This window comes from Talpa europaea (assembly GCF_964194135.1).
Source record: "Talpa europaea genome assembly, chromosome: 6".
Lineage (NCBI taxonomy): Eukaryota > Metazoa > Chordata > Mammalia > Eulipotyphla > Talpidae > Talpa > Talpa europaea.
Window position 1 is genome coordinate 91,260,844 of NC_140072.1, and position 144,179 is coordinate 91,405,022.

At 38.3% G+C, this 144,179-nt stretch overlaps 1 protein-coding gene and 2 pseudogenes across 3 annotated transcripts; 2 read left to right on the plus strand and 1 right to left on the minus strand.

The window, feature by feature from the left end:
- Positions 1-24,592: 24,592 nt before the first annotated feature.
- On the plus strand, positions 24,593-88,688 carry UBL3 (ubiquitin like 3; the record flags this gene model as incomplete). Its single annotated transcript, XM_084234884.1, has 6 exons — positions 24,593-24,728; positions 25,644-25,762; positions 76,764-76,872; positions 80,785-80,871; positions 88,243-88,320; positions 88,636-88,688. 6 exons carry the CDS (start codon positions 24,593-24,595, stop codon positions 88,686-88,688), a joined length of 582 nt encoding a protein of 193 aa, XP_084091010.1.
- Positions 36,382-37,176, plus strand: LOC311172503 (ATP synthase F(0) complex subunit B1, mitochondrial-like; annotated as a pseudogene). The gene has a single exon. The product of its transcript is annotated as an ATP synthase F(0) complex subunit B1, mitochondrial-like (transcript).
- Positions 88,689-103,661: 14,973 nt separating the features above from the next.
- Positions 103,662-104,669, minus strand: LOC311171843 (eukaryotic translation initiation factor 4E-like; annotated as a pseudogene). The gene has a single exon. The product of its transcript is annotated as a eukaryotic translation initiation factor 4E-like (transcript).
- Positions 104,670-144,179: the final 39,510 nt, after the last annotated feature.

The window sequence follows — 144,179 nt, forward strand, 5'->3', positions numbered from 1 at the left end:
CTAATGCTAATCTTTTTGTAAAATAAGCAATAATTTAGATGCTCTAAATTCAACATTTAATTACCCATGAGTTCAACATAATTTGTCCCTTTGAAAATGTGAAATTCTTGCCATTAGGAAGAAAAATCCAGTCTAAAATGACTAAAATTTTGCTTCTCATTCTTTATTTAAATAAAGGTTGCTTTAAACATGGATTAAATTGTTGGGTTCATCAGTGTATGACTTTGTGTCAAATGATCTGGGGAAAAAATGCCTACCACACTGACTGGCCATGGTGTGTGGTGCTCAATAAATGTTAATTTAGTATTTTAATAAAATTGTACAATTAAGCTATAATCTGCAGTAACAGATTTATTGAGCGTTCCAAAATTTTCATTAACTCACCTCATGTTTTTCCATGTAGATGAGTTTAAAATGCACAATGGGAACTATTTGAAAAATGTTCACAGCTTTAAATTTTTACTGGACTCCCTAAAACTCATATCCCAAGGTTCTGTATTAGAACACATTCTTCTTTGCGTACTTTAATAACCATATTATCTCAGCCAAGATCTTAGATTTGCAATTTATAATGATCTCACCATCTCAAACATCGCTCTGTTTCTCCAAAGTGGTGATATTTTAGTGCATATGTAGTTGTTGTCTATGAATCGTTTATTCTTAAAGAAACTGCTGCCACCCAGTAGATCACTGTAGTGATTTTCACAGCTGTTATCGCTCAGATTTTCCTTAGTGAGTGGTTAGCATCTTTGAACATTTGTAGGACATCACTGGCTTTATTCAGTAAAAGAGCTCTTGGTGGAAATTAATGTAGGTAAACCAAATTATTTTATATGCAACAGAGCTTTCAAACAAATCCTCCAGTTGCTCCTTTGCAATGTGAAGGATTCTTTTACAAAGCCAATAATCACTTCCTAATGCATGGGTTTTACAAATCTGAAATTTAATCCACCAGATTTGATTAAAGCTGGTAGACCCTTCTTTACTTGCTACTCTGAGGGTTGGTCTTTGGCTTAATTTTATTTTAAAGAACAAAAGAGTCAAGACCTGACTGCTCCATTCAAGCTGTGGTTTGGAAAGAGTTGATGACTAATATAAAGAGTAATTTGGGGTGATGGGAAGGGAATGGAAGGCATGGAGGTGGGCTGGAGGAGACTGTGCCATAGAACAATATGATCGAGTTCCTAGTTCAGCCCAAGTCTGAACACTTGACTTTCTTTATAAATTTCCCAGGTTGTATGAGAGGCAACATTCTACAAAAACAAAAGAATGAACAAAAACCTGATATTCCACATAGCTGAGAAAGTAGAAATAAATCAACAGCTGATTCTGTTGATGGAGTGGTAGCAACAGGAGTGGAAGAATCCAACACAGAGATCTGTAGGCAAGGCAAAGAAATATCTAAGTTGATGTTGTAAAACAAAATCACGGATGTGGAAAAAGATGAAATTAGTTGAACATGTTTTTCTAAACTGGAGAAATGGAAAACTGAAAATAAGACCTCCTTCCTATGAGGGAGGACTGGGCCGTGCCCTTTACATTTATCCTTTGTGCCCCTCACTCACATGCTTCTGTCTTGTATTGCTGCCATGCAATCCTCCAGGGAGAAAAAGAATCTTACTTTGTCCCGGCTAGAACTTCAAGCAAATGTAGCCCTTTGTTTCAGAGCTCTTTCACCTTCACAAAATGCTGATAAGGTTTCTACAAATCAGAGGAAATCTGATGGTGGGAGTGCGGCAGATTTTGCAGAAAAGGAATTTTCCTTCCTGCAGTCAAGACAGGACACATTTAAAGTCATCTGTCCTGAGCTAAAGATTGCTGTGTTGGTTGCCTGTATAGGCTTTAAGGGATCCTGTTGGGGACGCCATGCCAAGCAATGCAGCAATTGGGAAAAAATACAATCTTTCCTATCTAAACGGTCTGCCTCTCTAGCCATCTAAATTTTTCTCGAGGTTTTTAGATGAATATTCTTCAAGATGAAGCATTTTCAAAAGGAAACCTCTGATTCTGACTGCTCAGCTCAATCAACTTCTTTGAACTTCCCATTTGGGTTCTCGAAATCCTTAGTGTGCTTTACTGCTTGAAATTGAGCAAGAGGGCATTTCAGGGATCAGTCAAAGATAATAGGAGGGTTCTGAGCTTTTATAGTTTAAAAGAATGCTGTTTTCAGAAATTGTGAACAAGAGCACTATTATGAGCATTCAATTATTTCTATGAATTACATTGCAAACTCCCCCATCACTAGAATGTAATAAGTAAAAACTGCCTTATAATGAAATTTAAATGAATTTCATTCCATGGAAATGAGACTTAAAAAAATCAGCCAGGCAAACAATGTCATTTTTTTTTCCCTGTTGCCTCCTCAAAACCATTGCTCCATCGAAACACAAGAGGAATGTTGTTTCTGTCATATAAGATGTGACATTATCATAACTTTCCTTGTAGTTCCAAGACCTTAGTTATCTAATATTCCAGGACAACTCCAACTACTTCAAAGATATTGTGAAATCCCTAAAAAAAAAAGAAAGAAACCCAAATAAAGTTTAATACATGTTATTTAAAAAGATAGGTAGCATGAAGAGTATTTGGGAGTGGAAACATCTATCACCAGTTATATAAATACATTTGTTCTACACTGTACATGGCCAATTACCAAGATCCTAAAGGCCTGGGATACTAAGTGTGCTAGATTTAGCTTTAAATATCAAAAAGTAGTAAAGGAGATGAACATATAAAATACATTCAACCTTGACTATGTAAGAACTAATTATGCAAGTTAAAGACCTTTTATCTTCCTGATTTTACCTGGACCTGGGGCAACTGTTCCTTCAGATCTTTCCAGGATGCTGGGCGTGGCAAGAAAGAGGATATGAAAGTCACATTCAGGTACTTGTTACAGCTCAAGTTAAAAACGTTAAATGGAACTATATATATAATTATTATTATTATTATCTCATGTGACACATACATGTCTTTGTGACACCACTTTATGATGAAAGAACATGGAGTCATTTACTATGATATTTACAAAGAAGTTGTGATACTGATAAAAAAAAAAAAATGGGCAAGTGGGGCCTCCCCGGTGGAGCAAGGGCTTAAGACAAAACCTATGAAGCTGTCCACAGCCTCTGCAGCTCGAGTTCGCTCCCCGGCCGGCTAGGGAGCAATCCACATGGCGCAGCAGACCTCTCCTACCTCACCCACTGCTCCCCTCAGCAGTGTATTTCAGTCAGTCTGCCTGTTCTGTTCCCCCCTCTGTCTCTGGTGAATCTTCTCACCCCCCACAGCTCTGGCCTATACCCCAGCTCTTGTATGCATAAATAAATAAATCTTTAAAAAATGAGCAAGTGGGGCCTCCCTGGTGGCGCAGTGGTTGAGCGCTGAGTTGCGAAGCTGCCCGCAGCCTCTGCAGTGCCGGTTTGATGCCCGGCTGCTCCCCGGCCACCAGAGGAGGGTCCCACATGGTGCGCCGATCTCTCCTGCCGCCCGCTGCTCCCCTCAGCAGTGTACTTTGGTCCCTCTGCCTGCTCTGCAACCTGCTCTGGCTCTGGTGAATTCTCTCACCCTCCCGCGCTTCTGACTGTACCCAGTGCTTGTATGTATCAATCAATCAATCAATCTTTAAAAAAAAATAAGCAAGATTCTAAATTTCATATATACTATGAATTCAAATATTTAAACAAAATATAATAAACAAGATTAAATGTGGAGGGGGTAGAGGTTAGGGTTAGAGATATTTGTTTTTCTGACTATGTCTTTTCACACGTTCTAGTGAGGATATACTAATTTTCATTCATGACTTTTACAAAGTTTTATTTATTTATTTATTTATTTATTTTTTAAAGAGGCGCGTATTTTATTTATTTATTTATTTGTTTGTTGGTTTGTTTTTTTTGTTTATACATGCACTGGGTACAGTCAGAAGCGCAGGAGGGTGAGAGAATTCACCAGAGCCAGAGCGGGGAGCAGAGCAGGCAGAAGGACCGAAGTACACTGCTGAGGGGAGCAGCGGGCGGCAGGAGAGGTCTGTGCGCCATGCGGGACCCTCCTCCGGTGGCCGGGGAGCAGCTGGGGATCGAACCGGCGCCGCAGAGGCCACGGGCAGCTTCGCAACCCAGCGCTCAACCGCTGTGCCACCGGGGAGGCCCTTACAAAGTTTTAAAAGACAAGTTCATTTCTATGTCTTTTTTGGACTCAGTCATACTTAATTAATCCTTTTGTTATTTCTGCAAGAGTTAGAGTTAAAGAAGCCCTTTAGGTATTGGCATAAATAAAGATTCCAAAGGACCATTGTAGTCTTGACCCAGTTTCACAGAGTGTGGATTAGAAGGCTAACATAGGCAGGTCTGCTCGAGGAGTACATGGTACAGTGTCTATATCTATTAAATGGCTGTTGTGATTATCAAGGGTTGCCTGTTAATGGGTAAACAAAAGATTCTGCTTTAATACCTCCAGGAAAAACCAGAAGGTTTAGAGTCCAGTGAAAAACAGCTTTAAATGGGAATAGAGGCAGAAAACGTAGGACAATTTCAAAAGAGAGACTTGGTGTTTATTTCAATAGAAGCTGAGCATCAGAAGAGACCTCTTTTTTGGGTCAGAGAAGTTTAACTGGGAACTCTGCCAAAACAGGGACTAGAATTGAGGGCCCAGCAGAAACACTACTCTGGTGTTCAGGAAGAATAGCCTGGCAGAGTGCAGGAGGGGACAAGGGAGGGTGGGACTTTGCAGGAGTTGGGCAGAAATCAAGATGACATCAGATAAAACAGACCTGACTTCTGGGCCTGGACAGAGTTACCCATGCAAGGGATCAGAGTCACCTGAACTAAATGAGGCTCTGCTTTATTACCTATAACCACCGACCCGTGAACAGATTGCACCCTTGTCCATTATCGCCTGGAGGAAAGTTGTTTTCATCGCCACAGTTACAAAGACCCGCTGGTGTGTGTGTTGCTAGCATGGTGATGGCCTCATGAGGAGAAAAGTACAGAGAGGACAATAGATTTTTGGGAAAGGGCAGGAAGAAGTTCAAGCTCTTCAGGAGATAATAGCAAGGGCACAGAGGTCTGTGCTACTGTAGTCTGCTCCTGCGTATCCTTGCCACCAGCAGCAATGCTAATTAAGTTGGCATTTATTATTTCCACTGCAGTAGTTCCTAGGGAATATCCATATTTTGACATATAAGTTCATCCCTGTAATAATATCCCTATCTATTTGCTAATCCTTTCCCTTATACGACCATCTGCTATGGTTGCTGAAGAGGGACATTTGTTTGCCTGGTCATGTCGACTCTACCTTAAAACATATCCAGGGGCCTCCCCCAGAGGCACAGGAGGTTGAGCTCTGCGCTGTGAAGCTGTCCGCAACCTCTGCAGCGCGGGTTCAATCTTGGCCAGTGGTAGAGATACCTACATGGTGTGGCAGACCTCTCCTGTCTTGCCCGCTGTTCCCCTCAGCAGTGTGTTTCATTAGTCTGCCTGTTCTGTTCCCTACTCTGTCTCTGGTGAATTCTTTCACCCTCCTGCACATCTGGCTTGTACCCTGGTTCTTGTATAAATAAATAAATAAATAAATAAATCTTTAAAAAAAAAATCCAGAATGCAGGTACATGTCCTCCTCTGCCCCCTCCCACCCACATAATCCAAGGCATCATCTTTTCTTAACTAGATTATAGTATAAATCTCTAGATGGATCACTCTGCTTCTGCTTATGCCCCTCTAGAATCTATTATCCACATAGTGCCAAAGCCATTTATATAAAACCTCAGTCAAATGTTGACACTGTCCAGTTTAAATCCTCTATGATTTCTCTATATGTTAATACCAAGCCATGCTCTTCACTGGGCTCTGCAAACCCTGCAGGAACTACTTCTAGCTGACCCCTCTGATTTCATCCCAGGCCACCTCTCCCACAAGTGTCAAGCTTAAGTTCCACCAAACCTTTCCCTGTTCCTTGAACTCATCACTCCTGTCCCTTTAGTGTCCTGGCACTTACTGGTTAACATTCACCCTACTCTTTTTTATTTCATTTTGTTTTGCTTGATTTTATCCCAGACATTTTTAAAAAAACTTCAACTTTTCAAATACAATTATCATATATAAGGACTGGATAATATAACTTTTTTTGCTAAACAAAGTGACTTGAATGTTTTGCAATCTTGTCGAAGTCTGAAAGAGTGTACAACAGATAGAGAGGTCTGGAATCTCACCTGGGAAGAAGAAACTGACCAACTCCCCCACCTCCAAAGGCCTCTATGTTGACTTTTCCTTGGTAAATGTATGAAAATTCAGGTTATGGACTACAGTTTTCTCTCTACTCTGTATGTGCCTTCTCTTCTTGCCACCAGCACTCAGCAGAGAGATTTCTCAATCACCTAAGCTAAGTTAAACCCCCTTCCCATCACTTTGCTCTGTCTTTCTGTGTCATTTTATTCATGGCACTCACCACAATCTGAGGCAAACCACTTATTTTAGCTATTGTATTAGATTTCAAGGGTTGCTATAACAAAGTACCACAGACTGTTGGCTTAAATAATACAATATTCCTCAAAATATTCTCCATACTTCAGATGACACTTATATATAGTACTATATAGGTTTAAGGTGTACAGCATAATGGTTTGACTTACATATATCATCAACAAATTTATTTTCTCACAGTTCTGGAGGCTGGAGGAAGTCAAGATTAAGGTGTGGGCAGCTCTGGTCTCTTCTCAGGTCTCTCTCCTTGGCTTGAAGACAGCTGCCATCTAAGCAGGGTCTTGTGGTCATCTCACGACACATGCACTTTTCCTGTGTCTTGGTGTGTCCAAATTTCCTCTCCCTATAAAATCACTAGCCAGACTGCAATAAGAGCCCATTCTTTCAGCTTCATTTTAAACTTAATTACCTCTGTAAAGGCTCTATCTCCAAATAATCACATTCTTTCAAACTGGAACTTCAACATACAAGTTTTGAGAGGGGCATAATTTAGCCCATAACAAGTATTTACTTGCTTTTTTGGTTTACTTGTTTGTATTTTGTCTGCGCAGATTAAAGTTTCAGAATTACAAGCATAAGAATCTGTTGTTTGTTCATAGTTCTAGCCCTGATGTTTACCACCCTGTCATTTCATAGGCGGTACCAAGGGCTTTTACAAAAGTGATAAAGAGTCAGTGGTTTTGCATAATTTTTTATTACTCTTCCCCATTGTACTCCATTTGTCTGAAAGATTTCTATCTTCTAAACTGCATTTAAGTTTGTATTAACAGGTTTTTCCATGAGATCATCAGTGTCAACACATTCTAGCCAAAATCCAAGAAATCTGACCATTGAGTCCCCGAAACAGCCTTTCCAGTCATAAATTAAAAATTTATTTTAGGGCCTCCCCAGTGGCGCAGCGGTTGAGTGCTGGGTTGCGAAGCTGCCCGCGGCCTCTGCGGCGCCAGTTCGATCCCTGGACCTCTCCTGCCGCCCGCTGCTCCCCTCAGCAGTGTACTTCGGTCCTTCTGCCTGCTCTGCTCCCCGCTCTGGCTCTGGTGAATTCTCTCACCCTCCCGTGCTTCTCACTGTACCCAGTGCATGTATAAACAAACAAAACAAACAAACAAACAAATAAATAAATAAACATGCCTCTATAAAAAAAAATTAAAAAAAAATTTATTTTAAAGTATTGAAATTATCTCAATGATTCCTCCTACCTCTTCTCCTCCCCATTATCATCTTTTCAGGTTCGTGACATAAAGAACATTAAGTTGGAAACCTAGTGGCTTAATCTTTATGGGTTTTGTACTCTAAGTTTTTTCTAATTCTATAGGGCACTGGAATATGCTAGGTGATAGAAACCTAAAATTTCACCCTTCACCCAGGACCTTTGTCTATGCAGGTAAAATGAATTCAAGACCCACAGTCTGTCATATTAGTGTGCTAAAAACAAAAACTAAAAGATCATCTGCTTTAGCTAAAGAGTCTGTAGTGAATTGTCCCATAAAAAATGATCCATTCCAAAAATGGTAAGTTGCTATACTTGATATGAAAGCTTTATTTTATCTTGCAGTCAGCAGAAAGTTTTTACAAGAAAGAAAATAAACACACCCATGGTACTATAAATAAAAGTTGACTAGAGAGCCAGCTCAAAGGCACTAAAGCACCGGGGATCACCAGACAGCTGTTCTGAGAATCACAGCACACCCCTGACAATGGGGGGCATGATGGTTTATAATTAAGAATTTTAATTTCACCCATAGCCTCATAAGAATCATTGCTAATATTATTTGTTTGTAAACTTGAGCCATCACACATTTTATGTACCACAGGAACTAGTACAAAATAGCACATGCCCATGGAAAGAACACATACATACTCTAATATAATTGGAGTTAGAATATTTTATAAATAATAATTTATTCTTTTAATTGTGATAATATTAGGATTCTCTCCATCAGGTATCATCACTACAGGGCACCCACCACCAAATCACCCAGAACCCACCACCTTAGTCCATCATGCTTCCTCCCCTGTTTGTTTCTACCATTCCACTTCCCCCACCCAGCTTTAGATGCTTCAGTTCTATAGTCAGTTTTCAAGGGTTAGCTTTAAAGTTTTTCTTTCTCTGATTCTTAGTTTGGTTTCTCTATATTGTCCTTATTAGTGACACCATCTGTATTTATGGAGCTAGAATTCTTGAAAAGAAAATAAAACCCCTCCAACAATGACAAAACTCTCAAAATATTTTTAAAACTGTTATTTGGCTTATTCCAAAGGACTAGCCTGATGCAGGGTAAACCGATCTGTTAATTGAATGACCAAGGAACTACCAGGTGGAGGATAAAACACACTCAGGTTTTCATTTTGTCCAATGTGCAGCCTGCAGGAAAATTTGAATTTAACATTTAATGACCACTTCTTTAGAACACTAAATAGTGAACTTTGAGCCACTTGCTTATGTCTTAATGGGACTGAGGTTACAAGAAAAGGAAGGTTGAAAAGTCACAAGATCTGTTTAGACCTTCCCAAGCATTTTATGTGTCAAGAGACATGTTTAAGCTTGCCATTATTTTATACAAATAAATGATAGTAATTTATATTTAAAGAAGTGGTAAATTTTGATTTTTATTTCCATCACCATTTTACAATGCAGAGCTACCTATAATTATATTTTGAAGAAATTAGGAACACCCTCCCAGGAATAAGACATACCCAAGTGTGGATCTGATGGATATATTATATCCTTAAATGAAAATAAATTCAAAGCTAGCGTTTTATTAAGCCAATAACTTATTCCTGGGTCCCTAAAGCTATTTCTTGGTTTTTGCTATTTATGGGCAAAAGTGTACATGCATGAGCTAAGGAGAATGGAGCTTATAATTCTAAGGTTTTAACTCAGCTCTGCATTAGTGAGCTAGTACCACGTGGTATCTTTTTTAATTGTTCCCTGTGCGTCTCCCTAATCCTTCTCAGAATTAAACAGGCTTGAGTATAAACCCCAGTGAACTTAATAAAGTAATCTAATTTCTGAGTTTCATTTTTCTTCTGTAAAAATGGACACAATGATAGGCCTTCATGAAGTTATTGCAAGACAACATGAAATAACATGTGTCAGGTACCAAGTGATACCTGACATTTGGCGGTCACATGGAGAGAGCTAGTGCCCTTCTGCCATGTCATCCTTTTCTTTCTATTCTCTTCCTGTCTTTTCCTTCTGTAGACATTGCTTTCTTTATATTCAAAACAGGAAGATGTGTAATAGAGTCCAGGAAGTTTTTTGAGAGGGATATTTCATGTCTTTTGCCCCTTCTGCTATCCAAGCCAAGCCACATGCAGTATGAAAAATTGCAAGTAAAAGAGCTTCACAAATTCATTCATGTCCATGACTTTGTAATTGGTGTAATTCCCCTTGGGCAAGTTAACTAAGCAGCCCAGGCATAATTTACAAATGCAATATTTGAGAGCTAGAAGGAGATGAAGAGGTCAATGTCACTTGCCTTGGGCTCCACAGAAGAGAGGCAGAGCCCCACAGGGATCGCTGCCATCCTCTTTCTTTGCCCAGGGCTTGGCATCTGTGTGTTGCTCCTGTTTTTCTATTGACTTACACTCTTGCAAACATTACTTCTGGGTTTATTGCTTCTCTCGCTTCCATTTCTTTTCTGTTTATGTTGAACTTGCGTTCTGTGTAGCACTCAGAAATATTGGGGGTGAAGTATGCTCTGAGCTCCCTAGGATTTAGGAAAAAGCTCTCTTGCTAAAAAATAAAGAATAACAGAAATTCTCAATGGTAAATGAAAATTGCTGGAGTTCACTATCGAAATCTTCAGACTGCCATTATGTATACTGTGAACATCACCAAGTATATTTTTATTCAGATTACTGCAGTGTTTTGGAATTTTTACAAAATAAAATATTTTAGGGAATCCCTCATGCTAGATTTTTCTATGAGTAGGAAATAATCTTTTTCTTGCATTTTGAAGTTGATTTAGAATCCATGTGTGTTTTGACTTTCAAGCGAAATCTCAGTGTTGGTAATTTCAGTTCTGTTTAAAAATGGCAAGACACAAATTCCACTAAGTAGACTTGTGGAATGTGCTTCTGGGGTTTTAATAAATTAGCAAAATACTATGTTACTCTCTCTTCCGTGAGATCCATCTCACTGTGGTACTTATATTACTATTTTAATGTCACTTGGGCATAATATCAAGCATGGAAAAGTGACAGAGAAAAAAATAATAGTAGGAAAGGTCCAGAGGAACATTTCATGAAAAACAAAATAGACAAAAGACAAAATAGAAAACTCCTCTGCAAATCCACATAGAACCTTGAAACTGTCAGAACTGTCTGTACCCAGGAGCTACAGGTAGCTTTGTTTACGAGTCAGAAATATAGTAATTCCCCACTGTCTCCATTTTCCTTGTTACCCAAGATAATCTTACAAATCTCCTAAAGCATTATTTTCCCACCAGGGTGATCCAAAGAGGTACAGAATCCAGCTATTAAGCCTTTCTAGTTTCTTCGATTTAATAATCCAACTAAGAGCATTTATTGAGCAACTATTAATGCCAGGACTCTGATGGCATGCCAGGTAAGGTTGAGATTTTAGATGTTTATGCATGATATATCCTTTATGGGAGGAATCCCTGGAAGCATCTGCTCCCAAATCTTCAATTGGTTGACTCCTTTTCATTCAGGTCTCAAATCAAATGTCATGTTTTACAAGATCCTTGCCGACAATCCACCCTAGAGTTTCTCCTACCCCTTGCACCCACACATTTCATTACCCCATTTTATTTTTATTTTCTTTAGGATTTCTGTCTACCCAAAATTATCTTGTATATATAATTTTTTGCTTTCTAGTTGGGTTTATTAACTGCGTTCCCCCAAAAATGCAAGCTACATGAGAGCTGGGCCTTGCCTGTCTTGCCTGGGTGCTCACTAGGCACTTAAGACACAGCAGACAAATGGAGGCAAAAACAGAATAAGCACCTGCCCAGACAGTATTTGTCAAAGGATACCATGAGATCACAGCTGTCCCCTAAGTCTTTCTTTTCTGACGCTGAAATAATGATGGAGCTTTGGGGAGGGTCACAGACTATTTCAGGAAATATTAAGGAGGTAGAATTAGTAAGACTTGGTAGACAGGCCCAGCCACTATGGAAAACAGTATGGAGGTTTCTCAAAATAGTAAAACTAAATCTTATCATGTGATCCAGCAATTTCACTACTAAGTATCTACCTGGAGAACATTCTTATGTTCATTATAACACTATTTACAATAGCCACGTTATGGAAACAACCTAAGTGCCCAACAACAGATGAGTGGATTAAGAAGATATATTTATACACTGTGGAATATTACTTAGCTATTAAAAAAGGAGAATGAAATCTTGCCATTTAAGCAACATGGATAGGATTGGAGGGGATTATGCTAAGTGACATAAGTCAGAAGGAAAAAGACAAAACCAGACCTCACTCATATGTGGAATATAGAGAAATAAAACAAAGGAACAGACAAAACTAAACCAAACAAACCCTAGAAATCTGACTGGAGAATTAAGGCTACCAGAGAGGAAGGGGAGGGGGCAAGAACAAAGTGGGGAGGGAGCTTAACTGACTATGGTGGAGGAGAATGGGTGCTTTGGTGGTGGGTGTGGTGTGAAAAGGTATGAACCTATACCCCTAAATCATATACAGTGCTGTACACCAGTGTTACTTCAACGAAAAATAATACAATAAAATTTTAAAAAGAAATACATGCCTTCACCATTATGGGTAAGTGAATTAGATTTGTGTAGATGGACATTTCCACTGCAAAGCAAAAAAAAAAAAAAAAAAATTAAAATGTTGGAAAATGTTTTTAAAAATGAAAACCTTTTTGAAGACATCAGAGAGATATTAAACCAGAAAGCACTTAGCCCATAGTCTGTACAGGTCAAGATTTACCTCAATGGATTTTCAGTTTCTCAAGAACACTGAGAGACTGGCAAGTAGAGGAGAGTGTCCAGCCTCATCTCCACATGGGCTCTAAGAGGAGGATCCTGGGACACATCTCAAATTGAAACACAGTTATCCAGTTGCATTTCCAAATGGCTATGCTTAAGACAAGGGACCAGACTTCATAAATACTGACTCCCAAGCTCCAAGACTAGAGACATGATAAGTAAATGTAATGTAATATTGGGATATTGGGACAGAAAAGATACTAGGATCTCCCTGATGGCACAGGAGTGCAAGTCTCAGCACTATCAAGCTATTGACAGCCACTGTGGCATGAGTTCGATCCCCGGCCAGGGAGGTAACCCACATGGTGCAGCAGACCTCTGCTGTCTCACCCACTGCTCCCCTCAGCAGCATATTTCAGTAGATTTGCCTGTTCTGCTCCCCACTCTGTCTCTGGTGAATCCTCTTACCTCTCCCCACCTCTGGCCTAGACCCCAGTTCTTGTATGCATAAATAAACAAAAATAAATCTTTTAAAAAGGATATTATATAAAAACTGAAAAAATATGAATAAAATATGAATTTTAATTTATAATGTGTCAATATTGGTTAATTAACTGTAATACATTACCATACTGATTTAAAATGTTTTTAAGAGGAGAAACTCTTAAAAGTTTTTAAGAGTTTTCATGGAAACTCTGTATTATTCTCTCTTTTTTTTTTCTGTTATTCTAGCATTGTTTTTAAAATATCAATAAGAAAGACATCATGGTGTTAGGGGGAAAAGGATGTCCCAAAGCTAATTCCATGTAGGCTTTGTGGACTCCACCCCCACCCCAGGCCAAAGCCAAAGACACTGGGAACTCCAAATCCCATCACTGCCAAAGGGAAGGTGGCTGGGACCTGAGGGTGGGGTTAAGCAGCCAGGTGGATACAAAAGGCAGACACGTGGGCTTTGGGGCTCTCTCCATTTTTTGGGCTCTCAGCCAGCTCGCAGCGTCTGGTCAGCTCTGAGAGTGACTTTGGGTTTCCAGGTCGTCGGATCGGGTAGGACGCATTAAAGACTTTATTTCCCTGTTTTCTCCCTGAGTTGTACATTTTCCTTATTTCTTTTTCTCTTGTAAATAAAACCTTTTATTAACCCTTTTGCGTGTGTCTGTAGTAGAGTATTCATAAGTCCCTTTAAAGCGCGCGGGTGAGGACCCACAGCCAGGAACCCGTTTAATATCGGGGTTGCTCTATAACAATGGGACTCCTGTGGTGGCGCAGGCAGTTGAACGCAGCAGTGCTGTGAAGCTGTCCGCAGCCTCTGCAGCGCGGGTTCCATTCCGGCTGGCCAGTGAGGGTCCAACATGGTGAGGCAGACCTCTCCCGTCTCTCCTGCTGCTCCCCTCAGCAGTGTATTTCCTCAGTCTGCCTGTTCTGTTCCCCGCTCTGTCTCTGGTGAATCCTTTCACCCTTCCACACATCTGGCCTGTACACCGGTTCTTGTGTAAATAAATAAATAAATCTTTTTTAAAAAAAAAAGATCATATCATTTAATTTTTTTTTAATTAGTAGGAACTGGATGTTGGGGATGAATGACAGGGAAAAAATCAAGGATGGGCCACTGGCTGAAGGAGATACAACACAGAGGAAGAGGAGGTTTGGTGGAGAAGCATGTTATGCTTTGGTTTGTCATGTGGGGGTACATGGGGCATCCCAGTAAAGAAAGAAGCCTAATGAGTAGTTGGGATATATGGATCTGGGGTCAAGAGAACAGTCTATATTTGAGATACTATATTGGACATCACGCACCCCAATGAGGTATTTGAAACCGCAGAGTAGATAGAGCTTGTGCAGGCAAGGGAGCAGAGGAAAGGAAGACCCTTTGGCATTTTTTTTAGTACTCCCCAAAATTTTTAATAACAGCCAGACAGGGCTGAGAAGCACTATAGAAGGGAGCAGATGAGATATTAAATTCTGATAGGAGAACCACATATTTGTAGAGAGATTTTGAGTTTATAAAGTACTTTTGCATATATCACCTTATTGAATTTTTGCAGTCATCCTCTGAGATAAGAAGTAAACCAGGTAAGGAGAAAAGGGCAAAATCAACATTTAAGGATCAGATATAGTATAGCAATGAGTGAAGAAGATGGAGAAGGAGCAAAGAAGTTATTGGAACACCTGGAAAGCATGGTATTGTAGAAAACATGTTATTTTATAAAAGATAATGATAGTGAGCATTTATCCCTATCAAACACTGTATTAAGTTCTTTAGAAATCTATTTCATTTGTCCTTAGGACAACCTTATGAAGAAGATACTATTATTAACCATATTTTACAGTTGAGGTACTCACATTTCACACAGATTAAACAAACCTGCCCATGTGCTCTGAGTGATAGAGTTGGAATCCAGTCCCATGAGAGCTGACTCTGTAACCATCCAGTAGCAAAGGAGTGGCCTGTTGCATCAAAGACTCAGAATTGGTTAAGGATGACCAAGCCTGAAATGTGTCCATGGTGTTTGGCTGTTCAAAATCTTGGCTTGAGAGTTGGGGTGTAGGGTGAAGAAAATCATGCAGGATGAATGTTAGACTACAGTGGAGACCTGTGCACCCACAACTCCAAGAGGCTCCACACACAGGAGTTGCCTCTGGAGCTATGAGGCATACAACCCACACAACCTCTTACAGCAATTTTGAGCAAGCATTAAATGAAGTAAGAGGGACATACATGATTCCATCAACTTTCAAGAAGCTGGTGTTAAGGGGAAAACATGATAGGGTAAGAGAGAGGAATACTGAGAAGTAAGAAAGGCTGCTTAATGTTTTTATTTTTTAAGATGGAGAGATTTGAACAAATTTCTGTGGCAAGAAGTTTGCCTGGGCTAGTCCTGCATAGCTCCCATTAGGACTCCCTTTCCTGTAACTTCCTCTAAAAAAACTAGTAGCAGAAACGTGAGAAAGGGAAAGGCAGAGCTGTAAAAGAAAGAAAAGTGATTGTTGGAATAAGTTTTCTGTGGACAAGAAGAAGTGGTTGAGGGCTGAATCTTGGGAGAAAGGCGTGACTTCCCCTCAGATGGAGGATAATGAAGGAAGAGTAAATACAGTTTTTAACAGGTTAGGGGTGGAAAGCAGATTTGTGCGATTTCTTATCTAGCTCCTTTTGTCTGTGAAGTAAAGGCCATGAGGTTACCGATTGGGGTTCAAAGTCCTTGTTCCATTTGCTTTACTCTGTTAGCCATGAGGCAAACAACCATTTCATAAGTTCAACCCTCTTTTCATAAATGTGGTTCTATGATTGTCTATAATAAAAGACAGAGAGTGTGGATAGATTTGAACTGAGCACGAACAAATAGCTGAAAAAATATGCCCTTAGAGTAGTTGATTTTAGTCTTGTTGCTATCACCTATGAAAATGCTAACTTAGCATTTAGAGTGAGGCAAATCTGCACCACTAGCACAGGAAGTGCCTTCACTGTATCCCATTTCATTATAACAATTATAGTAACTTCTTTTTGAGAGTTGGCAGAATGAGCCTATTCTAAGTTTACATACTATTAAATACACTATTCCAAATGCATGCACTTTTCTATTTTATGAGGCCTTTTTTAATAGATGAGAAAATTGAGTAACTCACCCGAGTTTACACATCCTTTAAACGGCAGAGCCAGGGTTTAAATCCAGGATACACACTCACTGCTAATATATTAGTTTTCCCCCTCTCTTTCTTGATATAATCTGTTGATTTAAGTTCACTTAATGTCTTCCATTTTATCTGTGGCATGAAGCCAAAGGTTGTCATTGTGATAATTTAATCACTTCTGAATGCCCCTGAAAAGATGACATGGTAATCTGATATGAAGATTCCTGGCATGCTGTACTAGATGGCCAGTTAAACCGGGCAATCGGTTCTTCTATTGCTGCTCCCCCTGTGAGACAGTTAGGCCCTGATTCTTCTATGAAATCTCTTGTTGGAATGCGGGAGTAGGTGTGTGTTAGCTGGATTATTCAGTTTGGGAAACATGGTCATGAAATCCTGCTATATGGGTGGTTGCCTAACAAGGATTGACTCAAGGGCAGAATTAGCGATGACAAAGGCCACTCTCTGGCTCTTGTCATTCTCCAACACCGGCCACCTCCCTTTCAGTGTGGTACATTGAAGACTTCAAGGGCAAGCACAAGACTTAGGGAAATTGTTTCTTGATTCTCCATTCTGTTCTTTTTGATATTAATATAACATGCAAGTATTTATTGATTGACAGTGCCACTATCTCCCTTGGGTGAAAGAAAACTACAAATTGAACAATGTGGAGTAATTATAGCTTAATCAATCAATCAAAAAACCAGTGTCAAAAAATTGACTAAGGTAGAGCTTAGTGAGGTTCAAAAGAAATAGAACTTGCAGTTCATTCCACAAGATTAATGTTAAGGAAGGAGTGTTTTCCTGCCTACACTAATGGAGATAAAATGCTCCATTAGGATTTTTTTAATTGCATAAGATTTTATTACTTTTGGCATGAAATTTTTTTTCACTGAATAACTCTGTGATGGTGGACTAAATCTATTATAATAAAAACCCAGAATTTTATTGCACATTATGATACCAATTTGATAATAAATTTTACACATATTGGTTTATTTATCATGACTAACAGAAAATTATGTAATAATTCAACAATTACATAATGTCACTAGAAACCATTCTTTTTTTTCTTGGAACATCTAGAGGAAATTCATTCTCGCGTACATTTGAAAATTACAGAGAAAATGTGGCTGCTTCTCAAGAAGTTTCTATTTCCTCATTTGTTAAAAAAGAAGGAGATGATATCATCGCAAAGTTTCTTTCCAGCTTTCGCATTGGATGATTCAACAGTGTGGGCAAAGAGGGGTCAACTCAGGAAAAAAGGCAACTCAGCAAAAAACAGACACAAGTCTACTTTTCTGGCAGTCTGTGAATTCTTAGACTGACCACATTACATACAGTAAGTTTGCAAAAAAAAAAAAAGTTAAAATCATGTTACTATTAAAAAATATAACTAATTTTTTTTTTAAATTTAACTCCAGTCGTCACATAAAAATTGTCTTTCCGTTGGCATATTCTCTTAGTCATAGGAAAGCTATTGAGCTAAAACTTAAATATAACTTCGTGTTAATAAGACACACCTCTAGATCTGAAGATAACATAAAAATATAATCCCTGACTTCGCAGAATCCCTGAACTTGGAAGGGGATTTGTAAGATTCATCTCTGGGGATACAAAGATGAATAAAACCCAGGTCCCACCCTTAAGCAGTTTACAGGTAATTGGAGACAGAGTACAAACAGATGGAAAGCTGGATGCAGCCTGAGAGATAAACAGCAAATAAGAAAATAATTTCTAGGGCCTCCCTGGTGGCGCAGGCAGTTGAGCGCTGAGCTGTGAAGCTGTCCACGGCCTCTGCAGCGCGGTTCCATCCTGGCCGGCCAGAGAGAATCCCACGTGGCCTGGCTGATCTCTTCTGTCTCACCCACTGCTCCCCTCAGTAGTGTGTTTCATCAGTCTGCCTGTTCCCTGTTCTGTCTCTGGTGAATCCTCTCACCCTCCTGCGCATCTAGCCTGTACCCTGGTTCTTGTATAAAAATAAATAAATCTTTAAAATAAAAAAGAAAATAATTTCTAAATTTTATTAGACCAAATTGTACTAAAGTGATCCTTCAAACTCCAGGATCAAGGAGAAAATCTAGCATCCACAAGGATGCTCCCAAAGGCATGACAGTTCCTGGGAATAAGTAGGAGGTATAAAGGGATACTTTGTGTTCACATCTATAGCTGCCCATGCCCTGTTGGGGTGGGGGAGGTTAGATGCACCCAAGCCATGTGGTGGGGAGTGGGGTCTGGTCTCCCGGGATCCAAGTCTTAGTCCTACACTGGTCCCCAGACCTTAGTGCTTGTTGTCTTACTGTTTCAGTTTGCTTAGGGTTTCTCCAAAATGTTTATTTCTACGCACAGGAAAAAAGCTCAGTCTGATGAAAATGCAAAATGATCAACTTAAAGTACAGGTTTTTTTTTTTTAACTTGATAAGTTAGCATAAGGAGGGAGAGCTTCAAAAATTTTAAATACAAGAGGTTTTCTCTCTGGTTGGAGTGTGTGGGTGTGTGTGCGTATGTACACATATACACACATATATAGGGAAGTGGTTTTAAGTGTGTTGCTGATACTGTACTTGCTTAGCAAAGTACAGTATTATTATTGAAAGAGAGAAGAGCTGATGATATTATTCTAGAGAAGTTCCAAACTGTCCCAGCCACCACTGTGCACAGCTTCTGTATTATCAAGGATATGTGCCCATGTTATAAACTGTAGATTGCTATAAGGATGGGAGGTGGTGGTGGTAAAGCTGGCATTCTCATTTATAGGTAGCATCCTAAGTAGTTAAACCTCTTTGGAAAATAAGTTTTTGCTGAAGGAACGCTCACAGACTGGCTCAGTGATAAATTTCTGGATGTTCACTTAAACAAGTAATTCAAAATTCAGAAAGATTGGTAGGCATAAAAGTGAACAATTGCAAGTAATCTTCATGTTCTCCAAATAGAAAGTGATTGTGTAAGTTGTAAGAGCCTGCAACCTTTAAAAATGAGGAGTAGGAAAAGAGTGTGTTGTCATTACTGTGAGCCTGCACATTTTAATATTTAAAAGAAAAATTTATGTGTACTATAAATTTGTGATATCATTTACACACACACACACACACACACACACAAAACCTGGAAGGAATTACAAAAAAAGTGAAAATAGTCTTTCTAATTTCCAAAAATATCTGCGATAGTTTTATTATTCATTAAAAATTAAAAAAAAACATAGTGGTTAAATATACATTATGTGGCAGAATGATAAAGTCCTCCTTATTTTTGTAGAACTTCATTGGCAGGAGAGGGAGTAATGGAACCACCTATGAGGAGGAAGCCCTGATCTCCTATTACCCTGGTGTTTCCTGATCTGTAAATGAAGAGTTGGGGGCTGCTCATCTCCAAGACCCTTTAAGAGTTTTTAAATTATGTGAGTCCAAGAGATCCCACATGACAGCTAACCCGAAACATACAGACAAAAGATACTACTGGAGCTCAGAGGCTTTATCCATCTCATAAAAATAAATCTTATCATGACACTCCCCAGTTTAGAAGCTTTCAATGACTCCCACTTGCTATTAAATTCAGACTGCTTAGCCTAAATTCAAAGTCCTTGGTGATTGGCCTCTAGTTTGTCTCTCCTGCCCTTTTCTACCCCACCCCTACCCCAATGCCAAGCAGCCATTTGAACAGCAACCTCCTCTCCCAGCCCTTCTCACCCTTGAACACCTTGAACACCTTGCCTATTCAGGGGGGGAAATTTGCTTTTTTTCTTATGTGCTTTCAAAGAGCCTAGCGCTTATTCCCAAGGTGACATTTGTCAGCTTATCATCTGGTGCTTTAATTTTTGCCTTAGTTGCCTCTATCTTTTACTAGACTCTGGGCAACAGGGAGATGCCTTGAGATAAAGAGAGACGTGGCGCAGTCAAGGTCTTGGTTACAAGGTGATACAACAGGTGAGGGGATTATTCCTTAAAACCAAGACTGTAGTCATAGTCACCTTTACAATTAACAGCACATTCAGGTTATCAATTTTATCATAAAGAAAACTTGCCTGGGAAAAAGGAGGGAGGCAGAACTTGATGGAATTTGGCTTACATAGTGTTTTTCAACTTTGGCTGCACATGAGAGTTACTTGTGGGTGTTTCGAAAAACACCAGTGCCAGATCCAGCCCTGGAGAGTCTGATTTATTTTTTCTGGGGTAGGGCCCAGGTATCTTGTTTTTAAATGGCTCCTAGTAGCTCTTGTGGGAATCAAGTTGAGAATGTCTTGTTAGGCAAGTATAGGGTTAAAGAGAAAGGACATATTTGCAGTGCATGGGTGCAAGTCTCCTCAGAAGTAAAAATAGATCATCGCCCTTTGTGTTCTATCTGTTCCTTTGCCTTACCCAATTCAGTTTTATTCTTTGGGTCCCAAACTTCTTCAGAGCACAATTCTCAAAGCTACAAATACACATACATTCATTCTGCTCTGGCACAAGTAAAGACTAAAGGAGTAAAGTCTTTACTAAGCCAGTAAACTGATTGTGGTAGAGAATTAACACTTCTTGAAACCCCTTCCATGTTAGGGGTCTTCACATAGATATTAGGAGGCTGGTAAAGATTTTCTCATGAGAATGACAGAGTAAAACTTTTATGGAAATATAGTACAAAGTAAGCCTTTGAAGTGATTCTAACACTGGAACCAAAGAAGGACTTTAGGCATGACTAGACTTGATCATCCTCACCACTGGATCAGGACCATGCAGAGAGGTCCCAGACACTCTTTAATGGGCAAATCTAGGTCTCTGGCTGCAGACCAGGTCAGCCTTGGAAAAACCAGGTGGAGGTGGAGGTGCCAAAGATCATCTTCGATGCTTTGTTTTCACTTTCCCACCAGTGTAGGGGTGCACATGCCCTCTTCCCACCACCCCAGCTTCCCTCCCTCATGGCCATTTTGCAGATTTTTCGGTGCCTCCTGTGGCCTTTCCCTACTCCAAAATTTTTAATAAATGACAATGGACCGTATAATGAGAAAATCAACTAAAGTAATATCTGATTAAATGTTATTGTCTCATAGAAAGTAATACTTCTGTCTAGTTTAAATTCATGTTTTCTTGACAAGGCCCTTAAGGAATGATCCTGAGATGGGAATTGTTTCAGAATCTTTAAATAGATGGGGAGATGTATTTATTTATTTATTTATAAGATGTACTTATTTATACAAGCACTGGGTACAGTCAGAAGCGTGGGAGGGTGAGAGAATTCACCAGAGCCAGAGCGGGGAACAGAACAAGCAGACCCACGAAATAGACTGCTGAGGGGAGCAGTAGGAGCGGCAGGAAAGGTCTGCTCACCATGTGGGACCCTTGCTGGAGGCCGGGAATCGAACCAGCGCTGCATAGGCTGCGGGCAGCTTTGCAGCCCAGCACTCAACTGCTGCGCCACCAGGGGAGACCCAGGGAAGATTTATTTTTTAACAGCTTCATTGAGATATAATTTGTGCATCATGAAATGTACCACCCATTTTGTGATAACCAAAAGGTGGAAGCTACCCAAGTGTCCATCAATGACTGAATGGATAAACAAAATGTAATACACATATGCAATGAAATATTATTCTGTTGTGAAAAGGAAGAAAATTTTGACACATGTTACAACATGGATGAACCTTGAAGATATTATGTTAAGTGAAATAAATCAGTCACAAAAGGACAAATACTGTATAATCCAGATATATAAGAAACCTGGACTAGTCATTAATCAAGATGGAAAGTAGAATGGAGATCATTAGGAGCTGGAGGGAGGGAGAAATGAAGAACTGTTTGTTCAATGGGTATGGGGTTTCAGTTTGGCAAAAAGAAAGATTTCTGTGAGTGAATAATGTTGATGGCAGTACAACAAAATGAATGTATTTAATGCCACTAAGTTGTACACTTAAAAAAAGGTTAAGATGGTAAATAATTTATATTATGTGTATTTAAAAATCAAAAGCAAATCTCGTATTTAAAGTGTACAATTCAGTGGTTTTTAGCATGTTTAAAGAGTTGTACAAGCATCACCATAATTTAATTGTAGATCATTTTCATCACTTCCTAAATAAAAGACCCTCATACCCATGAACAGTCACTCAAGGAGACATTAAGAGGCCATGGGTGTCATGGTCTGGAACTTGACATTTATAGACTCTTTAGAAGGGACCTTAGTGATTTAGTTCAATCTAAAGAAATTGAGGTTCAGCGAGTTAAAGTGTCTTGGCAAAAATCACCAGCTAATTAGTGACAAAGCCAGGTGTTTGGATTTCCATGAAGTTAATGCTCTTAGTTCAAAAATGCTGTGTCAGTTACTTCCTTCACCTTAATTTTGACAATAGGTTAATGATTTCAAGAGGAAATTATTGCCCTTACCCTTTGTGCACAGGTGGCTCTTTCTGCGGCCTCCCATCTCACCTGCCTGAGTTGGGAAACAGTGAAGAGTGGAGGGTAGAAAAATCAACAACTGCACTTTATCATGCTCCCTCACTCCTTATCCTTATTAGAGAAGAGTTACTGAAGAGTTTCATTGAGAATCAACAAGGAGGTACAGTGATTCCTTTGGGAAAGATGTAGCCTCTTAAAGGGTAACTGGCAACAAACAGCAACATCTGCAGTCAGCAATGTCAGGGCAGGCAGTGGTGGTGGTTACATCCCCTGTCCTATGGCTGTTGGCAATGGGCAGAGGAAGTATGAGTTGATGCTTATAAGTCTTCCATCTTATTCTTCTAGCCTTTCTACTGGTAGTAGCCTTTCTACTGGTAGTAGCCTAGCAGATCCTTGGCCAGGGCAGTCAGTGGATAAAATTTGGAGCCAGGGATGAGGTGGAGGACTAACTGTGTGTCTCCAAAATGTGTTCCAATATTCCTTCTATACTCATCAATCGAAGCACTTCAACATATTTCTGGAGGGCTGGTGGGAAGAGCTCTGTGGTTGCTAATCATGAAGAATGAGCAACCAACTGCCTGGCACCAAGGAAATCCAAGTAGCTACAGACTCAGAAATTATCTAGGCAAAGTCCTGACCCTGATTGTAGTGAGATTTGGACCTTTTTTCTTCTCTATCCTTCTGTTTGCCTGGGAATTTGATCTATCTTCCTCTTCCCTGGTTACCACCCTAAGTCACCACAGGCTGATGTGGTCCGCTGGAAGTGCTTAGAATTTCTCCAGTGAGGCTAATCAAGAGGCAGGTGCTCAAAACATCCTATGAGTTTCCACCCTGGTGTGACAAACCTGACTGAAGAGATTGCTGTGGGGAATGACATAAGCTTCCAGACAATGTGTTTCCTGAGGACAGTGCTTAGATTATTCATTTTTAAATTCCTGGCATCTAACAGACTATCTGCCACATTTGTTTGCTGGTGAATCAGTAGTAACACTTCGCAGCAAATGATGCATTATTATTTACAAAGCGATTTATTTCCCATGTATGAATTCATCCTCAAAAGTTCCCTTACTTTATCCTGGAAGGTAGGCAAGACTGTTTTACAGATGAGGTCACACAGCTGTAGGCTGCAGAGGTGGTTTTCAGACTGTGAATCTATTGGTATTTTTGTACAGGTGTCCTATTGAGACTGCTCTACCTCAAATATTCTACCAAAACACTAAGAGAGAACAAATAGAAAATTTAGATGGCACTTTGTGGTTATTGCACTTTGTTCCTAAATCTGGAGCAGATATATTCTTCATTTAAGTACCTTAGTAGAGATGGTTGTGGACTTATCAAGGTCTGACTTACAATTTTTCCATTTTATGATGGTTTTAGAGTGATATGCACCCAATAGAAAGAGGGGTAGGATATTTTCATGTGATGCTGAATATTGGGAGTGAATGACAGATCACTGTCAACATTTTCAATTTGCAATGTTTTCAATTTTTTATGGGTAGCGAGGTGCATAAACACACCACAAGGAAGATCTGTTTTGCTAATCACTACAGGTATATATGTTTTTTAATTACATTTTGAGAATATGTAGAATTTGGGGGCCAGTCTGATAAAGTGGTGAATTCCTATATAGCTTGTAATAGCTATTTCCTAATAAGGGTTTGACATGACAGACACACCATTGTATCTAATACAGTTTTTGGTAATTTCAATTAACTAGATTATAGCTTTATGGCCCTGGGTCTTTAAGAACCATGTTCAAACATTTCCCCTGCTTAATGAGATCCTTGTTCCTGTTGAACTTCTCTGACCTTATTGGAAATCAATGATTGCTTCTGATCTTCCAAATGTAATGTTGAGGAGATCTAGATGAAATCACTCTACAAAATGCTTTGAGATTGCAGGATGTGGAGAGCGTGCTGTCATTAAAAAGAATGACTCTGTTTTCAGCTAAACCATATTTCAACTCGGTATACTGTGCAAGAGGGAATTTCTCTGTGCAGAATTATTTCCCCCAATCAAGTCGCAGGATCACAGCACTCCTGCTAGGTATCACCTAACTCCTGGGAGGCAGCTTGGCTCAAGTGCGCTTTCTTTTCCTAGCAACTGTTGCCATGAGAGGGCGTGGCTTCGGAGCGGGGAGAGGCTGTTCGGTGGCTTGCTTCCCTGCCCCCCCACCGCGTAAACTACATTTCCCGTGATGCTCGAGGGTGGTCTCCGTAGTGACGCACTCGGTGTCCGCGGAGGGGGCGGACGGGGGCGGTGGCTGCGCAGGGGGGCCGTGCTCTCCCTCCGTCCCCGACTAGCGCTCGAGCAGCTGCCGCCGCCGCCGCCATGTTGGCTTGAGAGGCGATGACAGGAGGCGGCTGCGGCGTTGGGTACTGAAAAGTGGAGTAAGAGGAAGAGAGACAAAGCTCTGAGAGGAAACTGTTCTCGGGTTGAGGCGAGGGAGGACCCGGCCTCTTCCGGGGACCGGCCGAAGTCGGCGTCGCCAGGAACTCGCGAGGCCGGGAGGGGAAGGCGGACTCGGGGGAGGCGGAGGGCGGAGAGGAGCGCCGAGGAGCCGGAGACGATGCGCCCCGAGACCCGCTGCTGCCCGGCGGCGCCCGCGGCCTGAGCCCAGAGGGGCCGTGGGGTCCCCTTCCCGGCCCGAGCCCCGCGCGTCCTGCGCTCGCCGTCCCCCCGCCGACTCTCCGCCCCCCGGTTTCGCTTTGGCTCCCAACTAGTTAAATGCCCTTGAGCGCGGGTTTCCGCGGCCCGGCTCCCGGCCCCGGCCGCGCGCGCTGAGTCGTGCCCGGAGCCGTCCCCGGCTGCGGCCAGCGCGCGGCCGCCCGTCCCCGCTCACGCGCCCATGTGTAGCTACATAGTTATCTATGTGCATCCACACCGGGGCATTTTCTTCCTGCTTCATGAGGACTTGACTCGGGAGTAAGTGTGAATCACTGGGAAAGGAGGAAGGCGGATTTAACCCCCTCCCACCCCGCTCCATGTCCGTGTGTCACTCGACTGGGTCCACCTGGCGCGGCCGGTCCTGGGGCTGCTGCTGTTGCTGACGACGACGGGGGCTGCTGCTGCTGCCTCTGCTGCTGCCATCCCGGGAGTTCCCTTCTGCTCCGGCCACGCAAGCTCCTGGGGATTGTTCCTCCTCGCACGGAACCTCGGCCAGGCCGGCACTTGGGCTCCGAAGCAACTTATTTTTTGGAAAAGCACATCACGAGCCAATCAAGATTGTTAAAGGTTTATTTGTGTAGTTGAAGACTTCTGCTCTTTTTTTTTTGTTGTTGTTGTTGGCTGGTGTATTTCATTTCCCGTAAACAACTGGGTATATATATCAAACGGCAAGATGTCCAGTAATGTCCCGGCGGATATGGTAAGTGAAGGATAAGTTATGACACTGATTTAATTGTGGTTTCCAATCTTATTTAATCAGAAAGGATGCAGGTTTGCTGGGGGCTATCATAAAGACGGCGCCGGGAGATTTGCAGAAGTTAGAGGTCGGGTTTCCTGCTTTTATAAAGTACTGCTTTTAAGATACCCTTTCTCGTTTGGTTGTGTTTTCTAAATCATTAGACAATGGAGAAGTAGGGGAAATGAAGCAAGATAGCTTGAAATGGAGAAAATATCAGCCTCATTGCTCGAAGCCTTCCGCGCTTGTTTCTCAAAGCTTCTAAAAACGTCAGTGACAGTGGGCAGAGCTGAGGACGGGTGTCCCCACTAGATACATAGGTAGACAGGAAAAGGGGAATCTTGCTCTACGACACTGACGAGATCATTAATGCAGTAGCTACAAACGTGGTATGTTCAAGAACCGGGACGCATATCTCTTCAAGAAAAAGCCTACTAGAATTGGCTGTGGGCTTTAGAAATGTCTGGGTGAACCAAGTATGGCAACAAATCTTAGGATGTTTTGGAATTTTTACAAACCTGGGCTGACTGTATATTGGTACTTTTTATAAATAAGCCAGGACTTTTAATGCCAGATATTTAGTAGTAATACATCCATGAACTTTCAAAATCTAATAAAACACGTTTTTGAGTCTTAATCTTTGAATATTGAGAAGTTGAAACAAAAAGTAGTCTTGTTTATTGGCGCTTTTCTGTTTGTTTATAAAGGGTAAGGCTGTAAGTCTGTTGACTAACAGTTACTGTAGGCTTACAGCGCAGGGAGGTGGGTTTGTGTGAGTGTGAAATTACACTTTGCAGTCCTAGGGACAAGCATAATGCAATTAACAGGAAGATGAATAATCTTGTTTATGAAAGAATTCAAGTTAACATAGTTTACTCACGTAAACATTAACATTTGCGTGTGTGTATTTGGGTGAAAAACAAAATTTAACTTTGCTGATTAATTTTTAAGATGTCAGATGTATCTATAGGAGCGAACCTCGTTTACAGTCTTTAAATAAAATCTAATGATTCTTAATGGCCTATTTTGACCTTGGCTTAAAGACGTTTCCTTATGTTTGATACCCCATTTAACACATTATCTCTTGTGGTTCACACAGCAACCTTAAACTCTGCTTCCTGAGTCTTAAAACTCTTGCATTGTCCTTTTAGTTTTCCCTTCCCTTCTGGTGTGCACATTTGAGAATATTCTTTTGCCTGCTTAAGAATGACTGGACTTGGTTTCCTCTACACTATTCTTGAAGTTCCCTGGAGAGGTCTCTGTACTGAGCTGGAAAATGCTGTTTCTCTTGTTTGATGAGTGTTCTGTGGGCTCATCACCTCCAGCAAAGATTGTTCTCTGTAAAGCCTCCATTTTATTTCATCGCAAACGCTGCAGAATATGTTCACCATAAGTACTATTTATTCTGGCATAGAAGTTGCAGTGAAATAGATTTGTGTCATTAAAACAGTGCTACTACTTTCTTTAGGCGCAGTGATGAAGAAAAGCTGAAATGTGCATTAGCATCAGTCATGAATTGAAAAGATTTGGGGAATACTGTTTCCAAGTTAGAGAGATGGTTTGGAGCCTAATGTTCAAATCAGGGGACCGAGAAGTAGTGGCAAGGTCTTACTAATAGCTGCAATTATAAAATATAATTATTTTATTTCAGACTGTATTTTAAGGCCTTGATTCTGTGGTGCTTTGAGATCCCTTGATTAAAGGTGATATGCAAGGGCAAAGCAGCATTATGTAATAAACATATAATACCCCGATGATGCTATTTCAAAGTTTGTCTTAAAGTACAGCCCAGATTAGATTGTCCTGAATATTTTTATGTATCATTCTGTTGCTGTTCAACTTGTTGGAAGTCTTTGAGGGTTTTTTTTACCCCCCGAGTGTTAAAACCTTTAAATGTTCATTTCCTATTACATTTCAGTTTTGGTCAAGAAGTCCCTTCATTTGATAGGGATCTAGGAGTCTCAACTTTTTGAAATATAACATGGTAATGGTTAGAAGTTGTCAGTTAACTGCTTCACTTTTGTTAAGCTTTACATATCAATAGTCGACAATTTGCAAGTACACTCATGACAAGAATAGTTTCATCACTCTGAATCTTGAAAAGCCTCAGCCTCCCACCCCCACCTCTCACCACAATCTGACATTTCCCTTGAAGTATAACTATCAGGATATGCATTCTTGTGTGAATACATATATTTGCTAGGTGCAGTTAAAATATTCAAGTTTCTAACTGTTGACAACTAGTATGTGCTATTTAGAAACAAATGTTAGGCTCTTTTACATGTTAATGATGCTTCTGGGTTGTATAGGAAAGGCCTCTTTGGGAGATGAGCTGGGGTGGTGAAGTTATAACTCCTGTCAAGTTTCCATTAGACATAATTCATTCTTGAGCTACAGTAATTACTAAATCAATAGATTATTTTGGTAAAGTCTTCCTGTGGCTAGATTGTGATTCATTTTAGATTTTTTCTTTCTTTTTTTTTGTAAACGTAACTATTTTCAAACTTTCAATAAATTTTAGTGCTTATTATAAGAAATCTCATTTTTTAATAATTCAAATTTAGCAAATTGATCTTTCTGGAGTGGGAAGGGCATCCCCAGTGAATGTACTTGCTGTGCTCTTAAAAAATGTGGGGTTGGCTCTTTTCCCATTAACATTCTGCAAATAGATATATGTCTGTAAATAATATAAATATATTTACATAAAATACTTGCTTGTCTTTTGCTGTAAGTGATTGAGTTTGAACTAAGATATACTAACACTACAGTGTAATATTTGTGAAAAAAAAAAAAAAAAACCAACCAAAAGCCTGAGGATATCATTTTTAACACATTGTATTGAAATAATTCATTTCCCTTGTTTTTCCCTCAGTCCAGATCATAGTCTAATAGTCATTTTTAATAATTGTATCATGCATGAAAATGACTGTTTTCTGTAAACTCTTTTTGTTAGTAATAGAAATCTACCTGAGTCTGGGTAGATAAGGTGCTAGTTTTGTTTCTGGATTAAGAAAATTATCAAGAAATTATGGCATTTATTAAAAAAAATGCACATAACATTTAGCTACTATGTAGAACATTGGACCAAAATCATACTTTATTGTGTCTATAAAATTGAAAGCTCTAAGAGAAATTGATAATTAGTATTGAGAATAATGGCTGAGCTAATTTTAGTATTTGAAACATTTTAAATAATACAACAGTGTAAGAAAAGCTGTGTGTCTTTTAAAACTATTAATATGGAAATCGTAGTAGATATACAATTTTTAGTCTGGGGTTAAATGAGATAATGACAAATGAGTTTTTTCATTGCTTAATGAATATTTTTATTGTAGTGTTATATATTTTCCATTTGTGGAAGAAATATTGGAGCCCTCTGGTGGACAGGAAATTGCTGAAATGTATTTCCATTCAAAGTGAACTTTTATCACTTCTCCAAGTTAAAGTAAAATGACATATTGTAGAGCACACCAGAGGAAATATAATGCTTGAAAAAGATTGAGAGAATAGAAAAATTTTAACTTTGAAGAAACAGTATATAGATCTACTGCCCCAGATTTTCCCTTTACTTACAACTCTTTTTATTTCTCTTGCTGGAGCTCTTATTTCAAATCAAATTTTGGAGGTTTTATAAAGCTGAAGAGTAGATTAGTACTGTGTATATATAGTGTGTAATTTGATGAACAGTTTAATAAATAATGTATCTTGACTAGAGTGTTTTTCTAAATTGTGTAACTTAAATGTGATTATTTCGTGATCTGAATTAGGCATTTTTGTTAAGGAAACAATTGATAAATAATTTTCCCTCAAATTTGGGTACTTTTTACTGTCTAGCTCTGAGTCTCACCTCCACTAATATACTCTTATGTAAAAATGGTTTTTAATTCATTCTATTCCACAGTGAGCTTTCCTTCCTGTGGACCACTTTCTGTTAGTGTACTTGACATTCTTCTTATACAATGTGAAATTGGAATGGATATAGTGTCTTGTCTTATATCCAGTATTCTCCTATAATTCCTAAAACAGAATAGGCATTTAAGCACTTTTGAATGACTTACTTAACTCATGAAACATTACTTGCTTTGTTAATTATGGAAAAAAGTAAATGTTATTTTATTATATACTATGACTACTGTTAATAATGTGAAGTTAAATTATGAAGTCTATGATGTCTGCTTCTATTGTTATTTTAAATATGAAAATTATTTTTAATACTAAAGCCAGAGGTTATTTTAAATTAGTGGATAAAGTGATGTCTCTATTAACTTTCATGATGAGGAACTGTAAACTAAGTATTTTATGTATAAGAAGCATTTTAGTGTGCCTTTTATACATAAATTTATATTAGTATACATATTTTATTTACACTAAAATGCTTCTTATACATACTTTTTAAGAATTCCACTGTTCTGGGGGAAAAATTGAAAGTAACTGTAGAATTCATGGTGACTGGAAACCCTGGTAATAAATCATTCTGAATCTACATTCTTCTGAATGGAATTTGTAGATATCCTAACATAATTTTGGATTACTGTTGTTTATTTAAGTGTGATATACCATACATAATTTAACTTATTTTTGGTGACTTAGAGCCATCATTTGAATAATATTGATTCAGTTTAGTGAGCATTTATTGAGTATTTTGTCTAATCGTATCACCCCACAAGCTTCAACTATCATACCTTCAGCACCTTAATATAGATTGTGAAGCTTTATGCCCCTTTATCAGTAATTTACAAAGTGAGATGAGGTGAGTCAATTGAGATGTGAGAATAAACATATTAGAATGTCTATTTGTTTATTTTGTGGCCCCAAAAGGGGGACAAGTTGAGCTTTTGTATTATCAGTTGGTTCTGAGGCATTTCTAGATCTGCATTCGGGTGGTTATTGTGAGTGTGGTTTGCTGAGGGAAGATGGGGGGAGTTCTCTTATTTAGAGAACAACAGCAATGCCTTGAGTTTCTCAAAATTTCTGAAGGCTTTCTGTTACAGTGTCTTGCTTTTCAAAAGCAGCTGTGATACTTGTATTGGGATGGAAAACTGAGAGGTTCACTATCAAAATATTTAAAGGAGCTTTAGAACTCAAAATTGAGTTGCACATTTTCATTTTACAAAAGATGAGTATTTCTAGATGCCTGTCTTTTTTATCATGATGACGAACTATGAGTAGTATGCTATCTAGCAAATATTTTAGAGACAACTAACCTCAAGTTGTCTCTTCAAGGCAACATTGATATTTTATACTAGTTATTAGAAGTTCCTGCTTTTTAGAAGAAACTAATGTTAATGAGAGAAAACTTTGAAATATGTTTAGATTTTATTTCCAGTCTGAAAAATCTTCCATATAGATAGGTTTTGTGAACGTTGGACCACTTTATTGGAAACATTTTAAAAGCAACACATTTTACTTAATTTAAAAAAATATATGACTAGCATCAGAAAAGTAAAATTTTAATAACATTGGCATCCAGTAATTGAATTTGATCGAAAGTTTTTGCATATTGGTGCAAACATGGACAAGTGATATCATGATTAATAAACCAGAAGTGATATATTCTGCTACATGGATCTATGCTAGGTTTTCTGTTCTGACTTATGACAGACTGTCATTAAAACCAAATGTCAAAATACATTGAACTTCACAAATTGGAAAGCAAGATTAAAAAAAATGGACATATGCAATAATAGTACTCGTAACAGGGTGGTCCCCAGAAAAGGGGGAGGCTCCAGGTTCCCTGCCCTACCCAAGGGAGGGTGGAGCTGATAACACTCACTTAATATGTTAATAGCAATAGTATTGTTAGTGATTAGGAGGTTAAAACAAATTGATATCTAAAAAATAGTTAAATTCAAAATAATTTAATCACTTAATTTGTTTTTAATGTAAATAAAACACATTATTTATAAGTGAATATCCTTGTATTGAAGATATAGGATCAAGTATTTTATAGTTGGGCTGTTCAATTGAAACAATTTACAAGCCATTACACAAGATGACTCTGGATTTCTGAGCATCTTAAGTTTTTCTGTATATTTTTCTGTGGTCAGTATGCCTACTGATCCTCTCCAGCTGTTGCAGTTGCTGACTTGAATTTGTTAGGAGTGTGCAAACAAGATTTTCAAAGTGTTTTAGAGTATAGTGCATTGAAAATAAGCACATGATGTCCAAGCAGGAATTTCAGGAGTTGTTTTCTAGTGAAGTACATGATCTTTATTACATGCACTTTGATCACAATTGTTTCAGTTGCTCACAGTTCTCTTGAGGCATTTGAGGCATGATTAAAAATTAAAATTGTATGTATAGTTTTATGTGAGCTCACAAGAGAGAGAAGTTAGTATTTGTTATTTGCTGTTTACCAGGCAGATATTTGGCATTTTACATACCATTTCATTTTATCTTCACCCTGGATGAATACAGTTGGTCTATAAAGAAACTACCAGGAATGCGTCTGTAGTGAAATAAGTTAGGTTTATTGACTTGCTGCGTCAATGAATAGCCATATGCCTGAGGAACCATGCAGAGTCTTAGCAAGATGGGATAGGAACTTTTGGTAAGAGTTGGGCTAATGGTGAAAGACCAGGAAAAGTGAGGACTAGCTCTGGATAGAATGCAGGTAAGGTGGAGGTGGGTTAGTAATTGAGTCTCTTTCAGAAGTCGTTGTTTAGGAGCAGGAAAAATGAAGGGCTCTGGGGGAAGTGATTGGTAAGAAAGCAGTAATTACTCAGAGAAAGAGATTGTTAGTCTTTTTGAAGCTGTAGTGTGACTTGGGAGAAACTGGGTTACCTGTTGTCCCTTTTGGTCTTGTCGATATCCTTTAAAGACATCCAGTGTGATTAGCAGAAGAGCACAAATTGATTATCTGATTATCAGCAGAGCATACTTTCAGAGAGGGTAAGAAAAGTGAGGTCCTTTGTTAATAAAAAGTAAAGCTATGATGGGAATTTGGATCTGATGGCAACAGTGATATATGTACTGGAACCTTTCCCCCCACTATGCCTGACAAACTATGTTAAATCCCTCAGGCACATTTTGCTTAGTAGAATGCTGCAGATTTCCCCTTAACACCCTGCTCCAGAGTGTCTCGATGAATTGGTTTGAGCCAGCTTGGTAGTCATGACACCTATTTTGTGTGTGTGTGTGTGTGTGTATTTGCAAATTACTTTTCACCTCTGGGTTGGAATGATTGTAATGAAGATGGATTGTCTTGTTAATTGCTTAAATTAAAGGAAATTTTCTTTAAACTTGTTGGGACTTTGAGTTCTCTTGTGTAATAGAATTTCCCCTCTGTAAACGTACCATTCTCAGTGCAGAAACTATTATTGCTTCCTATGTATATAATACATTGACTTGAAACTGATTTAGTGCTTTTAGGGTATTTTTTATTTATCTTCATGCTATTATGATGCAGAGTCTGTTGATTGATTCAAATCTAGTGATTTCATGGTCTAAATAAAATAGATATAAGGGTACTTTCTGTGACTAAATTTTTAGAAAATATTTGTTCTTTTCTGCTGAAGAAATTATCTAAGGTCGGCATTACATTTTTTTGTTTTGGGGCTTAAAATAAGATGGCAATTTGTAGTGGTCAAACAAAATGTTCTTTTATGATATGTTTAATTTTCTTTACTTTCATATGAAATTAGTGTTTTTACCTTAATATTGCTATTTTTTTCATTCACTCGTCTATCATGGGCAACTGTCCATACCAGTAAGTATAGAATCATGATTGTGAACTGATTTCTGATAGATGTACACAAGTTATTAAAACATCTCAATATTTTGGCTATTTTCTTAGGAACAGTATTCAGGAATATAATTGCTATGTGTTAAATATATGTTAAAAATTATTACTAATTTTAAAGCATCCTTGGATTTCTGAATAAGTTTAACTTTATCACTATGAACTATCTTTTAATATGTTAGGTTGTATTTCACTTAGAATGTTTACATTTTTATTCATGAAAAAGACTAATAATTTTAGTTTCTTGTAAAGGCTTTGACAGATTTCAGTATCAAAGTTATGCTGACCTCATAAAATGGATTGGGAAATATTTTTAATTCTCTTTCAAACATCCATAAATGTTTGAAAAAACTCAAGTGATGAAGCTATCTGAAATTTTCTTGTAGAGTTTGATTTTGTTTAATTATATAGGATTTCATATTTTCTATTACTTCTTTGCCAAGTTAGACAAGTTTTGCTTCTTATGGGATTTGTCCATTTTATCTAAATTTTCTATAATTTGACTTAATTTTCACAATATCTTTACTATATTTTTAATATAGTAACTTTTATGTACCTACTTTTTAGTCTGCTTATTTGTAATTTTGTGCTCCTTTTTCTCACTTCAAACACCAATTCTCAGATTAAAAAAACAACTATTTTCTAACAGATTGTTTTTATCATTATTTCTTTATTTAAATTTTTTTTTAAGATTTATTTATATGTATTTATTTATTTATACAAGCACTGGGTACAGTCAGAAGCGCGGGAGGGTGAGAGAATTCACCAGAGCCAGAGTGGGGAGCAAAGCAGGCAGAAGGACCGAAGCACACTACTGAGGGGAGCAGCGGGCGGCAGGAGAGGTCTGCGCGCCATGTGGGACCCTCCTCCGGCGGCCGGGGAGCAGCCAGGGATAGAACCAGTGCTGCAAAGGCTGCGGGCAGCTTTGCAACCCAGCGCTCAACCACTGCACCACCGGGGAGGCCCTATTTAAATACTTTTTAATCTACTCTTTTTCATGTTTCTTGAGATACATACTCAAATCACTAATGATTTTACTTTTTTAAAATGTGCTCATGAAATTTCCCTATAAATGCACCTTTAGCTGTATCTCACAAGTCTCAAGTCTGATATAGCATACTTTATCAGTCAATTCAAAATACCTTAAGGTGTCCACTGTGGTTTTGATGGAAACTTAGTAGTAAAAAATTTAGGATGGAAGCTTCCCAAGGCCAAAAACTAGAGGTGGGGGTAGAAATGATTACTAGTCATTAAACCAGCTTTGGAAAAATCCTTAGGCACAGATCACTGTCAAAGCTCTATAGGCAGAGACTGGAGGTTGAGATATGTAGAATTTTCTGTCATTACAACACAGCACCAGTCCTTACAGATTAACCAGCCAGACTTTAGAAGTGATGGATTTCACAATAAAATTCCACAAAGAATTGAACCCCCCAAAAGAATACCATATAAAAACAACTGCTCTGGCAAAATACAGTTCTTGTCCCAAGACTGCCTGCCTGCCTGTGTCTGTGCAGGTGTCTCTTTTAGCAGATCTGTCCCTTTGAAAGGCAGGTCTTGTCTGAAGACTGCCCACCTGTGTCTATGCAGGTGCCTCTTTTCCTTAATAAGCTTGCCCTTTTAAATGCAGCCATTCCCTGTTTGTGTCTATGTGAAAGTCTTGTTCTTTAGTAAACCCATTGTGTGCTGCTGAATGGGCTGAATTCCCATTCGGAGGAAACCTACTCACTAAAGGAAAACCTACTGGAGGAAACCTACTCACTAAAGGAAAACCTGCTAGAGGAAACCTACTCACTAAACTTACTCAGACCCCACCTACTTACTAAACCCTAACATCTAAACCCTGTCAGTTGAACCCCAACAGTTTCTTCTTTGATTCATAGGTTATTTAGAAATATATTGCATAATATATAAACATTTGGGAATTTGGTAGATTTTTGTTGTTGATAACCCAGTTTAAGACTACTGTGGTCTAGGATCATTCTTTCAATGACTGCAACTGTGAGTAATTTGTTCACATTTTATGGTCGGGTTTATAAAATGAAATATGGTGTGCTTCATATCACTTAAGTCAAGATTATTAAACATGTTCAAATTCCCTATATCACTAATGACTTTTTAGAGCTCACTTAATTGAGAGAGGTGTATTAGAATTGCCTCACTCCCAGTGCATAGCCCTTCTGAGGTCATTTCTTCCTAAGAGAAGCTTGGAGTGTTTACCAAGTTGTCTCTTCTTTGGCAGTCCTGAATATCTAAGTATTGATGAAAGCTCTGCTTTGCTTTTTTTTGCCTCTGTGTAACATCTTCTTTGCTGCATTTTCGTGCATTTCAATCCATGTTGTTAATGATTCAGCACTTTCCTGGAGAGCAAAAATTGAGTAGAATATTGGACTGATTCTTTGAGCTTCCTTTTTATCTGGGATTCTTAATTCTTCATTGTCTTTGTAGTAAGAGAATTAAAATTTTTGTGTTCCCAGCCTACTCACATGATACAAGTTCCAGGATACTGCTTTCTGCTTGGTCTTTTTGTCCAGTCCTGGTAATTGGCAAATACTCAAGGGGACAAAAATCCTCTAAATGTGTTTCCCTTCTGTCTGGACTCTTGACACCTGAAGTCCTGGATTTCTTGGTTACTCTCTCTGTATGTTCAAATGGCAAAGTTTGTTTTTTAAACCTGATTTCACTTTGATAGTTGTATTCAGTGGGAAATTTGGTCAGATATTGATTGCTATGCCTCATAATTGCTCTTTCTTTCTGTGTTTTGGTTTCTTCTTTCTTCCTAGCTAAGAATAGCTAAACTTGGTTCTCTTCATATAAGACTTGTGAGCAGCCATCTTGCCTTATGTCCCTGACATTCGCCTGTTGGGGTCACTGGGACACTAAGTCTGGCCACACTGTCCTGAGTAGTACATTCTGCCACAACTGCAGTGACCCCTTCTCTAAGAACACAGGCCTCCTCAGTCCAGGGGTGTTGCAAGCAATAAGAATCTTTCAGGGCAACCAAGTCTTGCTCCTGAACCACTTCCTGAACATGGAGGAAAAGTTGGCTGGAGACTGATCCTAAGAAAATCTTTCAGTTCTTTTTTCCCAAAACTAGTCACATGACCCTGTGTACTTGGAACTGGGCTGATCTTGTATTTTCTATCAAAGGAAATATATGTGATTACTCCAGGCACCTTCAATAGGGTTGCTTGTCTATATAATTAAAAACTATGGTGCCTCTCTTGGGGAATTTGTTGATAAATTCAGTGAGCAAAAAATTGCCCAATTAGAAGAGGTGAAACAGGCTTCCTCCAAACAAATCCAGGGTGCTGTTGAGCTGGAGGAGTAAAAGCAGGCAGTGGTTCAAAAGCACCATCACCTTTTTTGAGGGCAGAGTAATAACATCACTATGGCCTGGGAAGGAAGTTACTGGGGACAACTGTATAGAGTATATATACAAAGAGGTAAGGAATCACCTGGACTATCATATCTATGCAGAATAGAGGGTTGAAAAGAACAGTCGTACATGACAAGCTGGGTGGGGAAGCACATGGTGCAGATTATCTCTGTACAGCAGCAAAAGGGGTCAATTGCCAAGTGCAGCGCAGATCTAAAGCTGCTCACGAAGAAGGCTCCAGCACAGCCAGTTCTGTAAATGCCTCTGTCCCAACTGAAACAGCTGGAAACAGTTGACTCACTAAATGGAAACCAGTCTGTGTGGCAAAATATTTGTTTTGCTGTATGGTGAAGTTAGTTTATAGTTCCTAAAAATGAAGGTTTTTGAGTTCTATATAGTGAGAATTAAAAAAAAAACAATTGGCCAGTAAGATTTTTTTATCCTTCTTATTCTGCGTTTTGAGCAGTTCCATGATTACTTTTGAATAAGCAGTTTGCTTTTAATAAGATTTGATTCCTGACTTAAAAAAAAAAAAGAGAACAGTTAAAATTATTTACATATTTAACTTGTTTACTTAATTACTGTGGCTCCATCAACTAAGTATTTGTAAGAAAGACATCTAAGCGTCATCCTTGATTCCTCCCTTTTCCTCATCACCCAAATCTAGTTTGTTTAAAAATGTCTCGAATCCATCCCCTTCATTCCTATCTATACTGCCCCTCTATTGCAAGAAACCACCTCTCTCTCCTTGCTGGACTACTGCGTTAGTCTTGGAACTAATTCTTCTTCCGACCTATTTCCCAGTAATATTTTTTCCAAAAATATCTCGAGTAATCTTTATGAGACATAAATTGGATTATCTTTCTCTGGGGGAAATAAAGATAACTTCTTTTAGCTTTTCCATTGAAGAATAAATTCCCATAGAATAAAATCTCAAAATCTTTTCCATGGTCCTTCAGAGTCCTACATTATATGATTTCTGATCTTATCTCATTTGGCTTAGTATGCTTCAGTTATACTGGGTTCTTCTCAGTTCCTCAAAAAAGACTTGAGTTCTTTTCCCATGGCTGTGCTGGTCTTTGGATGTATTAGTTCCTTTGGTTAAGACATTTCATCAATGACCTTCTATATGCTGCCTTCTTTTCTGTTCACAGAAAAGGTTTTCCTGACCATGTCTAAAGCTGATTTTCTCACTTCTTTGTTGTTGTTGTTTTTTTTCCCCAGAACTCTATTGGCTTCCTCTGTAGCACCTGCCATACTTTGTAATTGATTTATCTATCTTCCCTGGTAGGCCAGATATACCTACCCTGCAGTCAGTACCTATTATGTTCATTTTGTAGGTTCTTCATAAATATTTTTGGATTGAAAGAGTGACTTGTAAGTACCATGCCAAGCTTATTACTTGAAACAGAGTTAATCCTAAAAACAAAACAAAGTTCCCAGAACAAGCTTATCAAATAGGTAGGTGCTAGAGTTAGCTGTATTTTATTGATGAGGAAAGTGAAGCTTAACAATGTTTGGGCTTTCTAGTGTTCTCGGATCTTTTTACTTTTTTCACTTTTTGTCCATTTTTTATCTTATGTCATATCCTCTTCCTAGTGGCTGTCATTATATTAATGTTCTGGTAGTCCAACTTTAGCTTCTTGCCTTTGCTTAACATTAATAGCCAAAATGTTAGAGAAGAAATTAGAAATTTGTAATGAAAGTTGAGAAAGTATTAATAGGACTTAAGTACTTGAAGTGGTGACTAACACATATTGTGAACGATTTTCAAGTTATAAAATCTCATTACTTTGTGACTATAAATAGAAAGACCTTGTAACAACCTGTCCTTGGGTATTTTATATATGTTAAATGCTTATTGGAGGAAAACAGTTTTGAGCCTTTTATACGTAAAGGACTTTGTAGTTACATGGATAAGGATCTTCTAATTTAGTGCTCAAAAACATCAGTAGGATTTCCATGTTAGATATTATTTTATATCCAGACTTAATAGTCTACATGTAATGATCCTGCTTTTTATTTTTTGCATTATTTAATCAGTCAACAAGTATTTGTTATGGGCCAGGTATTTTTTAAATTCTGGTACACAGTGGTGAATGAAACAGATTTTTCCCCAGTAGAGCTTACACTTAAGAATCAGGAAGGATGACATTAAACAAAATAAATAAGTAAAAGGTACAGTATAGTAAATGTTGATAAGTACTACAGAGGTAAATAAAGTACAAGTGGGGGTTGGGAAGTGCTAAGAAAGTGTGCCTGTGTTTGTTCAATTTTAAATAGTGTGATCATGAAAGAGCTTACTAAGTTGTTGACATTTGTGCAAGTAGATGGGGGGAGCAAGTCATTCAATATCTTGGGGAATCCTATCCAGAGAGAATATTATTCTTTTTCAGTTTCTCTCAGTTCTTTCCTTAAATTTTTGTATTTTCTGTTGTTTTTGTTTCTGCCCTTCTTTGTGGTATGAATTTTGATCATTGTCTTGTGCCACAAGACAATTTATTGGATGCAGTGCCACAAACATTTATTGATGCAGTATGCCAGATAGACCCTGTCAATAGTGTTAATCTATTCCTTTTTTTCAATCTCCACTACCTTCAACCCCGTTTTCATCCAGCTCTCGTTCCCCTTTATTTATCATATACTTTCTGACTTTCACCCTTTTCTCAGGTTTGTTTTTTTGAAAATACAGATCTGTCATTTGACTATTTTACTTAATAATGACTGACCATCAGTACAGTCGCTTCAGGCCAAACTTCTTAGGTGGTGGCATTAAGACTCTTAGCGGTTGGGGTTACAATTTCAGGCTCATTTCCTGCTGCTGAGACCTTTCACGGACCCTATGTTTGAGTTGCATTGACCACCAGATCTTTTAATTTTCATGCTTCCTTCTTTCATCCTTGCTTAGCCTTCCCTGCTTAGAAAGCACTTCGCCTCTCCCTTCTTAATCCATTTGTACCTGACATTTTTCTCAACTACAGTGATTTCTTGGTATAGTGCTTTGTAACTTTGTCAGACACTTTGTCATTGTAAGGATAGCACATTTGATTCCATAGTTCCAAACCAAAACTGACAGTATAGTGAAACTTGTCTCCAAGAAGGGACCAAGAAAAAAATAGCCAGAGTGGCACAAGATGATGTTTTCATTCAAAGGTTTCCAAGTGTGAAACACCAAGTTTAGAGGGTCAGAGCTAACTTAAATTCAGTTTATGTTTAACATCTCTGGTTCTGATGGCTCAGAGATTCTGAGGTAGTGGTGAATCTTAGCATTACTTGCTGTACCATCGTAACAGTAGTTGAACAAGGCCAAGTTAGCAGAAATGCTAGGTAAAAGGATAACTACTACTTTGGTCAGGAACACCAAAATCAGTTACTGTCCCAAAATCAATTATTGTCTCAAATCTCTTGGATTTGTAAATATTTATATCTGTTTCCGCCCCTGACTGTGCTCCTGGAGGGCAGAGAAAGGTCTTTCTCTTCTTTATATATTCCTATACTTATAGTGCCTACGAAATAGAAATAGTACAGTGCCTACGAAATAGAAAATGGAGAGAATTCTCTACTTAAGAGAATAGTCAGTGAATATTGAATTAGCACTGTAGGTTTGTCCAATAGAACTTTTTGCAGTGACCCAAGTGTTTTTTATGTGCACTATCCAGTGATATAGCCACTAGGTACATTTGGCTGTTGAGTACTTGCAAAGGCTAGCGTGGTTGAGGGACTGAATATTTTTATTTCCATTAATTTAAATGCAGATAGCTACATTTTGGTTAGTGGCTACTATATTGGACAGTGCAGTTTAAACAGTTTACATAATTATATCAGATGACTAGAGTTCTCAGATTTTTTTTTTTTTTTGGCTTGCATTCCAAATTGTAAACTATTAGTTTTACTTTTTGTGACTTTTCTCTTCTTTGAAAACCCATTTCTGCTACTGTTATTATATATATTATCAACCTTTTTTTTTTCTTTTAGAATTTTGGGTTTTGGTCAAATGACAGAAAGACATGTACTGAAGCTTATAAAATTTCTTTCAAATAGTTTAAGAACCTGGGAATCATTTTTGGCATCCTCTTTTACCCCACTAAGAATGTGAAATTAGTCTTCAGGAAAGAAATAAATTCTTATGGGCATTTAATTAAGGAAAAAATAAGATCAATATAGAACTACATGAATTCACCGAGAGGATGGAGGAAATCCCAAAGTACAATTTTCTCTATTTAGAGAAATAGCATTTAAAAAAGAAAAGCAATAGGGCTATGGAAAACAGTGTGGAAGTTTTTCAAAACATTAAAAATAGATCTACCATATGATCCAGTAATTCCTTTCCTAGGTATCTACCTGAGGAATGCAAAGATTTATGTACTCCTTTTTTTCATTGTAGCATTGTTTACAATAACCAAGGTAAGGACACAGCCTAAGCGCCCAACAACAGATGAATGGATTTAGCAGATATGGTGTATATACATAAGGGAATACTACTAAGCTATAAATAAAAAAGGTTGAAATCTTGCCATTTGAGACAGCATGGATGAAACTGGAGGGGATTATGCTGAGTGAAGTAAGTTAGGAGAAAGATAAATACCAGATGACTTTACTCATGTGGATTACATAGAAACAAAACAAAGGAACAGGGCAAAACTAAATCAGAAAAGCCCTGGAAATCTGATTGTAGATTTGAGGCTGCCTAACTGGGGAAAAGAGGAGGAAGAGGCCCCAGTTGACTATGGTGGAGGATTGTGGGTGCTTTGATGGGGGGGTGTGTGGTAACATACATCTGATTAGTATGAACCTATATCCCTAATTCTTACTTAATGCAGTAAACCAGCATTACCCAATAAAACATAATACAATTATTAAAAATACAAAAAGAAGGGAAAGGAACAGAGTTAGGGGAAACTTTTTTGTTTAACTTGATTGTCATGAAAACCATGCAAGGAGGAATCCAAGGTAGAATAATGCTGGGAAACAGCAGATACTCACAAGAAGGTAAAGAATAGCGACTAAGAAACTCTATTTTGTCTGGTTAGCTCAGTGTATCCTAGCTCATTGTCAGTTATTTCTGTCGTGTGGTATAAAAAGTGCTTCTCTTATGTTTCTCAGCGTTTTCTTCCATGTTGACGTGCTAGGCATGGATGAATTCAGTATGCATTCTTTTTGGGAAGTCCTTACTATTGATACTTCTCAGTTTCTTTGTCCATATATCTACCTTTTCTTATCCCTTTCTATTTGTCAAAATGTTCTGCTTTGCTACCATATGTAATCTGAACAAGCATTAACAGTACTTATTATTTTGCTCTAAATTGATCCTCTTTAATCTGCATAGATAATTTCTCTAGGGTTTTTGATTTAATGGTGACCATTCATGCTTTGATACGGGGTTTACTAGGAGATGTTTCTTGTTAAATTGTCCATACCCAGAGAGAGACACTTTTACTAAAAGGTTGGGGCATCTAGCTCTCAGAGGTACTGGTCAGCTTCCCAGCTGACAGAGAAAGCAAACAAACAACTCTTTCATTTCTCAGAGTGTTGTCTACCTTACTCCTTTGGGACATAGGATTGGCAGCCAAGAAAATAAAAGACAAGGAAAACATTTACCCTAAATATCTTTATTCTGAAGTAGAGATGGGTAACTCTAAGGTTGTGTATAGTACAGAGTGCAGTTGTAAGCTTGCTATATTTTATTTTCAAGTTATGCCAACAAATGAATCATTTCAGAAATCTCGTTTCTCAAATATAACTATTATATATAGTGCTGGAGCCTTCCTAGTATAGGCATTCCAGATGGACGAAAGGAAGAACAGTCACCTTGTGATAGTAAACCTTTACCTCTTTCCCAGGTGACTTGAATAACTTATGTAAGTTATAGTTAGCAGAAAAATGCACCAAAGTTAATCACAAATACAAAAGGAAGATGTCCCAGAATAGGTACATCAGATATTATCAAGGCAAGAATAGTAATACATGTTTCTTCTTTATTTGAAAATGTAGGAAATACATATATCTTCCTTGTTTTGTTAGTCTTGGTTTCTAATTTAAAACATACACCCTCCCCCCACCAACTAAAAGAAAATGTAGTAACACTGCATTATCAAGGAGGTTGATGTGATTGCCACCCTGCAATAAATGAAATGTAACTTATCTTATGTAATAAAATGAGTATCATTTATACTGTTATCTTTTCATGAACTTTGCTAGTGTTTTCTTAAAGTGTTTATCTAGCATGTTTTATTTTGCCCCTCTTGGTCATAGTCTATTTATTTTATGTATTTGCATTTAAATATCTAAAATTCATTGTTTAATTTTTGTGTTAGAGAAGCAGTAAGATTATTGTAAAATTGAAAATATTTAAAAGAAAATGCAACTTATAAAATTTTATTACTTAGATATGAAGGATGTTAATGGTTTGGCTCTCTACCTTCTAGAATTTTTCTGTTTTTCATACGTAAGTATGTGTATGTACACAGTTGATGATTCATCTTGAAATATTCCGATTTGGGGAGGTCTTAAAGATCAAATGTGTAGGCAGTTTACATTCATTCTACATTCCACTCATAAGAAATTATTTGTGTTTTGAGTTTTTCCAAAGAATAAAATAGGCTTTTTAACACTTCCATTTCAAAATACAGTCTTTTTTCTGTGATTCTATTATGTCTATTTGTGGATGTATCAATGACTAGAGACATTTTTCTAATTTTATTTAATTGAGTAATTCCCATAAAATCAAACAAAAACTCACTTGAACTCGAGTACTTTATTTCAGTAGACTCAAAAGGAGGCGGACTTTGAGTTTATTTGTATTTGAGATTTGCAGGAATGCTTATTTTAAAGTCTCTGATCTCATAAAAGGACTTAATGTTCTTCCTCCCCCCCCCCCCCCCAATTTAGGACTTTGCTTTATCCTGTTTCTAGGTTTGGCAATACACATTGGGTTTAGATAATAACATCTATAAACATTTTTATAGGACATAAGATTTTTTAAAAGAATCTTACACATAAAATGTTATTTATAGTTTATTTACTCCCCTATCCACCTGTCAAAAGTAAATAAAGTAAAAACAAATCTGTAAATGTATGATTTACATAATTTATACATTCCATTATCTTTTCAGAAACATTTGTGTAAAGGTTGTTGACCAACTGAGTTGGGTCTCTGCCAATACATAAGCTATTTTGCCTGCTACATATAATCAACCAAGGCAGCTTATTCCAGTGATGATGTTGTTCATTATACCGAAATTAAGAACATCAACAGATTTCTCAATAGTTCTGAATGAGAGCAGATTTCTGTGTCTTTGCATTTAAGTAATTTAACAAAGGACTTTGAAAGATCACTTGCAATCACATGGCAACTATTTCTAAAACACTACTTAATTCCATCTAATTTCCTTCATAGCCACTGTTGATGATTCTATTTTGGGAATTCATGTGCAGTCAGATAATTCAGAGTCTGGGTTTCTTTACAAAGTCAGTATAATACCATAAACCAAAAGTATATTTAAAGAAAGTTACACCATGTTTTTAAATGGCCTTGCTCTAGAGAAATATCAAGCTAATAAACGATTTTTATTGGCATACTAAACTTTGCTATCTGTGGTATACATATTCAGTGAATAGGAAATGGCAGAAGACTCAACCAAAGAACTTAGTGTGTTCCTTTGTGAAGGACAGAGTCTTCAAATTCTAGGTAAAAATTAATATCTGCAAAGCAATAGTAGCATAATTTCTTACTTTATTTTCAAAGTTGTAACATGAGACCTACCAATAAAGTTTTGCAGAATGGCTTCTTGAACAATTTGATTACTCAAGAACCATGATTACTAAGAAATGATAGTACTGCTGTAAACAGTAAACACAAGGTTCATTCCTGATACAGGTACAGCTTTGCTATGTCACAAGAAAAGTATTTTATTTATTTCTGTGATCATTTTAATAAATCATGTATATAAAATAATAGGTTAAACAAGCAGAAATATATATAGTTTGTGTATATGTGTGTATCCAAGTGTCAGATATATTGAAATTGCTCAGATTTCAGTCTTTTATAAAAAGGTCCTTTTGAAACCTAAGTCAATAAGCCCTTTTGTCTAGTTTGTATTATTTTTACTGTATAAGTGCAGTTTAACTTAGCATGTATTGAGTGCCCAGGTGGGCGTGTTTTTAAGTATTTCACACATGTTAACTCAATAAAATATCTACAGTATTATGAGACTATGTATTGTTATTGTCATCCCCATTCTACAGATAAGGGAGATATGGAGAAATTAAGCAATTTGCTGGTTATTGGTGCAGCCAGTATTCAAACCCAGGTATTAAATTTCTAGAACTGTTATGTGACAAGGTGTAACATCTGTGGGATGGTGTACTGTATTATTAAATATGATGTATGTTAGAAATGAGGCAGTTTATTTTTTATAACCATGTGGTAAGATTAGAGTAAAAGGCAGTATGCATTTAACAAATAATAGCAAATAGAATAAGGGTTGACTTTAATATCTTTAGAATGCAGTTTACTGTTTTTATCATGATTGTGATATAACGTGTTGATTTGTGCACTGCCCATAATGGAAAGTTCTTTGCCTCAAGACAAATCTTGCCTTAGAGTAGAGTGGAAGATAATTCAAGGAAAAAACCCTGTATATGATGTTTTTAAATGTCCAATTTCATCTCAAATATATAGGAACCATGAATGTAACATAAACTCCTGTACTAAAAGGAATCTGCGAGTAGTCCAAATCTAGAATTCATCCTTTGTTACTGTAAACAGTCCAAAGACCTCTCAGTGAGATTCTGCTAATTTCAGGTACATCTTTTTTTCAGGGTCAATAAGCATACTATTATCACTAGGGTCTTCATTAGAGAAGCTTCTTTCTAGAAAAGAAATAAAAATACCATGTATTAGAAGTACTATAAGTTTAAGAGACATTGTTAGGCTTATACAGATGTCATAATCATTCTGTTAACTTATTTGTAAAATCTTTTACATCTCTGAAGTGGTTGACATTTTATCCTTGCAGTTATCTGTAGCAAAAATTAGACTTAAGAGAGTGGGAAGGCTAGGGATTATTATCCTTGAGTTGTGATGAAAACCACAGTCTTTTAAATCGGCCTTTGACATTAATGAATGATGCTCATTCATTCTTTTGAGGGAGGTCCTTAGATTCTTTCTAAATTTTTTCTCTACAGACTTCAATATGATTCTCTTCAAACTTTGCTTTAAAAAAAAAATGTTATGCTTTCTGGTGGAAAGGAGAGCACTTTTATCTTCAAATACCCATGAAAAAGAAATCTGTATCATTTGCAATGCCCTCGTGTTTTAATCATTTTAATTAAACAGTAATTACCAAGGATCATTTACAGAAAATGCAACTGCTTTTATTATTTAAAGTCTTCTAACTCTTTAAATGGATTTGTTAAGTTCCTGCCCCTCCCCCCAAGATTTGTGGAAATACCATCTTACAGCATCCTAGGTTATGGATTTGGTGGAATCTTGTATTCACTGGTGTCTGTATTTCTTTGGATCTCTATGACCATGTTTCCTTTTCATGAACTTCATGGACTTCAGTTCTAGTATGTGTACATAGTGCAGCAAAACAACCTTACTTGGCTTCTCTTCCACCTTACAATACTACGTATTTCTTATTTTCTTTCTCAAAGGTAAATGAGCCACTTTATAGTTTGCAGCTCATTTAGATTATAACATTGATAGTCATTTTAAGTTTCATGAAAAATTTCAAGTATATGTAGAACTAGAGAAAATAATATAGTGAAACATTCATGTGTCTACCATATCCCAGCCTCAGTAGTTACCAACTCATGGCCAGTTTATTTTATCTGGAACCTGCTCTGCTTGCTCCTCCTGGGTTATCTTGAAATAAATCTCAAATATCATACAGAATATGATATTTGATAGGCGATAATGATGTAAAAAAGACCACAATAACTTATCTATCACACCTTAAAAATTGGCAATAGTTACATCAAAAATAGAAATGTAAAGCATAGTAAGACATTTTTGTGCTTCATTTTAACCATGTGCTTCTTTTAGCACATTTCACAGTATGTTCAGTATTAAAGTGGTTTTTGTCTTATGAACATTGAAAAGTGGAAAAGGTATAGGAACATTCTTTTTAATGCTATTCAAGGCAATATTCTTAGAGTTCTCCATTTTTCTATCTTAACCTTTAAAAGAAAGGGCTCACTTTGCTGTCAGAATATACAAACTATTATACTTTGCCCACTAATGATGAGCCCAAGCACATTGTGACATACGTATCCTGTGAATTAAGATCTTTTTAAATAAGGTAACTATGATACTGTGACTTACAAGAAAAAAGTATGTTTGATCATTCAGGTGACCAGAGTATATTTCTGGTATCTATTTGGTCTTTCTGCCCCTTCTAACTCAGGGTTCCCAAAACCCTTGGAATTTCCTAAGTGTTGAAAGGGATAAAGGTATCTTGTTATGTGAATTACTTAATTCACATTATCTTTTTGGAAGCATCTAAGGATGGAGGCTGACAGCCTGTAGAACCTCTGGGAAATGGGAGAGGGACTGGAGATTGATTTCGCCCACCAGTGACCCATGAGTTAATCAGTCATGCCATATTTAATGACACCTCCTTAAAGACCCTACAGGATGGCGTTTGGAGATTTTTCAAATTGGTGAACACATGTGTACTTGGAGAGAATGGCATGCTTGGAGAGGCCATGGCAACTCCTCATCCTTTCCCCGCACCTTGCCCTATTCATTTCTTTTATCTAGGTGTACCTGCATAATATCCTTTGTAAGAAACTGATGATCCAGTGTAAGTGGGTTTCTCTTGAGTGCCATGAGCTGCGCTGGCATATTCATTGAACTTGTGGAAGAGGTCCTGAACACCTCTGATTTATATAGCCAGTTGATCAGATGCATTGGTAACAGCCTGGGTTTGCAAATGGCATCCGAAGTGGAGAGCCATCTTTGGAGACCAAGCCCTTCACTTATGGAACCTAATGCTATCTCTGGGAAAATAGTGTCAGAATGGAGTTGAATTCTCGACACCCTGCTTGCTGGCATGGGGAAACACTACCTCCCTATCAGAATTGAGAGATCAGGTAACCCATTCAGCAACAAACTATTTTTGAAAGGCTGAAAAAATTACCTCAAGTTTAGAAGTAGTTTTTAAGCCAAGAAATATCCTTCAGGTGATTGATTGGCTTTAAGTTGGGAAGTCATTAGATTGCTGTCTTCCTCTTTTATTGGAAGGAAAAGGAAGAAAATAAATAATATTTTTATCTCTGGTCAAGAGACCTAAACTGTTCTCTTTTTTTCTTTGCTCTGTAATAGATTAGTAGTTATTTAAATAATTGATGTTAAGTGTCTCTGAATTCCTGTGGTTTGAAGGCTTTACAGATACTATTAACTTTCTCTTCCTGACTGAAAAGGATGTGTGTGATAGTATCTTTTTTCCTTAGTCAATCTCAATTTAGACTCTTTGATCATGAATTAGAAAGCTTGTTGAATGTATGTGAAAATAGATGGTAAAGTATGGCTGTTTCCTTATTGTTGGTTGATTTTTGTTTACTTATTATTATTATTTTTTTTTTTACTCCTTTGAGGTGAATGGAGAACTAAAAGTTTTGCAAACAGTTCAGGCTGTAAGTTGTTATTTTTCTGTAACTTTTGAACTGAATTGAAAAGCAAAAGTTTAAAAAAATTATCTGAGCCAAATTGAATTTGGAATCCTTGACAGAGAGAACATTTCTTTGTCTTGTTGCCATTTATCCAGCTCCCTAGCTCTCTTCTTTTAAACTCCGGCCTAGGTCTGTGTCAGAGTAGGGACTGGCCACCATGCACAAATTTAGACCTGCATGTACGCATATATACATGTGAATTTGCACTTGATACCCTTTTAATAAGCTTGATAATGTCCCATAGAACAGCATTTCTTTTTCAGTATCTATGATTACTTTCTGCTCTTCAGATGGACATTTGAAAATAACAACAAAATACCTCTAGAAACGCTTCTGTCTGTTTTAATACATTTAAGCGATTTTATTTATGGTCCTTTTCCACATTCCCATCACTGCACAGAGCCTTATTATAACACTGCAGTTCTTACCCTCCCAGGTGGGGAGGAGACTAAAGCAATGATTAAAACACCAGAGCAAGTCTAGACAGCTTACATCATATTTTTAAAAATTCAGGGTTTCCGATGCTTCTATGGATCTGTCAACATGGAGGCAGAGTAAACAGGGAGACTGGAATTTAGTTATTACAGCTTATAGTCTTTTAAACACTACACCATACTAGCTATAGTAACCAGTATCCTTTCCACTTACTGACACCCGAAATATAAACCAGAAAATGCTTTTGTTTTTTTTTTTTCCAAAATGAATAAAATATAGTAGAAAAGAAATTAAATTCATGTAGTCACCTACTACACATGATTTTAAAGATATTTTAAAAGTTGTTTAGCATTTTGCTCTGGAATTTAACTGAACAATAGTTAGCACAAATGTCTGGAATAAAGAGAAATCAGCATTAGAGACATTGTCATAATCTTTGTCTTGACTTTAGGAACTGTTGTATGCAACCAAGGTAACTTTTATTCCGTATCTTGAATCAAGATATGATATAATGTATGATAAATAACCCCTGGTTAACCTAGTAGTTATCTATAACAACTTTTACTCCCTAGAGTTTAGCCAAGGTCAAGTAAATGGCAACAGAGATTTCCAGACCGCAAAAATATCACACCAGTTCATGTAACCAAATTTATTAACTTTATTCCTAGATGATTTCCAGAGTTTAACATTGTGTGCATACTTGCTTTTATTTCAGTCACAGTTTTATTTAAAGATTTATTTTATTTATTTATGCATACGAGAGCTAGGGTGTAGGCCAGAGGTGCAGTACGTGAGAGGATTTACCAGAGACAGAGTAGGGAGCAGAACAGGCAGATCTACTGAAATACACTGCTGAGGGGAGCAGCGGGCAACAGGAGAGGTCTGCTGTGCCATGTGGTTTGGCTCACTGGCCAGGAACTGAATTCTTCCTGCAGTGGCTGCTGATAGCTTGGTAGTGCTGAGACTTAACCCCTTATGCCACCAGTGAGGCCTCACTTTCAGTCATAGTTTAAAACTGATTATCTTAGTGCATAGCAAGAGATAAAGCTCTCTAGGTAGACACAACAGCTAGCTTCTATGATAAAAACTACTTACTATAATTGGTTCCAGAAGAAAATTCCATAAATTCTGTCATCATATTCCACAATATAATAGATTTATTCAACTACTTTAACTGAGGGGAACAATTACACTCTACAAAATGGTGTAGGCAGTTGAGCAGGCGGTTGAGTGTGACACTGTGAAGCTGTTCTCAGCCTCTGCAGCCACAGAGATTCCCACCAGCCAGCCACAGAGATTCCCACATGGCGCAGACAGACTCTCCAGTCTCATCTGCTGCTCCCCTCAGCAGTGTATTTCGTCAGTCTGCCTGTTCTGTTCCCCACTCTGTCTCTGCTGAATCCTCTCACCCTCCTGCACATCTGGCCTGTATCCCAATTCTTGTATAAATAAATAAATCTTTTTAAAAAAAAAACAAAGTAGTAGTATAACAATACAGTTGAGTATTCCTGTTAAAATTGCTGTATATTCAGAGTGCTTTACAGTTTATAAAGTGCTGAAATTCTAAAATCCTAAAAAAGTGGCAGAATTCTTAGCATAAAAGTTTAGGGAGAAAATATTCCTGACTATCCAATGGACCCTAAAATCATTATGTATAAAATTATGTTTTTGATGACTTTATACAGAGACTTTCAGTAGATATTGAAAGATGCTAACCTTATCTGCATTAGAAATCTATGGATTATGCACCTGTTCACAAGTGGACTTGGCCCCAGAAGATAAAGCCAAGATAGGATTACATGGGATCCATTTTCTTTCTTTTTTTTTTTAAAAGATTTATTTAATTTATGCATACAAGAGCTGGGGTACAGGCCAGAGGTGTGGGGGGTGAGAGGATTCACCAGACAGAGCGGGAAACAGGACAGGCAGATTGACTGAAATACACTGCTGGGAGGAGCAGTGGGCAAGCTAGGAGGGGTCTGCCTCACCATGTGTGTTGCTCCCTGGCCAGAGGCTGCAGACAGCTTCACAGGTTGCCTTTTAACCCCTTGCACCACCAGGGAAGCCCTGGGATCCATTTTCTTCATAGCAATAAAGGAGTTCTACAGACAGCATACAATGAGTGCTTTTTTGTTTGGACTGGAATCCATTTAGTCAGTCTGTGAATGATAAAGTCAATTGTTTGCTTAAGTTTGTAAGTAATCTAGTGAAATAGGGATATATCTATGCAATTCAGGAAATACAGTTGAGACTTTCTGCATGATCCTAGTAACGCGTGAATTTTTGCTTTGTGGTTTTAGTTGGAGAAGATGGTACAAATTGGGAGATTGATGACACTCAGCTAAGAGTAGAATGAGGATGTATTCATTTCTCTTTGTATTTTGCCACTTTGCTATATTCTTCTGTTGTTTCTAATGTCATTTTGCTGGAGTTTTTAGGGGTTTCTGTGTATAAAATAACATATTATCTATCAATAATGATGGGTTTATCTTTCTTCTTTCCTTGGATTTCCTTAATTTCCTGTTTTTGCCTGATAACTCTGTGTGGCCTTAGGTAGGGGGTACTGTGTATATGCAGTGAATTCATATGCAAAAACATTTTGTAGAGCTAAAGAGTATGAAATAGATGTTAGTTGTAGTGGAATTACAGCTTAGAAATTTACCTCCCAGAACAAATGATACCATGTCCAGGATGTCACAGTCACAGCTATTAAGTAATAGGACTGAGAACCAAATCTCGGCTGTTATACGCTGGAAAAATCTAAGGTTTTGGGTAGTATCATATTAGAATGTCTTCATGAATCTATTGTGTTTGGGGTGTGTTTGAATAGGCATTTATACTTTTTTTTTTGATCACATACCCTTTTAGAAATCATATAGTTGGAAGGTATTTTCCTGTGATGATGATGTTATATTTGGAATGGCAGATCTCCAATTTAAAACTCAGCATTAGGTAACCTAATATATGGACAGCCATATGTCCTAAAGGCAGAGGTTTAGTAATGAAAGTCTATATTTAAAATAGTAAAATCATGCTTTTAAGTTTATTAAATGGGCATATGCACTGTATGCATTGATTATAATATTAGAACACATAAGCATAGGGTGGCATCTTAATAAAGTTGATACAAAGTTAATTTGCTGACTATAAGTTAAATATTTAATTTTTTAATCTTAAAAGTCATAAGGGCTTTTGGAAGATTATATCAATGGTCTAGAACAGATAATCAATACTGCTTACACAGTTATTTCTTTCCCTTTAAATTTCTCTTTAGTAAACAGGCTTTCAGAATTTCATCATATGTACATTATACCTCCTAGTAGTACTGTAAAAGCTGTTTAATGCATGTTTCTTAATAATTGTGGTTTTTACCCAATGCAAAGAATTCACAAAGTATATTATTATATAATATATTTATTTATTAACATAAATGATTTTTTTTTAAATTTTGAAAATGTAGAAAATATTTTTTTGATGGCAAAAAAAGTCACTCATACTATTTTCCACCCAAAGATGACCGTGTAAAACATTTTGGTTTGTTTTTTGCTAATCTTGTGAATAATTGTTAAAAGTAGGTCATATCAACTTTGCCATCTTTTTCTTCAAAATTCTTAAGCTGTTTTCAGAACTGCAAAGCAGATTATTGTTAGATCAAATGCTGCCCTCAAGGAAGCAATGATGCCTTTAAGTCTCTACACTTGATACTATGTTTACAATTATTAGACTAATTCATACGTAATTGAACAATGAAAGTAGTTACTGGATTAAAAACAAATACTGGAGCAAAAGAACTTAAAAATTCATAGAATTAGTATGACAAACAGGATGTAGAACTGTGGTTAAAACCAGTAATTTGGTGAAAGTTGAAAATGAAGGGAGAAGGGCAATGAGAATTGGTGTGGTTTACGAGAATCACAGAACTCAGGAGCACGGTAGTGAACTAGACTGTCAATCTAGATTCTTGCCTAGATCCCAATTTTGTAGACTGGCATCAAACCCTCAGCAGTAAGTATAAAAACCAAGATTAGGAGACGCTAAGCCTGGCTCCTTAATGCCAGTTTATTCTTTCTTCTCCTTTATTCAAAGTAGCAAAAAGTGGCCCTGAATTCATAGGAAATGAATTCTGCAAATGTTATCATTCAGTATATGAAGTTTGTTCTGCCCATATTCTTCTTAATAGTAGTTGGGTCTTTGTGGAAGAGGAGTGACAGTAACATAAATTCTCAAATTCAAACCCCTAATTTCAAATTCTGACACATTTCTTTTTCATATCATTGATCTTTCTTTGTGATTTCATCATTTTAAATTACATTAGATATTAGAATCATTGATAATTATAATTGAAATATTGTAATATGAAATATAGTAAATATTAATTGGGAAATATAACCCCACAATAGGTGTAAAAAAAAAAAAGAACTGGCTATATAAGTCCTAAAATCTATTGCACTGACACACAAGCTACTGAATAAATCACAATCACAAAAGACAATAAAATGAGTAATAACTTATCTTTGAATAAGGAGAGATGACAGAGCCAAAACCAATTATTTCCTCAGGCAGTGGCCATGTGATACACAGAAGTAAATACTAGAAAAAAGAAAATATTTTAATATAATCTGCATTTAAGCTAAATAACTAATACCTTAGTATTCATAATGAAGCAAAGATTTTTGTACAAGTAAGAAAACCTTTAGCCCTGGGTAAATAAATATATGATCCCCTTGCACCTTAACTCTGCCCACCCCCTTGTTACCTCAGCACTACCCTTTGCCAGTGAATCATTAATCATGATTCATGTTATACTGAGTCCAGAGGTGACTTCAGAAACTTTCTTAATGGAGCTTTATGGCACCTGCTATAAATCAGTATGAATTGGCAAGAGTGGTAAATCCCATTTCCTAGCTTTGCATATTTTCTGATTATCTTCTTTTCTAAAGTAGAGTAAGGTAAAGGTAGGTAAGTCAGTCACTTGCCACGAAAGAAGAAATTACTATCCACTAGCTGAATAAAAAGCTTTTTTCTCTTCATGGCATATATTTATCTAATTGAATGACTTTCTTGTAATTTACTAATAGAGGACACAAGCTTCTACTTTGGATGCACACCGGGTTATTCTAGAGTGGCATTTCTTCATCTCCAGTTTTCTAGAAATCCCTAGTAGTTTTCAAAAAGCAAAAACTGTTAATTACTTTAAAATCTGGCCTCTCTATAATTCAAAGCTGGATTAATTGTATAGAAATGTTATATAATGAGTATGTAAAATTGTGTCCCATCATTTCAACTTCATGAAGAATGTTGTAAACTTTCAGCCATTTACGCAATGAGAAATATGGGAGGACATGTACAATAAGATTCATAATATTTCTTCCAGTTGTACTAAAGGAGCATTTATTTCTCATTAAAGGAAACTAATTTATATGAAAAAATAGTATACATAGCCATTTTTTCAAAGAGAAGGTAGTATTTAACTAGTATTTAATGTATTGTTTTTTCATAGTAGATAAGCACATGATTTCATCTAAAAGGACTCATCAGAATCTTTAAAGACAGGAGGGAGACCAGGATTATAAAAATAAATTGGAAAATGTTTCTAAAGAAAGATCTGAAATCTCCCTGCCTATAGGACTCCTGAGATTGGGAACTTTAGAAATTTAGATAGAAAATTAAAATTGAATTTGTTTTTCAGATAGAATTCTATGGTGAGAATTTCTGTGGGAAGCTGCTAAACCATTTAATTCTTCAATTGTCAAAAGTGACAGACTTGCTCAGTTTGATATTTGTGTATGTTTTACATAAAAGCACTCAAAGATTTTAAATTCCTTTTTAATCATTGTGTAATTTCTTTTTTAAAAACTGTTATTTTAGTGTTTTTGCAGTGGCCTCATGTTTCTGAGTCAGATGGTAGTTTTGTTATTTAATGTGTCACCATGTTGTTACGTGTATGCATATATATATAGGGCCACATACACATGTTTTGTAATATCAGATCAGTGCAGTTGGAATGATTGCATCATATACTTTTGCAGGAAAGGATCAAAGGGAAATTTAATATCACTCTTTATCCTATCCTACTATAAATAATGCTGCAATGGACTTGGGTAAACAAATAGCTCTTTGAGACCTTAAATTCAAATCTTTTGTGCTAGACCCAGGTGTGGAATTCCTGTCATATGCTGATTCTGGTTTTGATTTTTTAAGGAGCTTGCATATTGTTTTCCATGTTAGGGGTACTATTTTGCATTCCTGACAATAGTGCACAAGGATTCCAGTTTCACTACATCCTTGTCAACAGTTGTTGTTTTCTGAGTGTTTTTTTATAGTTGCTATCCTGATGGTTGTGGATGATATCTCATTGTAATTTTAATTTGTATTTCCCTAATAATTAGAGATGTTGGGCCTCTTTTTTATATGCTTATTTGCCATTCATCTACTTTCTTTTGAGCCTATTATTAAATCAGATTTTGTTATTGTTGCTGAGTTTTGGAGTTCACTATTCTGGATATTAATCCTTATCAGATAGAAAATTTGCAAATATTTTCACTCTATGGTTGCATTTTTATTCTTTCAACAGTATCTTCTGATTACAGATTTTTTAATTTTTCAGGAAGTCCAGTTTGTCTATTCTTTCTTTTGTTACTACCTATGTGTTTGGTGTCCTATCAAGAAAACATTCCAAGTTCAGTTTAGAGTTTTATGTTTTAGGTCTCACATTTGGTCCTTTATCCATTTTGAGTTAATTTTTATATATGGTATTAGATAAAGGTTCAACTTTACTCTTTTGCATGTGGATGTTGAGTTTTTCCACCACCATTTGTTGAAGATTATCCTTACTCTGTTGGCGCTCTTATCAATAATCATTCAACTGTATATGTGTAAGTTTATTTCTAGGTTCTCTTTTCTGGGCTAGTGGTCTATATGTCTGTCCTTTTGTGAGTACACCACAGTTTTGTTTTTTGTAGCTTTGTAATAAGTTTTGAAATCAGGACATGTGCGCCTTCCAGTTTTGTTCTTCTGCAGGATTGCCTGGCTTTTTGAAGTCTTTTGAGATTCCATATGAATTTTAGGGTTTTTCTTGTTTCTGCAGAAAATACTGGGATTTTGGTAGGGATTGCATTGAATCTGTAGATGATCCCTTTGGGGAGTTTTGACATTTTAGCAATATTAAGTCTTCCAAATTGTAAACAGATTGGCATTTAATTTAAGCTCAATAAATGACACTAATGCTTATAATTTTCTTTACTTCCATATACAAAGACTATGAAATTATGTCTGTAACAAAAAACAGAACCTTTAACAAACAGGAATGTGATGTGGTCTCTTTGTGTTTCCATTTATTTTGATGTTTCTTTCAGCAATGTTTTGTAGTCTTCATTGTGCAGGTCTTTTCACCTCCTTCGTTGAGTTAATTTCTCAGTGTTTCATTTATTTGATGCTATTGTAAAATGAATTATTTTGTGATTTCTTTTTCAGATGGTTCATTGTTAGTAGTAGAAATGGAGCTGATTTTTGTCTGTTGATTAGCAATTGGATTTTTAAAATAAACTCTTGAAATCTTTGGATATTTGTATAGTCATTTCTCCCTCTTTTTCCTCACGTCAGAATCATTTAGGAAATTATGTTCTCAATGCATTGATTCCTTTTATTTGTTGTATAAAATGCTTTCACTCTTTGGACTTTTTCTCAATATCCACTCTATCTTTTATAATTTGGATTTATTTTGAAAACAAGCAAAAGTCATTCAAAACAAATTCATATAAATTACAATAAGCTGCATAATACTGCTCTGAACTTAAAAGTCAAATGAAATATGTAAAATAATAGAGCAAGTTTGTGTTTGCATATTCGTGTGATGTGGAGAGGAGATGATGAAGAAGAAAAGTCCTAAACTGTCTGAAAATAATTCCAAAATGTAAATTCTGATTCTTTTCCCCCCAAAGGAAACAATTCTGTATATCCAGTCAAAGGGACTACTTTACCTTCCTGCATGTTAAAAGTTCTCTTTTTTGTTACAGACTCATAATTTTATAGTCTTTATATATGCAGGTAAAGAAAATCATGAACATTAGTGTCATTTATGAGTTTAAATACCATTAAAGTATTTTTACTTAACCACACAAATCTTTCATTAGTTGTATTTTCAAAAGACGAAATATCCTTTTATTGCTGACAGGTTTAAAGCATGAAGTTATAGTATTGTCCTAGATTCTCCAAGGTTGTGGTCTTGATGATTCAAGTTAAAACACTTACCCCAGTGATTCTCAACCAATGCCTTAGCTCCCTCAGAGACATTTGGCAATGTCAGGGAATATTTTTATTGCCATTATTTGTTGGGGAGTATGGTGCCACTGGTTGGAATCTAGTGCGAAGAGATTAGGGATGATAGTACACATCCTATAATGTACAAAACAACCCACACTACAAAGGATTGTCTATTCTAAAATATCAATCATGCTGAGGTTGAGACTGGGTGACTTTATATTAGTGTAAAATCTTGGGCCCAGAGCGAGCTTTTATTCAGTCTATTGTTTAACTTTGTCTGAATGTTTAAACTCAGCGATGCCTTAGTTTCCTCATCTGGAAAATAAATGTATTATCTAACATATAACTCTGGTAAGCACAGTTTCTGTCACATGGTAAACAGTCAATAAATGTTATGATTGTTGTTTTTGTTATATTACCACTAACAGTAATATCAAGCCTGTCAAAATTTACTACAACAATAAAAGTTTAATGAGTACTTACAATTCCCTCATTTGAGAAGTAACACATGTATATTTTGTGTAATAGCTGTGCTGCAGTATAGCACAGCCACATAGCAGTCTTTTTCCCCACATATTTCTGATTGTGCATACATCAGGTTACCTTATTCAGGTTTAATTTATCAAAATAATGGTCTAGGATTGAAACTTTTGTAGAATGATCACAGATGTTCAGAGAACCTTGAATCTTTGAAATAAGGGTTGTTAGCAAGCACATGGACTGTAGCTGCCTCCTTTTAGGGTTACCTCAATAGTTGCTATGGCTTGTTAGAGACTGCATCAGTGATCATGGTAATCATGGTATTTTCCTCTTCCTCTCTAATGGCCCCCTGATGATTTTATTGACGCACTTTAGGGAGGATGATCAGCTGGTTCAATACTTGTACTATGCCTTCATTAAGAAGGTTTAATAAGTTCTGCAAATACCCACTCTGTGAAAAACTCACTAATGGTAAAAGGAAGTAGAAAGGAGTGACAACACAGAGGAATAGAAGGAAGGCATTGTCATTCCTGCCCTTGAGGAGTTTACAATTTTGTTGAGGAGATGTAATTTACATGTTTAATACTGAAAGGACTTTGAAGGTCTAAATGTATGGTAATGCTTATATATAATTAGGAAATGATTAAGCAAGATTAGAAAAGGATAATATTGATTGAAGTTAATTTTGTCTTTATATATAAAAGTGATACTAGCAGCAGTTTAAGATCTTAGACTTTACAGTAAGTGTTCACATTTAATTTGATCTTTGTAATAGCCATAAAATGTAAATTAACCATTATATAAGGTGACTTACACATGTATATATTGTAAATTAAATTATAAATTTGAAAATGTTTAGGCTGTGAAAATATATTAGGGAATGCAAATGTGGATGATACTCTGTCCAACACAGTCCTGGCCAGTGGACATAGATGTGTTAAGAGACCTTAAAGGAAGTTAGGGGCATTCGTCAGATATCCACATCTTGATGAACACATCCTATAAAGACATTGCATTCCTTTAATTCTAAGATTTCTTTCTGTACTTTCAAACATATTACTCGTCAACTAAGCCTTTCTCCTATCCTAGGCTGTGTTACGTCTCTTTCACAAGGAAGCAGACCAGGGAGCACTTACTCTCCTTTCTCCTTTTTCTACCTGAAGAAATGTTTCGATGTGGAGACAATAACAAACAAGCCAACAAAACATTGGTGATAAATAGGGTGAATAAGAATTTTTTTCTTGAAAGCCTGTTCAGTGATGTATTTTCACAAGCCATTCTTACTAATTAACATGTAAATAATTTATAAATACATTAACTGCTTATTATTCCATGACACTGTAATTGAAATGTCAGTGGTTAAAGAAGAGAGACACTTAAGAAACCATGTTCTTTTTACATGACAGGTATTTCTTGCCCTTGCGTTTTTTTGTAAAATGCTCCTCACATTTCCCAAAATCTAAAAATGAAACCTGGGTTCGGGGTGGGGGGGAATAGTTGCTGAATTTAGAATAGTCCCTAATGAAAATGTTGAAAGAATATGTAAATAATACCTCTCAGTATAAAGGCCTTACCTGTTGTGATCAAAATTCAGGCCCCGTCATAAGAGAGATCCAAGATTAAATCCGTCATTATATTATCACCTAACAGAATTGGGACCCTAAAAAGTAGGAAATATATTAAAAGATGTATATTCTACCAAGTTAAAAGTTTTTGTACAGTTATATGGGAAGATATTACACATTTTAAGATTAGCATAATTACCAAATCTCATCAGTTTAACTACCTACCTAAGAATTACAAATTTAGTAGACAGAAAAACTACACTATGTATACATTAATACTAAACCTGAATCTAAAGGTCAGTGTTTTAACATGTTGTTCAGGTTGTCCCACCCAAGGTAGGGGCACCATTCATATCAAACAAATCTTTGATTATTTTGAAATTTTATTCATGTTTTATTGTAATTGTTGATTATAAAGATGGGCAACTTGTATGTATTTGTATATCCAAGTATATTTGATATATTTATATAATTTTCTGGCATGGGTCCTATAGCTTGTTTAGAGGTGAGTAAAATGTGATTTAAGTTCAAATTTTACTCCTGAGGGACCTATTTCCTTCAAGTTTTTTATTTATTTATTTATTTTGGCATTAAAATACTGGGGTGTAGGCCAGAGGTGGGGAGGGTGAGAGGATTCACTGGTGAGAGAGGGGTGGATTTATTGAAATACACTGCTGAGGGGAGCAGAGGGTGAGACAGGTTAAACTTCGGCCTTATCAGTGACAGAGCTGAGACTTAAGCCCTAGGCCACCAGGGAGACCACCTACTTCCCCCAACATTTGTTTCTAATGGAGTGTTTATAAACAAATTCCAGCTATATTATAATTTCCTCCCTTAAATCCTTAGGTATGAATCCCTAATAATAAAAAATGTGTGTGTATGTATGTGTATATGTGTTGGTGTATATATAAACACATACATAATGAGGACTTCATTATCACAGTAATTCCTTAATAAAAATCTCCATATTCAGACTTTCTTGATTTACTTAAAAGTTTATGTATATAAAGATCTAAAAAGGTTTGCATATTTAATTTGATTATTTCACTTAACTTCTTTAGTCATAGCCCCCTTCCTTTTTAACCCCCATTCTCTCTCCTATGCCATTGATTTGTTAGTGAAACTAGACATATGTTCTGTCAAATGTACTATCCTTGAGACTTGGTTTTTATTTTTTTCATAGCGTTTTATTTCTTTTTCTGTAAATTGGTATTGAAATCTAGAAACTCAGATTCAGGCTCAGAGTAATTCAGTTCTTAAAAATGAAGATACACTTTAGAAAATTTGGATATTCTAAACTAAAAATTTTGAATAGATAATTCAGAATAGTGACTAAAAGCACAAACTCTGAATCCCAAATTTGGATGGAAATCTGGCTAGATTGCTTCTTTTTTTTTTAAAGATTTATTTAATTTTATACAAGAGCTGGGGTACAGGCCAGAGGCATGGGAGGGTGAGAGGATTCACCAGAGACAGAGCAGGGAGCAGAACAGGCAGACGACAGAAATACACTGCTGAGGGGAGCAGCGGGCGCAACAGGAGAGGTTGGTCTGCCACACCATGTGGGAATCTCCCTGGCCAGCCAGGTATGGAACCAGCACTGCAAAGGTTGTGGACAGCTGCACAGGAATTGAGCCCTGCAGAGGCTGCAGACAGCTGCACAGCGCTGCGCTCAACCCACTGCACCACCGGGGAGGCCCTATATTGCTTCTTAACTGTTGGACCATGGGCAGGTTTTTTTTTTTTTTAATTTTATTTTTTTTTATAGAGGCATGTTTTATTTATTTATTTGTTTGTTTGTTTGTTTGTTTGTTTTGTTTGTTTATACATGCACTGGGTACAGTCAGAAGCGCGGGAGGTGAGAGAATTCACCAGAGCCAGAGCTGGGAGCAGAGCAGGCATAAGGACCAAAGTACACTGCTGAGGGGAGCAGCGGGCGGCAGGAGAGGTCTGCGCGCCATGTGGGACCCTCCTCCGGTGGCCGGGGAGCAGCCGGGGATCGAACTGGCGCCGCAGAGGCCGCGGCAACCGCTGCGCCACTGGGGAGGCCCCATGGGCAGGTTTTAAATCTCTGTTTTAGTTTCCTTATCTGTAAACATGGGCATAATAATAGTGACCTATCCATAATTTTGTTGTGGTGATTAAGTCAATATACGTAAAATACCTAAAAGAGCACCTGGCACAAATTGAGTTATATGTGTTTGCAGTTATTAATAATGTAACTGATTTTCCCTCATGCTAGGTATATTTTAGTTACACTGTTAGAACAGGTAGACTTTTAGGAGTTCTCTGGCAAACTGCTGAATATAGCCTTTTTTTTAAATAGAAAATGCAATCCAGATTACAAATAAGGTATTTACAAGTGAAACCTTGCAACATTAAAGTATAGGAATTAGAATTGGTTAGGATTCAAATTATTAAGCATTTGTGAGATTAAAGCCATTAATAGTAGAGTTGTTGCTCAAAGGCGTCCTAGGCACATAAAAGCTTGTGCATAATTATATGGTATTAAAATCACCAACTCCATTCCTGAATATGTTGTTTGAATACTTGAATGTGAAATGAGTGTTTGCCACCTTATCATTTAGGACTACCAAGATAAAAATGGTTTGACCCCAATATGAAGTAATCATACTAAATTTGGATAGAATTCTGCCTTTGTTTTTATGTAGTCCTTATGCATTAATTCTTTCCCACAAATGCTGCAAGAAAGCATAATAAAATGCATAGCCAGCTTTGTGATTTCAGAAGCACAATTGAAGTGTACCTGCTGACTTCTGTTGTTTTCAAAATCTGGATTAGATAAGAGTTTACATGGTATGTCCATAAGGTCCATAAGAGCTCAATAAATATTTGTAGCAAAATGCTTTAGAATGGGGCACAGGATATCCAGAAGACCAGTTAGTAGATTACTTAACTAGTGATAAAGGGTTTAAACTCATATGTTGACAGATGATGGGGAGTGGGGGGTTAGATACTATAAACATGGCTGAAGGAAAATTAATAAAACCTGAGTAACTATGGGAAATAATTGTGATCAAATACCTTTTTAAAATCATATCCAATAGCACTCTCTCTTGTTGAAGAATCAGTGTTCTTCATATCTTCTTTTAAATTCTGGAATCATTATTTTCTAAATAAGATTGACCTTTACCTAGGTACCTGATTTTCACATAACTAAGTTTGGCCAGAAAAGATCAGAGTGAGTGAGTGAGTGAGTGAGTGTGTGTGTGTGTGTGTGTGTGTGTGATGTTTTTAAAGATTTTCTCTTAGCATGTTGAATTGCTTTTGTAGAAAACTGGGAGGAGCAGGGGAGGCAGGAGAATTGTATTATATTCCATAAGGAGGCAGCTTTTATGCCACAGCCCTACTTTCTAAAACTTTGAAGATAAGAGTAAGGACAGTATCTTAGGGACTGGTGAGTATTCACATATTACCCTTTGTGAATATTCTGAAAAAGAAAATCTCATGTAAGAAGTGAGTATGATGGCAACATTATCATTAGTTCTTACAATGAGAGGTTTAGAAACTCATTAAATATCTTTCCCAAACTTTTGTATCTGTATTGTGGTATCAGTTACTTTGAGTTATTGTTGATGTTAGCAACCTCTGAAGTTCCTCAGATGTTCTTGCAGATTGTATTTAATAGACATTAAGAGTAAGCTGTTGATGAATAAAATAAAACATTGCTCAGCATATAGTCCAAGTCATAGGATTGTCATACTTAATTGATCTACATTGATTTATTTGGATTTCTCACTATTTTTTTATTTTGTTAGAACCTTAGACAATTTTTCTTTAATTCTGCACCTAAATTTCTAAATTTCAAAAAATATATAATGTGAGTTTTTAAATTTTTTTAGCTCAGTGTCAGGGGCCCTTTGGCTTCTGAATTGTTCCTCTGATGAGAATACATTATACTCTTTCCACATGTCTTTGGATAATTGTTTAATCTGTTCATAACCATCTTTCCTTTTTATAAATACTTTTTCTTTTGCTATTTGTAGTCATTTACTTTTTCCCAGGAGTTCATCTGTCCTTTTCCCTATTTCTTTGTAAATTTTTCCCTTTTAGTTTTAATTTGTACTGAACTTCTCTGTATTTCCTATATTTTCTCTCTTTGAAGCCATTGCTGCCGTTGCTTTTGCTGCCTCTGCTCTAATACTAAATGTTTGGGTTTTTTGCTGGATTTACATTCTATAACAACCGTAGTTTGTGAAGTCACGATTTAAAAAAAAAAAAATTGAACAGTAAGATCAGTAAGATGTTTCCCCACTAATGAGCAACACTCAGTATATGATTATGTTAATTAACATTCTTAGTTTGGATAGTATATTCTGCATAGATGCAGAATTTTATGCTGTATCTTACTATTAATCATATTTAATATTACAGCCTGGCATTGACGCATTTATCACATTTGCCTATCTGATTCCCTGCTTGCTATGAAGAGCTATGCTGCTGAGTAATTTGTGATACCAAACTTAATAAGTAAACTGATAGGTTATTTATTAGTATTTTAAAATTTAATTATGACAAATAAAATATAATTGGATTCAAGTGATAATTCATGAGTATTCCAGAGACATTATATGAAAACCTCAGTATTAAGAGCACATGAGGTCATGGCTATCTGGGACACCACTAAGTGACAGTATCACTAGTCACAGGTTGATGCAAATTGTCTGTGCAAGCTGAATAGGACTGCAAAGCACAGTGTGAAACAATTGTTTTCTTCATAGAATGCATTCTTCTTAAATAGGAGAGCTTGCTATCACTTTTGTACAATGAGTTGACTGAAAAAAATATTTTAAAGACTAGGAAGATTGTTTAAATGTCTTTATTCTCTTCAGAGCAACTTTTTCATAATCACTGTGATTTACTTCAGGGCTAATAGTACATGATTATTGTGTAGGAATTAGTGACTCTGTCTTCACCTGTGTATAACAGTAAAAAATACCAGAAAACTTTTTCTCTTGGTGATTATTGTTAAAACCACTTCCTATTTTTATACTTTAAGTGTCTTGTTATATGTAAATAATTGAAACATTTTAGGAATATTAGCTATATGCAGTCTGGGATATTTTGCTGCATTATTCATTCATTTTCCAATGTATTAGATACCTACGGTTTTTCAGACACAATAACTGAGTTTCGCTTTTGATCTAAAAGCAGTATTCAAATGGAAAACAGAACCAGGGCCAAAGGCACCTCACTCACAAAATTATTGTATTCCTAGACACATGAAAAACTGTGCTTGTTCATAGTAGTTAGCAACTTCTGAAAGAAGACGACTATTGAAAGTTTTAAGGTTGATTTTTCTACCCTCAAGGACCATGATTTAATTGGAAACTTAAAATGCATACAAAAACTTTATCTTATTTAATGTTTAGATTGAGATACTTTTGAGAGTACCTTTAAAGTCTCATCATAATAGTGAGACAAATATAAATCAAATTGTGGATTTTGGATATTTGTGATTGTGTATAGAAATTCTAAAGGAGGAATGAACATTGAGTCTAGAGTAGTCTAGGCTTCATAGGAGGAATTAGACCAGAATGAGAGGAATCAAAAATTCACTGGTGTGATTCTTACCAGGATAAGATTTACAATGAATATACCAATTTAACTGAAATAAAAATTTGGTTGGGGGAAATAGAAATAGTAGTTGGATTGGACTGAGAAATTTTGATTGTGAACTGTGTTGTTTAGCCTCAGTGTCCCAGTTTACCATCTACAACATGATAGTGGTACTTAGCTGATAGGGTTGTACCATGATTATTCATGAACCTCATGGGGAGTAGTGTGTCATACTTGTGAGTGATGAGTAAATATTAACTACCTATAACACACTGGCAAAGTTTTAAGCTTTTGAAATTGTTTGCAAATGTGTGGTATGGATTTGGGGGTGAGAGGGGTAGCAGGAGAATTTGAAAGAATTTTGTAACTGAATGAAGGGAGATGCGAGAAAATGACTGCTTTTTCATGCCCAAGTGACTGGAAAACTAGGAGAATTTAACATAAATAAGTCAGGAAGGGATTCCTGTTATTTAAGAAGAAATAAGTTCAAATCTAAACATACCAATTAGAAATAATCAGCTGATAGAGAAATGAAAGTGGTGCTCCCTGAAAAATTAGTGTGAAAATCTTCCAAATAGACAGCTTGAAGCCTTGGGTGTGGATGAGATCTCAAGGATAGAATGTTGGAAGGGGAAAACATTGATAAGAAAACCTTAGCAATTCCATATTTGGTGTACAAGAGGAAAAAGAATAACTAAAAGAGCAAATCAAGGAAATAGGAACAGTTTTCCCCTAAATATGTTTTACCAAACACTAGTTCTGTGGAGTGGTAACAGGTAAATGGCAAAGAAAATTGATGCATTTGAAATACTACAACTGTGTCAAACAGAGTTTAATTGTTCACTACAAGAATTCTCTAGACTTTTAATTTGGTAACGCATATGGCAAATCCCCAAGAGAGGGGAGATATGAAGTACGGTTTTGTGGATTTGATTGTTGAATCCTTTTCTCCCCCAAAATACTTTGTGGAGACTAGAGTTCTAGAGGACATATTTTGGGAATTATAACAACGAAAGGGGGGGGGGTGGTCGAGCGGGGGAGAGGGGAAAGAAAGAAGAGAAGAAGTTAGACTGTGTCCTATGTTGCAGAGAGACTAAGGAAGATGAGAAATTAGAATTTACTTGATGTTTTTTATTAGATGGTCATAAATGATCTTTTCATTTTTTTCAATTTTTTTTATTTTATATATTTTTTATATTATTTTTTATTTTTGCACAATGTATGCATTTTCATCTTGGTAATAGTCCCCGTACAATTCCCACCCCCCTTATTTTGACCATAATCCCTCCTACTCCCCCCCACCCCTGCCATAGTGTGTCTCTGGTTTATAGTTGCTTGTTGATTTTGGATTTTTACTTTATTATAATTAGTGCTTTTCCTAGTCCCTTATTTAGGTTTTCTAAATTCCTGCTATGAGTGAGACATCCGACATTTTTCTTTTTCTTTCTGGCTTATTTCACTGAGCATGATCCCTTCCAGCTCCATCCATGTTGCTGCAAATTGCATGAGTTTATCTTTTTTGATTGCTGAGTAATATTCCACTGTGTATATGTACCACATCTTCTTGATCCAGTCATCTATCTTTGCACCCCTATGTTTATAGCAGCACTATTTATAATAGCTAAGCAATGGAAACAAATGATCTTTTAAGAGTACTGCTCAGTAGTGTGGCTTCAGCAGACACTGCTTTATAAGGAGTTAAAGAGTTAGTATTGAGGAAATGAAGGTAGTGGGTTCCAGCTCTATTCAAATATAATCATTCGTTCCACCTCCATTGATTCAAATATAAAGTGTGACTGATAGGTATAACTTGGTCATTACTAAATATTTGTGTATCCTCTGTTCATTATTTTGTATATATAATAAAATTGTTATTTCTAAATAACATGTCTTTTCTGTTTAATCCTAATCATATGATATCGAGCTAAAATGGATTTTAACAGTTGTCTAGAACCATTAGTTTCACTTTCAAAGGGCAAAGGCACACATTAAAATTACTGTCTTTTTAGCCATTGCCATAGCATCATGTCTAAACCATGATCCCTGTATTTTCTTAAAAGTATCAGAAAAATAAGCCTTAATGAATTGTGTTTTAAAAGTGCCCATCTTACAAGAATTTTCATATAATAGAGATACAAATATGTAGTTTACAATTAAATGCTATAATGAGAGAAGTCACATATCCTCTAGCAATAAATGATTTTAATAATCTCATCATTTTTAATGATAAAATATTATGCCTTCAGATTGATAACAATTTTTTTTCCCATTACAGGCAAATCAGATTCCACATTAATACATCCTCCCAACAAATTTGAAAATCACTAAACAAACTTGATTTTCAGTGACTACTTATGTTAGCCCCACTGACTACTGAGGTGCTTGAATGCTCTATAGTAAACGCAAGTACTATAGCATTAGTAGTGATTGTATTCTGATCATCTTTGTATCTTCTTCAGCATCTAGCCTATTACTTTATTTTATAAACACTCATGTGCTCCATCTTTTGAAGTATTAACTGAAAGTAGAATAACCATGAGCACTGGGATCGGCCCTTGTTCCCTCAGAGATTCACAAATTTTTATTTAGGCATATAAAAGATTTTGAGAAGTTTTGCAGAAAGAAACTTGTATAGATTTTTAGTAAATATTTTTGTTTTTAGATTATAGGAAAATACACTGTTGTAACCATTTTTGAACCTATACTTCAGTGATATTAAAGACATTCATAATGTTGTGAAACTATCATTACCATCCAACTATAGAACCATTTTCATCTAGCAAAACTGAAACTCTATATCCATTAAACAGTAACACACCCATTCTCCCTTCCCCCAACTTTTGGCAGATAATGTCATTTGAATTTTTTAATCTGATATTTTCAAACTTCTTTTTACAGTAAATAAGAACTTTTTTTCCCTCTTAACATTTACTTATATTTCTTAGAACTTCCAGCATTCAGAGAAATGCAGGATTAGTTTTCAGTTAGTGTAGAGCATATGAGTATTTTGTCTCAAAAGTTGCATGAATCGAAAGAGAAAAAGGCATCTAGCATCTAGAGTGGCTATTTGAGTAAGACATAAATCTGAATATTTAAAAAATATAGAGGGAGAGTGACAAGGTGATTTGAGAAGATATTTAAGTATACTGAAACCGACTATGACCTAGGAAATAGAAAATCTGGTTTCCTTTTCTGCTTTGTCACTAGAACTAGCTAGTCTCTCAGGGCCCCTTTTCCTCATCTGTTTCCTTTCTATGAACTCAATGAATTGTGAGATTCCTTCCAATCTTAAAAGGTAAATGATTGACAGTCTCCCGATTGGTGCAGGGGGTTAAGTCACAGCACTATGAAGCTATCTACAGCAGTGTAGCATGAGTTCAATCCCCAGTCAGGGAGCTGACCCACATGGTGCAGCATACCTCTCCTGTCTCCCAGCTGCTCCCCTCAGCAGTGTATTTTCATAGATCTGCCTGTCCTGCTCTCCACTCTGTCTTCTGGTAAATTCTCTCACTCCCATACCTCTGACCTACACCCCAGCTCTTGTATGCATAAATAAATAGATCTTTATTTTAAAAAAAGGTCAGTGATTGAAGAATATTGTGCAGACCATGGAATTTAAATTAGTACTGAGGATTTGATAATACAGAGAAGTGGGAGGGAGAGAATCTGGGAATTGATACCTACACAAAAGGCAAGCACTTACTTCAAGGGGAACATGGTAGAAGCCTCAAACAATGGCAAAGACAAGACAAAATATCAACATGTAAATATTCTCCTTTGTCACACCTGAATTCTGGATTTATTGGAGTAGCAGGATGCTAGAGAGAAGGGAAAATACTGTATATAACAGGTGTCAAAATACTATCTGTGCTAGAACTACTCAAATGAAATAATATAGTACCTAGTTGGTATTCAGTAAATATTTCCTTTCCCACGGTTTCAGGGCCTTAACCAATAAAATTGTGCCGTCATATTTCCACTAATGGTAGGTAGATGGCAGAGAATAAGAATTGTCATCTTCCTGAAATTTGTGAAAATATGAATATATAAATACATTAATATATTATGACTATGTGAAACTACTATTCTCGCCCTTCTCCAATGTCTTCTCTATTGCTTTGCTTTTTGCCGGTTCCTTTTCTATCAATATCTTCAGTGCTTGGTTGGCAGAAACAATTGTACCGAACTGTTGTTCTTAATTAACTGAGTCATGAGATCTAAAACTCCTCCTCAAAACAAAGGTTTCCCTAGATACAAACCCAGTGTCCCAGAGAGAGTGCTTTGGTTTCATTCAAATCTGCTGTTTAGTTGATAGTATGTCTAGGAAGTTAGACTGGTCGATTGCACATTAAAATCTGGTTAAAGCAGATAGTTTGTATCCTATGTGCAAGTTTTAAAAGTTTGTGGTTAGGTTTTAAAGTGATGCAGAACCGTGATTTAATTTCAAAACCAGCGTGCTTTCTAAGTTTATAGGATTTGGAACTTGAAAAATAACTTGTAAGATTTCTCAAGAATGTATATTACTTAGTCTTCTTGTGGAATTTTAACTTGATCAGAGTTCCCCAAACTTATTTTAAAGTAAATGTGCAGTATAAAATACTTAAAGAATGAGCACTATATAGTTTAATATTATGTGACTTACTAAATTGATTATGGCTATAGTAATGTTAATAGTAAATACTTAATTAGGCACTTACTATATATGCCAGGAACTAAAATCTGTATAAATTTGAGCTACATTATTTGATTCTAAAATGTGCTTACATGAACCCAGTGTTTTCTTTGTTTACTCACTGATGAGGGGGGAAAAATCAATCTACATAGAAACCAAGTAGGTTTGATAAGTTACTATAGTTCAGCGCCTTATTTATGTTCAGTGCTTGAAAAATAATTTATCGATAGTTGAGGGGTTAATATAATTAAAAAAAACATTAAATGCTGCTTTGGAATGTAGTCCTCCACCTTCATTTTAAAATGAGCTAAATGTTCTGGAAATGCACATTTCCAGGTGAAATGAGATGTTGTGAACATTTAATTGGGAACTTAAGCCAAGTAGGTCTCTACCTCCCCCCTTACCTATGTTTACAGTAGGTATTTCTGCAATCCAAAAAACCCACTGAGTTTTTAACTATAAAGAATTAATATTTTGTATATATTAGAATCAGGTTAAGTGATAAAAAGACTGTAAAAAAAGGTCCCATGGTTTCAATCCATTTTTGATAAATTTCAGTGTACCTTAGTTTATGACTCCATTATATATATATTTGTAAAGTCATAGACAAGAATTCAGATGTGTTTTCTTAAAGGTTAAAATCTGTTTTCATGGATGTCTTATATAACTTCTTCGCAAATAGGACTGCTTTTCCATTCCAGTAAGGAATAGGAATGCGTTTTTGGCTTCTACATTTCTATTTTGAAATTGGTTCCCTGCTCCTCCCCCCCCCCCCCCCCCCAGAAATTAGTTTCATTATTTCATCATGACTAGGCTCAGGGAAATTTATTTATGCTGTTCTTTCTTAAACATATATAAGGTAGAGTGAGTATGGATTAGGGTGGGGAGTGTGGGGCGCCTAGCATCCCAAACAGAAGGAACAGCCTGTGTAAAGATCTTGAGGGCAAGTATGAATGTGATAGTTTTGAGGAACTGAAAGAAGATCCTGTGGTTGGCACATAGCGAGGGCAAGAGTTCACTGGTGATGATGGAGTATCATAAGGCAGGCCATGGAGACCATGGTAAGGAATTTGCTGGCTCACCTACCTCACTGTTGGGAAACAGCAGGTATTGTATTGTATTGTCGGTGAGCCTGGTCAAATCTCAGCTTACCCACACACTAAAGTCTCTATACTCAGTGCCACAGCTCTATAGTAGGGGTTGTAATATCTGCTTCAGTGATGGGCCTAGGTAAAGTAATTAAGTGCTGTACCTGAAATACAGTAATCCCCACAATAAACTGTTAGCATTTTTACTTCCTTATTCACTCAGTATACCCTACTCTGGAATCTTAGACTCTCTCTTATTTTTAAAAATCATTCAGCAAGTATTTACTGAGCATGTACAGTTTTATATCCTAGCTACCCTTCTCCTCCATAATTATGTTTGTCTCTTTCATACTTTCAAAGTTATGAAATCCTCAGTGGACTTTATATTAAGCCTTTGTAAGCTGGGCGCCAAGCATAACATTTGTTTTAGAAAATGTTTGAATAAATAAACGACTAAGGTTTATGTAATACATACGATTACCATATTTTAACACTGTAATTGTTTGAGTGCTTTGTTTCAAATCGTTCCTATGTAGAAAAATGAACACATTTCTCCTTCATCCCAGGTTTCTTTTATATGCAGTAAACAAAAATTGTAAATATGATATTTATAAATCCATAACTTTAGAAAAAAGAAAATGTTTATCCTTTTTCAAATTCATTAACTTAAAATAATTCAGTCCGCTTATATCTCTCTTTTAGCTCAAGTAATTATTTTAATACAATATTATTTTTAAAAAAGCACTCTAATACAAGTGCAAACAAACATCTATAATATCATACAAATTTTTAGCAAGTTGAGTGCTTGCCTTCTTAAAAGATTTTTGTTTTGAGGTAATTATAGATTCACAAGCAATTGTAAGAATTAGTACAGAGAAATCCCTTATACCCTTCACCTGGTTTCCCTATTGGTAACATCTTACATAACTGCAGTTTAATATCACAACAAGAAATTGACACTGATAAAATACACAAACTTTATTCAGGTTCTCCAGTTTCACATGTACATATTTGTGTATGTGTATATATTTAGTTCTGTAGTTTTATTACGTGGCATATTCGTGTGGCCATTATCACAGTAAAACACAGAATAGTTCCATCATAAGGATCCCATGTGCTTCCCTTTTCTAGACACGGCAGCCCTCTCTTCCTAACCGCCCCCCTTCCGTCCTAACACCTGGCCTCCACTAATGTGTTCCCCATAATAATAAATCTGTCATTTCAAGAATAAAATGACATTGTAGAGTATGTAACCTTTTGGATTGGCTTTTTTTTTCCAAAGCAATATAAGTCTCTTGAGATAAGTTGAGAGCTTTAAAAAATAATTTACAGAGAAAGTCTCACACCTTTCCTATGAACACTTGCTTATCCTTTAGCAAGAAAGGCAGAAATGAGAACTACCAGGACAAAGATGCTTCACTTAAATGTGAATTGAATACTTGAATATTCCTCATTTTTATTCTTAAGGTACTCTTTGAGGGGAAGTTGGAAATTCCTTTTCTGATTAACATATTGAGCCCTTGGTTGGAAAGCCATCAATGTTTGTTTTAAAGGGAATGGTCCCTCTCCGTAATTGGCTGTTTTATTTCCAGAAACCATCCCAATCCATTCATCTTCCATTTTCCCTCTTTCCTTTCTCTAATTTTTTCCATGCTGACCAGCTGTACACAAATGGTATGAATTAAGTTCTAGATGAGATTTCTTCAAAATTATGAAATAATCTAACAAATAGAAATGGCAGCTTGACTGAAAACATTTTTTAACTTGAAATTATATGCTTGGAAATTTTCTTGTTTCCGTTGGTCTTGCAGGAAACGATCATGGTAGTTCTCCCTCACTGATGGTCTTGTTTTGCTCAAAAGTAATTATAAATTACACAATTATAAAATACACAATTCATTTGGCTGATCTAAATGGTATCCCTTGGGGATTTTATTACCTAATAGGAGTTCCACCTCATCAAGTCATTCAGAATCTTGATTGACCATTTTTTGACAATTTATGTGCCTATTTATTTTAATTTTGTTTTTGTGTACATGAAGCATATCATAATTTTATGCAGTAATTAAGAGCCTTGTTTTTAACCCACTTTGACATGTTAAAAATCCCATTACCTCACATAACAAGGTTCTTCTGGGTATTTTATAGATTGACTTAGCTTGGCTTCAAAGAAGTTTAAAGGTCTTTCATTAATAAATATTTAAAGGAAACTAGTTCATATTTATTGAGAGGAGCTATAATTGACATTGACATTATTGGCATTATTTATCTGAATAAACCTGAGAAGATACTTACTGTAATACAGGAATAATAACTACTCAACACATGTGCATCTAAATGTTTATCTAGGTGGTTGCTTTCAAGATTTATTTCTTCAAAAGAGAATATGGAATGTAGTGTTTTCTCCCATTGGTGTTAACAGTCTTAGTATTTGACTACTTTGGCAGATTCATACTTCTAGCCTAGGATCAAGGTTCTCTTACATAAGCCTAGGAACAAGTCCAGTCTTACTTGTCTGTTGATCTTTCATGTCAGAATACATGTTAACGTGTGTATGCAATGGAAGAGGAAAGCTCAGAATTAATTGTACTATTCAAAATGCCTTACTAAACGATAGCATTTATATAAATTATGGCATGTTGTTGGCAGTGAAGATCTAGAACCTGACAAACACTGAGGTGTTTTTACATGTTAGAACCATCCACACATCAGTATCACTGCCAAACAAATGATTATTATCTATTCTCATTTTATTATACATTAATAGATAAGATGCCCAGAACACTTAACACTGAATTTTAGCACTGACTTTTCCAGTCTCCCTTTCCACTTGCATCTTGAAAATGAAGAAACAAGTATTAGTCAACAAATTATGTTTAAAGTATGCTCCAGGCTTTGGAAATGTTTCAATGTGTTAGTTTTACCCAGCGATTTAATTTCGTGGGTTTATTGCTGTTATTTTTAATTTTGGACATAAATTTCTTTCCAAAGTAGTATTTTACTGTTACTGTCAGTTTTAGATAGTTTTAACTATGATGTGATAAATTCTTAGAATTGTGTATTTATAGACTCACTCTTGAAGTTGTCCCAGTCTCCTTCCCCACCAAGAGGAATGATTAGGTTCCCTCTAAGTATATTTTAAAACCTTATCCTGCTTTTTGTTCTCCCTTCATAAACCAAAACCACTTCTAAACTCTGCCATGAGTTACAAACACATGTTTCTGGGGCCAGGTGGATTTCCTGAGTGTAGGAAACAGGTCAGTATGAGTAAGTAGAGATTAGTAGGTTCTGTCTCAGACTGAGAAGTTTTATGCCCACCTGAGTACATTTAAAAAAATATTTTTTTACTCAGGTCAAACATACCTTAGAGGCCAAAAGTTTCCAATATTCTGAACATCTAGACAGAATATAAATTCATAAACCATTGATTTTGATGTATAAAAGTGAAATATCAGGCCTCCACTGGTGGCGCAGCGGTTGAGCACTGGGTTGTGAGGCTGCCCGCAGCCTCTGCAGTGCCAGGTCGATCCCCGGCCACCGGCCAAGGTCCCACAAAAAAAAAAAAAAAAAAAAAATCACTTTATTGGGGATAATGATATGTATCAGTTTTAAAACAAGAAATTCTGAGAAATTTGCAGCATGAACCCAGCTAATGTTATGCATTTATGGAATGAGAGGTGTGTGTTCCTTTGATTTGTTTATAGATTCTGTTGACATGTTTTCATGTAAAATCATATAGGTCTATATCTTATGTCATTTAATGATTGCATATTTCCAAGGTAAGGATGTATTATCATTTATTTTTCTACTTCTATAGTAAAAAAAAATTAAGGAAAATCTAACATGCTTTGGTGACACCTTTATAGCTTCTAAGGATTAAGTCTTCTTTTTATCTGTTATTTTTAAATATATAACTTGAATGAAAGCTTAATAGAAATAAATTCTAAAAGATGATTCCAAGAAATAGGTTCATATCATTTATATAACTCTTTGAAAGTTTCAATTTAATTATATTTATTTCTGGTTAAACAAGTACATGTTTCTGAACCATTACAAAGGAAGGGGCATGCTTTCTTGGGTAATTTTTTTTTTCCCACTGTTATTGAATAAAGGTTTTTTTTTTTTTAGATTTTTTAAAAAATATTTTATATAATTCTTACATCATTTTTCATTTTTGCAATGTATGCATTTTCATGTTGGTTATATTCCCCATACAATTCCCACCCCCCCTTATTCTGACCCTAATCCCTCTTCTCCCCCCCCCCACTGAAGGACCCTTGTACAGTAGTTTGAAGTCATTAAGAGATTCCAGATATGTTCATAGCACAAGAAATATCAATATTCACACTTAAAAGAGACATCTATGAAAAGTGATATATCTGTGAAAACTTAAGATTTACGTTGTATTATATAGATGTAAGTTTCCATGCTTACCAATCGTTGATTACTTACTTGTTATAGAAAATAAGTAAGATGGTACTTTCTTACAAGTTAGTTATTCTTGCACACTACACCTTGAATTTTGTTCAAATGGAGCTTAGAGAGTTTCTGAATCATTCTCTATAGCAATGTGATTTCATCAGATTGCTTTCTATATTAAACTCTTTGTCTAATTTTGTTAGAAATTCTAGTTAGGAAAGGCAGCAAGAAATTATTACTGGACATATTGAAAGGACTTTTCACCTGCAATATAGATTTCTTTTTCTTTAAAAAAAAATAACTTTATTGAGATATAATGTAAGTACAATTAAAATATATTTACTAACATCAAGTCCAAATCTCGTCCTCCTAGTGTGAAATCCAGCTGCATGCCATAAGACACAGAATTCTTGTGTGTAGCATGTTTCTCAGGAAGATATTTTATAACTCAAGCACAATTCCAAAGTGTTGCAGCACTAGAAGTAGCATTGGCCATGGTGTTAGTATGACCTGGTATTTTGATAGTGCAGCAATGGGCAGCAATTTATTTATTGCAAACTTTTTCATCTTAAAGATTTTCTGGTATATTTTTATAAGCAAAATGTGTGTGTGTGTGTGTGTGTGTGTGTATGTGACTGAAGGGGAAAGTGTAAGCTTGGGTAACCTACAACCTGGCACAATTCAAGCTGGTACAGTGATATTCTAGTTCTTGATACATAAAGCAGTGAGGCCAGATTGCCTAGTCCTGGGGTTCCGCTCTGGACTGGACCCAACTTTTAGGAAAGACTTGGGTCTTAATAGAGGCCCAGGGGTGTGGAAAACCACATTTATATTTCTGTGACTTAATAGGAAAACAAATAGATATCATGCTTTTAATAAAATATCATCAAATTAATTATGAATAATGATAAAATTGAAAAACAGACACTTTGGGAAATGTTTTAAGAATGGAATAAACAAATGTGTAGTGACTTGGGAAAGTAGATCCAGTGGCTCTCAAAATTTTTAATTCTATCATCCACCTAGGTTTTTCACTGAGGGTGTACTTCTGTCCTGTTTCACAGAGAGGTCCTTCTCACCCTTCCAAGAAAATAAATGATCACACAATTGGAATTAAAATGACTATTATTATTGACTCCTCTATTAACCCTTATCAAATTCTTTAAAATTACGGTTTCTGGTTAATTTGTTTAAGTTTGAGTTATTTTATAGTATAAAAAGTTTAATATAATTCATTGTTTTATCTTTATTTTTTCTACAGTAAATTACCAATTAAATTTTTTCCAGTTTAATGATGAGATCTGCAGTCACCATTTTTACTAGTTTTGAATAGCAAACATATATATGCTATAGTAATAATAATAGTTTGCAGATATCTAATTCTTGAACATTGTTGTAGTTAAATTTAAAAGCATGATAAATTTTGGTTTTCCTTTGTTCATGTATTATGACAAATATATCTGCCTCCTCACATATACTAAATAATAGCAAATTAAATAACATACCAAATTCCCATTCTTTAAAAAAAAGTCTTTACAAAATTTAAGTAAATAAAAATGAGGAACTGGCATTACTGGTATTTTAGAATGTGATTGAAATGAAAAACCTGAGTCTTTTTTTACATCAAATATTTCAAGATTGAATTAAAAGAATCACTGTTTTTTCCAGATAAATTTGCGCCTCATCTTGGTAAGCGGCAAAACGAAAGAGTTCCTGTTTTCTCCTAATGATTCTGCGTCAGACATTGCAAAGCATGTATATGACAATTGGCCAATGGGTGAGTGTTGTTTTTTTTCTTGAGACTGAGTAATGTTAATTCTTTATGCCCGATCTTGTTCTGCCAACATTTTGAAAAAGTTATAAATACATAAAATACTAAAGACAAATATTTGAAGGTATAAGGCTTAAAGATAAAGGGATCACCCTGTCAGGTCTTTAGAATTTGCAATTCAGCTCCCACCTGCAGAATGGTGCTGAGCCAGTGTGCAAAGATCCAGTTTTGTCTTTAAATGTAAATGAATATTATTTTTTAAAAGAAAAACACAAAGCTAAAACACACACTTTCACATCAATACACCTATTTTTACCAAAACACAAAATGAAAAGTTATCTTTAACAAGTTATGCATTCTCTTTGTCTATTCTAAACATTACCTGTTTAAAATTGGGTTTCACAGCTAATTTCTAATTCATGAGTTCAGTGAAATACCACAGGATCAAGAAGGTATACAGTCCATTTATGCTTTGCATTTTCAAGCCAATGTCTATGGCAAACTGACTCCTTTGGTGGATGAATGTGATAGTCCTTCGTTTAGTTCTTTGCTGTTTAGTAAGACTTTGTCTTGCCTCCCAAGGGGGAGTCTTTATGTTTTCCTTTGAACTTTTCCCAAATCATCTTAACCCTTTTTATGGCATAGTGATTTGACCATTTTAGCTGATTTCACTTATGCTAACTTAAAGCAATTTGGACTATTAAAGGATAAGACTTGCTTCAACAAAAAACACAGTATATACAAAATATATCAATTAGAACATTGTTTCTCAGCTTTAGATTAATATATAGAGACCTTTTAGGGAAAGAAAATTCTTGTAGATTCTTTAGTATTCACTTAAATTACTTTTACTAAAATATGTATTTTTAAAAATAGAGAAAACCCAATTAAAATTCTTTATCTTTATTAGCTGGTATGAGACTAAAACAGATCTACAAAGAAAATACAAATATAACTCCAAAGAAAATACAAATATAACTCCAAAATTGGTAGTGTTCAAAATAACAATATTAACATGTCAGATGATTTTTTTTTTTTTTTTTTTTTTCCTAAAACCAGCTCATTGCTTTGACCATGAATATGGTACTGTTGAGTTTGGCATGCTTGTGCTTCTGCTTGCTGTATGAGCACCAGCTATCTACAGATTCACCACAAAACTTTCATTCATACAGTGTACCAGATTGTCATTTGAGCCTTCTCTTAGCAAGAATGCATCATTTATGTATTAAGTCAACTTTTGTTCTTTTCTTATTATCCTCTTGATAATTAAAGTGCTACTTTGAGACCAGTATAATCATAAACCTAAATGCAAGTGTGAGCACTAAAATACCAATGCTGGCACTTGGTTATAAAGTTGCTGTTTGATTAATCTAATGAAGGTACAATTTAAAAATTCTTGAAGAGGACTGTCAGACCCTCTGAAGATGTCTCTGTTGTGTTCATAGACCTCAGTTTAAGATACACTGATTTATGGAAATGCTTTTAATAACTGGATCTTTTTCCCCACTGATAACCTTAGGGACAGGTCGCTGCTAATTCTTAAAACAGGGGTGGATTGAAGCTAAAGGTTGCAGGTATGAAGGAATTTCAGAAAAAGTGAAATAGACGGCTATGAATTTCTTCATAGCCAACCAGGAGAGGTAACCATCAGTATGAAAAGCATTCTTGAATAGCTGTCTGATAGTAGTATTCTAACAAGTGTGATTTAAGGGTTTATTTTTATGACTTGGGGAAGGAGGTTTTTGAAATCTATGGATATTGTAGAAAAGATACACAAGATTAAAAAGAGTAATCTCAAAAATTTGTTTTATTTGGGCAATATTATAACTTGGGGTGGGAAAAATGTTTAACTTCATAATTGTTTGACTTAGATATTAAAGTTTACTTATTAAACTTTGATTCCTTTAAATATTCAGACTAATGATAAATAAAGGTGAGATTCAAGGGTGGGTCTTTGCCATAAATATTTCCCAGATGAATGAGCTAGTATTGAAAATTGTTTTTCAAACAAAGATTTATGAACCCAATCTTTGCCCACTTTGTCAGTTCTCAGCAATTTTAGACACTATCTGCAGGGAATAAAAATAGTTGAATTTTTATTTGATATAAAAATATTTGAATTAAACATCTAGGTTCTATATTATATCACATAAAATAGTAGAAGTCAGTGAATATAAATATCTGCTGGTACATATCATAAAGATATAATAAATATTTACATCAGTAGGAATTAGTTTTTCTTAGTATACATTTATGTATCTTAATGAAGTATTGTTAATAGGTGGAATAGTAAGGTACATAGCTATTATCAGGCAGTGGTCTAAAAAATAATCCACTAAATGTATGTTATTAGCTGAAATTCCAAAAGCATTGTTTTTCTATAGGTCTTTCTAAATTTCAGAGGCTCTGAGAGGGAAAATGAGAGAGCATAGTAAACCAGTGAACTACATGGAAAGCGTCTCACTCTGTAAAAGATAATGAAATATGTCACTTCAAGTTTGTGCATCTTAAAAAATATACTTTAAAGTTTTCAAAATAATTTTTCCTGTGAATTAGACAATTACTTTGATTTGATAGCTATAGAATATTCCCATCTTGACCAAAAGTATTATGTTAACTAATAATTCGTTTAATGTTGTATTATTTTTTATTGAGATAATATTGGTTTACAACATTCTATATGATTCAGAGGCTTATTTGATCTTTAGATGAATCAGGTTTATTTGATCTTCATTCTAGAAGAGAGATCTGAGAGTCAGAAGGCAACAAAGACATGCCAGGCAGGGGGCAGGAGATAAGGCCTGAGGGGGCAGAAATGAGTCACTGAGAAGGCACTGTTATCAAATTCATATTCATTATTTTAAACATTTTTTGAAAAGTCAAAGAAAATTACCTGCCTCTTCTCTCTTCTATCACTTTCTCTTGAAGATATTTCAAACCAGTTTTTATGTTGACAGTTTTCTTCATCTTATGAAAGGAGTTTCTATAGGAAACAAACACAATTCTTGAGAAAGATGATATGGAATTCTCAAAGCTTTATCAAAAATCAGAGCTTAAATTACTTAATCTACAAGCTATGAAAATTAGTATCCTCATACTCTGTCATAACAGTAGAGTCCTTTAAAACATTATTTTAAGTCTAGTATTCCCTGTTTTACTATAACCTAAGTTGTACACTATCGGGAAATGTTCTGTTACCCATCCTATGCGCCAGTTTGTCTTTTGATTTTTCTGTATACTTTTCTAGCTTTCATATTAATAATATTGTCTTCTAATATATTTTTTAGTTTCTTCTTCTGAGTATTTTTGGGTAAAGTGAACCTGCATTGTATCACTAATATTTACCAATTGGCCTCAAAAAGAAAATAAAGTGATAAATTAACATTATCCAAGAGTAAATATTTGATTTTGTTACTTTCTCTTTTTTGTTTTTATTTGCCAGTTTTATTGTGATCTAACTTTTTTGCTGTATTCTGTGTCAACATATTCTTTTAAAAATCTGTTAAACCTATTGTTTCTAATTGCCTATTTATCATTTTAACAGGTACAAATACTGGAAGATTATAATATTGTCTGTTAATTACTGGCAACTGATATTAATTTTCAGATGATATGTCTTCACTACAGTTGGGCTTTTTTCAAATTATTTGTTCTGATTTTTAAACTTCAGCACTATATTTGCTACATTTCTGAGTATTCTTTAAGAAGCAGCAGCTAGTCTTTCTGCAGCTCTTAAATTTTAAAATGAAGAATTACCAAGAACCAAGACTGCAATGATTGCATGAATAGCGATTATTTCAATTATTAGGAAGCTCCAAGTGTCTTCTTTGATGCATTTTATCTAATTAATGTGTATCTGAAATTGTAGAACAATGCAATAATACCATAATATCTAACAAATTCACTGGCTGTTTTCAGACTGGGAAGAAGAGCAAGTCAGCAGTCCAAATATTCTACGACTTATTTATCAAGGACGATTTCTACATGGAAATGTCACATTAGGAGGTAATAGTCACCTTTGTAATGGTATTTAATGTCTGTATCATGGCAGCCTTATACATTTGTTTGTTTAAATATTAATATTTGATTTTTAAAAAAATTTTAAAGTCTGAATTCTGCTAATTTTTTGAGTATTCTTCTTTACATTTTGTGTTAAGTTTAATTTTAGCACTTTGATGAGTGTTTTCTACCATGTGGACTAAGCTTTCCATGATAGGTGGGAGTCCATACCCGTTCTCTTATAAATGTAGTTATATTTTACTTTTGGGTAACATAATTTGATATAATAACCAGGCACATAAAAAAAAAGTTTTTGATTATTGGTTTTCATTTTTAACAATGAAGGGATGTTTTCAGTTGGACTGATGTAGTTGCCAATCGTGCAAGAATAAATTAGATTAGAGATAAGAGAAACAGTGTAGTAGTGATTGAAAGGACAGATTTTAGAACCAGGTTGTATCATAGTTCCCCACTATACTTAGTGGCTGTGTAATCTTGTGCAAGTTACTTTAGTGCTTTATGTCCAGTTTTTTGATCAATAAAATGGAGTAACAATAGTGTCTACCCATAAGATGGGAGAGGTTAAATTAGTTTATATATTCAGAGCACTTAGAACTGTGTGACATTAGAAACAATTTGTTAACTATCATGCTCTTTATATGTGATTGAAGAAATACAGCTCAATAGTGCCCTCTTATGGGTACATTTTCTACAATCAGCAGGGTTTGTTTGCTTTTAGTACATGTATTTCAAATATATTCTGATAATTAGAAATTTGTAGTTATATGAAGTGACCTATTTTAATATATCTTTGCTTAAATATAGCCTGACATATTTTTCTATGTAAATCTAATGATGAAACATTTAATCTGTTTTTCCTTAAAGGTAGAATATTTTAATTCATTTATTCAGCATATATTCATTTCTTATGTGCCAACACTGTCCTGAACAATTAGAGATGCAAGGTTGAACATGGTGGAATCTCTTCCTTCAAGGTGCTCTACTATTATGTAGTAGATAAACTCTGCTGTAAAATACTATATAATAAGGACTGGAGTAAATGAGTGCAAATGATTATTGAATATAATGTCACACACAAAACCAAGTTTGCTGCCAGTGTTATAACTGGTCTAAAAAGTACTGCTACTAAGAGATAATCTGCCATTTCAAATCAATGATTGTTTGCCTTTTATAACTCTTTGTATGTTTAGATGTATCAACTCAATGTAAGAATTAATTGTTAGCTCCCTGATTGAATTATACATTCTTTAAGGATGGTATCATGTTTTAGTCTTTTTCTGATTGCCTCACATATCCGTGTGTAATGTTGATCAGAAATGTTGATTGAATCTAAGCTATTGGTGATGTGAATGAATGTTGAGATCTCTTTCCCTTTGAGTATTGATCTACTTGAGCCTTTTGCCACCACCTTAATTGTTTAATTATCTTTCTTTTGTGGCCCCAAAGTTCCATCTTCATATTAAAGATGACAGGATTTATGTTAGCATCAAACTATTAATTCATTACCTTTAAGGTATAGTTTGACTTCTTATTGCCATTCCGTAGAGTCTTCTAATTCCATCTGTCAATCTTTTAAAAAATAAACAATCTCTGGCCTTAGGAGCATAAATCTATACCTTTCAAATTCATCAGTATAGCCGGGTGTTTGGTAAAGTTCGAATAATAACATTCAGCTATTTGGGTTTTTTTTAATTGCATTTTTTCTTTTTAGTCTCCTATGTTCTTGAATATTGAATATGGTTAACAGCAGAGATAGCACACAGAGTGATAGCAACTATCTTCAAATGTTTGAATGGCAGGTGTGGAGAAGGCTTAGGCTTCTCTGCATGGCTTGAAACTTGCTCTGTTGTAATCCTATGAATTCCACTTAGGACCAACAGCAGGAAATCAAATGTAGACAAATTCCCATCCAAAAAAAGAAAAAAAAAATTAACTTGTCAAGCTGCCTAAAGAAAGAATGCCCCACAGTGGGAAAGAGTGAGATCCTTGTTATTGGTGATGTTCAAACATTGGGTGAATACAAAGTAGTGGGGATACAGCCACGTGAAGGGATCAGTCATTATGTGAATGATTCTCTGCTATTCTAAAGATTTTGTGGTAAAATAAGTTTCAGGTTTTAAAATTGTTTTTACCAAGTTTCTTAAAACACAACCTGAATTCCTTTTTGAGATATAATCTTTTAATTACACAGAATTTCAATCTGTTAAAAGTGTGATAACAGCTTTAGTAATTAGAGGGTGAAGAAATCAGCTCCAAGTCTGATGTTCAGTACAATCCACATCTGTGTTCCGAGATGTTCTAAGTGACTATAAGATTCACCTAGGACACTTACTTTAAAATACTTATTTCTTTGAAATGGTAATCAAAAACCTCCCCAAAAACAAAAGCCCAGGACCTGATGGATTTACAAATGAATTCTACCAAACATTCAGAGACGAATTAGTGCCTATCCTTCACAAACTCTTCCAAAAAATTGAGAAGGAAGGGACAATACCAAACACGTTCTATGAAGCCAACATTACACTAATACCAAAACCGAACAAGGACAACACAAAAAAGGAAAACTACAGGCCAATCTCCCTAATGAACACTGATGCAAAAATCCTCAATAAAATTTTAGCTATCAGAATCCAACAATGTATCCATAAGATAATTCACCACGACCAAGTTGGATTCATTCCAGGGGCACAAGGATGGTTTAACATCCGAAAATCAATCAACGTTATCCAACACATCAACAAAAAGAAATATAAAAACCATATGATAATATCAATAGATGCTGAGAAAGCTTTCAACAAAGTGCAACACCCATTCATGATAAAAGCCCTTGAAGTTCTTGGGATACAAGGAACATACCTCAACATCATAAAGGCCATCTATGACAAGCCAACAGCCAGTATCATTCTCAATGGTGAAAAGCTGAAAGCAATTCCATTAAGATCTGGAACAAGACAAGGATGTCCACTCTCACCATTGCTTTTCAATATAATACTGGAAGTCCTAGCCAGGGCAATAAGACAAGAGAAAGACATCCAAGGAATCCAAATAGGAAAAGAAGAAGTCAAACTATCACTATTTGCAGACGATATGATATTATACATAGAGAACCCCAAAAACTCCACAGAAAAGCTAATTCAACTCATCAATCAGTTCAGTAAAGTGGCAGGATACAAAATCAACACGCAAAAGTCAGTAGCCTTCCTATACACAAACAATAAATCTGAAGAAGAAGAAATCAAAAAGACCATCCCTTTTGTTATTGAAACAAAAAAAATCAAATATTTGGGAATAAATCTAACAAAAGAGGTAAAGGACCTATACAAAGAAAACTATAAAACACTGTTAAAAGAAATAGAAGAAGACACAAAGAAATGGAGAGACATCCCCTGCTCATGGATTGGAAGAATAAACATTATTAAAATGGCCATCCTTCCAAAAGCAATATACAGATTCAATGCTATTCCAATCAAAATTTCAATGTCATTCTTCAAAGAAATAGAACAATTATTGATGAAATTCATATGGAATCACAAAAAACCCCGAATAGCCAAAGCTCTCCTGAAAAAAAAAGAAGGGAATGGAGGCATCACACTCCCAGACTTCAAACTATACTACAAAGCCATAATCATCAAAACTGCATGGTATTGGAACAAGAACAGACATACAGACCAATGGAATCGAATAGAAAATCCAGAAATAAACCCACAGATTTATGGTCAACTAATCTTTGACAAAGGAGCAAAGACTATGCATTGGAGCAAAGAAAGTTTGTTCAATAAATGGTGCTGGGAAAACTGGGTCGCTACATGCAAAAGAATGAAGCTTGACCACCACCTCACACCATATACAAAAATCAACTCAAAATGGATTAAAGAACTAGACATAAGACCTGAAACCATAAAATATATAGAAGGAAATATAGGCAAAACACTACGTGATTTGCACATCAAAGACATCTTTACAGACACATCACCCAAAGCAGTGATAGTGAAGGCAAAGATAAACAGCTGGGACTATATCAAATTAAAGAGCTTTTGCACAGCAAAGGAGACAATAACAAAAACAAAGAGAAACCCCACCAACTGGGAGAACATTTTTGCACCCAACACTAATGATAAAGGACTGATCACAAAAATCTGCAAAGAGCTGATGAGACTCAACAACAACAAAGAAAATAATCCAGTCAAAAAATGGGCAGAAGAGCTTAAAAGAAACTTCTCTGAAGAGGAAATGCAAATGGCCAACAGGCATATGAAAAAATGTTCAACATCACTTGTCATCAGGGAAATGCAAATCAAAACTACCATGAGATTCCATCTTACACCAGTGAGAATGGCACATATTAAAAAAACTAGCAACAACAAATGTTGGCGAGGGTGTGGAGAAAAAGGAACTCTTCTGCACTGTTGGTGGGAGTGCAAACTGGTCCAACCACTGTGGAAAGCTGTGTGGAGATTTCTGGACCTACTAAACATAGAGCTTCCATATGACCCAGCAATTCCACTCCTAGGTATTTACCCAAAGGACACAGAAACATCAATTCCAAAGAACACCTGCACCCCTATGTTTATAGCAGCACTGTTTACAATAGCTAAGCTTTGGAAACAACCCAAATGCCCAAAAATAGATGACTGGATCAAGAAGATGTGGTACATATATACCATGGAATATTACTCAGCATTCAAAAAAGATAAACACATACAATTTGCTGCAACATGGATGGCGCTGGAAGGGATCATGCTCAGCGAAATAAGCCAAAAAGAAAAAGAAAAATACCGGATGGTCTCACTCATAGCAGGAATCTAGAAAACTTAAATAATGGACCAGGAAAATGAATAACTATAAGAAAGTGAAAATCAAAATCAACAAAAAACTATGAACCAGAGACACTTTTAGGGGGGCGGGGGCGGGAGGGGAGGGATTGGGGTCAGAATGGGGGGCTGCAATTGTATGGGGAATATAACAATAAAATTTATAAAAAAAAAAATACTTATTTCTATGCATACGCTCTCTTCCATCACCTTGTTGATGATGAAATTGAAAGTCCAGGTGACTTATGTAAAGATTGAAAAACTGTTTTGTATATTGTACATACAGTGTGATAGTAGAAAGCAGAAGCATCCACAGTGAATGTAGATTCTTGTATCCCTCTTCCTTCATTTCTTTGATACTGTTAGTATCTATCTACTATTGCTAGTTAAAATTTAAAAGAAGAAAAATAATAGACCCCATTAATCAAAGGGCTTCAAATGGTAAGCTGCTCAGTACCTTTTCCAAGTCTATGTAACATTTCTCTAAATTTGCATTTCAGTTAAGATACCTATTTTCTGAGATATTATTTTCCTCATATCTCAAAACAATGGTTAAATGACAGTCATCTTAATGATTACTGAATAAAGCTTTCTTTGTGCCAAGTCCTGATCTGGGCACTTTGGATTGCTTCATTTAATTGATAACAGCCTTACCCTAGGTTACCTGAAGAATTACAATTTAGGTGTAATTCTCCATTTTCTTTCTTCACCCACTCCACTTAGGGAGTGGGTAAATAACTCTCTCAAAACTCATTTCATTAATAAGTAGTGGAGATGCGATTTTTAATCCAGTTCTGGCTTACTAGAGTTATAAAGAAGATAGTATGAGGGCGATACACAGCTCAGTGTGTGCACATTTTAGTTCAATCAGGTTATCCCAATACATGTAGTGAAGTTTTAATTTTAAAGTTTTAGTTATATTTTATTTATTTATTTGTTTGTTTTTGGAGATTTATTTATTTATTTATACAAGCACTGGGTACAGTCAGAAGCGTGGGAGGGTGAGAGGATTCACCAGAGCGGGGAGCAGAGCAGGCAGAAGGACCGAAGTACACTGCTGAGGGGAGCAGCGGGCGGCAGAAGAAGTCTGCGAGCCATGCGGGACCTTCCTCCGGTGGCTGGGGAGCACCCGGGGATCAAACTGGCGCTGCAGAGGCTGCAGGCAGCTTCGCAACCCAGCACTCAACCGCTGCGCCACTGGGGAGGCCCTTTAGTTGTATTTTAATGTTTAAACCAGGCCTAGGATATTATTACAAAAGGCTTTCCCCCTCTATTTTTTTAATCATAGTATTTATGGGCCATCATGCTTCATTCTTTAACATCAGAGGTTAAAGAACAGAACAAATAGTGACTGACCAATTTTAAATAAGATGGAAGTTCACCTTGATTACATAAAGATAATTAGAACTCTTAAATCTGTGTGTTAACATTAGACTGAGAGCAGGATTTTAAAAGCAGGTAGCAGGAGGATCCTACTTGCTAAGTAATAATCTTAAGCCTTACTATGTTTGTAATAAAAGGTAGTTTGGGATTCCTAGTTCAGAACTAGGACATCATAACTATGGAAAATTACTCTGGAATATAGATATATCAGCTGCTTCTAATTTTATACACAGAATAGCAAAGGGATTTACCGTGAAATTTGTATTTGTTTAAAAGGTTTGTGTATACATGGATGTGTACTATTATTTTATGTATGAAATATTTCAAAATAAAATATGTTTGCTTGTGAATGAGAAAAAGCTTTGAAAGACTTGATTAGAAAACTGGTTATTGATAATGCCAGAGTGATTTTTAAAGTAAGCTTTTTAAGAAAGTTATTTTCTAACTAAAGAATACAAGGTTGACAAAAGTTTAAAATTGCTTGTCACTTCTGTTTCTGTATTATAATGACCTGGAAAAAGACTAATTATAATAAAGTAAAAATCAAGATCAACAAGCAACTATAAACCAGAGACACACTATGGTGGTGGGGTGGGGGGAGAGAAAGGAGTAGGATCAAAACAAGGGGGGGAGGTGGGAATTGTATGGGAACTACCAAGATGAAAATGCATACATTGTGCAAAAATGAAAAATGATGTAAAAATATGTAAAATAAATTTAAAAAATGTAAGAATAAAAAAAAAAATAATGACCTGTTCAGTGCAGTAATTATATTAGATGGCTGACATGTAATTAGATTTAAAAACAAATCTCTTTTAATCTAAACTTTACCCTAACTTAGAAAAGCATACTTAAATATTGTTTTAATTCCTTTTCTTCTCTGAGGATTATCTCCAATATTAACCACTTATGTGTTTGCTCTTCTCTGTTTCCTTAAATAACATGTGATGAGCTAATAGCCATAGCTGGGAAGAATAATTTCCAAATTAACGGTTACTTTTTATAATAACAAGCTTATTTTATTTTGTAAGAGACACTGTATGCATTAATTTTAACATGTTGAGGATGTCATACACAAAGCAATCTATTTAAGTGGTTTAAATGGTTTCAGCTCTGCTAGTGAAATCAGAATGTAACATGTGGTCTTCTGTTTTTCACATAGCATTAAAACTTCCTTTTGGTAAAACAACAGTGATGCATTTGGTGGCCAGAGAGACATTGCCAGAGCCAAACTCTCAAGGTAAGCCATGACTATAGAGGTTTCCTCTTGAGTCACAGACACAGGCATTCAAAAATTACTCCATTTTTCTTGGATATTGTGAAGAAAGGAAGTTTTCATAGTTAATGAATAGAGCTTATTAAGTTGATAACTAGACATTTTGGAAACAGGTTAAAATTAACAAAACATTTATTATGGCTTATTTATTATAGCTTATTTAATTTAAAAATGCAAACATAAAAACTTTATTATACCTGGATGCCTCCGCTTCCCCATCCCTACCTCCAATTTAAGCATTTTTGTAAATGAGACTTTTTATTTTTTCATTTTCCCTAGGTCAGAGGAATCGAGAAAAGACTGGAGAGAGTAATTGTTGTGTAATCCTGTAAACACTGTCTGCTAGTGTGATGTGATGTAGTCTTTGTCTTTCATGCTGCTGGGACAGAAGAAACCCAACATAGCTTCAGAAACCCTTAGGAAGAGTCTGCCTGTAAATCCATGGAACTGAATTACCACATGAACATTGTCATCTTTTCTCATGAAAGTAAAAAGAACCAAGAACATTTTCCACTATGATTTTTTGGTTTCTAGTATTTTTGTTTATGGTGAGCAGTTTAAAAATATATTAGGTTTTGAATGCAGTCAATCTCCAGGGGAAAAGTTAACAAGTTATCTTTCATAACAGAAAACATTTTGCTGCCACAAAAATTTTCATCACCAGAACTAACAAATCAAGTGTTCCAAATACAGTTTGCACTATCAAAGATTGACATTATTTTCTTCATCAGCAGAATTTGTAACATAGTTTATGGTACCTAGAAATACTCATGTACAATTCCATACTGGAAGACACTCAGCAATCAAAGAAGTTAATTCCTGGGCCAACTTCAGAGGAAAAAAATGGAACAGAAATTAAAATGTTGGGTGAATTCTACCAAAGTCAGCTTGTTGGCTGCACTGGCACAGAATACTAAACTGAGTGTGACTATTTTCACTGCAACAAATGAAAAAAACAAAATGTGCCTGTTGTTTAAAGCACTCAGTAGAGGGCTGATGAAACTAATTGTTTTCCTTTAACACGTGCACTCTTTAGTCAGACAGTAACTGAGTGCTTGTTCACACAGCACAAAAAGGGGCGAGTGCGTTTCCTAGCCTTAATGTGGGAGGGGTAAATTCCAATCACTTATAGACATCATCATGCAGAAATAGTAGAAAACCTCATTTACTCATCAGTTTTATGCATTTCAATATCAGCAAATTGAATTTTTCCATAATTGTTGCTCATCTATAACTGTGTCCAGTTTCATGCTTACTCATTAAAGAGTTCAGATGAATTCTTAAAATTAAAAAATTCTCCATAATACTAATTTTGTTTATGTAGTTTGCATTTGATATTAGTGCTTGCAATTATATTAAAATAAAAGCTGGTTTTGAGGCATACATGATTAAGGATGCCATTCTTTTGTTTTGTACCAATAATTTAAAAATGATATGCTAAAAACAATTTGCACAGCACTAAAGCATGAGCTAGTTTCATCTAAACCTGTAAAAAATATAAAAGATTTTATATTTTTTCACTGGGAAGAAATTCTTCCTGGATGAAATTACAAATATGTGTAGAATATATTTAATAAAAAACTTATAAAATACCTAACTATAGAACTTAAATATAGATTGGCGTGTAGTGTATAGAACAATATTCCATATAAATAACTTTAGCCTTTATAAAAATGAAGATGCAGGCTGACATTGTGTTCTGTACTTAATAACTGTCCGTGGCCCTTACAAACATTAAGTGTAAATGGTTTCTAATGGTCAGCTTTGTTTAAAGGTGATCAGGTTATTTTATTTACTGTTAATGCTTTGATGAAAAGGCTTTTTATGCAGTAGATCTATGAAAATATTGTTCATACCGATCAGAATTAAATTTGTATAGAGCAGAGTTTTAAAATGAATGTACATAGCACTAAACATTTTCTTTCTTCAACCTGTACTTATAGATTCTTTTCTGTAAACTAAATTTAAAAGCAATGTAGTGCATTTCAGTGGTAATTTCAAAGGTCTCAATTAGGTCAATGGTTGTTTAAACACTGTCTCATCCATGTCAAAATTGTTTTCTACTTTAATTTCTTAATCTTTAAAAAATTTGTTTAATATTCTATTGTTGGTTTCAGAGTATTTCCAATATATCCTTGATATTTAACCTGGTTAATTTCTGCAGTCACAACAATGGATGGAATTATGTAGTCTTTGTTATCACTAAAATGTCATATATTCAAGAGATGTTAAATATTTATATGCTTTGTTGACTAGCTCAAATGTGAATCTGTTAAGTGTTAACTAAAAAAAGCATCTGGTAGTTACTTAATTGGGCAATTTAGCCATTTACGGCTCTATTCTTTTTTGTAAAACAAACTACTGGTAATTATTTTAAATACATATTTTAATTCTGATTACTCTCTGTTTTTCCAAAGTTAAAGACTATCAGTTAATTAAGATTGAATTTTTATGATGGTTAAAAATATTCTCTATTGGTTTTCAATGTCTATTTCTGTGTTCCAACATTATAATTTCCCTTTTGAAAGACCTCAGTTTAGAGTTTGCAAAATGGATAAACTTGTTCACTAGTAGAGAAAGAATGATGTCACTCAATAGCTAATATCGTTGTGCAAAATGAAAAAATAATAAAAAGTAGCAGTAAAATTATATTATGAAAACACCAAAAATTTAGATGCCTTAATAGTATATACATGAAAATACTCAACTGTCCCTTTTAAAATAGTTCCTTGGACTGCCTGTTGATTAAAATATTATCGATCATAACCAAGGCTACCATTGAAGATCCCTCCGCCAAAATAACAGCCACTTACCGAAAGGTGAGAGCGACATAGATCCAGTATATATATATAAAGCCTGGATTCTGGGACTATGAACCTGCCTGGCTTGGTATCTAACCTCTTTTACCTAAATTGTCCTAGACTTTGTCTTCTAGACAAGGCAAAACTTTTCTTCTTTATTAAAACCTCAGCATATCTCCTTGATCTGAATTAATTTGCTTTCTCCTCAAGATAAGTTGTATCTTATCATGAAAAACATAGTATCTAACATCATCATTCACTTTAAATGAGGTTTTCTCATAATGAACATTTATCCTTAGTTTTGTGTCATCTTGACCAATGTTATGATAATTTCTGTTAGCTGATTGTGGTAAAAAAATGTTTAATGTGAAAAGAAATTAAAACTTTCTTTATCTGTTGCAGATTATTTCCCTTCTTTTACATGACTTCCATTCACAATTTTGGTTTATTTTCCTCTGTCCCTACTGTTTTTCTCTTTATTCTTTAGTTTGTTTTATTACCACCTTTGGTAAAGTCAGGTTGTACTAGCCTTTATTCATCTGTAGTTTACCAGTAGTAAAGAGAAATGGCCAACCAAAATTTATTGTGCCTTCATACCATCCTTATTGGTCTTCAGTTTTTTTCCATTACCATTTTGTAATACCTGTTAGCCAGACTGAGAGATTGGTGGTGGGAGGAGGGTTTGAGAGAAGAGTACATAACCTGTAATGACAGATGAAACCACACTCCACACTGCTGGCCATTGAGTCGGCACAGTTTTCCTGGTCTCCACGGGTTGGTTTTCTCAGACATGGGCAGTAGGTGATGCATGTGCCTTAGCACCCTGGTGCGCCTTCTGTATACTGCATCACCATGAAGTTCTTTTATATACCCAGGGAGGGAGGTGGCTTCTGAAAGTTTATAGACAAAATTCAGAAAACTCTTAACTCTTAAATAGTAAAGTTTAACCCTGTGCTAGCATATGTAAGCATTTATTAAGTTATTTGGTGGCATTTGACAGTGATGTCAAATGTTTGTCTTTCAATATAGTTTCATATTTTGCCTTTTTTAAAAAATGACAACTTTCAAGAAATATAGACACAGTAATCAATACTTGGGAAAAAGGAGTGTCAATAACTGTGATTCACCTATTAAAAAGGAGTAAATACACACGCACACGAATTTCCTAAATGGCTCTGGAAGTGTTATGTTTTTAAAAGTTAAGCAGACAATTGAACCAACTTTAGAATGTTCAAGCATTCAAACATTCAGTATCGGATTCCTATTCAGTGTAAGAAAACTCTATAGCATTGGGATGGGGGGGAGGCACTTTGCTCTACTTAAATTAACCTTGCAGTTCCAATTAGTCCTGCTTTAGACTATCCCATTGCATAATAAAATTCATTCAGTTCTCAGCTGTCTGCCAGAAAAGATTGTTTTTCCAGCATTCTGGAGCCTAGTTCCTGCAGTCCCGCTTTGCTATCATGTTTTTTTCCTCTGGGGCATCACTTAACTGAGTTCTGGTAATTAGTGTCTACTTTCCTCCACTGTTTCTCAAAAGCATTTAAAGAAATCTAATGCTTTTAACATATCTCCATTTTGATTGGTACTGTCGTTAGTCCTCAGATTGCAGAATACCACAAGAGCTAGACATGGGTTTGGGGACTGGCTTCAAGCTGGATAACACTGAACAAGTTCATCTTTGGACTTTATTTTTTTTTTTTCATATATAGAATAAGAATAATTCCCATTTTGTGGGTTCTTAAGGATTATTTTAAGATAAATATTTAGAAAACTGATTAACTGAAAAATTTACTTGACAAATTGTCAAGCCTGTAATCAATAAACTATTAGGCATCAACATATACTCTAAATATTACAAAAGCAGCTTACAAAAAATGTCCAAGAAAATAATATGACCATGTTCAAAGACTTAACAGGTAGATGATAATAACTGGGGAGACCTTATTTTTTTAAAGAAAACCCTTGGATTAGAAGAAAAAGGACCCAATAATTCAGTGAGACATGGCTTCAGGTGAGATAACAGTTGATAGACCTTGGACAATAAGCAGAGAATAGGACCTGTTAACACAAGGACATAAATCTGTCAAAATTTGGGACTGTGTTTGTTGACTAAATTACAAAAGTAAAAGTTCAAAAGTTCTAACAAGGGCGAGAGAACAGCACCGTGAGAGAGACACATACAAGCTACTTCAAAGAGTGAAGACTCTGCATAATGAAAAACGGACAAATGAGATGGTGAGATGACACTGTATGTTTCTTAGATTCAGGCTACGGATTTGTGAAATCATCAGGAAAACACTGGGACAAAATACTGCAGTGCTGAAGTAGAACATTTTGGGGGCCTATTTGCTAAGAGAAGTACCAAAAGTGACACTTTCGGATTAATTTTGACCGAGGGGGAAAGAATAATCCTAGTGGAAATGTTAGGACTGCAGACTTGTGTGCTCTGACTTTTCTGTGATGATAAAACTAAATATGGCAGACCCTTGTGCTTGCTTCTCCATATTCTTCATTGCTAAGCTCTGTTGGTGGTGGTTTTTTAAGAGGGGAGGAGAGAGGCTCTGCCGCCCCCTAGCCCAGGGCACTTTGGGAAATGTGGCCCTGTGCCAGCCCCGCAGGTCCATGCTGATGGTGAGTGTCTTGGAAAAGTTTTCACTTTCCAAGGGGACCTTAGATGGAACTATTTTTTTATTACTCTGGACACTGTTTTGTCCAGATATGGATGATTGAAACTGCTACCACTTCCTTTTAACCCTGAGGAGAGATGCCTGAGCGCAAGGCCACAACGCTTTTAATGTCTTTCAGAGAAAGACGTGGCAGAGCTGCAGAATTTGCCCAGTGTGAAGCCGCCTTCTCTAGACTTGATGGATCTGCAATCTGATACATTCATTGGCGATTTTCCCTACATCAATTCAGAAGGATCCCAAGTGGTACATAGATAGGAGTGCTGGACATCAACATGTACTCCAAACTTTATGAAAATAGCATACAAAGAGAAAAAAATAGGACTTTGTGTTCAGATCTCTCAAAAATAAATCTGCCTATAGTCACAACTTACCCAAATAAAAAAAAGGGGGCGGGGGGCATCTATAAAGACCATTATAGCTACAAGTCAGCCTGCCAATTTCATTTTAAAAGGTGTGAGCAGAAAATGAGTGTTTGGATATAAAGATCAAAGGTGAGAATGGTACCAAACTCCACTGAGAATAATGTAACCAAATAAGACATCAGGGTTAAAAACAAAACAAAACAGACAATCATAAATCAGAGACATCCTGCAGGGGAGGAGGAGGGAGAGGGATCGGAGGGAGGGAGGGAGGCGCACAGGGGACTGAGGTGATGGTGCACGGGTGCATTGGGGAAGGAAACTCTATGCGGATGACACCTGGGGAGGGGGAACACAAACATGGTTTAAAAATGAACAATGATGTAAAAAAATATATAAAATATATAAAATAAAAATAAACAAAGTCTTGGGATGAGCTGGAGTTGGCAGAAAATTAAAAGTTCATGTTTGCTGTATTCAAAAAACAAACAGTCCAAAGCCAAGGGACACACTGTGGTTTCTCATCTCTGGCTACACACTACAATCACCTAGGGAGTTTTATTTTTATTTTTCACTTTAATACTGGCACCTGAGCCCCTCACATCAGCCAAATTAAATAGAACACTTGTGACTTAGACCAGTTTTACCTTTTGTAGAACAGGGACAGAAGAACCACTTGAATATCAAGAACACAAGGGAGGGCCTCCCTGGTGGCGCAGGCGGTTGAGTGCCGCACTGTGAAGTTATCCCAGCCTCTGCAGCGCTGGTTCGATCCCAGCATCTGCAGCACAGGTTCGATCCCGGCCGGCCGGCCGAGGGTCCCACATGGCAGGGCAGGCCTCTCCTGTCTCGCTGGCTGCTCCCCTCAACAGTGTATTTCGTTACTCTGCCTGTTCTTTTCCCCATCTGGCTGTGGTGAATTCTCTTACCCTCCCACGCTTCTGACTGTACCCAGTGCTTATATGAATAAATAAATAAATCTTTTAAAAAAAATGTAGTCAACATTGAAATGTCCACTATTGTCCTATTGTCTTAATAATACCAATGAAGCTGTTTCTGGCCGCCCCCCCCCCATATGTCCTGCATTTCATTTAACTGGCATATCACTTTAGTCTCCCACCTAGGGGAATTCTTCATTTTTGTCTTTAAGGTGGTGATAAATTCACAGGGTCCAGCCTAGTTGTATACAGAGTCTCTTAAAAGACTTTGGCACTTTTTACAACTACATCCCCGTTCCCCTTGCTCCTGAAGGTCTGGTCTGAATGCCATGTCATCAGAGAGAAACGCCCACTAGCCTGCTCTTGTCTCCAGGATCTTGGCAGACTGATCCCAGCCTACTCCTCAGTCCTTCCCTTTTAGCTCTTGGTTCACTGCTACTCATTCTCTTCCTCCTACTTCTATTCTTAATTACTGATTTCAAAATGATTTCAAAATCCACAATGAGGAGCCTCTCATTTCCTCCTGCTGCATCAACTGTTCAGTTCCATCTCACACTCTAGAACTTTCATGGCCAGCCAGTAAGAGTTGCCCCCCACCCCCTGCTGTAATCTCAATTTCCAGCCTCTTCCTCTGCAGCTCACTCCATCGACACCCAGCACCATCAGTAGTGACCTTGCCGGTCCTCTAATTCTGTCTTTTAACTGTGCTGTGCTTCTCATGCATTTACTTCCCCACTACATGGTGAAAATCAGGGGTCCTTCTTAACACCCTTTTACACATACTCTCAGCTCCCTTGTCTGTCTCCTGCTTTGCTTGACAAAACCTCTGCCTGATTAAATTAAACTCTTCACCGACTCTGCACTTGTATTTTTGGAGCCAAAGGAAAACACAAGCTTTGCTAATTGGTTGTCTTCGTCCTTTCTGGCTGCTATATTTTAAATATCATAGACAGGGAGACCTCAAAACTATAGCCACATATTTCTCACAGTTCTGGAGGCTGAAAGTCAGGGTTCCAGTCTAGTGCATAGGCCACAGTTTTCTCCTTGTGTCCTCACATGGCAGGATGGGCCAAGGGGCTCTTGGGGTTTCTTGGTCAAGAGTACTAATCCCATTAATAAGATCTCTGCCCTCATGGCCTACTTATCTCTCAAATCCCCACCTGCAAATACCATCACATTGGTGATTAGGGCAGGACACAGATTCCGTGCTGGTCTAATTTTAATTTTTTTTCTTTCTTTTTTTTTTTAAAGATTTATTTATTTATTTATACAGTCAGAAACATGGGAGGGTGAGAGAATTCACCAGAGCCAGAGCAGGGAACAGAACAGGAAGAGCGATGAAAAACACTGCTGAGGGGAGCAGCAGGTGGCAGGAGAGGTCTGCGCGCCATGTGGGACCCTCGCGGGGGGCTGGGGATCGAACCGGTGTTGCAGAGGCTGTGGGCAGCTTCGCAGCCCAGCGCTCAACCACTGCACCACCAGGGGAGGCCCTCTAATTTTAATTTTTTTTTAAGATTTATTTATTTGTGTATACAAGAACTGGGCCAGAGGAGAGCTCTCAAAATGAGTAGCGATGGTCTAATTTTAAATGCATGGCTACTCATTTCGAGAGCTCCCCTCCTAGTCCATTTGCTCATAGATTCACACCATGGCAGCTGAACCACATGTCTAAACTCCCAACACCTCTTCTTGCAACCTTGCTTTTTATTTCTACAAAAGCAGAGAAAATCCATTCCTCCTCTTTCCCCCGCCATATATACAAACTACCAGAATTTGGAAAGTTGTTCTGCCTCCTCTCTTGTTAGATATGCCCAAGGCCAACGCCTGAAAATGCCCATTAGCTCTCCAACCTGCTCACACATCCTTCAGCTCTAATTCTTAGGTGCCATCACCATTTTCCTTTCTGTTGGCTCATTTCATTAGCTTACAACCATGTCCTTCCTCCCATTTAAAAATAAACACAATTAAAACTCTCCACTTGCATTTCAGTTGCCATCTACTTCACCCTTCAACTCTGTTTTATTCAGATAAAATTTACCTGCAATAAAAAGCCCCTGTTGTAGTGTATAATTGAATGTATTTTAACAAATGTTTACCCTCTTGTCACCACCACAGCAATCAAAGTGCCTTTAACAGTTTTTAGTTTGACATATGTCATTTTTGGTTCTACAAGTGTCTTTCAAGAAATCTGTCCATTACATCCAATTGGTCAAATTTATGATAATAAAATTCTTAATAGTAATATCAACTTTTCCCATTCCTTGTACAAGTGATTTATAACTCCTCTCTCTCTCTCCCCCCCCCCTTTATTAATTTAGTATTGCTAGAGGTAATTGCTTTCATTGCTCTCCAAGCGCCAGTATTTTGTTGCATTCCTTTTTTTCTGTTGGTAATTCATTTTCATTTCATTAATTTCCACTCACTTTTATTATCTTTTTCCTTCTACTTTTTGTGTGGTTTTTATATGTATGCTTTTCTTTTTTTCTAGCTTCTTAAGGTAGAAGGCTAGAGTGATTTTTCCCTTTCAATTTAAGTATTTTAGGTATAAATTTCCCTCTATGTACTACTTAAGCTGCATCTTATAATCTTTGGTATGATGTGTTTTCATTGTTGTCAATTTAATTTTCTTTGTGATTTCTAGCTATGTTATTTAGTAATATTTGGTTTCTTTCCAAGTAGGGATTTTTTACATATCTTTTGGTTGTAGATTTCTAATTTAATTCCATTGGATACTGAAAACATTCTCTGTACAACTGCATTTCCTTTAAATATATTCAACTTGAATTATAGAAATGTACATATAATTGAAACTTATAGTTTATCCTGGTGAAAATTCCCTGTGCTCTTCACTAGAATGTATATGCTGCTGTTCTTGGGGGAAATACTCTTTAAATTTCAATTTATAAATCAAGAAAAATGGGAGAGGTTAAAGTTATTGATAGGGCTTTTTCCAGGTACTACTGATTTTGCTTGCTTTTTTCATTTACAGAGAGAATTGCTGATATCTCCAGCTATAAATCAGGATTTGTCCAAATTCCTTTTGTTCTGTCAGTTTTTGCTTCATGTGTTTGAAGCTGTGTGTTGAAGTGGATGCACATTCAGGATTGCTCTAGTTTTCTGGTCCTTTCATCATTACAAAATGTCCCTCTTCATTGCTGGTATTACTTGACCTAAATTCTATTTTTCTTTTCATGTATATATGTGTGTATGTGCACCTTTCAGATAAAGGAATAGTCTCTCCCCAGTTTTATTGAAATATACCTGGTGTCCAGCACTATGTAAGTTTCAGCTATAAGTGTGAACTTACAGATGTTGTTAACTGATTACGATAGGTTCAGTTTATAGCCATTGTTTCATATAGATAAAACAGTGAAAAGGAAGGATTTTTTTCCTCGTGATGATAACACTTAAAATTTTTGTTCTTAACATCTTTCACAGATACCAAATAGTAATGTTGATTATAGTGGTCCTGACGCAGTGACACCCCCACACTGATCTTAGACGTGGACATTTGTACCTTTTGACCTCCTTCCTCCAATTCCCCATCCCTGGTAACCACAAACCTGATCTCTTTTCTGTTAATTTGTTTTGTTTTTTAAGATTTCACATATCAGTGAGCTCCTCAAGTTCTGTCTTTCTGTTTGATTGATTTCACTTAGCTTTCTTTTCTAATACTACTATATCACATTCAGTTTTCTTTTAATTGGAGCTTGCACAGTGTGTTTTTCTCCATCCTTTTATTTTTTAACCTATTTTTGTCTTTATTTTCAAAGTTTGTTTCATATATACTCCATCTACTCGGTTTTTATTGTTCTTAATCTAGTCCGATTGGGTCTGTTAAAGTGCTGATACTATTTATATTTACAGAATTCACTGATTTAAATTCTTGACATTGTTTTCAGTGTATCATATCAGTCCTTTCCCCTTCCTCCTCTTTCTTCTTCTGCTTTTATTTTTGGATTGAGTACTTTTATTCTGTTGCCAGAATTATCTTAATAGTTACCCATGGAAGGTCATGTGCCGCTCTGTGGCTGCCCCAATATGCTATAGCAGGTGAGCGCAGGCTGCCCTGTGTCGATTTGTGTAAGTACACTCTATGATGTTAGCATAGCAGTGAAAGCATCCAATACTGCATTTCTCAGAAGGTATCCCTGTGGTTTTCCTGTCTTTCTCAATTTCTGGGGTCTTCTTGCATTCTTTGATTCATAAGTGTTGCCTCCACCTTCAAAGGCAGAAATGCCAGGGTGAGTCCTTGGATTGCATCACTCTGAACTATTCTTCTCTCCCATTTTTAGAGATTCCTATGATTACTTTGTGATCTCCCCCACATAAGTAGGAGAAGCTCCCTATTTTTAGGTCATTTTTTAACCACTTTAATTCCACTGCAACCTTCTCTTTGCTGTGTAACAGAACATGCTCAACGTTCCATGAATTAGGGTGTAGACATCTTTGGGGAGCCATTATTCCACTACCATAGGACTATTTTGCATTCTTGATATTTATGAAAATAAAATTAGATGCCACATCTTTCTTATTGCTTCTCAGAAGACAGTGGGACATTGTACAAAGAACCTGAATTATATTCTTAGGTACTTTGAATCCTGACTCAATAACCAACCAACAAACCAGGTAAACTGGGCAAGTTGTATAGACTCCCCTCCCTTATAAAATGAGGTAGAGGTGAGGTAGATGGTCTCCATGTTGCAGCTGGCTGGAGATGAAGCGATGTCACAAATCCTGGAGTGCTTAGCACTGCCACACGGTCAGGGTTAATCTCCGCCAGGGACTGCCCTAGGCCCAGGGATCTTTTCATAAAGACCTGCCTCACAGGTGAGAAGGATTTATCCTAATAATTTCCCCCACATCCTTCAAACTTTATTTTATTCATATACTTCTTCAATCATGTAAACCACAGCTATTCCTTGGGCTTTAGATGCAGCTCCCTCTCTTTAATTGCAACTTGTTTATTTGAACCATAGTTTACCTCATTCTCTGCCTGATCATTATCTTTTGCCCTTTTCAAAGAAGATGTTATTAATGCTTCAAACATCTAGAAGAAAGCGTGGAACTCTATACTTCTCCTGCCTACTTTTCTCCCTTTTCTTTAATTTTAAAACAGAAATATAACACTTCTCATCAACACAAAGTACTAGTTTTGTCATTTACAGTCTTCTTTCTCTGGGGCACAAGTAAACGAATCCTCTCAACGCAGGTGCTCTGCATCCTGTTGCCAAGAACCAGTCACAGGGAAATGTTCTGGAAGGAAACATTTCCACCCAGCCTGGGCTCCTTAATTCCACAATAGACAGTGTTGCTTAACTCCATTTGAGGATATAGTTTCCTAAATAAGATTTCAAGGCATTAATATTGCTCGAGGGCAATATTAATGTAGCTGAGCTTTCCTGATCCGTTGTCCTCAGCGCCAGGGCCCAATCGTGGTGGCTGGTGGAGGCCTAGACGCCCGGCAGCACGTGCAGCCTGAGGAACTGTATTTCTGAGAGCAGCCTGGTCCACCCTCCAGGGTGTCGACTAGTTTCCCTTTAATAGCAGTTCCGACCCCAACCTCCTGTTGAATCAGACACCTGGGCACATGTCTGACTTGGGAAACTCTGGGTGATGGCTAATTTTATGTGTCAGGTTGACTGACAGTGGGGTGCCCAGGTATCATTCTGGACGCGAGGGTGGGTTTGGATGAGGTTAACATTTAAGATAGAAGGAGTCGAGCCGACGGCGCTCCCTGTGGATGGGTGCGTCCTACCAGCTGAAGGTCCTAGTAAAACAGAAGGACTGACCCACCCTGCAGTGAGAGAGAGATGTTTCCACACGGTAGTCTTCAAACTGGAACATCTACTTTGTTCCTGCCCTTGGACTAGACTCTGCTCGGAGTACCCAGAGGTCAGGAGCGACCCTAGGATGGAGCTCGTGAGGAGAGGGAAGGGCTCCCAGTCGCTGGACTGGAACTACACCGTGGAGGCACACTTGCATTGTACCACAATTAAATATGACATTAAAAAAAAAAAAGAAGAAGATATTTGCTGCAATAGGAGGGTCAGAGAAAGGAGGCGGGAAGGGGGTGTAAGAAGAGCAAATAGAAATACAATGGCCTAGAAATGAGGGGGAAACTGGCCAGGAAATTATGAGTAGCTCAACATGAGGAGAGCTTTGAATACATGTTTTCGAAGAGGAGGAATTAAGAAAGTTGAGGCTGGAAAAGAAAGGAGGGTGCATTGGACAGGAGAAGACTTGGAAGGCCTGCCAGTGTCTTTGAAGTCTGGACCTTTTCCGAAGACAGTTGCACAACTAAGATCATCCACTTTTGCATCACCCAGAATGAACCCCGGGCTGTGATCTTGGCTTATTTCCCTCCAGCCTTTCTATTGTAATAAATTATAAATTACTTTATGGTTTTTACTTTAAAAAATTCTTATTGTAAAGATTCAACAGTTCTACACACAAAAAGATAAAAGTGTTCTGTATTACCCCAAACCCATCACTTATAAATAAGAACACAATCTCAATACTCTCTGTTCATGTGGAGAGTACAGAGGGCAAAAAAAAAAAAAAAATTGCTTTTACAAAAACTTGACCTCATAAAATAGAAGCTGTTTTTAATATTTTAGGTACTTAATTTTAGTTGAATTTTACAAAAAAAAAAATGAAAGTGAAACAAAAGGAATCACTGTCACATGAAAGTTTCTTTACTTGGAGATGTGGTACATATACACCATGGAATATTACTCAGCAATCAAAAAAAGATAAACACATGCAATTTGCAGCAACTTGGATGGAGCTGGAAGAGATCATGCTCAGCCAAATAAGCCAGAAAGAAAAAGAAAAATACTGGATGGTCTCACTCATAACAGGAATCTAGAAAACCTAAATATGGACCAGGAAAAAAAATAACTATAAGAAAGAAAAAATCAAAATCAACAAACAACTATGAACCAGAGACACTCTTTGGGGCGGGGAAGGAGGGATTGGGGTCAAAATCAGGGTTGCAATTGTATGGGGAATATAAAAATAAAAAATAAATAAATAAATAAATAAAAATAGGGTAAAGAAAAAAAAAGTTTCTTCACTTGGGTTGTGATTGTTTCCTAAAGAATCCTTTGGGATTAGAGAAAGAATAATTATGAAAAAAATAGAATAAGCTGGAGTTATGTTTATTTTTATAGCTTTACACATCAAATTGGGAAATACTGATGAATTCCTTTCTATGAAAGATGAAAATGTTAATATTTCCCTATTTGAGCCTTTCTGAATATTATAGGTTATATCATTACTTTAATATTTTCGAGATTTCTATCATATACTCTCTTATTTATGTTCTCATAATTATTTCATTTTCACATGCTATTCCATATTCACTTGTCAGCCTTTTATCAGTGATTCCCTATAGCTGATTTTTTTTTAATTTCATACCTATATTATGTATTCAATATATTAAAACTTGTAATATATCTAACAATCAAACTAGTGCTCTAATCACTGTTCACAGGAAAGATAATACAGAATAAACACAATAGATACTGCTCTGCAACAGGTAAAAATTCTTTCTACAGAGATGGAGAAATGAAAAGACAAATCTTGTTGTCTAAAAGACAATTCACTGTACACATTTTGTTTACAGTTTTGTACACTGTGTTAGTATGAATGGGACCAGTTTTCTACTTGAGCCATTTTTTTGACCAAAGCAAAATAACTTAAGTAATACAAAGTGTTAAAATACAACACAAAGATACAAAACCAGACACACCAATTCTAATTAGGAACACAATTAATGATGTTACATTTCCCTATACACACAATTATGTTTAGGAAATCACACACACAAACATAGATTACTGATTTGAATGAAATGCATAAATTTGCAGCAAAGCTTGTAGTTACAAAACAACAAAAATTTACCAAAGAATGTACAAAATTAATGTTTGTTCCACCTTTGTCATATCCCCAGATCCTTCAATGTTACATTGAGGAAAGAAGCAAAAAAAAAAAAAAAGAAAACTAAAATCAGTGCCACTAATGTTATCAAGTAGGAAAACAAAATCTAACAGCCATCAGCAAGAGTACATCAAAGACAGTGCTACAAAAAGAAACAAAGAAAATTGTTAGAAACCTGAATGTATCATAGTCTTTCAAAACAGCAAAATATGCTTCCACACACAGTGGAACATAAATAGAAATTTTTCCCTGTAAGGTGTAGAAGCGCAAGTTCTTTTTGAATATTGTGAGTGGGTAAAATGTGTTTGTAATGGTAATTCCGCTAAGCTTTGACAGAGTGGGCCAGGAACACATTTAGGGATTCTGGGGACCCTGCGTGCTATAATTCTTTGATCCGGCTAGTGCACAATCTAGCCAAAATTTAAAATAGATATATGAACCAGAACTACAAAACAAAGGTATATGAGACTTTTCTTACATCTTAGCAACATTTTGATGGAAATCAAATTTAAATGCAGTTCACTCTGCTTTTGAAGAAGCTTTGATTCAGCGCCCCAATCTCCATTGCTTGACTCAGCCTCTCATGAGAATAGTCAGGTGTGTTTTAAATAACAAAGCTCTTGTTAGTGCAGAGCCCATCTTAGTAGCTGTGTCTGCGGGAGACTGATAACCAATCACTATCTCTGGAGGAAGTCCTGACCTTTCCTTGTACACCCTCCTGATGTGCTTGAGAGCCTCCCTGTTTTCGCACTCAGTAACCCACACTGTCTTATCCCCTTTTGCTCTAATGTTAACAGCCACTCCACACACACCATCACTGTAGACATTATTTGCCTCTGGCCAAAAGCGATCGAGGTCACTTTCTTTCTGCTGTTTGTTCAATGCCATTAGCCATCATTCTCCCCGTCTGTTTTTTTTTTTTTTTTTTTTCATCTTCTCACATATCATCCTTAAAAAGCGAGTAGTCACAGCCAGGTATTAAATTACTAGGTGACTGGATTGGATATGGTTGCACAGATTCCAGAAGTCTTGAACACTATCAAACGTAGAGATCAGTCGACAGTTTGCTTGCCAAGTTTTGCTTTTATCATTCTCAAAAAACCAGAGTTCCCATCTGTTCATTAAAGGATGTTTTATGCAATGTTCTGGATTAGCAACCTCCTGATTAGATTCTGTTCTTTCTTCTTCTGTAGGTGGGGTATTAGGAGTCGGGGTGGTTTCCGGTTCCACGGTCACCATCTTAGATCCATTGCTCCTGATGGTTTTTGTTGTTTGTCTTTAAATCATGATTCTTCTATCAGTTGGTAAGTTTTTATTGTAAAATAACTTTTTTTTTAAAGAATTTTTTTTTTTATAGAGGAATGTTTTTTTTTTTATTTATTTGTTTGTTTGTTTTTGTTTATACACGCACTGGGTACAGTCAGAAGCGTGGGAGGGTGAGAGAATTCACCAGAGCCAGAGCGGGGAGCAGAGCAGGCAGAAGGACCGAAGTACACTGCTGAGGGGAGCAGCGGGCGGCAGGAGAGGTCTGTGCACCATATGGGACCCTCCTCCGGTGGCCGGGGAGCAGCCGGGGATCGAACCGGTGCTGCAGAGGCTGTGGGCAGCTTCGCAACCCAGCGCTCAACCGCTGCGCCACCAGGGAGGCCCCTGTAAAATAACTTTTAAGAAGACTTATGATATTGTCTGAAGATGTCTATTGCCTTTACATTTGAATGGTGCCTTGACAGCGTGTGATATATATATATATATGTATTACATTACACTGAAGGTAAGGACCTCAAGTCTTTCCTCTCTGTCAGCACTTTGATTTTCAGCTATGTCTAGTTCTTTGATTTTTTTTTTAATTTATACTGGAATTCTCTAATTGTGATGTTCTGAAGTTTGTGGAAATGGGCAAGAGAGAGGGAATGGAGGAAAAGGAAGAAAACTTAGTTGTGGCTGTGTGCAGTCTGGTAGAGAACCTTCTTCCTGCTCTCCCTGCTAATGTGTTGTTGAGTGTCTGAAGCAAGGGTTTCCTCTGCTGGGTTTTACCTTCCTACATGGGCTTACCTTCAGGGTTTAGATTATCTTCCCAATTCAGGCATAATACCCTCATTTCTGCTAAAGAATCACTTTCTGCAGTTCCTCTACCCTCAACCTCTTTAGCTTCTCCCTTGTCTCTTTGCAAAGTGCTCTTTCTATGTACTTCTTATACTGTTGGTCACAAAATATATTGGTGCTTATTGTTTTAAATTGTTTGTTTCCCTCTAAATTTGCACCAAAGCTTGTAGTTACAAAACAACTGTTTTCTAAAAGGGCAGGTTTACTACAAAAGAGAAGGGAAGGGAACACTTGCACAGACACAAATGGGCAGAAAGAGCTGCCCCTGACAGGGACAGCTCGGGGGGCGCTACCTCCGCTGCTTTGGAAAGGGAGGTCAGTGAAGAGAAGCACCAGCACGGTCACAGGTAGGCAGGAAAGCTGCCTTCAGCTGCTTATTATTCACCTGCCTTATTTTAATCACTTATCTTTGACTCATCCTTTTCATTTGCTTGTTAATCATTTATTGGGCACCTACTATAAGCCTCATACAGAGGAGGCACTCAGAGTTCAAGGACAAGTGTAACGGTCTCTGCTCACAGAGGTTATGGTTCATTTTATTACCCATCTTATCAGTCATTATGGTCTCAAATTGCTTTTAATGATTATTCTCACCTTCTCTCTAGACCTTCACTGTATCTGGCATGCTACAGCTGTAGTTTCCTGCATGTTCTTTTTTACCTAAAGAATTCCTGGTGACAAATCTAGCCTGAATTGTGTTTTTAGATAAATCTTTTAAATATCATTTTCTTCATGACCCTCCTCTGGCCAAAACTTCTCAGTGAGTCCTTACTTCTGACTCCTTACTTCAAGCTCCCAAGCACACGTCTCATTCTGTGGCTCCAAACTCTGTATCAGTAGTGGATACAGGAGGCTGCCTTGTTCAACATCAGTGCCAAAACCTTTCTTTAGCATTTCTGCATAAACTGCATAAGTGAAATCTAAAAGCTACACCTGCCAGGTGCAGCTGGGTCAGCTTTGACTACATTCCTCCAGTCTGGTGCACTCAGGTGAGTTTTGAGTCACAGGCCTTGCTGGGTGAGGAAAGCGCCACCAGGCAGGAAGCGCTGGTTCTGCAGGGAGGGATTTGTGGGAGGGGGAGTGGTGGGTACTGACTGAGTCATTCTTGAAGTTCTTTTTTTTTTTTTGGGGGGGGGATAAAAAATTTGGTTTATTTATTTAGCTAGTATTTGCTAAGTATTCATTCTGATCATAGTTCATGCCCCGTACTGCATGGAATGTCACCAATCTGAGTTATAGCGCATAATCCAACTCACTATTAATGCTTCCATGAAGACTTTCCTTCTTGGTTCAGATTCCTTCTCTGATCCATTGTAATTATAGAAGGCACTATATAATTTGATTTTGTTATATTTGATTATTTTGTACCCTAATGTGTGCGAGGTAGAAAATTGTAAGGATTTTGGAGATCATATACCTATGTGTGAATCAGTACCTCTCTACCTATTACCTGTGTAATTTTTTAAAAATAAATTTTATTTTTATATTCCCCATGGGGGCGGGGAGGGGAGGGATTGGGGTCAAAATAAGGGGATTGCAATCATTCTTGAAGTTCTTATCCTTTCCTTTCCTTTCTTTGAGTAATATTTACTCCTAAGTCCTTTCTGCTTTTTTTTTAATGTTAGCATTATCATTTTTCACATTTTTAAAAAAGATTTATTTATTTATTTATACAAGCACTGGGTGAAGTTCACTGCTGAGGGGAGCAGCGGGCGGCAGGGGAGGTCTGGGCGCCATGTGGGACCCTCCTCCGGTGGCCGGGGAGCAGCCGGGGATCGAACCGGCGCTGCAGAGGCTGCGGGCAGCTTCGTAACCCAGCGCTCAACCGCTGCACCACCGGGGAGGCCCCCATTTTTCACATTTTTTTTAGACAATATTTGCTTCCCCCCACCCCCTCAGATTGAGTCCCCATAGAATTTCCTTCCCCAAAGCACCCGTGCACCATCACCACAGTCCCCTGTGCTCCTCCCTCCCTCCCTCCCCTCACCCCTATCCCTCCTCCACTCCTTCCTGCTTAAATGGCCACCATGGATCCTTTCAGCTAAAACAGTCCACTGTTTTATGGACTTCTCCTCGTCCCCAAAACTTCTCAGGCTGCTCTCCTCTCTCCCTCTTCACCCTGGCCTGTGCCTTGAATGCTTCTCCTACTTTGCCCCCATTTGTAAAATATTTCCCAAATCCTCTAGTGTCAGATCAAGAGTTTCCCTGCCCCCCTCTCAGCAGGCAGGGCTGGGAAGCACAGCACTGACAGGCAGGAGTAGGCTACCCGGCACAGCAGCTCCACTCCAGCTGTCATTCTCGAAAAACTATTCTCAGTTTCCTTTACCATCAAATCCAGAGGTCGCACCACTTGCACACTGCAATCCCCCCAATCCTAAGGTCAGGACACACTCAGCTGCTTTCATACCTGGAAATTCTGAGCTTGCTCTTCATCTAAGAGCTACATCCGACTACCTGAACCACTTGCAGGGATGTCTTCCTGGAACTAGGTAGGGGTCTCACCTGGAATCAAGGGAGCTCAGACTTAAAAATCCTAAGACAGTCACTTTCCAGTTCAAGGAAGACAACCTGCTCTTAAACACGATTTACTTCAAATTCTGAGGCCTCTTTGTTTCCTCATACCTTTCCCCCAAGGTTGACTATGCACAAGTGGATTGTTTATTTTTTTTTTTAAGATTTATTTATTCATACAAGCACTGGGTACAGTCAGAAGCACCGGAGGGTGAGAGAATTCACCAGAGCCAGAGCGGGGAGCAGAGCAGGCAGAAGGACCGAAGTACACTGCTGAGGGGAGCAGCAGGCAGCAGGAGAGGTCTGCGCACCATGTGGGACCCTTGCTGGTAGCTGGGGATCGAACCGGCTCTGCTGAGGCTGCGGGCAGCTTCGCAGCCCAGCGCTCAACCGCTGCGACACCAGGGAGGCCCTGGATTGTTTATTTTAATTGCTGGAGAGAAAGTCCCTGAAACTTGCAGAGTCTGGCACTGAGTGGTGAGGAGCAAAATTCTTTTTTAATAAGGCTATTCCTTCTCAGAGTGTGGTGGTCACTGTTTTATGGACAAAGTAAACAGCCTGCATATGTTCAGTTACCCAGCCTGCCTGCTGAGCCCTCCCAGCCACAGCGAGGGTCTGATTGTTGAGGGCCCAAAGTGAGTGTCAGTATGTGTTCCTGGAGAGAGGACAGAGCACTCCCTGGAGTCAGTCTGAAGTGTGTCTGCTCTTGAAGGCTGGGGACAGGATGGCTGAGGTGGCAAAAGTGTTAGGTCATTGGGACATCAGACATGGCCCTTCTGCTGCAGAGAAACAGGCCACTCCAATTGCCACACCACTACTGGGACTGTCGTCAGCAGGGGGCCAGCGTTCCGAGGGGGAGCAAACTCATAACCTCTGTTTTGGCAGGTTCAGCAGGCTGTGCAGGGGGCGTGGGAGCCCCCTGGGGCACGCTTGGCTGCTTTCATACCTGGAAATTCTGAGCTTGCTCTTCATCTAAGAGCTACATCCGACTACTTGAACCACTTGCAGGGATGTCTTCCTGGAACTAGGTAGGGGTCTTACCTGGAATGGAGGGAGGCTGTAAAACCTGAATGTGCTCTGTTTCTCTCTCTCTGTCTTTCACATGCAGCCCAGAGGCCTTCAGTGCTGCTTTAAGAAACACAGGTTGTAAGCAGCTTGCCTTTAGGTCAAGAGTGACTCCAGACTCACCCTGTTTTCACATGCCTAGACCTCTTTGTACTTTGATCCCGTCTTTTACACACACAGACCCACACGCGTGGAGACGTGACACTGACATTCTGACTCGGCCTGCCTCCTCCCTGGTTCCTGCCTCTAGTAATTTTCCACTCACCTCTTCACACTGCCCACACCTCCCGCAACTGAACCCACATCATCTTGGCTTCCACTTTCCAGAGTGGGGACATTACACAGTTCCCAAATGTGGGAGATATTGGACATAGTTATACCAAGGTCGTAATTACAAAAGATCTTTGAAGCAAAGCTGCATTTTCTGGATGAATTTCTTTGACCTATTTAACAGATGAGAGTCCAGCAATCTGTTCCTTGGTTGCCTAGAAACTCTCAGCTTTTATACCCATTTGCAGCAATGAACCTTAGCTCACTTTTCTCTTATTATCTACACAGCCACTCAGCCTTTATATAATCCCTGTTGGAATACAACACAAGCTCAACAGTCAGACAGATGTGCTTTTGGATCCCAGGCCTATCATAAACTAGTCAAATGAATGTGGGCACATCCATTAACTTACCTAGATATCAATTTCTCCATACAAAAAATGGAGCTTATAATACCTAGTCTCCAGGTTTTATCATTGTTGAGATTCAATGAGTTAACGTCTGTGCATAACCCAAGTAAGTGCTCAAAAATGTGCGCTCGCTTTCCTTCCCTCTATTTAAATGGATCCATCTTGCTTGTTTTTTCTGTAGGTGTCTCTGGATACATCTGAAACTAGGCGAGGTATCCACAGCAAAAAAAGAAACATTAACCTTGGGCCCTGACACATAACTGCTACAACCCTGAATTTAAGCAGTAGGACAGTGAGGACCTAGCATTTGCAGGAAAGGGTGTTTGCATGCACCACACAGGCACACTCATTCTCTGCTCTCACTTCCCCAAAACTAGTGTAGGGTTTCCCAAGACCCCCAAGAAAGAAAAGTAGCTTTTGCTGTAAATAGTTGAGAATGGTCTCCAAGCTCATAAACAAGTGTGAGGGCCAGAGACTCATGTCACCATGCAGCTGTGCCGGCCCTGGAACAGAGTCTGAGCCAGTTAAAGATGTGTGCCTGCACATGAGTTTATGCTGCTCAGCTTGAGGGGCTAAGCTACACAGCTCATTTCTACACAGCTCATAATCTGCACTCTTACTTTAGATATGTATTACTTTAGGCCTATGACAGCTTAGCAACACTCAAAAAATATATTTGATCATCAAAGATAGAATAAACTACTCTTAGTGCGGTACAAGAAATAGGCCTTGTTCCTGTCACTTAAGGGCTTCTGCAAGCTTATCAGGAAGAAAGGCAATAGAAAAGGAAAAAGAAGCTAAATATTTATAGGAAGGGGAACCACATGTCCCAGTGATACCTGTCGTTTGGTGTAGTTTTTTTTTTTTTTTTTTAAAGATTTATTTACTTATTTATACAAGCACTGGGTATAGTCAGAAGCGCGGGAGGGTGAGAGAATTCACCAGAGCCAGAGCAGGGAACAGAACAGGCAGAGTGACAAAATACTCTGCTGAGGGGAGCAGCAGGCACAGAAGGAGAGGTCTGCGCACCATGTGGGACACTCGCCGAGGGCCGGGGATAGAACCAGTGCTGCAGAGGCCGCAGGCATGTTCGCAGCCCAGCGCTTAACTGCTGGGCCACTAGGGGAGGCCCTGTTTGGTGAAGTTTTAAGAGTGTTTTTTACTCTGTTGAAACCACTGTATTTGATTCCTAAAACTGTCTTAACCAAGTACCCTCCACTAGATTCCTTAAACATAGAATGTACTGTCTCACAGTTCTGGTGGCTAGAAGCCATGTTCTAGGTGCCGGCGGGGTTGATTCCTTCTAAGGTCTGTGAAGGGGTATCTCTTCCAGGCTTCTCCCCTAGCTTCTGGTGGTTGCTGGCAATCTCTGCTGTTCCTTGGCTTAGAGTAGCATCCCCCCAATCTCTGTCTTCATGCTCACATGGCCTGGCTGACTGTCTGCCCCTCTGTGTCCAAATCTTCCCTTGTATAAGGACACCAGTTATCTTGGCTTAGGGACCCTGCTTAGTCCAGTGTGACTTCATTTTAACTAATTACTTCTGTAATGATTCTGGTTCCAAATGATGTCTTATTCTGAGGTACTGGGAATTAGTATTTCAATATTCTAATTTGCGGAGACATAATTCAGCCTATAAATAACTGTTAGATGCTCAGGGGTAGAAGGCTTGCAACACCATCTATGCTTGATTGACCCACAAGCCACAGTGGGGCCTGTCCAGTAGACTATCTGGCAACCAGGCAGACAATTGATGAGCAAGACAGTGGATCTGTGAGTCAAGTTTCATGGGACAATGGAATATTGGGGTGAGAGGCACAGCCTTTAAATTGCATCCTAGTGAAGCTGAGGGACATTTTGGTATCTCAGAGTTCATTTACAGAACACATTTTCTGAGTCTTCTCATATGTATGTTTAAACTCTACTTTGCTAAACTCTACTTTGCAAAACTCTATAACCCTTGTTAAAACCAATATACTGAAGCAGCCTGGTCTAGCATTTGAAGTAAAAATACTTGAAGTCTCTAATCATCAAAATAAGTGGTAGCTTTAGTTTAAACTGTTTGGAAAATATATTAAGTCTGTCAATCAGTGTTTGCATACTTATGAAAGAATTGTTCCCTAAATGTGATTTGTTAAATTTGTGTTGTTTAGTAATTAATTCTCATAAAATAAAGACATTTATGAGCTGAATTGTGTCCCTCTTGTCCTCCCACCCTGTGCAAATTCAGAGGTTGAAGTCCTAACCCCGAGTACCTCAGAACACTACTGTGCTAGGAGATAAGGGTCATTGAAGGGGTGATAAAAGTTAAAATGGAGTCTTTAAGGTGGGCCCTAATTCAATAACTGGTGCCCTTACAAAAAGAGATTAGAGCTTACGTGCAACGATATCACGCCCTCACATCCATGAGACAAAAGGCCAGGTGAAGGCAGTGGGGGAAGGTACTGTCTACAAGGCAAGAAGAGAGGCTCAAATGAAAGCAATCCTGCTGACACCTTCATTTTGGGCTTGTAACCTCGAGAACTAACAAAATAAATCTGTTGTGTAAGCCCACACCTCAGTCTGTGGCATTTGATTGTCGTAACCCTAGCAAACTAGTACATAATACATTGGTTTAGACTCCTCAGCCTTTGTTATCTTGTTTGTCCATTTTGTATTTGGCTTGGCTAAGCATTAGCTTAATGTTAGACTTCATAATACATGACCACATCCCTTTCCCCCAGATCTCAATTCCTGTCCCCATGAGACCACGGTTGCATCATGCAGCATGTGAGTGTGTGTGTTTAGAGGACTTTTTTTTTTTTTTTAACAAATATTTCAGATGTCTACATATTATTCTTTAAAAAAAAAAATTTTATTTATTTATTTTTATACAAGAGCTGGGGTACAGGCCAGAGGTGCAGTAGGGTGAGAGGAGTCACCAGAGGCAGAGCAGGGAGCAGAACAGGCAGACTGACTGAAATACACTGCTGAGGGGAGCAGCGGGGAGACAGGAGAGGTCTGCTGCGCCATGTGGGATTCTTGCAGGCCAGCCAGAATCGAACCCGCACCGCAGAGGCTGCAGACAGCTTCACAGCGCGGCGCTCAACCCGCTGCGCCACTGGGGAGGCCCTCTACATATTATTCTGCAACTTTTTAAATTTAATTATACGACTTCAGATCTTTCTATATTTCCACATTTTCATTCTTGATACACTTATAAATTGTTTCCAGGGTTTGCTGGTAAACTATTTTAAAAAGTGTATAGCTCTCTAGATATAGTTAGTAAATAGTTCAATTTCTTTAAACTTGTATAAGGAATAGGAATGGTTCCATCAGCTTAAATAAAATATCACAACTCTGAAAACTAAAAAAAAAATAACCAAAGTCCTCAGTTTCTTAAGAATTGCGCAATGTCATATTCCTTAACTTTGTGGTTTCAATTAAAAAAAAAACTACAGAACATGTTATGTTTCCAACACATACAATTTACACCCAAATCTAAGTGGATTCCTCCTTTCTTAGTGCTAAATTCCTTTGAAAATGGATTGAATGTGGCCAAGAAGGCTTGGTGGGCCTCCATTCTTCACCTCTTCAGTCCTTTATCTATAATCCTGGGAATGTACGTGGTCTGGTGTCCATTGCATTTTATTATAAGTTAGTATGGCTCCAAATTATTTTGAATTAAAATCAACCCTTTGGCTAAGAAAGGCTAATAAAATTTACTTTAGGTATTGAGTGACATACTTAACTGATTTGCCATTACATTTGAGAGCTTTAACTGTGTTTTAAAACATTTTTGTTGCTTATAATTCTTTTAGTCTCTTTCCAAAGGACTTTTATTTTATCTACAGTCACGCATGCTTTGTCAATTATTATTTGCGCATTTTGTCCATTCAATTTAGCAGCAAATAGCTTTCTTTTAAAGTCTGAAATAAAAGCAAACATAATCATCTGAAAGGATGTGTGCTAATTAAAAATTCTTTGACTTTTATATAAAAATCAATTTGAGGTAAAATGTCCTAATGCAAGTTGATATTAAGAACCTATTAGGTTTAGAGTATATAACTTTCAATGTCATGATAATTTAAAGATAATTCTTTCAAATATTTACAGGATCAATTAAATAGGGAACTTTGTGTCCCTGAACACAAAAAGGCAATAAAAGCTTTTATTTTAAATTATCATCAACACTCATACCTCCTGCCAAGCTCCATCAGATTCTCAGTAGATGGTGAAGCCACATGAGGCTGCAGCTGAGTTAGGTCTCTGAGGACCTTAGAGTAATAATACTGGTAGTACTAACAGTAATAGCACAAATGTTATTATCCTACTTGATATATGAAACATCTGCAACTAATTTTTTGACAGGATTTTTTATATTTACAGGATTTTGAATTTCAGGAAAGCTTCTACATAGATGAGTTTGTCTTTTCTCCTCCTAGAGAGCTAACCAAGCATAGGGGCGGGTGCAAAATGGTGACTACCCTTCTCCATTTTAGATTCAGCTGGGAGTAAGTTACAGGAGGGTGGGGGAATGCCTCTGACTCAACCCCAACTCATTTGTAGGGAATGCCTTCCTCTCTGTGCAGCCATAAACTCAGTTCTAAAATTCAACCACACTTCCAACACAGTGCTAGACCTCTTTGACCTTTCTTTTCTCTTAGAAATGTTGGAGCTGTGTTCTTGCAAAAGCACAATTTCTGGCGATTCCTTCCATGAAGTGGGGAGGCAAAATGAAAGGCCTTTGATGTCACACTGGATTGGGCTCAGCTCTTGGTTCCTGCACCCACTAGCTGTGGGATGTTGGGGAAATTACTTGCCCTTTTTAAGACCTCGTGTCCTCTAAGACGTTATATCAGCTGGAAAATAGTACCAGTGCTACCCACGCCATAGGGTCACCGTAATGACTCAAATAGATACCATGTGTTCCGTGAAGGTTTGTCCTCTTCCCCTTGAGGACACACATGACTTGGGGTTGGACCAGGATCATCAACACAGTCAAGATGGGAGCAGGTGGGCTACGAATACCTTGATGACCAACCTGATCAAGGTCAAATTCCCCATTTACCTGAAATATCATGGTGTCATCTTTAGTTGATCCGCCTCCCTTCTAAAGCTGGTGGCTGCTGGGCCCAGCAAGGGTAGCAATCACACTACTGGAACAAAATAACAACATGAGCATGTTGTCCACATCTTTTCAGATATAATCTTTTATAAATCTTTTTAGATTTATAAAAGATTATAAATATTTTTAGATTTATAAAAGATTATACATCTTTTTAGATTTATAATGAAGTAGTGGCACTAAAGCTGTATGAGTGTACATTTACAAAATTAAAAAAAATCAGGTAAAATAAATATTTAATACCTTTATACAGAAGAAAAATTATAAACACATTACAGAAATAGCAAGAAAAGCATTTATAATTGTTATATTTTGTCATTAGACAAACTTTTGTTATTTGTTATTAGACAATTTCATTCAAACTGAAGTATATGAAAAGTAAGTAAAAGCTACACAAATAAGGAATATTTAATCATAAATAATGGAAGATAAAATTATTTGATTTTTTTTTCAGAGTTCAATCTTAAACAGCAAAGTGGTTCCAGTGGTGTCTATTGAACACTCAACATTTTTTGCTGAAAATTTTGGAAAAGCTTTTTCACTTTATGGTACATATAGGAATTGTGAGGATATAGTCATAAGCTCACTTCAAATATCTCCCTAGACTCCATCTTCAAATAATCTCACCTCTTGCTTGATAGCTCTGAAGAATTCTTTTTCAATAACTTTTTTAGTCTTTTGTTAAATTTATTTTTTGCAGGTAGCATGAATGTGGTCAGGGACTGAAAGTTTTTATTGATGGCAAACTGTAGTTTTGTTTCAAAAAAGCATTTTAGTTTTACCTTTATCTTTTTGCTTCATTGATATGTAGAGTCCAGTGCAGAGTTTCTGTATCAACTTCAGTGATATTCTGCTTATATCCTCCTTGGCAGGAAAATTTTTGAATTGGAGTAAGAAATATTCTTTTTTTTTTTTTTTTTAAGATTTATTTCTTTGGGCCTCCCCTGGTGGCGCAGCAGTTGAGTGCTGGGTTGCGGGCTGCCTGCAGCCTCTACAGCGCCAGTTCGATCCCCGGGCACCGGCGAGGTTCCCACAAAAAAAAAAAAAAAAGAGTTATTTCTTTTTATACAAGAACCAGGGTACAGGCCAGATGTGCGGGAGGGTGAGAGGATTCACCAGAGACAGAGCGGGGAGCAGAACAGGCAGACTGACCGATATACACTGCTGAGGGGAGCAGTGGGTGAAACAGGAGAGGTCTGCCCCTCCATGTGGGTAGCTCAGCGGCCAACAGGGATCGAACCGGCACTGCAGAGGCTGTGGGCAGCTTCACAGAGCTGCGCTCAACCACCTGCACCACTGGGGAGGCCCTGGAGTAAGAAATATTCTTGCCAGGGAAAATTATCTGCTCTAATGTTTCCTAAAGAAATGTAACTTTGTCCTATTTGACAATTCACGTGGCATGGAATTCCCTGAGTACATTTTAAGATATAGCACGGTTCCAATTGCAGGTTACTTAAATATTTCCCCAAAATAATTTCACCAACAAAAGTATCTCTAGTTCATGGGTCAAAATACACATCCTATTAGTTTTCATCTATGCTATTCTTAAACATTCATTCAAAACTACTCAAGCACAAATTTTCTGTCAGGTTTTCTATCATAAAAGACAAGTGAAGAACACAGTAGATACTATTATCCATGACCTTGGTCTGTTGATGTTCTAATGTAAAACACAATAAACAATTGAACAATCGCAAATAGTGATCTATACATGGAGGGAAATAAGTCCTTCCGAACAGGTCAAGCCACAGAGGTCATTCTCAAGTGGTGACCTTTACACTGAGTCATAAATGATAGCAAAAAACTGGTTAAAAAGCATCCAGGCAGAAGAGTCAGTGTAAAAGCTCCAGGGCAGAAAAGAGTTTTGTTTTCTGAGAGAACTTAGGGATGGCCCTGTGACAGATGAAAAGTGAAAGAGCAGGAAACAGGCAAGGATGAGGTTGCAAAATTCAGAAGTGTTAATAGGTAGAATCTTGCAGGACCTGGAGAATATACTGGCCTTTTCTTTAGGGCAATGGAATATCATTGAAGGATTTTGAAGTAGGGAAGTGATATAATCTGTCTTTCAAAGAATACGCTCTGAAAAATTGGTTGGAAGAGACAAAAGAGAGAATAGTAAGGTCATTAAGGAGACTACTGGATCAATCATATGAGATACCACAATCACTTTGACCAAGATTGTGGTAGTGGAGAAGAGATAGAGATTCATATCTATGAGTTAGTCATTTTTCCTAACTAACCACTCTCAACCACCTAGCCCAAACCTTTCTCAAACACCAAAAGCCTCTTTCTCCAGCTTTATCCCCACCTTCCTCATAATTGTCTGGGTGAGGGTGTGTAGGGTAAATGGTTTGGTAAATGGTTTTCAGGGTTTTCTTCAATCCCACCATTAGGATTGCCCTACCTGATGGGGCACCTGCAGTTGTTACATTGTTGCAAACTGTCTTTTTTACTTTTGTGGGCCATGGGAGGAGTATTGAGGTAGTCACCAAGAGAAGCAGAAGCAAGAGAGAGGCAGGAGAGAGAAGGGGAGAAAGAAGCCAGAGAAGCCCAGAGTGAAGACTTGTACCTGGTTGCTGTGATGCATGTAAAGCTCAATAAAAGCCTGAGAAAGCCACTGAGGGCTCCAGGCCTCTCCTTTACCCATCTCCTGGATCAGAAAACCTGCTCAGTGGCCTTCCTACCCCTACAGGGTGGGAGTGGGGAGGGACCACTTTCTGCTTTTTTCCTCCATAGCAGACATCTACTGCCTTTGTAGCCCGGGAACTTCCTCCTCTCCTTCTGCTAACAAACTCCACACCCTCCTGCCACACCTTTACCACTTTATCAATTAAGCGGAGTTTCATTACAGTCATGAGACTCTGATAATTCACTCTTTCTTCTTAAGAGCTTCAAGGCCAACTTTTTTTGGCTTTCCTCCTTAACTAAATACAATGTGGAACACAAAAAAGTGTAAGAAACATTTGGAGGACAGGAAATCCAGGAGAATTTGTAAGAATGCAATTGTTCTCACAGCATTTTCTTCTCAAATTTTATTTTGTGAAACTAACTACATTATGGGAAATTGCCAATGGAGTACTATTGATTTTTTCAAAGCAGATCAGTGCTTTAGGAGGAGATTACATGGCTGTTATTAAAATCGCAGGATAGCTTTATTTTTTGTACATGCCCTTTAATAATGGCCTGGAGGGGAAAGGATGTGTAATAAATTTAAGAAAAAAAGAACAGAAGAGATTTCATTAAGGGTAGGATACTAGTACATGAGGATTCCCATTCTTATATAATTGAATGGTAGACATTGGATGTCAGGAGGGAAAAGGAAATAAATAAATAAGATGCAGCAAATTTAATTGATTCTCATATCATCAACCAGTTAAAATATTCTTTGCAGATTAGATATTTTTTACTCTACTTTCAGCAAAACTTCAAAGCTATGGTTTGGCTGTCAAAATAATTCAACCACAGTGGTGACATTTCCTGGGATCCAGCACTAAACCCACAGCCCTCTGCCCTCTCATCTTCCCATGTGCAGTCACCAAAAATGACAATAGATGGGGAAGGAGAATATCTTTTCCTTTTCCCATCTATGCGTTCTCTGTTTCCCAATAATATAATATATTACCCAACTTCCCCAAATCCCATAACCCACTACTTCTGTAAATTTCAAGCCATGAGTCTAAACAAATCCAGAGGAATATATATATTTTTTTGCCAAAAGCCTTTCTGAGAAATTCCCACTATTCTGTGCCATCAAACAGTATCTGTTTTGTTCATTCTGTATTCCCAGTGCCTGCCACAGTGCCTGGCACCTGACTAATAACAACATTTATTTAGTGAATAAATGGGTAAATGAAGCGTTTCAAAAGGCCATATTGAAATGCTAAGCACCCGATCTTTGTGTCCCACTGCTTCCTTTTACCTTTAAAGAATGTTCTCCTGAGCCTCCCCTGTTGGCCCAGGCAGCTGAGTGCGGGCGCTGTGAAGCCGTCTGCAGCCTCTGCAGTGCCCGTTCAATCCCACCGGCGAGGGTCCCACATGGCGCAGCAGACCTCTCCTGTCTCACCTGCTGCTCCCCTCAGCAGTGTATTTCGGTCCATCTGCCTGTTCTGTTTCCTGCTCTGTCTCTGGTGAATCCTCTCACCCTCCTGTGCATCTGGCTTGTACCCCGGTTCTTATAGAAATAAATAAATAAATCTTTTTAAAAAATTCTATTTGTTTTTTGTATCCTTGTTCCTTGGGGACAAAAACCTCAAAATTGTGAAAAGACTTTTTGCTGCATTATGAAACTTGAAAGCAATGGGGTGAGAGCTTGGCAAATCTGTGGAGCTGATGATACCGTTGATTTCTTAACTGCCCTTTCAGCTCTTATTCACAATCACTCTTCCCTTCCCACTTGTCCATTTCTCTTGCTTCCTCATTTACTCCCCTGTTCTCCAGGGCTCAGCTATGAATTCAGCTGCCTAAAGTGCAGTAAAATAATACTGAACTCTCTTAAAATCATTTGATTTCAAGTAAGAGATTTCAGCCCAAAGAAATATCACTTAGTGGTCAAATTTCCAGAGGGTAGGAGCAGGTCATTTAGGAGGACTTATTTACCCCCTCAAATTACCTTACTGTAGAACCTATAGGCTACTATAGAGTCTGGTTATTCACAAGGCTATGTCTACTTGTTGGTCACTGATGAAACAACTGGATTAGGTCCCAGAGTTGCAAGATTGTCTTTAACAAATGCCTACCATTCTTGTATCCATCCATTTATCCACCTATTCCTGTCATTCACTACAAACCAATCATAAGGAAGACAGGTTTATGTCAGTTCTCAAACAGCTTACAAACTCAGGGAAAGAAAAGATTTAAGATTTTATTTATTTTTTAGATCATTAATAAGCTATTTAATATTTTAAGTGGAAGAGGGACGGTAGCATCATCATACATCGAGATATTTTCAAATATGCTCTTGCATGACTGCGATTTGCTTCTTCTGCACTCCTAAATCAGCACATCTATTCCCAGAGAGAATTAACACTATGCTTTCCTGGATTGCAAAGACAAAGATGGGGTCAAGGTTCAGTCAGTTGACTTCTATTTCAGAGGAAATAGTTGTGAAAGCCAGACCTCTGATTTAGAAGAGCGGGACTTTCAGAGATTCAAAAGGCAAAGTCCTGGAGAGTGCAGGGGACAGGGTTCATCTGTAAAGAATAGGTAATGAACTGAACTCTTTGGAGGGCCCAGGGATAGGTTAGGAGCTGGAGTGCAGGTACTGAGGCAGAGGGACCCTGGGCCTACAGAAACCACAGAGAAGAGCTGGGGAGGCTGCCTAATCGCTGCCCTAGCACGCTTCAGAGAGCCACCCCGGACCTAACCAATGCCCAGGACAGCATACACCTGGTGGGGAGCATGTCACTTGAGGTGGCTTAGCTGTCCCCTGAGGCGCTCTCTTTCTCACAGTCTGCTTTACTAATCACTTGCCCAACAGAAGTGATATCTTTTGCTGAGCCCACACCACCCATCCACGTTCCCCAGTTCAATGGCTCATGACATATACAGTTCCCTCCTGAGAGATCATAGAAAAACAGTAACCTGGATATACCCAAATGACTGAGGATGGGGAAACCCCCCAACTATTGTAACAGTGTGAAGTCCATAGAAAAGGGACATTCCAGCTTCCCTGCCCCACCCAGAGAAGGGTGTTGCTGAACAGCTAGGGGAAGCTAGAAAACAGGAGAGATGGGGAAAGAAGAATTGGAGGAGGCATGTGGAGCAGAGAGACATGTGAAGAAGCTGTGCTTGCTTCTTGGCTTTGGACTTGTACCAGGGACTTTGGGGACATGGAACTGGACACTTAGAAGAGACGGAGATGTGGGTGAGAGACCCGAGGGGAGACTGACAATAGTAGCTTTTATCTTGACTCGTGTTTTGATTTTGATCTTTTTCTTCCAGACTTGCCTGGCCCCTTTTATCCCACCAGAAGGTGCCTCAGTGACCCTACTGTGAACCAACTCTCTTTAACTAGGCATTTACCCACAAGGTGATGGGTAACTTTGGGTATTTAATTGGAAACTATTTTAACTAAATTCTTTCTCTTCCCTTCCCTTCCCTTCCCTTCCCTTCCCTTCCCTTCCCTTCCCTTCCCTTCCCTTCCCTTCCCTTCCCTCCCCTCCCCTCCCCTCCCCTCCCCTCCCCTCCCCTCCCCTCCCCTCCCCTTCCCTCCCCTCCCCTCCCCTTCCCTTCCCTCCCCTTCCCTTCCCTTCTCTGTATTACGTACTAATTGTAATAAAGTTCTTTTCCAGTGAAGGTCTTACACATTTAAAGTATGTTTTATCTTTATGTAGTGGCAGAACCCACTTAGAGAGGTTTGGAGGCCCTAGTGTGCCCCTTACTCTACCTGCTAACACTGTTTGTACATGGATGAGAATACAGAATCACATGGGCCAAGATAGTGGTGAAACCCATCCTTGTTAAAAATGGTCTTCCTCAAAAGTCAACCTGACCGTGAGTCGACAGCTCAGGGCCAAGCATTGTGCCCCACACCGGAGGTTATGGCAGCTGCCTGGGGAACAAGTGATCATAGCCTGGACTGAGATAATGATGATGCTGGACATGGAAAGAAGTGATTAGATTCCAAATATTACTGAGATAAATAAACAGGACTTCAGAAAGGAAAAGCTAAGGAAGTACAAGATAATTATATTAATTAGGTTTCCACTGAAATGGACTAACAAAGAATCATGGTGGTTTCCACTGCAATATTGAATAACAAATTATCCCAAATTCACAATGACTTGCAAAAGTCATTTATTTTTCTTGTTCTAGGTCTGCAGTTTGGTTATGACAGTCCTGCAAAAACATACAAACATATTTCAAGGCTCTGACTGGACAAGGCCTAAAAAGTGTCTTCTCATGTACCATCATCAAAGGGACACCCAAAGGCAGCAGAACAGGGGCTCAAATCTGCTCCAGGGAACCGATGGCAAGGGTGTAAACTAATAATGCGATCTCTCCAAAGAATCAGGATGGCTCCTAGGTTTGTGGCTTGCACAGCTGGATAAGTTTTGATGCCCTTCACTGAGAAATGCAAAGATGTGGTTGTCTCCTAAGACTTCAGAAATATTTGTTTGTCACCTAGACCTCACAGCTAGCCAAAAAAGTCTGAGAATTTTAAAAGTGTCATTCCATAGTATCCTAACTTTAGTCAGTCCCAAGTCAGACAGAGCCTTATCTCAAAAGATTGGTGAGTGTGGCTTTTCTAAACTCCAAATGATTTCTAGGAACCCCATGATATGTTTATGAAAATTGAATTGATGGGTGAACCTCCCATTTAAACGAAAAGAGATGGAAATGATTAAAAAATGAAGAGCCCCTGAAACTCCAAAGTTATAAAGGCAGGAAACAGGCAAAATAAGCTATTCAGCAGCCAAAAGGAGCCATTTCTTGCATAATGGATGGGTGATTCCAAGGACATGATTTCCAGGGATCATGGAGAAAAACTCTCTGAGGACCTGAAACAAGAGCTGGAAATGGAGACATACACCTAGCAAGATTTCAGAACTGCTCCAGACCAGTGACTGCCCATCCCTCCCACTGCCAGCCCCTGTTGAGCAAGCATGTTTGCTATAGTTCCTTTGTGTACCCCATTTTATACAGGGTGTGTGGGGGAAGAAGATGCCTGATATCCTCTTCTGCAGAGATTTTGAGAGATGGAAAAGGAAGAGCAAGCTGCTGTTGAAAAGGCTGTGACCAAGGAAGAATGTCAGGGTGAGTGGAATATTCTAGCTCCAGAGTTTATTGCTACTACACTGAAGGTCACAGATGGGTTTGAAGGCTCACAGCTGCCTCCGTGCTGACCCAGCTGTTCCTGCTGAGGACTGGGCTGCTCAGCCACCACTGAGACTGGTCTGCAGCTCTCTCAGCTCAGGCCACTGTAGGGGGAGGAATTGTCAGTGAGTGGCTTTAAACTGTTTTTCCACAGGCTCTAAAACAGAAAATGGAGATAAGTTCACAGAAAATAACAGTTGATGAAAAAAAAATTAGGAAGGGCCTCCCCAGTGGCACAGTGGTTGAGCGCTGGGTTGCGAACCTGCCCGCAGCCTCTGCAGCGCCTGTTCGATCCCCGGCTGCTCCCCGGCCACCGGAGGAGGGTCCCACATGGCGCACAGACCTCTCCTGCCGCCCGCTGCTCCCCTCAGCAGTGTACTTCGGTCCTTCTGCCTGCTCTGCTCCCCGCTCTGGCTCTGGTGAATTCTCTCACCCTCCCGCACTTCTGACTGTACCCAGTGCTTGTATAAATAATAAATAAATAAATCTTAAAAAAAATTATGAATAAGAACCTTTTTTTTTGATCACTTGCACCATGCTAGTTTATCTCGTTAGTTCATTTATTCTTACACTCTACCATTACTTTTCGGTTTAACAGGGATAAAAGTGAGAATCAGACTTTACGGTCTTGGTTGAGTCTTTTTGCCAGTATGACTCACCAGTTATCACATTCACTGACCTCATTTACAAAGAAGGTGAGAATGTGAGAAATACAAGAAAACTAAACAAATGATAGATGTGTAAGATAAAGTTTAGGTCACTGGCATACTCTGCTTCTTCAGACTGCTTAGTACAGTACATTTTAAGTTTTTCTTCATTTATTTTGGATGTTTATTGTACTTCATACTGTTGTTTCCAGACACAGAATTTCAGGCCCTAACTCCCATGAATACGGGCAGTATATCTTGGAAACTGTTAGCATGAAACCAAGGGCCACCCTTGGTTAAGAGGGTGTTAAGAACTGTTAAGAGATGGCATATGCTGGAAGAGACTCAGCCATCTGCATGAACATAGCAAAGGAAGCACACTCTTAGCGTGTGACAGATTTTTAACAGAATTGGTGTGCAGAGAGAGAGAGAGTAGAAAGGATTTTAAATAATTGTTTCCCAACAAAACTCTAAAAATTACCCACCCCCTCATGGGCAAATGCCCAGCCAAACAGACTTGACAAGAAGTGGGGTGCTGAGGCCTGATAGCTTGCCATAAATCTAAGGCATCCGCTGGCAGAGAACTGAAAGAAAGGGGTTAGGCAGGTCCCCGAGAGCTGCAACAGAAGGAGAGGCTGAAAATTAAAAATGTGCCACGTCATATTAAAAAAACTAGCAACAACAAATGTTGGCGAGGGTGTGGAGAAAAAGGAACTCTTCTGCACTGTTGGTGGGAGTGCAAACTGGTCCAACCACTGTGGAAAGCTGTGTGGAGATTTCTGGACCTACTAAACATAGAGCTTCCATATGACCCAGCAATTCCACTCCTAGGTATGTACCCAAAGGACACAGAAACATCAATTCCAAAGAACACCTGCACCCCTATGTTTATAGCAGCACTGTTTACAATAGCTAAGCTTTGGAAACAACCCAAATGCCCAAAAATAGATGACTGGATCAAGAAGATGTGGTACATATATACCATGGAATATTACTCAGCATTCAAAAAAGATAAACACATGCAATTTGCTGCAACATGGATGGCGCTGGAAGGGATCATGCTCAGCGAAATAAGCCAAAAAGAAAAAGAAAAATACCGGATGGTCTCACTCATAGCAGGAATCTAGAAAACTTAAATAATGGACCAGGAAAATGAATAACTATAAGAAAGTGAAAATCAAAATCAACAAAAAACTATGAACCAGAGACACTTTTAGGGGGGCGGGGGCGGGAGGGGAGGGATTGGGGTCAGAATGGGGGGCTGCAATTGTATGGGGAATATAACAATAAAATTTATTAAAAAAAAAAAATGTGCCACGTAATCCAACATGAGATCAAGATAATGGCTGCTATTGTTCCTGCCCAGGACCAGGTAAGCCTCCCTGCATGTCTGTCACCCATGTGTCTCTTCCAAGTACCACTTCCATGTGTCGTTACACATCTCTCCTCCAGGAGACCCCTACCGTCCCTGGATGAAAGTCAAAGCTAGAGAAGCAAGAAAGCAAGAGCAGGCATGTATTTAGTTATAACCAAGCACGACCTCTGAACTCTCTCCCTAGTTCCCAGCAGTCTGCCTTTCAGAAAGTCAGGTTCATGGAATGCTGGGAATTGTAATTCTTGGTGCCTGAGATATCTCTGCTGTGGGAATGGTAATGGAATCTGTTAAAATGTCAGGGAGTAGAGTTCTTTCAAGACATTATTCATGAGCTCAAGTCTGTCGCTTATGATTTCTCTAACAAAGTGGCTCTTCCTACCTCATAGTGAATTTCTCAAAACAACAATGTGTGGAAATATGTTGGAATTTTTTAAAACTATCATTTTTTAAATACATATTTACAAAGTTTTCACCAAATGCTGTAACTAAAGCATTTGTTTGAATATTTATTGAGCAACTACTATGTGTCTCTATTAATGTGGTATTAGAAAGATGAAAGAGACATATTCTCACCTTTAAGTCTCTTGTGCATTTCCTCCCCCTGCCCCAAATGCTGTGCTTCAGTCTCAATGACCTGTTTCCAGCCTCTGGGAACTTCAGCACCAGTCCATGAAAAAAGCAAGAAAATCTTGAATTTTGAGGTTTGGAGGTGCTAGTTAACCTGATTGTAGTAATCATTTCACAATGTACACACTTATCAAAGCATCACTTTGCGCACTTTAAATATATACAATTTTGTCAATTTGCAATAAAACAGAAGGAAAACAAAACAAAACAAAACACCCCGGGCAATGAGTATACTAAGGACACAAAAATAATACGTTACAGAGCTAGGGTTTGGAGCCTTGAATTACTAAACCACAGTCACTTTGGGCAGGGACAGCAAGACACACTAAGGCTTTGAACCAGGCAAGACCTAACCCTCAAACCACCTCTAGGTATATTTAATTTAGCTCAAAGAGCACCAGCAATGAGAAGCTCATTTTCAGGATTTCTTTTAGGGTTGACAAAGATGTTCTGGGATCTGAGAGTGGTAAAAGTTTTGCATATCTCTGGCTATATTAAAAACCACACAGTAATATTCAGTAAAATGATTTTCAAAGTATGTGAATTATATCTCAATTAAAAAAAATCCCCACCTCCCCTATAAACGCATTTGTGGTCTGAAAGTAAGAAATTAACTTCTTATGGTAGTATCTATGATGAAAACAAAACAGAAAAACAAGCAAATAAAACCACCCTCTAAGGAAGTTAACTTCTTAAACAAAAGTGGCAAGAGCAAAGACTTTAATGGTGCCAGGTTCTCCGCCTAGGGACAAGGGAAAAAAGGGGCGGGAGATCATACAGGTGTGTTGAATTTGAGGTGACAGCGGCTCTCCTGGCAACTCTAGTTGATAAATGGGGTCTGGCTTTTGGAAGGGGAATCACAGAGGTGTGGGATCCAGGGGTGCATGAGATAGCTCAGAAAGTCAGGATTAAGGAGGAAGATCATTGATCATTTATTAGGAGGAGATGGGCTGAAAGGAATCGATCTTCACCAAATAAACAGCTCAGCATTGAAATCTGCCATCTCTAACAACATACTGAATTCACAGTTTTCTTCTTTCCTTCAAAGGGAAAAGCTAGAACAGTGAGAGAAGAACATGATTCAGAAGAGCAAGGTAAGAAAAAATCATGTTCCCTTGGGGAAGTCTTACCAGTTTCCCTGTCTACCTTTTATTACTATAAGATGTTTAGGGTCCTCAGAGAAGACTCAGCACAGAAAAGATGACTTTGGTGTTAAAAATAAATATTCAATTTTGTTAAAGATTTTATTTTTATGCATGTAAGAATTGGGTGTAGGTCAGAGGTGTAGGGGTGAGAGGATTCTCCAGAGACAGGGTGGGGAGTAGAACAGGTGAATCTACTGAAATACACTGATGAGGGGAGCAGCAGGGGAGACAGGAGAGGTCTGCTGCGCCATGTGGGTCACTCCCTGGCCGGGGATCGAACATATGCCACAATGGCTGGCAATAGATTGATAGCACTGAGACTTTAGCCCATGTACCACCAGGGAGGCCCTTATTAATCAATTTTTTTAAAGTAACACATTCTAAAAACCAGATTGTCTTAGCTTTTAGGTTAAACATAACAAATATTATTTTATTTATAAATCTATTTAAGTTCACATAATCATATATAAGCAGACTTTATAAGTTAATTAAATTCCCTTGAACATTTCAAAGTATGTCTACATTATATTGAATGAACTGTCAAATAAACATAATTTCCCCAAATACTTAAGTGGTACTTGTGAATGAGTAAGGCAACTCTTCTATATATGGTGAGAATTAAATTCCTTTGAAAAGGGGCAAGGGTGGCATACAAGACCAAGAGCCTAGCAGCCCAGGAGTGGATGGGCATAGGGAGGCACCTGTTCCCAACGTGGAGCAAACTGGCTGAGATGAGCAGCCCTGTGACCAGCCTGTTATCAGAGCACCTCCATGTTTGACACTGTTGGGGAGTAACAGCCCACAGCAAAGGTTGTTGTGTACACTTTGCTTTCAACCAAGATGGGGATCAGAACGCCTAAAAGACCGGGAGGTGGGGCATCTGTAAACCTGCAGAACATTTCGCATGAGCTGTTTTGTGCCTTCTTGTTAATAAATGATTAAAAAAAAATAAACGTGTGGCAGAATTTGATCTGACATTTGCTTTAATCAAAGCTTGGTGACAAGGTTGTTGGGGAGTGCTAACCCGTGCCCATCAACAGTTACCAAGAAGGTCTCGGAGCTGTGCGTGGCCAGGAGGCTTCCTCAGTTGCTTTCATGAGCCCGTTGGACTGCTTAAGAGGGTTCTGTGTTCAAAAACAGCTTGAGAGAAAATAATACACTGTGTTCCCTTTGCGTTTCTCCATATCTCCTCATGAGGCTCCTTGAGGTCGCTGTTGCTCTGCTCCACTTTGGGGTCCCCTGTAAGTGCAGCAGAAGTTTGCCATGAATGGGAATATTTTGGGGGTCAAATCATCTTCAGATGATTTTCATGGAGAGCTCCAGGAAGCCATCCTCTGAGGACTGTTTCCAAAGTGCATTTCCTTGTTCTATATGCAAGATTCCAATCCTACAAACATTTACAAATACCTAGTATGCATGAGATAATTTCAGTTGTTTTATTCCTCAAAAACCTGTGAAAAAGAGTTAATATCAGCAGCACTTTTTAGCTGAGGAAACTGAGAGGGGACTGAGGAAAGAATTCACACACTCTGCTGCTCACTTCCCGCTACAGTTCCTTTTTCTGATGCTGATGGGTCTGTCAACAAGCCTCCTTCCTGTCACTTCTCAGTGATGACTTATAATATTGAGTTGTCTGGCAGCCAAAGGGAACTCATAGCAAGCAAGACATACTAGAGATTGGATGACGTTCTTGAAAACTGATGAATTTTTTCCAAACCACAGGCAAGCATTTGAAATCCAGTTCAGAGGTTCTTTATCCTTTAGAACAGCTGGCAGGTCAGGAGGATGCCAATGGTGTGGACAGATGGTGAATGCACAATAGCTGCAGCCCCAGGCCAATGTAAAAGCCTTCTCCCTGGCAGCCTGTGACTAGCACTTCAACCAATTAGTCACACTTAATTTGATTGTTATTCAGGGAGATGGTAAAAACTCAAGCTTGCTTTATTCTAGATGAAATGTCAGACTAGAAGTCTGGAAGCCTGGGATCCTGTCACAGCTCAGCTAATGGCTCCAACTTGGTGCTCACCCTCGCCAGCCATGCCCACCCCAGCGCAATGGCACAGATGTTTAGAGCAGTGTAAAACTGGGTGACTCATATTGTCACTGCTTCACCCCACAAGTGCTGGCCCTTTGTGCTAGGAAGTGCAGGCATGGGGGTTGCGTGGTGGTTGGAGGCTTCCAGGCAGCAGTTTAACAGTGAGATAGAGATACTATTGAAGAAGCTCACCTTTAAGACTGTCTGTTTCAGTGGATTCCTGCCCAGGAGGAGAGGGGCAAAGATGAGCAAGATCTACTCTCGTTCTCAGTGGGCTTACTGCCTGGTGGAGGATAGGAGGCAGGTATAAGTACAGCGTTTTCCTGGAGTTACTCTGAGATGCAAGGAGCTAAGAACAAAGAGATTCAAGCAAATGGAATGGGAGAGGATGCTCCTGACTGGGCAAGGGGATGCTCCTGACTGGGGTCAGTGTGGGAACTCCCACCTCTGAGAAAGAGCCCCACAGATTCCCTTTGGGAATCCACTTTAACCAGCTCCAGGCAGTGGGTTGAGAACCATCTCTCTTACTTTGCTTTCTCCAGTGTGGCCAAAGCCTGTCCACTCTTACTAGGGAGCTGAGACCCCTCTGCCTAGGGACTGGGTTTCTCTGCCTTCAGACCTGACCAGGGAGTCTTCATGCCACTGTAGGTAGCTCTCTGGGTGCTCCATCTGGCTCCCACGCATGATGAGTCCTCCCAGAGCTTTAAGCCTGGACTCTCCTGGACTCGTCATACCTAGCCGCCAGGTGGCGCACTCTGCATGCCACCTGTGGGGCAGGATGAAGAATTAAGAATCCTGGTAGAGAAAGGAGGCCACGCCACATTTTACATTGGTGATGCCCTGCATCACATTCACCTGGGTGCTCTTTTAAATGTCAGATGCCTGGACTTCCCCTCACACCCACCTGATTGAAACCCCCTGGAGCTTTTGCATCCTTTCCCTGTGGAACGAACACTGGCTCCTCATGCACTGCCTGGCTAAGGAATTTGTCTTTCCCCAGTGGTATTATGGGAAAAGCGTTTTGTCCTTGAAATGCTGTATCCATTTCCTCAGAGACCTCTCCCCTGGAGCTTTAGATGAGGCAAGAGATGGTGATTTTATCTTAAACATGCACCACATCTTGAAAATATGGAGGAATCCGTACAGACAGCAGCTGAATATGTGACAACGTAGGAAAGATAGTGCCAAGGAAACCCACCAGCTGCTGAGAGACGTCTCCAAAGTGGGTTACACTCTTAGCGTGGTGTGGCCTGACTTGTGAAGACTATTGTGTCAGGAAAGAACTGGACTAGATGATCTAGGCCAGACCTTTTGCTTGTGTGAGTGAGTGGGTGCTCCAACTACATTTAAAATGTTTTCTGCCCTCATACATAATCAATGCTTTTTTCTCCTGATAAGTAAATTTGGGGATTGTGCCAGGATCAGAAAAATTTCTGTGGGTTTCTCCTAGAATTTCAAGGGTCTGTAAATCCTGCAACTGGCTGAGGGCCTACTCTGATTATTTTTAATGCAGAAAAGGATATATTTGAGCATCTGGCCTAGAAATCGACAAAATCTGTCTATAGCATAATTGGTTCGGAAAGAGCTAGAAGACAAATTGAGACTGGTGGGTGTAAATAGAAGAAAAGGTGGCAGAAGGGGAGCCAGATGGATGAGCTCAGACATAAAACAGACACAAGCAAAAGCTGCTTGGGAGGGCAGGGGCATATTTGCATCTGGGATCCGGAACTGGATTGGTGTAAGGAACGTCCTTGACTAGGAAGCCAAGACCCAATGTCTGGCTCCAGAACAGAGATTGCACCTGATAGCAGGAATCAGCCTCCACGGAGGGTAATCCCAGACCACACTAACAGTGGTCCCCAGTGGGCCTTGGTGAATTCAGAGCACAAACAAGGTGGTTTTGCAGTGGAGAATTTAGGCTCACAGAGGTATGATCAAAGATCAGGGGACAATGCCTTCTTGATCCCTGAATATAATTTTTCCTTATGCCTGGTAGCATTCCAGGCAGCCTAAATGTGCTTTGCATGCGGCCCAACATCATGCAGCCCAGAATCAGCCATCCATGCTCCCCACGTTTGGTATCACAGAGATCACTTTATCTGACAAAGCCCTGTTGCAGCCAGCAGTGAATCAATAGTTAAAAATATTTATCACTGAAACGTATCTCATGCTCATTTGCCAGGAGTTACAGTGAGGGGTGTTGTCAAGCAGGTGCAACTTCTGTTTCTATTCAATAGATACTTACAATTAAAAAATAATGAAATTTCATTTGCTTACAAACACTAAAACTGTTTTCCAAGAGTATCAAAGAGTCTGAGAGAGAGGCACTCAGAGAGATGACACTGGGCCAGGTGCATTGAACAGCAAGACAATAAATAATTATGCTGCCCTTTTCAGAGCCACGATGCGTGACCCACCCAATTAAGCCTCCAAGAGTCTCATTCTGATGGCCCGGAGTTCGTGACATCCCCTTCACATTTGTCATAACAGCTTTGTTTTCTGCATCTGCCTTCTTTTGCAGTTAGCACCCTGTGTGTCAGATTTCATGCTTCCAAAATGAAAAATAAAACTGGCAGTTTTCATGTCTTTGGGGGAAATTGGTCTTATTTCTCCCATAAATCATAAGCATACTTCAACTATAAACTGAACATTAGCAACTCTAGAAGTAAATTAACTTCAGTTTCCAGTGAAGCTGGAGGTTGCTGACGGTGATTTGGTCATTTATTTAAGGCAGGGGAGGTAGAGCGCTTCAGCGTGGGCGTGAGGTTACTTAACGACTTTTTCTTAGAGGTAGGGTGTCCATTGGAGGTACGGTCATAGATACCCCAGTGTACCCCTATTCTAGTTTAATTATTAAGAGTACCTTTCTTCTTTTAAGAGTGTACTTATTTAGTTAATAAATTGTATAGTCACTATAATTAAAATGCAAATGAAATAAGGAGCAAAACTTTGGTTTGTGAAAGATGCCAGACACCAGAGGCCTTATATTATATGATTCCAATAATATAAATTGTCCAGAATAAGCTAATCCATAGAGATAGAATGTAGATTCATGGTGCCAGGAGCTGGGGTTATTTGGAAGAAATGGGGAGTGACTACTAATGGGCAAGGGATTTCTTTATGGGATCTGGAAAATGTTCCAAAGTTGTGGGAAAACGTTCCAAAGTTGGTTATGATGTCAGTTGCAAGACTGTGAGTAGATCCTGTGAAAATATTGAAAACCATCAAATCTGACACTTTGAGTGAACTGTATGATATGTGAAGTATAGCTATATTCAAACAAAAGAAAGTTAAACCACAGAGACACCAGAAGGGATAACAAAAAGGGAAAGATGTGCTCTGTCTTTCTGCCTGCAAAACATTTGCATTTTAGGGGCCAGTTCCTCCAGAAAACAAACTGAATCATTTCCAGGGGATGTAGTGACTCTTGTTGGCCTCTGGAGAGCGCTACACACAACTCTTGCATTTTTATGACGCTTGTTGGAGCAAGGTTCTTCAGGGTCATTGCTGAGAATCAAGGTGTGTGGGATGACCTTTAGGTGGCAGAGGGTGACATAGGTGGCAGCATCCTGCAGGTGGAGCTAGTCAAGTATATGAAGAGCCCAGCCACAATAGCTGGAGGGAGGGGCAGAGGGTGCTGATTAGGACGTACTCTAATTCTTGTCCATCGCCAGTGGGTCCCCATTTGGGATGGACTGAGGAAGAGAGGAACTACAGGATGAGGATGGAGGTAGGAATGGGGGATAGGAGTTTCACTCTTCCCGGAGTTAAGCCCATTATTCTACAAGTAGCACAAGTCAGAGTGGGGACAGATCTCTCATTTAGGTCAGGAGCTCTAAGAAGCAAAGGATAATAGAAAAGTTCCACTTGCTGTAATGAACCCTCAGTCCAGATCCTTTGGAAGAGATGATGGGACTTAGAATGAACCCCATTCTCAATTTTTCTATCAACATTGGGATCTTCATTCAAGGGAAGGAACCTGAACTTGAAACCTGTGAATGTTTTGGTGGATGGATGAATGGATGGATGGATGGATGGATGGATGGATGGATGGATGGATGACAGACACAAGGTTCAGATGAGCACGCTGCTCCCAAGGCAGTGTGGTGTTCCAGTCAGGGCTTTGGGTCTAGGTCACCAACAGAGGGCGCTATATACCTGATGGAGTAAAGCTAGGTAGGTCCTGGGCACTGGTGCTCCAGTGCCCTCCAGCTCACTGCAGTCCAGAGGCAGAGAAGGGATGCTCAAACATGAGAGCTGGGGCTACCACTGAACCCCAATATCTATAAACTTGGGGCAGTCAGGAGACAGACCTGATCTGTCTGGCCATTTCCTCAGCATTAGTGAAGGAAAACCAACCACTTGAGCAGTTAAGAATTAAATGCATGTTTTGGTTTTGTTGAGCCTCTATCTTGAAGTTTCCAGCACAATATCTGGCACAGGGAAGACACACGATGGCTATTTCCTAAATGGAATGAAGAATGAATGAATCTAGAAAACTAGACTGGAGTTGCACCATATTTTTCTTAGACTCTAAGACTCTCTTTTAGACTTTATCCTTGGCCTTTGCCCAGTCTATCTTGGAAACCAGTTACACATAAATTCCCATAAACCTCATCTTGCCACTGGATGGGGCTGAGTACTGACAAGACCCCTGATGGGCCTGATTAGCTTCACAGGGAGGAAAATTTCTGGGAGATCTATCCCTTCTCACTCATCCTATCCATTTCCCAAACACAGGATAGACAGAGAAAAGAAGGAACAACAAGGAGACTAGAACAAAACCTCCTACAGAGGACCAGTATTTCAAAGTCTGAGATGGGGTTGTTGTGGGGTACACAGGTGAATCCAGGAATTAATGAGCTGATCTATCTGCTTTGAGCATGCCATTGCATTGTTTTCTGCTTTTTCACATCTGTATATCTATTTCTCCCTTTACTACAAGTCCTTGGTTTTATTGTCTCTCTTTAACGTGGTGAAGGTAATCTGCAAGAATGTTGTTAGGAAATCCGTGGAAGAATCACACAAAGTAAGGAAACTCTCCAGAGCTAAACACAAATTGACCTTCAGCATCCCACTGTGGACAGCTGTCTTGTCAACTGGAGGTTGCTCAAGGACAGATGTAAAAATAAACAAGGGCCTCCCCTGGTGGCTCAGGCGGTTGAACGCAGCGCTGTGAAGCTGTCCGCAGCCTCTGCAGCACCGGTTCGATCCCAGACGGCTGGCCAGGGTCCCACATGGCACGACAGACCCCTCCTGTCTCACCCGTTGCTCCCCTCAGCAGTGTATTTCGTCAGTCTGCCTGTTCTGTTCTCTGCTCTGTCTCTGGTGAATCCTCTCACCCTCCCTCGCATCTGGCCTGTACCCTGGTTCTTGTATAAAATAAATAAATAAATCTTTAAAAAAATAAAAATAAAAATAAACAAGGCTAAAGCTGAAGCTGCTGACTAATGCCAGTTCCCTGTAGTAGCACGTTCTGCCCACAGGGCTGGTTACAGGGTTGGTTTTTGCAGATTTGAGTTGGAGAGGATTTCTTTTTTAAAAGCACTTGTGAACTCTTTTCTTGTCTTAAATTCTCCTGGGACAAGTTAATGAAGTTGAAGCAGGAGGGTATGAGAGTAAGAACTTCAAAATCTATCCCTCAGGTATAGAGTCTAAGAATGTGAAACTTTGGTGGCCAGTGACTGACTTCTACCTCTAGCGCTCTCTTTCTCTTTCTCTCTCTCCTTCCTCTTCCACCTCCTCTTCATGAACACACACACGCACACACATGAAGAAAACATGAAGATGAGTGTGCCCTATATCAAGTCTCATCTAAAGGACATCACTTTAGCATCTTGTGTGTGGCTACTCAGCTCAGACCAAGGAACCAGCTCTGTTCTATGGTTACAGACTCCAGTGGGGCCCTGTCAACCATCTTGCCACTAAGAGTAGGGTCCCAAGCATGAGGGGCCTCCCTCACTCCTTGAGAACCGGGAAATCATTCTTAGAGTGATATTAGAAAGATCATTACAGAAAAGCTGGGGTTAGTCATCTGTGGGTATTAGCTAAGAAAAATTGTTGGTAAACATGTGGCCATGTTGGAAAGAAATTAGAACCACCAAACATAGGAGGAAACCTGGCTGGGGCTTTTATGTGTATGAAGTTCCTGGCCACACCCTGCTTAGAGAAGGGCAGTGAGGCTCTTTAGGCCTAAAGCAAGGAGAGACGCGCCTCTAGCAGGGGGTCCTGGCTGAACCTCAGTGTTTTCCAACAAGGCTGACGCCAAAGTATCGCTGCAGAAGGGTGGTCCTCCGTCCCACTAGCTGAGCTGGGAGACCTTCCTGAAGGTTGACCATCGCCACCCCCAGGGTTCTGTCTGAGCAAATGGAGACTCCATTTCTTGGTTGCACTAATCATCATAAATAAGTAACCCCTTACTCTTTGGCTGGAGGGGTGGAGTGTACTAGTAAATCAGGCCTCATAACAAGAAGTGGCAGTCCCCTCTATTAGTTTCTTAGGGAGGCCTTACCAAATTACTATATCGTTGGTGAGTTGAAACAATAGAAATTTACACTTACAGTTCTGGACGTCAACAGTCCAAACTCAAGGTGTCAGTAGAGGCATACTCCGAAGGCTCTAGGGGAGAATCCACATTTCCCTTTTCCAGCTCTGGCAATTCCAGGTGATACACGTACTCTGAGAACGGAAGGCACCATTTTCCTCACCCCCACTTACATGCAGCCACCTTGGAGTACATTCTCAGTGGGCCAGGAACCAGACTTCCTGAGCAGGGGAGCTACCGGGAACGAGGGTAGAGCTGACTGGCCAAGTGGACCAGCACAACATGAAGGGCAGGTGGCACCATGCTCCTGCTTCTCTGGCTTCCACTTGCACACAGACAGCTAAAAGAGACACGTGAGTGAGACACACGTGGGGACTGCCGTGGCAGAGACTGTGGCAGCCGTTATCTTGATTTGTACACTGATTTGGATTTTTCCATTTCTCCCATTTCTCTCTCTCTCTCCCTGGGACCTGCCTCACCCCATTCTTGGGGTTCTGCACCAGAAGATTACTTAGACTTGTGACAAGCTTTCAGGCCTCAGTGGCCCTGCTTCAGACCAACCTTGGCCAACCCTGTTTGGCTAAGCATTTGCCCCTAAGGAGGTGGGTAATTTTGGCGTTTTACTGGGAAACTATTATGAGAAATATCCTTTCTTCTCTTTCCATGCACACCAATTCTGTTAAGGATCCTTCCCACTAAGAGGATGCTTCCTTTGCCTTTTTGAGGCAGGTTGCTGGGCTTCTTTTAGAATGTGCACACACGACGGGGTGGCCCTCAGGCATGCACGAAGCCAGGTGTTTCTGGGTTTGTAGCAGCATAGCTCCAGCCTCTGCTTCCATCTTACACAGCCCTCTCCCCTGCATCTGACTCAAACTTCTCTCTGATTTTCTTTTACAAGGATTCCTGTAACTGGACTTAGTACCCACCTTAAGTCTAAGGCAATTTCATCTTAAATCCTAGCCTTAATGAAATGTGTAAAGACCTTTTTTTCCCAAATAAGGTCACATTCTTCCACTCTGGAGGCATAAGTTTTGGGGGGCATAGGACTTGGGCATAAGTTTTGGGGGGCCACTATTCAGCCCACCACATCAGAGGACATCAGGGTTGCCATGCAGAGCCCTCTAAGGGTCCAAACCTTCTCAGGAACGGTGAACCCATGGGACTACTTGGGTTCCTTCAGCAAGGATATCCTCACTCTCACCACTTGCTCTTATTTTAAGCCAGTTTTGCTAACCATTTCAGTTCCATCAATAGATGTGAAAGAGTATATGTGAGGGTCTGGCCAGGGCTTCCCTTTGGACTAAACACTTGGCATACAACACTTGCTTCAACAAAAAGTATGGAGAACTTCTCCCCTTGCCTTTACTATCTTAGCAGCTACCTAGAAAGAAGCTTCGGGAGAAAGTTGGGTGTACTTGGGTGAGGAGTCCAGTGGAGGCTAGGTTGAACTGGTTCATAAAAGCCATATTTACTCACTTTTCTCCCCAGGGGAGCATAAAGAGAGTTTGGCTTGGCTCCGCCAACTCTGGCTTTACCTACTGTTTTGGCTGTCAGCCCTGAGGTGCAGGCCCATACCTCAAGGGATGGCGGCTCCTGCTTGGACAGGCCCACATGTAGGACCAGTGGCTGCCAGGCCCACGAAGCAGCTCTAGGAAAACTCGTGCCAGTTCTGTGAGTGCCTAGGAGGCCTGGGGCAGATATCAGAAAGGAAGCCACTTCCAGGCAGGATGCACCTTGGATAAGACCTTAGACTTAGAATCAGATGGGCTCATAGTATCTGTTCAATACATGCTTGTTGTTATGGTTACTGTTATTATTAAAAGGAAGGAAACACTTCTTAATCTGACCTCTCAAAGCTCATGGCTAAGGGATTACAAACAGAATTGTGAACCAGTCACCTCTAGCCCACCAATTTCTCCCTTTTCTATGCTATTTATTACTACAAATAGTTTTTTTCAGTCCCTCAGGGACAACAAGACTCTCTCTTGATGACCTAACTTATGCAAACTACAAGGTTGGGTTTCTAGATATAAGGAGCCAGAAGGAAGAAAGTTACTAGAAAACTCTCTGTCATGTCTCCTAACAATAGTTCCAGCGATCTGGAAGTGCTTCTATCTACTGCCTTTTCAATCTGCAGCTCTCATGTTCTCTGAGCAGGAACTAATTTCTTTCCAACAAAAGAGCCCAGTGTGGCATGCAGAATAACTCACGACAGCCTGGCAAATGGAGCTCAGTTCTAGGGGCTGTGAAAGAAAAGCCCAATGCTTCCGTCAGTGGGGTCTGACTTCTTCCACAGAACAGCATCCAGTTCCCACGGAGTTAGCCTCTACCCTTACTCCACAAGCAAGAAGGATCAAGATGAAAAATGCCTCTCCTCACCTCCCACACAGTCCTATGTGAATTGACTTCAGCCCAATCACCCCTCACTCAGCACCCCTTAATCATGCTGCTTTTCTTTCCCTCAAATGCCCACATTGTTCCCACCTTGGGGCCTTTGAACTCACTTTCCTCCTGCCAGATACACTCTTCCTTGGATCTTTGTGAGGCTGGCTCCCGTCATCACTCAGAGTTCACCTCAGACATAACCCCTCTCAGAGGTGAAGCCCTCTCAGTACCCAGCACCCCCATTCTTCACCCACTAGTCAAGTCACCTGTTTTATTTTCTTAACCAGGCTTATCTGTATTTTGAGTCGTCTTTTTACATTGTTTACAAGTTCATTGTCTGTCTTCTCTGAGGAGGGTAAAGACATGGTGGGTCCTGATACCTGGTATATACTGTAAAGTTCCCGAATTGAAGCTTTGGGAGGTGGAAGGCAGTAACTGAGTGGTGGGGATTGTTTGCAGGTCTGAAGTAGAATGGACATGGCATCCCTGGAGGGGATACCTGTGAGACAAGGCTGTTAGTACAGGGGTCCCTGTTGGGGGTCACCAATGAAAGGTTACTACTTTTGATTGCTCTAGCAACATCATTTGCCACCCAGGCCTGGATAAAAAAGGTGGGGAGGAATATACCCAGGAGGCTTTGGGTGGGGCGGTAGAAGTCTGTCAAAGGTGGGGAAAACAGCCTGGCTATAAAGCAGCAGACAGGCCTGGGACCCTGGAGTCTTGGCCACATGCTGGAGCAAGCCTGGGAGCAGGAAATGAGTCACAGAGGCCCCGAGGACATGGGCAGCATGCCCCTCTGAAGTGAGAGCCCATAGTCAAGCTACAAGCCCCAACTTTGACAGAGAGGGAGCCATTATTTAATAACTGCTGGGAGAGTGGGTGGGTGAGTGAGTCAAGCAAGGGGCAGGAAAGCTGAGCTCTTAACGGTGTGATCCAGGGCTCCCCTGATAGAGCATATCTGTCTCAGGGGGCCAAGATCCCAGAACTGAGCAGAAGGTTTTTCAGTACTTCTTCCCTTTCCAGGACTAGGCTGAACTGTTCACCTGTCTTTTAAGGAAACTCTGAGGATTATCTGGTTAATCTTCCTAAAGATCTTTACATACTCTCTATACAGAATGCACCATGGATTACTGGAACAGTGACACTGTACTTTGATTTTATGTGGCAATTTTCTCTTGAAAATCTTCGAGAGCTTTATTGATGATGGAATGGGTTTTCATACAGTATAGTTCAACTTTCATTTCTTTGCCTCCAAGACATATAAGATGAACTCTGCACTCAGGGTCTTAATCAGGATTTTTTTTTCCATTGGATTATTAATCTTATTTAGTTTTAGGAGTTCTAAATTTTCTAAATGCAAATCTTTCATATATACATGTATACACATATTTACATATAATTTTAATAAAGTTTTTATAACTATATGTATACGCATATACACAAATATGTAGTTTTTCTCATTCAATGGCTTATCAATTAATTTTTCAATGTTGTTTTTGATAGTAAAATATTGTAATTCCATGAGTCCAATTTATCAGTGTTGGCTGTTATTATTAGTGTTCTCTGTAATTTAGCTTAGTATATTTTTTAAAGATTTATTTTTGCATGTAAGAACTGGGGTACAGGCCCGTGGTCTGGGGGGTGAGAGGATTCACCAGAGACAGAGTGGGGAACAGAATGAGCAGACTGACTGAAATACACTGCTGAGGGGAGCAGTGGGCAAGACAGGAGAGATCTGCTGCACCATGTGGATTAGCTCCCTGGCCGGGGATTGAATTCGTGCTGCAGATAGCTTCACAGTGCTGAGACTTAGCCCCTTGCACCACAAGGGAAGCCCTTAGCTAAGTACTTTTTGCCTCCATTAAGACTGCAAAGATAATCTCTATGCATATGCCTGGGAGCTTTGTATTTTGGGCTTTTCCGTTTAGGTTATAATCCATCTAGAATTAATTTTGAAGTATGGTGTGAAACAGAGAGAAAATTTATTTTTTTCTATATGGAACCAGTTGTTCCAGCACCACTTGTTGAAGAGATTTTCCCCACTGAATTGCTTTGGCAGCTGTAGAGAATACAAATTCACCATATAGTTGTGTATCCATTTCTGGGCCCTATTTCATCACACTAATGTCTAGGTATATTCTTTTGCCAATACCATATTTCCTGATTAATGTACCTTTAGAATAAACCTTAGAAACTTGTTAAAAATTGCTGTTACTTCATAGATTATAGTTAATTTATAGTAATTTTTTAATCCTGTTCAAAATTGTTTGACAATTCTCAGTCCTTTGTACATCTTTATAAATTTTAAAATCAGCTTGCAAATGTCTACAACAAAAGCTTTCTTGGGTTTGAATGGGGTTGCGTAGATCAATATGGGAAGAAATGACATCATAACAACACTAACCTCCAGGCTATCAACCTGGCATATCTTTCTATGCATTTGGCTCTTTTTAAATTTCCCTCAGAAATGTGTGTTCGTATAAAAAATATATATTTAAAATTTAGAGGCCTAGAAAATATCTGTTAAGTTTATCTCTAAATATTTTATGTTTTTATACAATTATAATATTGCTGGTAAATTACATTCCAACTGTTCACTGTTAATGTATTTAAAAATCTGATTTTTGTTTATTAACTTCATATCCTACAGCCTTAGTAAATTTTCTTATTATTCCCAGCAACTTTTCTTGGGTAGATTTCTTAGGAATTTCTACGTGTGCAATCATGTTAAACTATTTATACTCTTTGTGCTTTCCTTGTGCTCTTTCTTTATAATCTTCATGCTTTCCCTTGTTACTGTCCTGGCCCTTTAGCACTATGCTGACAAAAAGGCATGGTCATCCTTGCCTTAATCCCTACTTTAAGTGGGACACTCAATTTTGCAATCTAATCTGATGTTAGCCGCCTTAAGCTTTTAGTAGATGTCTTTTAGTAGATTGTTGTGGCCCATCCTCAGTTCATATGTTGAGATCCCAAACCCTAGTATCTCAGGATAGGATTGTGTTTGGAGACAGGATCTTTACAGAGGCTATTAAACCAAAATGAGGTCACTAGAGTGGGTCTTCATTCACTATGTTGGGTTCTTTATAAGAAGAGGAAATTCGGATACAGATATGTAGGGAGAAGACTGTGTGAAGACACCAAGAAGACAGACATCTTCAAGCTGGTTGGAGAAACCTCAGAGAAAAACAACCTGATGACACCTCATTTTAGACTTCCAGCATCCAAAATTGTGAGAAGATAAATTTCCGTTAAGTCACCTAGTCTGTGGTACTTTACAATGGCAACCCCAGCAAACTAACAATTAGATTAAGAAAGTGCCTCTTATTTCTAGTTTGCTAAGAGTTTTTAAAATTATAAGCAGATGTTGGAGTTTGTTCATTCTTTTTTGTTTGGCTTCTACTGAAATGATTTTCTCTTTATTTTGATTTTGAGGTGAATTATATTGATGGATTACTAAAATAATTCAAACTTGCATACCTGGGTTAAATCCCAATTGGTTATGATACATTGCACTTTCATATATTGCTATTGGATTTGCTATCATTTCACCCAGGATTTTGGTGTCAATGCTTATGAGGAATATCATATCTGTTTATTTTTGGCAATATGGTACTCTGGTTTTGATATTAGGTGTAACATTTGATAGTGAATCAGAAAAACAGAAACCAAAGGGGCGGAGCAACATGGCAGCGAGGAGACGCTGCGAGTAAGATATCCCATTAAAAAAAGTTAATAGGGAGGAAAAGCAGCAGGTCCCAGTGAGAACTGGGACACGGAAGATAAACGGACGACTCCAGCAAACTGCCCAAATAAGAAAGTTGCCATAAAAGAGGACGAGAAGGGAGGGAAGCGCAGAACCCTGCTCCCCTCCCCCGCCCACAGAGGCGGCACTCTCCGACCGGCAGAGACCAGGGAAACAACAAACCAAAACGCCCAACAAGAAAAACGGATGCAGCAAGCGGGACTGTGAGTGGAAAGGAACTATTTCAGCCACCACACCCCGTGAACGGGAGCTGAGGCGAACCCTGCAGGATCCGCCGCGGAGGTGAGCTCCACGCGCCATTAAAAAGAGAGCCCCGCCCCCCAGGAGGAGACCAGCACCAGCACACAGCCCCGGCCGCCCGGTAAGCTTGCGCGAAAGCGGCGCTCGGATTGCAGCTGCCCAGGCCCCTGTGCCTGCGACCTAGGCTTGCGGGGAGACGGCGGAGGCCCTCCCTGAGTGAGCAGGAACAAGGTGCCCAGGCAGGGGAGCGGGTTTCAAAAGGCGCCATTCCCGCGCCACTGATCTGGGCTACAGCCCACGTCCTGGAACTGAGGGCTTTGGAACTGAGACCCGGGCGAGGCCCTCCCTGAGTGAGCAGGAACAAGGCGCCCAGGCAGGGGAGCGGGATTCAAAAGGCGCCATTCCCGCGCCACTGATCTGGGCTACAGCCCGCGTCCTGGAACTGAGGGCTTTGGAACTGAGACCCGGGGCACGAAATTAGGGGCGTGGGTTCCCCACGACGGTGGGGCACAAGGCAGACACAGCACCCCAAAGCCGTTGAGGTGTACCCTACCATCCCCGCTCTGCTCCCTGTCCCACGGGGTGGAAAATCAGCTCCCCAAGGGCTCTAGGAGAGATCTCTGGTGCCACCTAGCGACTTGACCCCAGCACAGGCTACTGAAGGAGCTAGTGGCCAGCTGGGGAGTTAGCCCACACCGGGCCCCTTCTGAACAAGTAGTCTGAGCCCACAGGGAGAGCGAGCACCCACAGCCGGGGCAGACCAGGCGCGCAGAAGAGTGTGCCTGAGACCAGAAGCGCAGGGAGTGTGTCCCACATCACCATTTTAGAACAGGGACATTTCTTCAGTAAAGACTACCTGCAGAAGGCTTCCTCAGGAGCCAGAGGTGAGCGGGGGAAGTTCGCCCACGCCAGACCCCCTCTGGCCTGCAGTCCAAGCCCAGAGGGGAGCAGGAACCCACCGCCGGGGCAGACCAGGCGCACAGGGGAGTGTGTCCCCACATCGGCATTTTAGAACAGGGACCTTTCTCCAGTAAAGGCTGCTTGAAACTGACAGATGACTCCTGGAAGAACCAGAGGGGAACAGAGAAGCCCACCCAAGATGCCGGCCAGTCCCAACAACACAGTGTCCCAACGCATACGGCAAATTAGAAAACAGACAGTAGGGAGGAGAAGAACCACACGCAACCTAGCAACTCTCCAGAGAAAAAGCACACCACAAAAAGAAAGCCAGCCCCCAGATTGCAACGACAATAACTTGGAAGAATTTCTGAGCCTTCCAGAAAGAGAATTTAAAATTGCCGTGATTAAAAAACTGACAGAAGTCATAAAGGAAAACAATGATAAGGGAAAAATAATCAACGATCAGAAGAATGCAATTGAGTCCCTAGAGAGGGAAAACAATGGTCAGAAGAAAGAAATTGAGTCCCTAAAGAGGGAAGTAAAAGAAATGCAGGAGATCAAAGAATTAATGGAAGAACTAAAGAATTCTGGGAAAAGCAATGAAAGCAGAATAGATGAAATGGAAGAACGAATAAGTAATCTTGAAGACACAGAAATAAAAAGAACCAAAACAGAAAAGGAAAGAGAAGTACGAAGGAAAAAGAACGAAGAAAGACTTCGGGAACTATCTGACTCCATGAGGAAAGGAAATATAAGAGTTATAGGAATACCAGAAGGAGAGGAGAGAGATGTAGGAACAGAGAAAATATTCAAAGAGATAATTGAAGAGAACTTCCCAAATGTGAAGAAGGAGCTGAAAATTGATATACAAGAAGCAAGAAGAACACCAAACTTCCACGACGAAAGGAAAAATACAGCAAGACACATAATAGTAAAGCTCCCAAGAATCCAGGACAAGGAAAAAATAATGAAGCTGGCAAGAGGGAAGAAACAGATAACATTCAAAGGAAAACCAATCAGGCTGACATCAGACTTCTCCGAAGAAACACTACGGGCAAGGAGAGAGTGGAGGGACATAGTCAACAGACTCCAAGAAAACAGATGCCAACCAAGAATACTCTATCCCGCAAAGCTCTCCTTCCTCTTTGAAGAAAGAATATGGACCTTCCCAGACAAACAGAAACTCCGGAATTTCATTGCAACTAAACCCCCACTCCAAAAAATACTACAAGGAGTCCTAAAGCCAGAACCTCAGAGTGACGAATAACAATGAAAGAAGGCCAAAAAAAAAAAAAGTTATTAAAAGAATAAATAAATAAAATCAAAGGAAAGACAAACACAATGGCAAATACAGATGTTAACATATCAATATTAACTCTAAATGTAAATGGACTAAACTCTTCAATAAAAAGACACAGAGTTGCAGCCTGGATTAAGAAACAAAACCCAACCTTTTGCTGTCTCCAGGAAACACATTTAGCTACAAAAGATAAAAATAGGCTCAAAGTTAAAGGATGGAAAACAATCCTACAAGCAAATGGACCAAAAAAGAAAGCAGGAACAGCTATACTTATATCAGATAAAACAGATTTCAAACTCAAAAAGATAAAAAGAGACCCCAATGGTCACTACATTATGATCAAGGGGACAATACTTCAAGAAGAAATAACACTCATTAACATATACTCACCAAACGAAGGAGCACCAAAATATATCAGACAACTGTTGTCCTCTCTGAAAACAGACATCAGAGAAAACACATACGTAGTGGGAGACTTCAACACACCACTATCAACAATGGATAGATCAACAAGACAAAAAATAAGTAAAGAAACCAAAGCTCTAAATAAAGACCTAGAGCAATTGGGCTTAACAGACATCTATAGAACACTAAACCCCAAAAAAACGGAGTACACATTTTTCTCAAGCGCACACGGATCATTCTCCAGGATCGATCACATACTGGGGCACAAGACAAACATCAACAGATACACCAAGATTGAAATCATATCAACCATCTTTTCTGACCATGAAGGCATCAAACTAGAAATAAACCATAAAAAGAAGGCAAGGAACTTTCCTACCTCATGGAGATTAAAAACCACACTACTGGAAGACCATTGGACTAATGAGGAGATCAAAGAAGAA